This window comes from Pinus tabuliformis, chromosome 3_1 (genome assembly GCF_031772625.1).
Source record: "Pinus tabuliformis cultivar Carrire ecotype Pingquan chromosome 3_1, CPIR1, whole genome shotgun sequence".
In the NCBI taxonomy this organism is placed as follows: Eukaryota; Viridiplantae; Streptophyta; class Pinopsida; order Pinales; family Pinaceae; genus Pinus; species Pinus tabuliformis.
In genome coordinates this window covers 22,370,807-22,514,985 of record NC_142301.1, presented here as the reverse complement: position 1 = coordinate 22,514,985, position 144,179 = coordinate 22,370,807, and positions in this window count along the sequence as shown.

Here is a 144,179-nt window from a genome sequence, read left to right as displayed (position 1 = left end):
AGCTACGGAAGTGGCACATGCAGCTGTCATAAGGAAATTCGTTTTTCTTATGAGTCAGTTGAGTTGTTGCATGCATGACTTCAGTTAGAACTCAAGTGAGTTGAGTTTAGTGGACTGGAGGTACAGTTGATGGAGTTGTGTTCAGTTTAACTTAGTTAAACTGGTTGTAGTTAGTCTAACTGCAGATAGACTAATGATGAGTTGTTAAACTAATTATTAACTCATAATACAACTAAAGAATACATCAGTTAACTCAGTTGCATGTCAGTGCATGTTCAGTTCAACAGGGACAGGTGGTAGAGAATCAGATTGCTATCAGTTGTGACTATAGTTGTGCACCAGATCTTGCACAATCAAGGGATTGAGTATGCCAATGAGTTTGCTCACGTATTTGGCCCACATTTTAGCCTTTGCTCACGTCCATAAAGAGTGAATGACTATTTTGCAGGTGAAAATCGAGTTTGGGAAGCAATTCTCATCAGTTCTTGAGCAGGTATTGAGCAGTGGAGGCAGGCAAGCAGTGGAAGAGATTTGGAGATCAGATCTGAGCTGTATTGTGTGTAACAGAGGTGGAGATACTTGTGAGAAGTATTATGCTGTGTAATGTTACATGACTCAATCATTAATATACAGATAGTGTGGGGTTTTTAGCGCGATGCTTTCCCCGTGATACATACTGTGTTAATGTGTGAATGCTCTTGATGTTTTATTGTTATTGATGCTGCTATATTCTTGATCAACGTAGAGGAGATTATGTATTATACATGTTCCGCTTAAATTGTATGATCAGGATAATCTCTGTGAATATGTGTTAAATTATTCAAAATTTCTACATGGTATCAGAGCTAGATGATTTGTAGAAAAAGTTTCTACATGGTATCGGAGCAGCTTGATTTGTAGAAGAGATTTTTACAGGATATCAAGCGAGGGTTGATCGGAAGCAGTTGAGCTTGGAGCTGGTGGAAAATCGAATTTGCAGCAGTGTTGTTGAAATGTCTTTCAACGGATTGCAAATGTTATTCCAAAGCAAGAGCGACCTGGCGCTCAAGGATAAACTCAGTAACAATAAAGGTGAGAATGGATCTTCATCAAAGGTATCTGATGAAGAGAATTGTGCTTTGGCTGCCAAAGCAAAGAAGGGGAAGAACGAGAAAGCTTCTCATTCCGGTGTGAAGGCAAGAAGCAGGATATGTCCAAGGTGAAGTGCTTTCACTGTCACCAGCACGGACACTATGCCACAAATTGTCCGCAGAAGAAGAAGAACAAGCAAGCTGCTGGATCTGCAGGGGAGAGGCCTTAGCTTCTCAGTTTGAGCTTGATTTTTCATTGATCGCATGCTTGGTTTCAAGTGTGATGGGATTAGTGTGGTTCTTGGACAGTGGTGCGTCTTTTCACATGACGGGAGATAGAGATTTGTTCTCTGATCTGGAGGACAAAGATCTTGGAGTGCACATCGAGATGGGCGATGATGGTAGATACAGTGCGACCGGTATCGGTACCATTTCCTTTGAGAGGGAGTCTGGTAAACCTTTTGTATTGAAGGAAGTCATGCATGTTCCAGGATTGAAGAAGAATCTCATCTCAGTGGCGATGTTAGAAGACAAGGGGTATGATGTTGTTTTCAGCGAGGGAAAGGCCTTCCTGCGCAGCAAGACAACTGGTGAGACCCGGAAGATAGGGGTTTGAGTGAGGAACCTGTATCAGTTGCATGTAGATGGATGCGCAACAATGGCAGGCAAGGCAGAAGGATTGGTGAGCCGGGATGATGGCGAGTTGTGGCACAGGAGATTGGGTCACCTTCACCATGGAGCCTTGAAGATACTGCAGCAGATCACTACAGGGCTTCCTAAAGGCACACTTGCGTAGTCAGATCAGTGCAAGGGGTGTACTTTGGGGAAGTTTGTGAAAGCCACCTTTCACGAGAAGGATAGTCGCGCCACGACGATCCTTGAGAGAATTCACACAGACGTGTGTGGACCTTTCTCAGTTGCTTCAACAGCAAAACACAGGTATTATGTGATTTTTGTTGATGATTTCTCTCGTAAGTGCTGGATCTTCTTCATGCAGAAGAAGAACGAGACATATTCAAAGTTCTGTGAATTCAAAGCACTGGTCGAGAAGGAGTCGGGGAAGAAGGTGAAGGCTCTTAGGAGCGATAATGGTGGTGAATACATCTCGGACGAGTTCAAGTATTTCTGCAAGGCAGAAGGGATTCGTAGAGAGCTCATAGTTCCCCATAACCCACAGCAGAACGGGGTAGTTGAGCGGAAGAACAGAACGATTGTGGGTGCTGCACGAGAAATGTTGCATGATCAGGGCCTACCCCTTCACTTGTGGGCAGAAGCATGCAATACAGCAGTCTATGTGCAGAACCGTTGTCCTCATAGGATACTTGGCATGAGTACACCCGAGGAGGCTTATTCTGGTAAGAAGCCTGATCTTTCTCATTTGAGGATTTTTGGTGCTAACGTTTACATGCATGTGACGAAGGATGCCAGAAAGAAGTTGGAGCCGACTGCAGAGGTTGGGATATTTGTGGGGTACACTGATACGCCCCACAACTATCGTGTGTATTTGCCAGACAGTGGTAAAACTGTTGTGCGACGGGATATAAAATTTCAGGAGGAGAAAGCCATGAAGTGTTCGCTTGAGAGGGAGCTACACTTGCATGCAGATGAGGAGCTATTAGTTCCTAAGGATGAGCTTCAGGACGTGGATCAGCCACAGGACGAGGTTCATGGAGTGGAAGAGACCACTCATGCAGCGCCAACCATCAGAGGGCGAAAGCGCTTGACAGAAGCTGAGCGACTGGCTCAAGATGCAGAGAAAGTTGTAGGACCACCTACAGCCCAACGCAGGCAGAGACAGTCACCTGATCGGTACACTGGATACATGGCTCTTATGAGCAAGTGTGTTGTGACTGAGCCATCCTCTTTCGAGGAAGCTGTGGAGGATCCCGCATGGGTAGACGCCATGGTGGAAGAGTATGATTCTATTGTCGGAAACAGTGCATGGGAGATTGTTCCTAGACCGGAAGGGAAATCAGTGGTAGGTTCGAGATGGATCTACAAAGCTAAGCAGGCAGCTGACGGGAGTGTGGAGAAGTACAAGGCAAGATTTGTTGCCCGAGGCTTTTCACAGATTGAGGGGATCGATTATGAGGAGACCTTTGCACCTGTCGCAAGGTATTCTTCCATACGGACGATTCTTGCTCTCTCAGCGCAGATGGGATGGCACATTCATCAGATGGATGTGAAGACTGCATTCCTCAATGGAGTCATTGAGGAGGAGGTGTACATTGAGCAACCCGAAGGCTTTGAAGTCTTCAGCAGCGAGTCGCATGTGTGCAGGCTCAAGAGAGCGCTGTATGGGTTGAAGCAAGCACCACGTGCTTGGTACACACGGATAGACAGCTATTTCACAGGACTTGGATTCTCCAAGAGCGAGGCGGATCCGAACCTATACCAGATTGTGGTGGATCTTGGTACAGGCAGGAGGATGCAGAGTGGGTAGGGAGCCCAACGGATAGAAAGAGCACATCAGGAGGGATCTTCAGTATAGGATCGACAGTAGTTTCTTGGTACAGCAGGAAGCAGAGATTTGTGTGGATGAGGATGATCTTGGTCGGGTTTTTCGGGTCCAAGCACATCAGGTACCATCATATCAGAGATTGTGTGCAGCGGAGGATCATGTTACTTTCGTACATTCCAACGGAGGATCAGGATGCTGATATTCTGACGAAGGCTCTCACCAGGAGCAAATTCGAGTACCACCGAGGCAGGATAGGGGTTGCTGATAATCCATATCTTGTCGAGAGGGAGTGTTGAGATTGCAACAAGATGATGGAGCTTAGTGAAAAGAGTCGCCTTCACTAAGTGGGCCCGCAGGCTATTTTTGGCGCAAGTCTATTTTTAGACATATGGATCATGTCTATGTTTATGGATGATTGATCAAGTTGGGAAAAATAGATGGACTTCTATTTTTGATGAAAGTGTGAGTGATCACAGTGTGAGTGATCAAGTCTATTTTTAGACTGGCTGTCAAAAATAGAAAAGTTAAATATTATTATCTCACAATAATATTTGGACTATAAACTTAATCTTATTCTCTTGGAGCACTTCAGTTTGAGCTACGGAAGTGGCACATGCAGCTGTCAGAAGAAAATTCGTTTTTCTTATGAGTCAGTTGAGTTGTTGCATGCATGACTTCAGTTAGAACTCAAGTGAGTTGAGTTTAGTGGACTGGAGGTACAGTTGATGGAGTTGTGTTCAGTTTAACTTAGTTAAACTGGTTGTAGTTAGTCTAACTGCAGATAGACTAATGATGAGTTGTTAGACTAATTATTAACTCATAATACAACTAAAGAATACATCAGTTAACTCAGTTGCATGTCAGTGCATGTTCAGTTCAACAGGGACAGGTGGTAGAGAATCAGATTGCTATCAGTTGTGACTATAGTTGTGCACCAGATCTTGCACAATCAAGGGATTGAGTATGCCAATGAGTTTGCTCACGTATTTGGCCCACATTTTAGCCTTTGCTCACGTCCATAAAGAGTGAGTGACTATTTTGCAGGTGAAAATCGAGTTTGGGAAGAAATTCTCATCAGTTCTTAAGCAGGTATTGAGCAGTGGAGGCAGGCAAGCAGTGGAAGAGATTTGGAGATCAGATCTGAGCTGTATTGTGTGTAACAGAGGTGGAGATACTTGTGAGAAGTATTATGCTGTGTAATGTTACATGACTCAATCATTAATATACAGATAGTGTGGGGTTTTTAGCGCGATGCTTTCCCCGTGATACATACTGTGTTAATGTGTGAATGCTCTTGATGTTTTATTGTTATTGATGCTGCTATATTCTTGATCAACGTAGAGGAGATTATGTATTATACATGTTCCGCTTAAATTGTATGATCAGGATAATCTCTGTGAATATGTGTTAAATTATTCAAAATTTCTACAGTAGCAATACTAGCATCTCCGTTACAAGCAGTGTCTGTATACAAGGGCGCCATTTCTTTCTCTTCAAAGCTCGGGGTTTTTCCTTTCTTTCCCATAGTATCATGCGTACTACTTTGTATCGTTCTCTATATTTTGTTCCTGCAATTTACAAATGAAGTGAGAATAATGATATGGAAAAGGTGACGGGAAACATTTAAATGCCGAAGACATATAAAATACACCACCTTACGTGAAATGACTTTTCGATAAGAACAAAACCATATTCCATTAATAACTAGCAACTGATTCATTAATTAGCATTAAAGCGCATAACCAGGTGCCAGTTTATGGAATGTACTTTTTTGAACCATGAGTCCAAAAGATCTGCGATGAAGCGATTTTGTGATTTGCTTTGCAATATCGCAGATGGCAATATCACAGAATCAGGACATCGCTTGCTCGCTATATCGCAAACTCACAATATCACAATATCACATAATCGTTCTATTACATTGCCGCTTTTCTCGCAATATCGCAGGAACGTGACGTGTTAGGATATTCCGACACATAGGAAATAGTTAAGTACAACTTGGTCTAGTATAGAGTTAGGTAAAGTGTGTTTCTTTACCATTGTACATTTTGTAACTTACAATCTGACGGTCACGATATGTAGTGATCCGACAGTTCATTCTCTCCTCGGTATTACCGACACTTGATCCGTGGCTTGACACCCGATTGGTCCATGAGTTCTATTTAAAGCGCATGGAGGGTCATTTGTAGGGTAATCCGTGCATGAGAGAAACATATGTAAATTTTCGTTCTTTTATTAATAAATTGCCTGAAGTGGCCGCGTTGGCTCAGGCCATGGACTGTTTCCCTCTTTGAGGGTTTTAACCACGTCAAAATACTGGTGTATTGATCTGCGATCTGGTTGTGAGCGGTGTCCTTTTGGTGTTCTGTCTGAGGAACTTACCCTGTAAATTCCTACATGGTATCAGAGCTATTTGAGGGTCGCGTCCATTGGTGATCCAAATCTGAAGCCGGTAGAACTACATCCGACTGTTGTTTCCTAGATCTGTTGTTTCTGACTGCTTTCGGGCCGAGAGGACTGCTCTGTTGTGTTGGGAGCATCTGTTCCAGTGAGGAACCCCTTTTGTTTCACGCGAAAAGGTTTCCGGTAGCCCTAGCTACATCATTTTTAAGATCTGGAGGTATACAATGTTTATTTGCAATTTACTGTTATTTTCTCTCTGTTTATTTCGGTTTCGGTTTATTTAGCTTTTTTTTATTACCGGATCTATACCTTTCATTTCTGTGTATGCTCTTTGCCCTACGACTCTGTGCGATCTGGGCAAATCAGAAACAAAAAGGAAGGATTTTTCTCATGCGTATGCTCTTTTCCCTGCGCCTTAGGGTGATCTCGGAAAATCAGAAACATTGAGGAAAACATTTAGTATCCGGCCAAAGCTAAGTTTGAGCCGTAAGGTTCATTTTTGAAAATATTTAGCTTTTCGGCTAAAGCTAACTTCGAGCCATAAGGTTCGTTTTCTTTGCATGTTCGTGTTGGGTTTTGTGTTTTTTTTTTTGTAGGGAAAAAGAGCTTTCTCAAGGCAAGCAGGCAACCCAAAGCACCCCCCCCTCTCTCTCTCTCTCTCTCTCTCAAATTGTTTATATAGATCAATTGGTTCAAAGCTATTTTAAGAGAGTAGAGGTCTTGGGTTCAAGTCTCCATTTTGTGGGGGCGGACTTTTTCATTTCCGCACATTCCCGCACTTCGTCGGCAACTTCAACACCTTTTTTTCAAAAAGCCATAACTTCTTCATCCGGAAGCTGTTTTCAGAGCCGTTTTTTTTAAACCAGCCTAATTTTTCGAGATCTATCCATTGGAGCACTTATTTTCAGCATCTTTAGCTTCAGTTTCCATTGAAATGGAAAGTCAATACCAAGTTACCCTTGACAGCACCAACTACTTCCAATGGTTGGCTTACATTGAGGATTTACTTAGAAGTAAAGGTCTCTACAGAATAGCCTCAGGCCAAGAAAAGAAACCGAAGGATGAAGATAAGGCTGCTAAATGGGAAAATAGGCAAGATCAAGCAGGTGGATTGATAGGGATGTCCATTTCTCCAGATCGTAGATTCCATATTGCAGAAATTGATACTCCTGATGAAGCAATGAAACAAATCAATAAAGTTTTTGGGATTTAAAATGAAATTAGAGCCCATCAACTTGAAAATGAGTTGCTTACATTGGACCCTAATAATTTTTCTTGCATTGAAGATTTCTTGTCCAAGTTCAAGACCCTTAGATATCTTTTGGAAGGTGTTAAAGTTAAGAAAGAAGATAGTAACCTTATCTATTCCATTGTTTCCACCTTCCATTCTACAAGAGAAGCCTTCATTTCTCAAGGAACAGACTACAAGCCCCCTTCCTTTGACTCTTTTTGTGATTCTTTAATAAGAGAACAAGAAAAACTCTTACACCTTGGTCTTCTTAATCTTGGAAACTCTTCCAAGAAAGCGTTAGCCGCCCAGCAGCAACCAAATTCAAAGAATCCTAAGAAGTCGTATCCTAAAAAGAATGGTCCTAAACCGAACAAGGGTCCTAAGAAATTTCAACCCCAAAATGAAAAATCATTTCAACAAAATGATAAGACAAATAAAAACAAAGGGAAAAAGACTGATAGACATTGCAATTTTTGTAATCGAGATGGCCACTTAGAATCGAAATGCTTTAAGAAGATGGAAGCCTTGGAAGCAGCAATGAAGAAGCATAACATCCATTTGGGGCAATCTTCAACTTCAACTTCATCTTCAGGAATGGCACTTTCTGCATGTGGTTGTCAAGCATCTCGTTCTGGCTATGCATTAAATGTATCTTCTTCTTCTCATTCTCATGAGTGGCTCATTGATTCTGGAGCTTCTTATCACATGGCCAAAAACAAAGCCATGTTTTCTTCTTTAAATGATTGTAACACCAAAAATATATATGTTGGTGATGATAGATCTCTTAATGTTGTAGGGACTGGAACTGTTCATCTAGACAATGGTCAGTTTAATGATGTATTATGTGTTCCAACCTTATCCTGCAACCTTCTACCTGTATATCAGATAACTCATTCAGGTGAAGGTAAAATTGTTGAATTTTCACCTCATGATGTTGTAATCAAGGACTTAAGAGATCCTAAACAGATTTTGGCTACTGGCATTGTTGATGATTCTACAAGGTTGTATAAGTTTCACAACTTTGGGTCATCAAATCTTCCCTCAGTATTTGTTGCTCATAACGATGAAGTGAGAAAACTTTGGCATGAGCGATTTGGTCACTTAAACTATCACTCCCTTCAGCATCTATGTAAAGAAAATATGGTGACAGGTCTTCCTATGGTATCTTGCAGAGATGGTGTTTGTTCCGGATGTGTACTCAGAAAACATCATCAGGACAGTTTTGAAAAACATGCCTCTTGGCACGCCTCATCCCCTTTACAGCTTGTGCATAGTGATTTATGTGGTCCACTTCCTGTTGTTTCATTCTCTGGCTGCAAGTATTTCTTAACTTTCATTGATGATTTCTCTAGACGCACTTGGGTATACTTCTTAAAACTCAAGAGTGAAGTATTTAACACATTCTTGGCCTTCAAATCCTTTGTTGAAAAACACTCTGGACATCAAATTCTTAAGTTAAGATCTGATAATGGCGGAGAATATGTTAAAAACATATTCATCAACTATTGCACTGAGAATGGAATTCAAATGCAACATACTGTTCCATATACTCCACAACAAAATGGTGTAGCTGAAAGGAAGAATCGAACCTTAAAGGAAATGGCTAATTGTATGCTACAATCTAAAGGACTTGGTCTTAGTTTTTGGGCAGAAGCAATTAACTGTGCAAATTACATAATAAATCGCACTCCTACTAAGGCTTTAAAGAATATCACTCCAGAAGAAGCATGGAGCTCAATCAAACCAGATGTAAGTCACTTTCGTGTTTTTGGAAGTGAAGCGTGGGCCCATATTCCAAATGAAAAGCATAAAGCTTTAGAACCTAAGAGTGAAAAATGTACTTTTGTTGGATATGCTGAAGATGTCAAAGGCTATAGACTTATTCCATTTAAGTCCAAAAATGTTATCATTAGAAGAGATGTAAAATTTGATGAAAATATATCGGCCTGCGAGCCTAGTCCGGCGGTTGTGCCACCTCTCCCTATCTCTTCTACTTTTGAAAACATTTCTTCTTCAGATGACGAAAGTGAGGATGACAATCCTCCCCCACCATCTCAGGATCCTCCTTCAACTCCTGAGCTTCCAAAATGGGTTTTTGCTACTCGAGATGCAGCAGGTGATCTTGCCGGTGATCCTACATATCAGCGACGTACACGTTCTCAGTTCAAGAGAGCCTCTTCTTTACTGGCTCAAGCTCCAGTAAATTATGATCTTGACACCTTTGCAGAAGCTTCAGGCCATCCAGATTGGGAAGTAGCTATGAATGAAGAATATCATTCATTATTGGCAAATGATACATGGGATCTTGTTCCTCTACCAAAGGGACGAAAACTTGTTAGATGCAAATGGGTTTACAGAACCAAGTATGGACCAGATGGGAAAGTTGATAAACATAAAGCTCGCCTTGTTGCTAAAGGTTTTTCACATGTTGAAGGCATTGACTACACTGAAACCTTCTCTCCTGTTGCCAAAATGAACTCTATCCGCCTTGTTCTTTCCCTTGCTGCCTCTTTCAAATGGGAAGTCCATCAGATGGATGTTAAATCTGCCTTCTTGCATGGGGACTTGCATGAAGAAATCTATATGGAACAACCCATTGGCTTCATACAAACAGACTCCAGCCTTGTATGTCGACTTAAGAAATCCCTTTATGGTCTCAAGCAAGCTCCTCGGGCTTGGTATGCCAAAATGGATAGCTTTCTTTTAGAATCTAGCTTTTCTAGGTGTCATTCTGACAATACTATCTACATCAAGAAAGTGGGCAACTCTCTTATCATCCTTGTTCTTTATGTTGATGATCTTATCCTTACTGGTAGTGATCCTAACCTTATAAACCATGTGAAGTCTAGCCTTAAAAGGAAATTTGAAATGACAGACTTAGGACACTTACACTATTTTCTCGGTCTTCAAGTCTTGCAATCCAAGGGGGTATTTCCCTTTCCCAGTCCAAGTATGCTTGTGATATTCTACGTCATTTTCACATGGAAGACTGTAAGTCAGCCCCTTCTCCCTTTCAGTCTGGAGTCAAACTTTTAGTCACTTGTACTTCTCCTGAAGTTGATGCTACATTATACCGTCAACTTGTAGGAAAACTCTTGTATCTAACTCATACTCGTCCTGACCTTTACTTTGTTGTTGGTCTTGTTGGTCGGTTTATGCAAAACCCACGTGAAAGTCATTGGAAAGCAGCTAAAAGAATACTTCGTTATGTTCAAGGTACAGTTCAGTTTGGGATTCATTATAGTGCTGAAGCAGCTCCTCTATTGGTTGGTTTCACTAATTCTCATTGGGTTGGTGACCCTGATGATCGGAAGTCTACTGCCGGTTATGTGTTCACTCTTGGTTCAGGACCTATTACATGGGCTTGTAAGAAACAAGGTGCCATTTCTCTTTCATCAGCAGAAGCGGAGTATCGTGGTGTCGTAGAAGCTAGTAAGGAAGCCTTGTGGATTTGTCAGATCCTGTCAGAATTTGGCTTTTCCCAACAGCATCCGACTACACTTTGGTGTGATAATCAAAGTGCCATTCAGCTATGCAAAGATCCAGTCCAACATCAGCGCAGCAAATGCATTGAATTGCACATGCACTTCATCAGAAAGCTCATTCACGACCATGTTCTTGAAGTGCAATATTGTTCAACAAATGATCAAGTTGCAGACATCTTCACAAAGGCTCTCACAGAGGCGAAGTACACTAAACTTCGATTTATGGTTGGAGTTCAATAAGTTGTCACTAAGGGGGGATAGGCTCTAGTGCCTCCTTCCTTCTCCTATTGTGTCATATTTGTAAATCCTTCAATCCTATCCCAAGTTGTTCTTAAGGGGGGATGTTAGGATATTCCGACACATAGGAAATAGTTAAGTACAACTTGGTCTAGTATAGAGTTAGGTATAGAGTTAAGTAAAGTGTGTTTCTTTACCGTTGTACATTTTGTAACTTACAATCCGACGGTCACGATATGTAGTGATCCGACGGTTCATTCTCTCCTCGGTATTACCGACACTTGATCCGTGGCTTGACACCCGATTGGTCCATGAGTTCTATTTAAAGCGCATGGAGGGTCATTTGTAGGGTAATCCGCGCATGAGAGAAACATATGTAAATTTTCATTCTTTTATTAATAAATTGCCTGAAGTGGCCGCGTTGGCTCAGGCCGTGGATTGTTTCCCTCTTTGAGGGTTTTAACCACGTCAAAATACTGGTGTATTGATCTGCGATCTGGTTGTGAGCGGTGTCCTTTTGGTGTTCTGTCTGAGGAACTTACCCTGTAAATTCCTACATGACGTATGACAATTGTTGTTAATCTGTTTTCTGCGAAATGCGATTTACGATATGTGCCATCGCATATCGAAAATTTAAAGTTTTTCTAAATCTAAGTGGTCTTTGATGGATGTGATGCGATATATGTCTGTTGTCCCATATTGCGATCTCGCAGTCTTAGAATTCGGCTTGCAAGGAGGTATCCATGATCCTTTTGTGATGTGATATTTCTTAAGGAATAACCCTACTTTATCATAAAACTTAGGCTTTTTTTATTTTTTAAGGGTATTCTCCTAAGCTTATGACGGTAAGTTTTATTGAAAAAGGAAATATAAGCACTAATTGATTTTTTTTAATTTTGACTAAGGGTCCCCATTATTTAGTATTAGTAATAACACTAAATAAGAAGGGGGGTTGTTGCTGGCCACAGCAGAGGTCCAACCTTTCAATGTTCTGATATAGCTACCCTCTGGACTGCCTGCTACGTTATTCACTACTTCAACATATCCTTTCGGGTCCCTTTTAAATTAAATATTGCAGCCCCTCTGTTCCAACCTCTGATATCTTGATATGCCTTCTGCTCCGATGTTCTGATATCGAGTCCCAATGGTCGGCCTTTCTTTCTCATTTCGGCCTCTAAATTTCAGAATTTCCTCTTGGAATTACAACCTCTTAATTTTGACACTTCTTCTTGGATTTCAGTCTCTAAAGTTTCAGTTTTGCCTTTGATTTCGACCTCCGATTTTCGGCCTTCCTTGTGATTTCAGCCTCCAAAATTTCGGCTCTCTTTTATGGCTCTTATACTTAGGCTCTCCCTTTTGGTTTTCCCTTTGGAACACCAATATTGCACCCATCCTTCCCTCTACTAGGGCTGAAAAATAGGTCCATTTGACATAACTATAATATGGCATGATAAGTGACAACATTGTCTCCAATTGGTGACAATGTATTGCAAGCAATGCATTGAGAACTTGCAGATTAGTGCCTTCTATCCATTGGGCATGGAGTCATTTTATTCAAGTACATAAAAAGAAAAAAACAGAAACATTAAGAACTTAAAGCATTACTGGTATGTATAATGGATCACCGGTATATACAATGGGTGAAAATGGACCTCTTCAATTTTAGAAATAAAGCTTGAGAAATTGCCAATTCACAGGCAATTCAAGCACCTCACCATCCAAATTTTCCAGTAGGAAAGTGTTGCTTCCCTTGGTCAAATTTGAAGGAAGAAAGCATGATATAGTAGATGAACACTATACTTGATATTCTTAGAAAGCACTAATTACTGTTATGAAATAACAGATTTAATTTAGTGGGAATTGTTTGATAACTTGGATTTAGATTTGTTCAACCTTTACTACACTTCTTATATGAAAGAAATCCATATTTAAAGTATGTATGAATATAAATAATTGTGAAATTTATATGTGTGCAAGTCATATTAATAAATGAACTAGTCTTATAGTGTTGGTTCAATTGAATGCAAAACAATAACACTCTCCAACTAGTCACACATAAGTGTTTGACATTATCTTAATTTTAGGCTAGAGTTGTGGGTAGGGTAATTAGTATAGCGGGATTTTCATATTTACTTAAAGTGCTAATTTGTAACAATCCTTGTTATTAATATACATTCTACTTGTCAGTTGTTATTATAGCTCCTTGTCTAATTAAGCAAACTATAGTGCCTTGTCTCTACAACATATACACTATTTATCCCACCCAAGTATTAGAGTGCCCCTTTATGTTTATAAGTAAGTTAGGAAAGAGTGCAAACCATAAACCCTATATCTTAAACTGCATTAAGAGTTGTTAGAATGCTTGAAGCTACCAAAGATATACTTAATCATTTTGTGGATGACCAATAAAGGAAAATAGAGTTTTACAACAAAATTTAACTGAATTTGAGAACATAATGAAAATAATTAAAGCTTGACAACTAAATCCTTAGCTATAGAATATCCATTTGACCAAGAAGATGCACCTAAGAGAACAGGTAAGGGAAATTATGATATATATATATATATATATATATATATATATATATCTATATATATATATATATATATATATATATATACATACATACATACATACATACATAATCATCTCTCTTAGTCACATACGCAAAATGGACTATCAATACAACAATATTTCTTACCATCATGTAACTCACATGGAATTGAACATAGATTGGGGAAATAACAATTATCCCTCCCAAACAACCCCAATTGAGTTTATATATATCAATTGGCATATTGTTGGTAGGATGTTAGGATACATGATTATTGCATTAAAGCATATAAAGAATTCTACCATTGTTTCAACGATCAATATGTCAAATTGTTTGGAAAATAACTCTAACTAAAATACCAAAAACTTACTTTCCATTAAATCAAATATTATACTTATAATACAAGTTAGGAATACATAAAAAGTTTGTCAAAATACCATTATTGCATTAAGAAACAATCATCTAACATTTTAGTCATCATCAACAACAACAAATGAAAACACATTTCATTAATTAATAACTCCCCAATAATAACTTTAAAAAATAGACATTAAAGTAGTAAAAAGTAAGAAAACCTTTATTGGTATATTTTAGTCCAAGAAAATTTAATGATATCAATTAATAATTTTTCATACTTAATATGAAATATAATCCACTATTGAAGATTACTCCCTCACCTTACATGATTTAGAACATGGAATGGGTGGCGTTGGCATTAAAGAGAAAATTAATTTATTTATTTGTTTATTTAGTTATTCAATTAACTTATTTAAACCTATAACAATTAAACTATTAAAAACATTAAAACTTAGTAATCTGGGAGTTAGTTTGTTGATATATAAATAAGAATTACAATATGCTAGGTTCTAATAACATAACTATCCATGACTAAAATGATCATAATAGCATAACTATCTATGACTATGTCTATTTGATTATTGAATCAATACGAAATTGGATAGCATCTACAAAATATAATTTTGATATTTCAAAAAAATTGAAATAAATTATAATTATTTTTTTTATATAAATGATTTTTTATCAAAATCTAATTTTTAAAAAGTAAATTTAACTTTTAACATATAAATAATATTAGAAAATATAAAAACCATGGTTTAATGGAATACCTCATTAAATTCTATATGTATAATAAGATTATGCATTTTAGATTTAGTTTTAATTGATAATTTTTGAATTAATTTGTTTGTTTATTTAGTAAGCATATAACTTCATGACTACCAAACCATTAAAAACAATGTAACCAGGCAGGTAATTTGCTAATATGTAAATTAAAATTACAATATATCAGCCTCCAATGTGATGCATATCAATGTTGCATAAGTTAACGTGACCATAATGTGTGGCCCTGTCTACCTATGTAAGTACTCACGTTCTTGAAATTGACTAGATGAGTTATTCCTCTTCCGGTTAAAAAAAATCAACACCCAGCTTTTTCTACTTTCAAAGATAATGCACATACACTTTTCAAGAGACCAGTATATTACTCGAAACAAATAGTATAGTGGCTAACACACAAGTTATTTTCTCATAGTTTGGCGTAGATAAAATGTTGAAAAAGCAACAAACCTGAATTGATGGAGGCACATGAATTATTTGAGGCAGCTGGAATTTGGAGCGAAGTGATTAATCCAAAAGGTTATTATTTAATATTTGTGAGTGTTCAAAAAGTTATCATCTGATGCTTCTCCCGTAGTAAATTTTTAGCATAATTTTGCATGCCATTCTTATTATTTTAGTGGCTCTGTGACAAATGTAGTGTATTTTTATGTGTAGTATATTTCTACTCAAATTATTAATTTTCCATGGTTAATAATAGCATATTGTTAATTGTTAATAATAGGAAGCCCTACATAGTAATTAAATTAAAGTAAAAATACTAGATTTAAGTTAGTATTAAAGTTTAAAATTTGGTTTATTTATGTTTTACTGATTTGTAATTTGAGCTATTTTGTTAATGGTAATTTTTAGTTGCTTGTGTCATAAAGAATCTAATTTTACTTAACTGCCATAATAATGTATTATTATAGCCATAATGTTTTTGTTGAAAAAAATATCTAGAAAAATTTATATTTTAAAGCCTAATTTTTCTTGTGTGAAAAGATATAAATATTAAAAACTAAGTTGCTTTATTATTTAGCTAGTTATTTGTTGTTTAAATTAATAACAATTTTAAATTATCATTAATAATTTTTATCAATTTCATATATATATATATATATATATATATATATAATTGTCATATGTTTAAACCTAGTTTTGTATTTGTGATAAACAAAAAAAATAGGTGGTTTTTATTTTTAAAATAAGTATATAATAATTAAATGAATTTGTTGTAATTTTTTAGGTGTTTAAATATTTTGAATAAATATTGAATAAAAATGGATGGTTTTAAACAATTTTCATTTAATTGTTAATGAGTTCATCTCATTGTATTTGTTTATCAATAGAGTTATTTGATTCCACTTATCAAATTTGTTAATTTGAATGTATTAATTAATAATATTTCGTATGAAAGTAATTTAAATATTATAAAATAATTAAGCTGTATTTTAATTAATTAATGGATAATAAGATTTTTTTTTTAAATGCAAATTGATGTACGAAACTCAAAAATTAATTTTGTACTAAAGAGAGCCAAAACTTTTGAATTTTGGTGGATAGTCAGTACTAAAAAATTTATACATTTACATTTTTAATCCTAGTTATTAAAGTATTAATGGGTAGTCACAACTCTTGGTAGGAGTATTTATTTACATCTAGTTCCATCTATTTTTTGTGCAAATTTTTTTGAGTTGTTAATTAGTAATATTTATTTTAAAATTAATTTAAATATTATAAAATTATTAACTTATAATTTAATTAATTAATGGATAATAACATTTCAGAAAAATTGTAAATTGATATGTGAAACTGAAAATTTAATTTCCTACAAAAGAGCAAATACTTCATAAATTTTGGTGGGTAGTAATTACTCCTCCTTATTAAAGTGTTGAAATAAACATAAATAACGATGGATGTAACATCAAACTCCTCGTAAGTATTTATTTACATCATGTTCTTGTTAAGATTTTAAAACAATTACAAATTGGTATAAGAAACTGAAAATTAATAGTATACTATAATAATAGTAATATAATAATAATAATAATAAGGTACTTTGATTTTGGTAGTCTTGTTAATGAGTTTTTTTTTAAGCTCATTGAGAATCTATTTGAACAAAATCAGCCTATTCATTATTCTCTTACAAATGCATTTTTTGTGGTTAATGTATATAGTTTTATCTTAAAGATGTATATAGTTTTATATTGTAAAATGGCCTATAGCATTTTCAAGTCTTTTCCTACAATAATATTGGTTGGATTCTAGATTACTAATATTGATATTTAAAGGAAAAAAATTGAGCTGAAAAGCTTGAGGATTTTCCATTCAAATCATTATTAAAGATTTTTCTATGTGGGGTATGTTGAATTTTGGTTGCCAATGGCTCATCCTTTTCCCTCTTATTCATTTTTATAAACCATTCATTTGAACTTAAGTTGGGGTGGTGTACATCCCATGGCATGCACTCTTATATTTTCTTTTAGGTTGAAAAGAGATTTCATAAATCCCTTCATTTAACCTTAAACTTTTGTTTAGCAAAGATTTTAAGATTGCAAGTGTTGTAGTTTCATGTTTAAATTTTCAATGAAAAATTAATACTTTGTGTTAAGTAGAATTATGCATGATCTATAATTATTAGCACAAAGCACCATTAAAATCATGTCAATAGATGGAAGCATCAACATACAAGTCTATTAAGGGCAGCAAATGCATGGTCAATAATAAGGGGATCTCCTTGATTTGAAGTGCCTATTAGACTTCACAACATTTGGGATAGGAGTCCCATCCTGTATGTCCGCTGCAACCATGAATGTTTTCTCTTGGCTTTCAAGTGAAGAGATGTTAGTGTGATGAAAAGTATGAAATACTTGGAGAATGAGGATGAAATTAAGCTACAAATGAAAAATTTGCAAATATGAGATAAATGAATATAACAACATTTAAAATAAAAAACAACAACAACAACATCTAAGACATACAAGAATAAGAAATTACTAGAGGTTAATTGCAAATTAGTTTACAACTGGTTTTTAGCATTAGCGTGGATTGAAAGAGAAAATATTCCGCCAATTGTATCAGAAATAAGCCATGCATTAGTTCATCAACATATAATTCACATGGTAGTAAACATGCACACATAATTGGAGTACCTAATAGCCATTACAACCAACAAATACATGCACCAGAATCCATGCCAAGAATAAAGAGATTCTCATTGATACTATTGCAAATTCAAGTACATATACAACAGTTCCATCAAAATCCAATAATGAAAAGAAAGTTACTCATATCATATCCAAGACAAGCTCTTTGCCTCACCATAACTTAGTCTACAATAACTAAAAACTAAAATGCTCACACATACCTAAGTATTAATAACTATACTAAAAAACACAAGTGCCAAATGCCCCTTTACTTAAAAGCATGAAGAGACATTTATACAAATGGGAAGATGATCCTTCAACGCCCCCATGAATTTTTTACTACTTCATGACCTTTTGACCCCTATTGACTTTTATAATTCGTATTAACTCTCTCACTACATTGATATTTGATATTCCTATGACAATATAACAAAAGGGAATGCGACGAGTCTTGATTTGGCATCTTGTTGGGGGATATTTTGCACTTTGTGAGAAAAACTTTGATGCCTTATCCATACCTTGGGGTAACCTTAGTGCTAAATAAACTATCTAATGATTGTCACGGAATAAGATTATATATCCATACATGATTGTCACGGAATAAGATTATATATCCATACTTTAGGTGGGGACCAACTCAAAGACAATCCTTCTAGTAGTGTTTGTATAATGTTGGCTCTCACATCATGTTCTTACTATAGCGAGCCTATGAACAAGCCTAAGAGAAATAGTCAAGTTTCAAGTTACATTGGCTCATTCAAGCTCATTTGCCGTCTTTAGAAAATTCCTTTTCAAATAGATTTGATTGAAAAGTTTCCGATACCAATGATTCACTACAATATGGGAATAATATCATGTATTAGGATTGGTTTAATAAAAAAAAAAAAAAAACTATTTGTCCGACTTACACATGTAACTACACCTTATTCGCTCAATTGGCCAGACAAGTTATTCTGTTTAGCAAAAGAAACAAAATGTCCTATCTACCTAGGTAAGTACTCACGTTCTTGCAAATGACTAGATGAGTTATTCCTCAAACAATATCGTAACTCAGCTTTTCCTACTTTAAAAAATAATGCACACACTTTTCAAGAGACCAGTATATTACTCGAAACAAATAGTATAGTGACTAGCACACTAGTTATTTTCTCATAGTTTGGCGTAGATAAAATGTTGAAAAAGCAACAAACCTGAATTGATGGAGGCACTTGAATCATTTGAAGCAGCTGGAATTTGGAGTGCAGTGATTAATCAAAATTTATTTAATATTTGTGACGGGTAAAAAAGTTTTACTTTTATCGTCTGATCTTTCTTTTGTAGTAAATGTGTAGCATAATTTTGCATGGAACTGTTACTTTTTTTTAGTCGTTTTTTGTCCATGGTAGTGTGTTTTATGTGTAGTATATTTTTTACCCAAACCATTAATGGTTTACAGCTAAGGTTTAGAATCTAATCAATTTATGTTTTACTGATTTGTAAATTGAGGTATTTTGTTAATGATAGTTTTTGGTTGCTTGTGATATGGAGAATCTAATCTTATTTAGCCGCCATAATAATGTATTATTATAGTGATAATGTTTTTGTTGAAAAAATTGTCTGGAAATATTTTCTCTGCAAAATAAAGATAGATATATTCTAGGTAGTTATTTGTTGTTTAAATCTATAACAATTTCAAATTATCATTAATAATTTTTTACGAATTTCTTAAGTAAAATTATATATATATATATATATATATATATATATATATATGTTTAAACCGAGTTGTGTAATAAACAAAAAAATAGATGGTTTTTATTTTTAAAATAAATATATAATAATTAAATGAATTTGTAGTAGTTTTTTAAAGTGTTTAAATATTTTGAATATATATTAAATAAAAATTAATGGTTTTAATCAATTTTTATTTAATTGTTAATGAGTTTATTTAATTGTTAATGAGTTTATCTCATTGTATTTCTTTATAAATAGAGTTATTTAATTCCACTAATAAAATCTTGAACATGTTCACTAAAAATATTTGTTAATTTTGAATTTGTTAATTAATAATATTTAGTATGGAAGTAATTTAAATATTATAAAATAATTAAATTATATTTTAATTAATTAATGGTTAATAAGATTTTTAAAAAATTGCAAATTGTTGTATGAAACTCAAAATTAATTCTCTACTAAAAAGAGAAAAGACTTGCATGAATTTGGTGGATAGTCATCACTAAAACGTTTATACATTTACATTTACATTTCTACTCCTAATTATCAAAGTATTTATTCACATCAAGTTCTTGAGAAAATAATTTTTAACTTGTTAATTAATAATAGTTATTATAAAAATAACTTAAATATTATAAAATAATTAAGTTACATTATAATTAATTAATGGTTAATAAGATTTTAAAACAATTGCAAATTGGTATCAGAAAATGAAAAATTAATATTGTACTATAATAATAGTAATATAATAATAATAATAATAATAATAAGATAATTTGGTTTTGGTAGTCTTGTTAATGACTATTTTTTGAAGCTCATTGAGAATCCATTTGAACAAAATCAATCTATTCATTATTCTCTTACAAATGAATTTTTGGTAGTAAATGTATATAGTTTTATCTTAAGGATGTATATAGTTTTATCTTGTAAAATGGCATATACCATTTTCAAATCTTTTCCTACAATAATATTGATTGAATTCTAGATTACTAATATTGACATTTAAGGAAAAATATTTGAGCTTAAAAACTTGAGGATTTTCCCTTCAAATCATTATTAACCATTTTTCTATGTGTTGTGTGTTGAATTTTGGTTGCCAATAAATAGTTGGTACTTTTCCCTCTTATTCATCTTTATAAATCATTGATTTGAACTTAGGTTAGGGTGGTGGAGTTCCCATGATATGCACTCCTATATTTTCTTTTAGGCTGAAAAGAGATTTCATAAAGCCCTTCATTTAACCCTAAATTTTTGTTTAGCAAAGATTTTGAGCTTGAAGGTGTTGTAGTCATGTTTAAATTTTCATGAATAAAGCTAACACAAATGATCTCATGGAAAAATCAATACTTTGTGTTAAGTAATATTATGCATGATCTATATTTATTAGCACAAAGCACCATTAAAATAATGTCAATAGATGGAAGGGTCAGCATACAATTCTATTAAGGGGGAAAATGCATGGTCAACAATAACGGGATCTCCTTGATTTTAAGTGCTTATTAGACCTCACAACATTTGGGATAGGAATCACTGTTGGAAATATTGACAGGGGGGTGAATCAGTATTTATTTTTCAACTATTGCTTTATTAGTTAATATATTTATATTCAGAACACAAGATGAACAAAAAGTATAAATGCTTTTATTAATATAAGCCTTGCAATAAAATAGATACATTATATAAATGGTTGCAATCAGTTGCCAAGCACCAACTTGGACTTTTGTGAGGCTCCAACCTCCAGAGCACCAACTCTGTTTTGCCAAGGCAACAATCTTGGACTTAGGAGCACCAACTTCATAGGACTCCAATCCTTCTAGTACCTGAGACAACAATCCTTCCTACTTTTGAGGCACCAATCTCAAGGACTACATCCTTCTTATTTCTAAGGCACCAACCCCAAGGCCTCCATTCCTTCTTACTTCTGAGGCACCAACCCGAAGGGTTCCGACCCAATCTTGTCAAGGCATGTTTGATAGTAATTTTCTTCTCTTAGAACCCTTCTTTACTGAAATTTGTCTGTTTACAGCTTCACTGTACTCTCCATGCTACAACATCAATGGAAACTAGTCTTCTTATGAAGGAGTATTTACAACTCTTCATACTATCCACACAGAGTCTGCAATAGCCTTCATGATCTCTCATAATGTCTCCACACAGCTTTAGTGAGTCTACTATTAGCTGCACTAAGATTTGCATAAGAACAAAATTTCTGTTCAAGCATATGTTCTTACTATCACAGTAAATAATTCAGCATGACTGCTTCTCTGCTAACTACTTCTCCCTTCAAACAATGTCAGATAAACCTTTATTTATTACATCATAAAATTGTTCTACCTACTGCATTGTGTACCTGATTAATTCATCACAGGGTTGAGTCTTTCACAGGGTAACATGATCATCAGAGATGCTCATCCTTCGAATGCCTCCTATCCTGTTGGTCCTTCGGCCCTTTTCTGTTCTGCTAGACCCTTCAGTTGCATATGTTTCTTCCAGATTTTTCAACCACACCCTCAACTTTCCTTGTTCTCTGTTTTTGTATATTCTTGATGCCTTTGACCATCGGTTTCCCCTTTTCGCTGGCTCTTCAGCTTCCTCCTTGGTCGTTGTAGTTTCATCTGCGCTCGCTTGATCCTTTGGCTTCCCTCCTCGGTCGCTGTAATTTCCTCTGCCTTTTCGAATTAACAAATGCTTCACAGACACGTTAATTCATAAGAGCAAACTGAATTACAAAGGAAATGATGCTTATTAGACAATATCAAAGAGAGCCCGTTTTTTTCTTTAATAACGTTCATACATAGGACTTTACTGTTATGGAGGGACTGTACCAATCAGGAAGGCCCCACATGCCACATCACCATCACAATCGCAATCGCCATCATTCAGGCCTCCTGAACTATCGGGAGCGTTTTTTATGAATTTGGCCTAAAACATCCCGGGCAATACAAATATTGAAATAAATAGGAATATATGGAAAAAAAAACCCGACCAAACCGCTTAAAGCCGGACTTCAGAATCATTACACCCACATATCTAACTTCATCAGGTCCACTGTATAATCGTAATTGGCAGTCGCGGCTTCCGGATGTCTTTTATAAGTCGAGCCCATAACATTGCCAATGGCCGACGGTCGATTCCCTACTGGACGCGATATTATATCAGTTGTTGTTAATGAACCCATCAGGTCTAAAGCAAGGCCTTAAACACTTGCGATATGGTGGATGCAATATGATATTAAGTAGCAGTTGATAACCCCTTCAGGTCCGTGTGTAATCGAAATCGTAATTTATAGCTCCATCCCTTTATAACTTGCAATGATCACTTCCGACATGGCGGACGCAATATAGCATTAAGTCAAACTGTAATGTTGCATCGGGTCCGCAACATATATCGCAATCGGCGCTTTCAAGGGTGACAGCGCTTTGTGTATTGCGATATGCGAGTACTGATAGGCGGATGCGATATAACAATAGACCATTGCATAATGTTGCAGCGGATCCGCAACATATCGCAGTTATATGATATCTATATATATATCGCAATTCGCATGTTTTAACGTGGCAAGGCTTAAAGCCCGAATATATGAAATACACTTAAAAGCATGCTTCGGAACACTTATATATATATATATATATATATATATATATATATATATCACATGTATATCGCAGTTGGGGGTTTCGGGTAGTGGCTCATAGTAGAACTCACTGATTATATAATATCGTTGATATATATATACTTCGCCTCTATACTCTGTTATATATATATATATATATATATATATATATATATATATATATATATATATATATATATATATATATATATATATATTTTGCCACCTCCAATAGTATATTCTGATATATATATTATATGATGCTCCACCTTTGCCTTTAGCCTTTATGTTTTCGCTCCTTTAACTCTTCCGCATATATATATGTATTACGCTCTTCTTTGGCATACATTTCTCCCGATATGGCTCCTTGGCATATATTAGCTCTGATAGCTCCGCTTTGCTCCTCTGATATGCTCTACTTTTATATTCTACAATACTCCTCCTTTAGCTCCAATATGGTTGTTTATGCTCCTCCAATATGTTAACTCCTCTTTTGATGACTTCTTCCTCTCGGTTCTTCTTGGGCATGTATTACATGCGATGCTCCTCCGATGTGGCTCCTCTTGCTCAAATGTCTTCTCTGATACCTTCATACTTTGATGGCTTCTGTCTTTTCTGATATGCCTCTCTTTGTTAACTCCTCCGTTAACAGAATCTTACTCATGGCTTGGCTTTCCTGATGGCCTTGCTCCTGTTTCTTCATGGATCTGCTCTACTTCCCCTTGGCTTCACATCATCATCTAGTATGTAGAATATTGCCATATTGACATCAATGACAACCTAGGTCAACAATCTCCCCCTTTGTTATTGATGGCAATATTCTTCTTCTCTCTCCCTTTGATGTTAATGGAAAAGGAGTGCTCTGGGACTCCCCCTATCAAATTGTTTTTTTTCTTCATGAACGGTAGATCTTCATAGGTCTGTGACTCCCCCTGTCATAGTGCTCTTATTTTTACTCAAGATAGAAGGATTGATGCTTTATTATCAATCAACACATTATTCCCTCTTCATGTTTCAGATCTACATTATCATGGCTTCAACAATGCTTAAATATTCTCTACTTCAATGCTTTCAACCAGATTGCAAATACCCACATACCAAGTGTCCAAGTCTAGTTTTTTATGCTTCAATCCATAATCAGTTGTCTCCACAGTCAGAATTGAGAGGCCTTCATAGTCCGAAACAAGAGAAAATGCCACTAAAATTGTCTTTCTTGTTATCTTTCTTCAGATCTGAGTTCCTTTATGTATCTGTGCTTCTCCTTAAGTCACTGCCATCCAGTATTCAACATCATTTCATTTGGATGAAATGGTGAGAGGTTGTGCCTCATTGTTGCTATATTTTCTAAGTGACCAGTATCAACATAACTTATATTTGACTATACAACATTCTCCTTTCTATGAGCCATCTTTTCCTTCTGTTCTTGTACATATCTCTGTAAGTTATTTCCACTAGCAGATTTAGATATCCTATCTGTGACTATCTTTTAAATTCATTTTGTTGATTTGCATCTTCTTGCAATGCTTCAATTTTGTTATATGTTGCCAGCTGCTCTTACTTCCAACTCCATTCCAGATGTATCTGTTTGTTTCAAGATTCCCTCTATTAGTGTCCATAATTTATTTGTTCTCACATTAAATCCCTGATTCAAAACATTTAGCATCTGTAATATCAGCACCATAATTATTTGCCCTATTACTCTAACATTAGATGACTTTCTTTGTTGCTCCCAATATTACTTAGTTATTAAGTGGAAAGCATCTTTAACAATAGTCCAAAGAATGGCTACAGGATCTTGTTCTTCAATGGAGTACTCCTGAGAAGATCTTTTGACGCAGGGAAGACCCTGCAAAACCCAGAATCACAATTTCCCTATCTGTAGAGAATATATCTCAGTAAATGCCCAAACCAACTCTTCAATACCTGGCAAATTTTCATAGCATTAGCCTTCCCCAGAACGAATTCAACAGCGCTTCATATGCATCATTGGGAATTTAATCCAGTTTAGAATCCACTTCATAATTGAACGCTTTTCTCTGTTCAACTCTCCAACTTCAATCTGCACCTCACGCAGGCATCTTGACATTTATATCACACGAACCCAATTCTGTTCTCTCTTCATTCTAACACTGCAAACCAGAGTTATGCCACTGGTTCAACTTAGAAGTTCTAATATGATGTGCGCCCCTGCCTTTTATTATATGTTCCCACACAGCTTTCATACTGTATGTATTCTATGTACACATACCTGTCTTTAAACTCAACCTGCACACTGAATTTCTCGCAGCTTTTCCTTTTTAAATAAAAGAATGCTCCCATAGATTAAAAACTCAACTTTAATCAGTTGAACTCCTGCAATGTTTGCGTCCTCATGAACTTAACTCCCCACGCTATCAGTTTGACCGCTCCATTCTTCATACAAAACGAATACATCTCCAACGTGGATTACCGCAATCAATAATCGGAATCGAAACTCCTGTTCTCTTACTTTTAAGAAGCTCAGATTCGAGATATTCAATTAACCATCAAAACAGCGTTAAAACGCTTTTCAGAACACAGTTCCAGGCATACCTCTGTTACATTTGGACCGCAATTAAAAAATATATACCAACCATACAACATATTCGCAATCAGCCAATTAATACAGGTTATGATATATGTATATATCGATTGACCGATATTCCGATCCGATACAACTGCATTTGTCACGATCGGCGGTCAAACAATTATATAACATATAATTATAGCGTTTTATCAGATTCCATGCGATTTGAACCAGGATCGCCCACAAGAATCTGGCGTTGATACGCTCCAATGCATTAACTGTCAGAGATCTTCAATTTGCAGATTGATTAAAATCCAATGCGATATAATCGCAATTGGCAAATTAACACAGATTGCAATATATATATATATATATATATATATATATATATATATATATATATATATATATATATATATATATATATACCTATTAACTGATGTTCCGATGCGATATGTCTGCATTCAATATGATCGGCGGTCACCACATCTGAATAACAATTTACCAGGTTCCAATGTGAATAAAGCACAATCGGCAATCTCAACTCAACAATTGAATGCCCGAACTACCAGCTGCTCCAAATTTCCGATCCGATTTATCAGAATCGGAAATTTCTAACTGAATGTTAACAAATCCATCACCGAGTTATATAATGCCACTCCAAACATTCGGATCCGTATTTAATTCAAAAATTGAACTGTGATTTAACTTAATTCTACTCAAAGAGAATTGTCGAGTCTTTTTACCGTTTTTCTGTGTTAAAAACTCTACCCTCTGTGCTAATTTTAACACGACCCAGTTTGCCACAATCACTGTTATTCTTATAATTCAAAATTAAAACACGCCCCTACTATCACAAATTCAAGCAGATTCACATGCAGTATAACTCAGAATCCATGCGCTTCACACAAAGAGATAAACGAATTTTATTTATAATATTAAAAGAAAACAGAGTTTTCTCTCGGCCACTTTCACAAGAAGAAAACCTCTATCACCAATTAACACAGTCCTCTCCACAAATCTCTGCTTCTTTTACACACAAAAACCACACTCCCTTGCAAATATGAGTTGTCGCTCTACAGAACCACACACTAACTCTAATCAATCTAAAAGAATCCTCTCTTCCCACTGCCAACCTCTACAAAGAGTCTCCTCCTTATTACAATTTTCACTATATTTTATCCACTAATTCCTCTAACAAGAGATAATGTAATCGCATATCATTAAAAATCAAACAGAAATCTTCTATTTCATTGCTTTCAAGCACACCTAGACTAACAACTATTATCTCTACATTTAAATAAGATAATCTCTTATTTATTACAATAACAAACTATTTGAGGAATCCAACCTCCTCAGTAAATCTAATTTTGACTGACAGTTAATGAATTCTACTGTGATTAGCCACAACATGTGGACAATCCTCCACATTGCTAACTAGCCCTGGATGCTCCTGCATCAGCTTTATCAAAGAATGATTGTTAATATAGCTCAATAAGGATTTCATAAGGACCTTTTCACTAATATGTTCTGCAATAATGATCAAGAATCACACGCTCTCCCTAACAGTATGCATCACCTCTTTTAGAGCATCACCATTTCTTTCTGGCTTCTTCACATCCCTTTTGTTTGAAGCATTATCATTCTTGTTTGAGGATTCACCTGCATATCCGAGACCTAATTTATCAATTGGACATTTGTGATAGCTGAGCATGTCATCCAAGTCTTGAGATCTCTTCAAGATTTTGTTCATCCCTTCAACCTTTTTCCTGAGTAAGACAATCTCTTCTTCTAATCTTTCACACTCATTATTCTTCTTAGCAAGTTTCTTCTTATTTTCTTCCTTCATACGAGTAGCTTCTTCTACTTCTATTTTAAGGGAGATGATATCTGACTTCATTTTGAGGAATTATTCATTTTCCTTTGCTAGACTGTTCTCCATTTCTTCCTTGATCCTTATAGTTGTACATGTTTCAGCCTTGAGAAGTTTGATGTTAGATTTTAATTTGAAGATTTCTTCATCCTTTGCTTTTAGTTGACAGATCATGGTGTTTCTTTCCTTTCTTGCTTCATCAACTTGTCCTTCTATGATTTCCAATGCTTCCATTGTCTTCTCAAATCCTTGTGCTTGTTTCCTTGCTTCTTGTAGTTGAGATTTGAGAGAGGAGGCCTCTACCTTGTACTGACCAATCTCTTCTTCAAGTTTGTTCAAGCTCTTGTGCCTTTGTTCAAGTTGACTTGACAAGGTATCTTCCCATTTCTTTGCTTTATCCAATTGATTTGTCATGGATATGAATTCTTCATTATGCTTTCTTTTGCTTTGATGAAATTCATTCTTAAGCTTGGCAAGCTCTTCATCCCTTTCCTGTAGTTGAAGCTTGATAAGGTCAACTTTCTCCCTTGTTTGATCTTGGGCACCAGCTAGTGCTATCTTCTTAAGTTCCTCATTTTCCTTTTTCAAATTGTTAATCTCTTCCATGGCAACCATAAGTTGAGTGAGGAGATCTTCTACAAAATCTTTTTCATTCTCTTCATCTTCTAGGTCTACTTTAGCCTTGATGTCATCATTCTCATTTTCAGCTTCTATGATGGGTTCTAGATTTCCTTCTTGATTTCCATCATCTTCTTGACTAATGGTCATGGTTAATGCTCCTTTTGAGTGAAGGTCATGAATTTTGTCCCATATACCCTTTGCCGATGAATATTTTACTAGATTATTCTTTATAGAATCGGGCAGCCCATTCAAGATTGCCTTCATTGCTTTTGCATTGTACTCCTTGGATTCTTCATCCATCCTACTATCAACAATCACTGATTTCCAAATTTCAATGCCTTGAGTCTGTAATAAATTCCTCATTCTTGCTTCCCATTTATCAAAGTTCCCATTGAACCATGGAGCCTCCTAAAATTGATTGTCTTCTATTTTAGAGGTAGAGGGAGACACATCCTTAGGAGGACTGGAGACTTTCTTCCTTGACTTTGTCATTTATGTTCTAAAGATCAACCTTCAACCTGTTAGGCTTTGAATGAAGGTAGTGGCTCTGATACCAATTATTGGAAATACTTGGGGGGGTGAATTAGTATTTCTTTTTCAACTGTTGTTTTATCAGTTAATACATTTATATTCAGAAAACGAGATGAACAACAAGTATAAATTATTTTATTAATATAAGCTTTACAATAAAATATATACAATATATAAATGGTTGCAATCAGTTGCCAAGCACCAACTTGGACTTTTGTGAGGCTCCAACCTCCAGAGCACCAGATCTGTTTTGCCAAGGCAACAATCTTGGACTTAGGAGCACAAACTTCCAAGGACTCCAATCCTTCCAGTTCCTAAGACACCAGTCCAAAGGACACCAATCCTTCCTACTTCTAAGGCACCAATCCCAAGGACTCCAATCCTTCTTACTTCTGAGGCACCAACCCCAAGGAATCCAATCCTTCTTACATCTGAGGCACCAACCCCAAGGGTTCTGACCCAATCTTGTCAAGGCATGTTTGATAGTAATGTTCTGCTCTCAGAACCCTTCTATATTGAGTTTTGTCTGTTTATAGCTCCACTGCAGTCTCCATGCTACAACATCAATGGCAACCAGTCTTCTTATGAAGGATTCTTTACAACTCTTCATACTGTCCACACAGAGTTTGCAATAGCCTACATGATCTCTGTTAATGTCTCCACATAGCTTTAGTGAGTCTACTATTAGCTGCACTAAGCTCTACATAAGAACCAACTTTCTGTTCAAGCATCTGTTCTTACTATCATAGTAAATACTTCAACATGACTGCTTCTCTGCTGACTACTTCTCCCTCCAAACAATGTCATATAAACCTTTGTTTATTACATCCCAGAATTGTTCTACAAACTAAATTGTGTACCTGATTAATTCATCACAGGGTTAAGTCTTTCATAGGGTAACATGATCAGCAGAGATGCTCATCCTTCAAATGCCTCCTGTCCTATTGGTCCTTCGGCCCTTTTCTGTGTTGTTGAACCCTACGGCTGCCTCTGTTTCTTCCAGCGTTTTCAACCACACCCTTGACATTCCTTGTTCTCTATTTTTGTATATTCCTAATGCCTTTGACCATCGATTTCCCCTTTCTGCTAGCTCTTCGACTTCCTCCTCGGTCACTATAGTTTCCTCTGCGCCCACTTGATCCTTTGGCTTTCCTCCTCGGTCGCTATAATTTCCTCTGCCTATTCGAATTAACTATTGCTTCACGAACACGTTAATTCAGAAGAGCAGGCCGAATTACAAAGGGAATGATGCTTATTAGACAATATCAGAGAGAGCCCCTTTTTTTCTTTAATAATGTTCATACATAGGACTTTACTGTTACAGAGAAACTGTACCAATCAGGAAGGCCCCACGTGCCACGTCACCATCGCAATCGCAATCGCCATCGTTCAGGCCTCCTGAACTATTGGGGGAGTTTTTAATGCATTTGGCTTAAAACACCCCAGGCAATACAAATATTGAAATACACAGGAATATATGGAAGAAAAACCTGACCGAATTGCTTAAGGCCAGACTTCAAAATCATTACACCCGCATATATAACTTCATCAGGTCCGCTGTGTAATCGCAATTGGCAGTCGCGGCTTTCAGAGGTATTTTATAAGTCAAGCCCATAACATTGCCAATGGTCGATGATCGATTCCCTGTTAGACGTGATATTATATCAACTGTTGTTGATGAATCCATCGGGTCCACATCAAGGCCTTAAACACTTGCGATATGGCGGATGCGATATGATATTAAGCAGCATTTGATAACCCCTTCGGGTCCATGTGTAATCGCAATCGCAGTTTATAACGCCATCCCTTTATAACTTGCATTGGATCACTTCCGACATGGCAGACGCGATATAGCATTAAGTCAAACTGTAATGTTGCATCGGGTCCACAACATATATCGCAATCAGCGCTTTTAGGGGTGACAGCCCTTTGTGTATTGTGATATGCAAGTACTGATAGTCGGATGCGATATAACAATAGACCATTGCATAATGTTGCAGTGGGTCCGCAACATATCACAATCATATATATATATATATATATATATATATATATATATATATATATATATATATATATATATATATATATATATATATCGCAATTCGCATGTTTTAATGTGGCAAGGCTTAAAGCCCGAATATATGAAATACACTTAAAAGCATGCTTCGGAACACTTACATATACATATACATATATCTATATATGTATATATATATATATAGATATCGCACATGTATATCGCAGACGGGAGTTTCGGGTAGTGGCTCATAGTAGAACCTGTCGATTATAATATCGCCAATATATATATACTCCGCCTCTATACTTGGATATATATATATATATATATATATATATATATATATATATATATATATATATATATATATATATATATATATATATATATATATATATATATATATATATTTGCCGCCTCCAATAGTATATACCTTCATACTTTGATGGCTTCTGTCTTTTTCGATATGCCTCTCTTTGTTAACTCCTCCGTTAACAGACTCTTACTCATGGCTTGGCTTTCTTGATGGCCTTGCTCCTGTTTCTTCATGGATCTGCTCTGCTTCCCCTTGGCTTCACATCATCATCTAGTATCTAGAATATTACCATATTGACATCAATGACAACCTAGGTCAACAGTCACATCCTCTATGTCTGAATGACTACAACCATGAATGTTTTCTCTTGGCTTTAAGTGAAGCGATGTTAGTGTGATGAAAATTATGATATACTTAGAGAATGAGGATGAAATCAACCCACATATGACAAACTTTCAATATGAGATAAATGAACATAACAACATAAAAACAAGAAGAAGTACATCTTAAAAGGAGTCACTTAACTAAAACCATCTGAGGCATACAAGAATAAGACATTACTAGAGGTTAATTGCAAATTAGTTTACAATTGTTTTTTAGTATTAGCGTGGATTGAAAGAGAAAATATTCTAACAACTATATTAGAAATAAGCCATGAATTATTTCATCAACATATAATTCACATGACATTAAACATGCACACATAATTAGAGTACCTAATAGCCATTACAACCAACAAATGAATGCACTAGAATCCATGCCAAGAATAAAGAGATTCTCATTGATACTATTGCAAATTCAAGTATATATACAACATTTCCATCAAAATCCAATAATGAAAGGCAAGTTGCTCATATCATATCCATGACAAGCTCTTTGCCTCACCATAACTTAGTCTACAATCACTAAGAACTAGAGTGCTCACACATACCTAAGTATTAATAACTATGCAAAAAGACACAAATGCCAAATGTCCCTTTACTTAAAAGCATGAAGAGACATTTATACCAATGAGAAGATCATCCTTCAACTCCCCCCATGAATTTTTGACTACTTCATGACCTTTTGACTCCTATTGACTTTTACGAATCGTATTAACTCTCTCACTACATTGATATTTGATATTCTTATGACCATGTGACAAAAGGGAATGCGATGAGTCTCGATTTGGCATCTTGTTGGGGGGATATTTTGCACTTTGTGAGAGAACCTTTGATGTCTTATCCATACCTTGGGGTAACCTTAGTGCCTTATAGACTATCCAACGATTATCACTAAATAAGATCATATATCCATGCTTTAGGTGGGGACCAACTCAAAGACAATCCTTCGAGTAGTGTGTGTATAATGTTGGGTTTAGCATCATGCTATTACTATAGCGAGCCATGAACAAACCTAAAAAGTTCCTCAATGAGATAGTCAAGTTTCAAGTTACCTTGGCTCATTCGAGCTCATTTGCAGTCTTAAGAAAAATCCTTTTCTCATAAATTTGATTGAAAAGTTTCCCAATCTCAATGATTCAATATGATATGGAAATAATAACATGTATTAGGATTGGTTTAATATAATCATTATAGACAAAAAGAGAGCAAATACAACATAGATTGAACACCTTAAGTCTAATCATGATTTTTTTTTTTATACATATAATTTCTTCTAGAAGCACTGGATCATGTGCATGATTTGTTTGTTTCATTAGGGTTTGGGGTATCTACATAATAAGCATTCTCTTGTGGGTATCACTCCTATTATTAGCAAATTCCCAAAATATTTTAAGAAGGACAAGCAAAGGAAAATTCAACCACCTTCAGAAAAAGTGGTATAGTTCAATATTGAAAAAGAGCATCTTTTTTATGAAATATTTCCTATTTGAACTTGAAATAGCATCTTTGAAGATTGAGAGGCAATATATGCTGGAAAGGTTATAGAATCTGTAAATTTGGTATTATGTAAGTGATTTCTCTTCATTTTCTAGATTTGAATGGCATTTTGTTTATTAATTTTTATATTCAGTGGTCTTTTTTCAAGGTTCTTCTCAAATTTATGCCTTAGGACGTTTCCTTTGCAACATATTGTGCAATTTCTAGTATAATAATTATAAACAAAAAAAAATATTCATCCTCTTTATAAATCTAAAAACAATTTATTCGCACAATTAGGGAGACGAATTATTCTGTTCAGCAAAAGAAACAAAATCTTTGCCCTATCTACCTATGTAAGTACTCACGTTCTTGCTATTGACTAGATGAGTTATTCCTCTTCAGCTTTAAAAAAAAAAAACCTAACTCAGCTTTTTCTACTTTCATAAATAATTCACATACACTTTTCAAAAGACCAGTATATTACTCGAAACAAATAGTGTAGTGACTAGCACACTAGTTATTTTCTCATAGTTTGGCGTAGATAAAATGTTGAAAAAGAAACAAATCTGAATTGATGGAGGCACCTAAATTATTTATGGCAGCTAGAATTTGGAGTGAATTGATGGAGGCACCTGAATTATTTGAGGGAGCTAGAATTTGGAGTGAAGTGATTAATCAAAAAAGTTATTTATTTAATATTTGTGACCGTTAAAAAAGTTTTACTTTTATCATCTGATGTTTCTCTTGTAGTAAATTTTATACATAATTTTGCATGTAACTTTTACTTTTTTACTGGCTTTTTTTATAAATGTAATTTATTTTTTCCTCATATTATTAATTGTCAATAATAACAAGTGCTATATAGTAATTAAATTAAAGTAAAAATACTAGATTTAAGTGTTAAGATTTAGAATCTAGTCAATTTATGTTTTACTGGTTTTTAAATTGAGGTATTTTGTTAATGGTAATTCTTGCTTGCTTGTGGCATGGAGAATCTAATCTTACTTAACAGCTATAATAATGTATTATTATAGTGATAATGTTTTTGTTGAAGAAGTTGTCTAGAAATTTTTAAAGCCTAGTTTTTCTTGTGTAAAAATTACAAATATTAAAAACAAAGTTGCTTATTATTTAGCTAGTTATTTGTTGTTTGAATCCATAACAACTTTAAATTATCATTAATATTTTTTTACGTATATATATATATATATATATATACACACATTTGATTGTCATATGTTTAAACTGAATTTTGTAATAAATAAATAGGTGGTTTTTATCTTTAAAATAAGTATATAACAATTAAATGAATTTGGAGTAGTTATTTTAATTGTTTAAATATTTTGAATATATATTAAATAAAAATTAATGGTTTAACTAATTTTGATTTAATTGTTAATGAGTTCCTCTCATTGTATTTGTTTATAAATAGAGTTATTAATTCCGTTAATAAAATTGTAAACATGTTAACTAAAAATATGTGCTAATTAATAATATTTACTATGAAAGTCATTTAAATATTATAAAATAATTAAGTTATATTTTAATTTATTAATGGTTAATAATATTTTTAAAAATTTGCAAATTGATGTATGAAACTAAAAAATTAATTCTCTACTAAAGAAAGTAAAGACTTGCTTGAATTTTGGTGGATAGTCATTGCTCAAAAGTTTATACATTTACATTTTTACTTTTAATTATTAAAGTATCACTGGCAGTAACAACTCTTGGTAAGTGTATTTATTTACATCTAGTTCCATCCATTTTTTATGCAATATTTTTTGAGTTGCTAATTAGTAATATTTATTTTAAAAGTACTTTAAATATTATAAAATAATTAAGTTACAATTTAATTAATTAATGGTTAGTAAGATTTCAGAAAATTGTAAATTGATATGTGGAACTAAAAAATTAACTTCCTACAAAAGAGCAAATACTTCATAAATTTTGGTGGGTAGTAATTGTTAGCTCTGCTAATAAAGGGATCAAAAATGGATTCAAAACACTCCCAAAGTCTGCAAATCTGCTTAAAAACACACCAAGGGATCCATTCATGCTCTTGAAATCTTCATTTTTGTCTAAGGTTATCCACCGATCGGAATAGTCACTGCTGGAAAGCCCTTGGAAGAGCGGCAACACACTATCGGGAAGACCAAGGGGCAGGGACTTTACATATAGCGATATGCGATTGTGATCAAATTGCGTCACTGTATCGCATCGGCAGAGGTAAGCTGGTGGGGTAAACGTGGACCAAGTGGGACTGTGATTTGCGATCAGTGATGAAGGATCGCTATCGGAGGTAATCGACGCCATACCAAGGGTTGGAGGGCTCACTTCGCAACATAGGATCACAAATCGGCGTATCGCAACAGTGCTTCACCAAGGGTCGGGGCCTTTTGCACATACGTATTTGCGATGCGATAACCGGACCCGACGATTATATAACACTCTATTGCATATTATTTCAGGTTCGCGCTCAGGCCATTTCAGTGGTTTTTGGTGTATTTTCATTGCATGAGAGAAATACAAAGGGAAACCAGGTTTGCAATATGCGATAAGACACGGACCTGAAAGGGTCTGGGAAGTAATATTTTATGAAGAATGAGGTTCGCAAGGGCCGCTTTTTCCCCTTTTTAATGTTTTTCCCACATGGCAAATTCCACAGAAAATACACAGGAGCGGGCTTTGTGTGACTGGCGATGGTAGCAAGGGCAGACCTAAGAAAAGAATGAACCATTTTTCTAAGACCTTTGAGGCCCGAAAGGGACAGTGATTGGCAGGATTTAGCAGTATTGTAGTGTTTTCACTATTTATGACCCGATCAGCCACAACAACGGAAAAACATTCATGGCTATCATCTGAAAGGGACCAGTGCAGGGGTTTCAAAGGCACGATAGCCACTCCATTGCAGGTTTAGGTGGCCAGCCATCCTTAGAGGAGTCTTGCAGTCATGTTACATACCAGAAGAAGGATTCGGTGAAGAGACAGTGACCAGCAAACAGAGCCCGCAAAGGGAAGGAGAAGGGCCACTGCACGACACAACCCAAATCAAATGAAATCATGGAGCATTAACAGTCCTGCCAACGCAGTAGTTGTCCTAACAAACATGATGGGGCATCTATTGCACGAGAGAGCTCCCAGGCATCACAGCAGGCTACCCAAAATATCTAAATATGGTTATTCCTCTGTTAGAAGAGGAAAACCTCTGAGCCATGCCTGCCTATTAAGGGAATCAAACGATTAAGGGATAGATCAGACAAGGTTAAGACTCTAAGCCTTCTAGAGAGCTCAAGAGCATTGTAAAGGGCCTATAAAAGGCAGAAAACTAGATGTAACAAGGGTTCAACTTTTGGAGACTGTTTCTCCTCTTTTCCTTCAAGCTTCTCATTTGCATCCTTTAGTAATACATGCTTCTTTTGCTGTTACATGTTCAAATGTTTGTTTCTCTTCTATTTTATGCTTGCACTTGAACAATTTGTTCATGTTTTCTATGTATCTGAGGCCAAATAACTGTCATCTCATCTTTGCTTCGATATATTATATTTTCAAGCTTCTTTGTTGCCTATATCTAGCCATTTATATGTGTTATTATAAATGTAATCTGCTAGTACAGTTAGTAAGCTCATTTGTAGCCTGTAGCTAGCCATTCACATATGTTCATGTATGCAATCTGCTGGTATAGTTAAGCATTCTCCATCTATCCATTAAATCTACAAATTATTGAGCATTAGTGGTTTAAAGCCTTGTGTTGTTGAGGGTGTTCATGCATGCCTTGAGTGGGAATATAGTTGAAATGGTCATCTAACTTGAACCAAACCATCATCCATTCCAATAGTTTTGAGAACAATATTGAAGATTATATGTTACCAAGCATCTCCGAGCTGCAACCTAGGAGAGTTTCCTAGAGTGCTAACAGTAATCACTAAAATGTCTGCACATTTACATTTTTACTCGTCCTTATTAAAGTGTTGAAATAAACATAAATAATAGCTGAAAACATAAATAATGGTGGGTGTAACAACTCCTTCTAAGTATTTATTTACATCATGTTCTTGAGAAAATAATTTTAACTTGTTAATTAATAATAGATTATTATAAAAGTAATTTAAATATTATAAAATAATTAAGTTACATTATAATTAATTAATGGTTAGTAAGATTTCAAAAAAATTGCAAATTGGTATGAGAAACTAAAAATTATACTATAATAATAGTAATATAACAATAATAATAAGATACTTTTTGGTAGTCTTGTTAATGGGTATCTTTTTAAGCTCATTGAGAATCAATTTGAACAAAATCAACCTATTCATTATTATCTTACAAATGCATTTTTGGTGGTTAATGTATATAGTTTTATCTTAAGGATGTATATAGTTTTATCTTGTAAAATGGCATATAGAATTTTCAAGTATTTTCCTGCAATAACATTTGTTGGATTATAGATTACTAATGTTGACATTTAAGGAAAAACATTTGAGCTTAAAAACTTGAGGATTTTCCCTTCAAATCATTATTAAAGATTTTTCTATGTGGGGCCTGTTGAATTTTGGTTGCCAATAGCTCATCCTTTTCGCTCTTATTCATTTTTATAAATCATTCATTTAAACTTAAGTTGGGGTGGTGGATATCCCATGTCATGCACTCTTATATTCTCTTTTAGGTTGAAAAGTGATTTCATAAAGCCCTTCATTTAACCCTAAATTTTTGTTTAGCAACGATTTTGAGATTGCAGGTGTTGTAGTCATGTTTAAATTTTCATCAATAAAGCTAACACAAATGATCTAATGGAAAAATTAATACTTTGTGTTAAGTAATATTATGCATGATCTATAATTATTAGCACAAAGCACCATTAAAATCATGTCAATAGATGGAAGCGTCAACATACAAGTCTATTAAGGGGGAAAATGCATGGTCAACAATAAGGGGATCTTCTTGATTTGAAGTGCCTATTAGATCTCACAACATTTGGGATAGGATTCCCATCCTGTATGTTGAAATGAATACAACCATGAATGTTTTATCTTGGCTTTCAAGTGAAGAGAGATGTTAGTGTGATGAAAAGTACGAAATACTTGGAGAATGAGGATGAAATCAACCCACGTATGACAAACTTGCAATATGAGATAAATGAATATAACAACATAAAAACAAGAAGAAGTACATCTTAAGAGGAGTCAATTAACTAAAACCATCTAAGACATACAAGAATAAGAAATTACTAGAGGTTAATTGCAAATTAGTTTAAAATTGGTTTTTAGCATTAGCGTGGATTGAAAGAGAAATTATTCCAGCAACTATATGAGGAATAGCCATGAATTAGTTCATCAACATATAATTCACATGACAGTAAACATGCACACATAATTGGAGTACCTAATAGCCATTACAACTAACAAATGAATGCACAAGAATCCATGCCAAGAAAAAAGAGATTCTCATTGATACTATTGCAAATCCAAGTACATATACAACAGTTCCATCAAAATCCAATAATGGAAGGAAAGTTGCTCATATCATATCATATCCAAGACAATCTCTTTGCTTCACCATAACTTAGTCTACAATCACTAAGAGCTAGAGTGCTCACACCTACCTAAGTATTAACAACTATGCTAAAAGTCTCAAGTGCCAAAATCCCCCTTACTTAGAGGCACAAGGAGACATTTATAGAAATGGGAAGATGATCCTTGAACTCCCCCATGAATATTTGACTACATCATGACCTTTTGACTCCTATTGACTTTTACAATTCATATTAACTCTCGCACTACATTGATATTTGATATTTTTATGACAATATAACAAAAGGGAATGCGACGAGTCTTGATTTCGCATCTTGTTGGGGATATTTTGCACTCTATGAGAGAACCTTTGATGTATTATCCATACCTTGGGGTAGCCTTAGTGCTAGATGGACTATCCATTGATTGTCACTTAATAATATCATATATCCATGCTTTAGGTGGGGACCAACTCAAAGACAATCCTTCTAGTAATGTTTGTATAATGTTGGGTCTCACATCATTTTGTTACTATAGCGAGCCTGTGAACAAGCCTAAAAGGTTATTGAATGAGATAGTCAAGTTTTCAGTTACCTTGGCTCATTCAAGCTCATTTGCAATCTTAAGAAAATTCATTTTCTCCTAGATTTGATTGAAAAGTTTCCCAATCTCAATGACTCAATAGGATATGGGAATAATAAAATGTATTAGGATTGGTTTAATATAATAATTATAGAGTTCTTGAAAAATTAATTAGTGATGACTTCATTGTCAACCATAATAAATAAATATGGGGAATCTATCTAGATGATAGTGTAGTATTAATCCTAAGTATTTGTGTCCAATGGAAGTTGAATTGCATGGCTTGAAAATATCATCTAGAAAGTTTCTACTCATCGAAGCTCCATTAAAATTTACAAGCATAGAACCTACCAAAATTTGGAGCTCCTTTTCAAAAATCAAGCATTATCCAATATCTAAAAATTGTAAAATATTCACATATGCTTGTTCTTCTACTCCCATTTTCCCCTTTGAATTAGTTGTAAAATAACTCGTATTACCTATGGCTTCCAAAATGAAATGGTTTGTTCCTTCTAAAACCATTTCTTACAACCTAAACCCAAGAGGCTAATTCACCTTGACCAAGAAGTTTTCAAAGCCCACATTATTAGGTTAACTCCATACAAGTTTTTCCTAGTATATTTTGGAAAAAACTGTGATGCTTGTGATTGAATTCCGTCATGGGATTGTGGCCTCACCAAAGCTATTGTCCTTGCAACCAGCCATTTCCTAGAATTTATCTCTTGATGTTCCAAACTTGACAATACTTCTGAACAAGCCATGATGTCCAATGATTGTTCTTGAATTATTTTCCTATAACTACTATGTTTATTTCTAAGTTGTCAATACTTTCTAAGAATATTTCACACTTGGACAATGAAAATCCTTGATCACAATATTTAAAACCCTAACAACAAATAAACTATCTATTGTCTCATTTCCTCCCAAAAGGAGCCCCTCTTCTTGAAATTATATTTCCTTTCCAACCTTCTATCTTCCCAAATTCATCTACACAAGAACTTTCAGTGATTTCTCTCATACTAGGATATGATGATGATGATAATGTAGATGAAGATATCTTGGGGATGATGAAAAATATTTCTAGTTGACCACCCCTAATTAAAAAAAATCTATGAGAAACATAACTACGATACTTATATACATGTTAGGGATTTATTAAGTATATACATGTGGTGCCTGATTTTGAAAGATTAGTTATATTGAGAGTGGGGTGATCATTATAATTTTGATTGGATCATAATTAATCACATTTTACTATTTCATTAATCAATCAACTAAACCATTATTTAACTAGCAACATAACAAATGAAGAACAGATCTAAGCATGTCAACAACATCAAAACACAACATGAGAATCAACACATATGGACACTACGGATTTTAGGTGGAAACCCTTCCAAGAGAAAAAAATACATCATACATATTTTATTGTCTTATTTTACTATTCTTGAATCTCATTACATTGGTTTGTTGGCTCCCACAATCTAGGAGAAACCACTCCCTCTGCATGAATTTGCTAGCCTCTACTAGCTAGGAAACCCCTACTAGTTGATTTAGAAAGCCACCAATTGTTGAAGGCCATAACCTACACAAATGATATATGGACCACAATTTCATTCATTTTCATATTGGGCCCAAACATACTCTCCATCATCAACAACAATGTCAAATCCTTAATACAAATTGTGCCACAACAATTCTGCTCAACAATAGCATGTCTCAGCTAACCCTAACAGCAACAAAACTAACACAACATCATCAAGAACAACATTCACTCAAATAATTTGACCTAAAACAAGACTCATAAAACCATGCTCTTAATCATAGCCATAATAGTCTCACCATACTCGACACAACAGTAACATTTCAAACTCACCCTCACTCAGCCATACATCTTTGTCAACTCTAGAAGCATTTTCATATTTTGACCTCTATGCACTCATCTGAGTAACACTCACACAACTATACAAAATCATCCTATACAATACTCATAACAAGACGTAGTATATGGAAATGCATAAAAGCTACAATAACAACTAAAACTAATAAACACTAGCAACTCAAAGCAAAGCAATAACGTAAATGTAATGTGTTGGATCCAAGGGCATCGTTCACCGCACACAGCAATATTAAAAATACAAAATAAACCCCCAGAAAAACACAAGCAACTCTTCCCAACAAACACACTCTTTGTTAATCGCACCAGTTATCCTAATGCTCCCTAATTCCTCTCCATATGCAAGCATCACTTTGATCTTTGACAGAACACCTCTATGTTCTTGGTCCTTTGCTATGCACAACCTCTACATCGTCTATCTATTTCTCCACATGTAGAATTCATGTGCAGGAATGAAATCACTCTACCAACTATGCATATAATTGATCAAGAGAGGCATTGATAATTGACACGATCACACAACATCCATTCTATTTGATGATTCACACATAGGTTAGCATGATCTCTCAAATATATCGATATTCAAGTAGTTATACAATTGGTTGAACCCCAATTACACAGTGAGTAATTGGCCTCTAAAATGCATATCATACACAACCCATATCACTCTTAGTTTTTCCATAAGTAGGCTCCTTTACATTACTCCATTGTATTCAATAGGCATGCACTCCAACTAAACTATATGAGAAAAGCTACATAGAAATTTATGTTTGATTTTCCAAAAACACCAAATTGGGCCAAAATCCATCCATTAAACAAATCAATGATCATTGCATTCACACATTACTTTTGTTGACCAAATCAAGAAATCAAATGTGATCGTATCAACTCAACGAGGAATAAATCGAGTGACTTTAATTGCAAAAAATATCAATTTCCATGGGAAAAGATTGTGGTTTTCTCTCTGCCCATTATAACACACAGATGTCAGTTCTTCATAGTTTTTTTGTTTGTTTGTCAAGTTGTCTGTGATCCTCCAGACTTTACCTATGGATTAAGGAACCATGTTTTGAGGGGCATATAAGCTACCAAATTCACCCGGGGATCGTACTTGGCCTGGGCCACACCATCCCTTAACAGACTGGATTTTTTAACATGTCTCCTCCCTCTAGCACAGGGAACAACCACCCCTCGTGAGGTTTGATCCTGGGTCACCTTGCTGGCCAGGCCCATCCTCAATTGGTTATGCTAGAGGGACTTGGCTCTTAGTTATTCATGGTTAATATAGGCTATGGATGTTGTTTTTACACTAACAATCTAAACCCATCAAGGCTGCAAACACAAATTTCTCGTACTTAATTTGTGTCCATCTCTAGAGTTTGGAAAACTCAATCATCTCTTCCCATATCAAAAACAATTTATCAACAGGGATTCATCCAACACACAAAACATGTAAACAAGTCATCAAATGGTTGACATGGGTTCCAACCAAACAAAGATGCTACAAACAATTTCCCCTTTGGCATTTATTGCAACCTCAGCCATCAAAAAGAAACTTCATATCTTGTAGACAATAGTTGATATAATTTCATTCACTTCTAATTCTAAACACATGTGGTTGATTTCTCTCTCTCTCTCTCCCTTTAATATCAATGGAAAATGGAAACATCTCTTTTTTTTTGTACTAGCCGACCATACCTCTTTGACAAAACATCTATCCAATGAACCTATAAATCATATATTAGAAATTGAGCCATAAAGTTTGCTAGTAGCACTTATATAGAAAAGTGTCATAAATTCCAATCAATACTAGTTGTTATCCTTGCAGAAAGTGTTATATTAACTCTTCATGAACATATTCTACAACATATGTAACCTTGGTTGCCACATAGAACCTATAACTTCTAAGAATCATATCAATTTCCTAACAAGACACTATAAGCTAGCATATTATCATCTAAGAACCTTTATCATATCAATAATGTATCATAGTAGAATCATTTTTTTATGGATAGGTTTAATCATCAAATCTTGATTCTAGAAAGCAATGAAATCCCAATAGGAATATCATCATTCAATACATCATCACATTCAATCTAAATCATGTCATAAGGATTCAAAGCATAGAAAAATGAATAAATCAATTCTAGATTCAACAACCTTGGAAGTAAGAATACTTAGCAAAACAATTATCATGCTCTTGTAGCAATAGAACAATTTCATCAAGCCAACAAATCCAAACCATATTATAAGGACAACATTTATATGTTTAAACAACTTTTTTGTATCTTATGCATCAAACATATTTAACCTTGAATGTCAATCAACCAAATCAGGCCACAAATTTTGAAGACAACCTCTATCAGGAAAAACTTACTCTAGTCACCATGTGTACAATGTCACCGTTGTCTTAGAAGCTACTCAGTAGTAACCTCTATCACACAATAACTATAGTCCAACCCTGAATATAAATATTTACCATAGTGGAATCCACCTTTTCGCAACAAATCGAAATGAACTAAGCCTTTCATAAGGTGCATACTTTACAAGCTTAGCACCACAAACTCTGATTTTTCTTAGAATAAAATATACCAACATTGAATATAGGGTCTAGTTTATAAATTTGTTTTGAGTATTAAACTAAGTAGATCTAGTCAAAGGAACTATGGTTATGATATAATCTAGAGTTAATGGATTGGGGTTTTATGAATGTTTTAACATGTATATAATGTATTGTAACATTGAAAGAAATATATGAGAAATCAATCTAGTTTTCCCGATTTGGTTTTTAACATTGCTGGTGAAAGTGGGGCCTCAATCAAACAAAATGGAAGTCTAAATGCCATAGAGTTTGAATATTTGGTCAATGAAAACCTAAGCCACTAATTTTGGGGTAAATAGGTGTTGGAGAGCACAAAAATAAGCATATTTGGAAAGTCTGTCAACCAAACCATGATGACAGATTTGTTTCCTGACTTTGGGAGACTGGTAATGAAATATATGGAAACATTTTTCTAGATGGAAGAAAGGAGTACAAGGGTTGCGGGGCGCCTGATAGCTTGATCATTTTTCCTTTGTTGTGCTGGCATACTTCACATTCAACTGCAAAAGTAAGAATGTCATGCTTCATGCCAGTCCAAAAGAAAGAGCGCATGCACGTGCATAAGTCTTCTTAAAGCCTGATGTCCAATAATGGGAGAGGAGTGAAACTCTTCCAAGATGCAGGGTTTGAGGGTGGAGGTCGGGGCCAACACCACCCTATCCTTATACTGAAGAACCTCATCCTTTCAAGAGTAATCCTCTAAGGAATTAGGATATGCTCGTAATTTGTTAATAACCGGGACAAATAAGGGTGGGAGAACTATTTGTGATGGGCTTCTTCAATCCAATCTAGTATGGGTAGAGAGAGGGATAACAAGGTGCCCTCATCCTCAAAGTGGCGTGATAAGCCATCAACCACTACATTGTCATGCCCCTTCTTGTAAATTATCTCATAATCATATCCCAACATTTTTTCAAGCCATTTATTTTGCTGTGACGATGATAGACACTGCTCTAGAAAGTATTTTAGGTTGTGATGGTTAGTGCAGATTTGGAAATGTTGCCCCAATAAGTATTGTCACCAAGTGACTATTGCATGTAATATTGCCATCATTTCTTTGTCATATGTATATTGGCCCAAATTTTTTCCACTAAGTTGTTGACTGGTAAAAGCCAATGGTTTACCTTCCTGCATTAATACTGCGCCAATGCATGTACCTGAAGCATCACATTCAATCACAAAAGATTTGGTGAAGTCTGGTAAGGCCAATACTAGAGCGTAGTGCATGGCATGTTTGAGAGAAAAGAAGGCCTGTTGAGTTGCTCCAGTCTAGAGAAATGAAGTTCTTCTTGAGAAGATTAGTGAGGATTCTTACAATGCATCCATAATTGCAGACAAATTTGCAATAGTAGCCCATGAGACCAAAGAATCCCTAAAAACTCTTTAAGTTTTTTGGTTGGGGCCAATCTTGCATTTCCTAAATATTTTTTGGATCAATCCTCACTCTATCACAACCCACAATGTGTACCAAATACTCTACTTCTTCCATGCCAAAGGAGAACTTGGATAATTTAACAAATAATTTGTGATCTTGGAGAAATTGCAATATATGGTCAACATGTTGAAGGTGTCTATCCCATGCTATGTTGTAGATGAGAATGTCATCGAAAAATACCAAGATGAATTTTCTGAGATATGGTTTCAGAAAGTAGTTCATGAGGCTTTGAAAAGTGGATGGAGCATTATAGACACCAAATGGAATGACCAAGAATTCCTAATGACCTTCATGAGTATAGAAGATTACCTTTGGAATGTCAACTTCCTTCATGTGTATTTAGTGATAGCCTGAGCGGAGGTCTAGTTTGGTAAAAAAATTAGCACCATACAGTTCATCAAGAAGATCATCAACTACTGGAATATGAAATTTGTCCTTGATAGTGAGCTTGTTAAGGGCCCTAAAGTCAGGACACATGTGTCATTCTCCATCTTTCTTTAGAACCATGACCACTAGAGATGAATAAGGGATGGTGTTGGGACGAATAACACTGGATTCAAGGAGTTCCTTGATGATTTTTTCAATTTCATTCTTTTGTACAAAAGGATATCGATATGGGAGGACATTTAGCTATTGGGCACACTAGATCAAAGGGATGCTATGATCATGTTTACCCCTAGAGGGTGGGAGCTCCTTAGGTTTTTCAAATACCTTCTAGTGGTGATCTAATACTTGTTGCATATTAGTATGAATATGAGGAGTGGATTCAAAGGTATGTATGGAAATAAATTGGGCTACTACCCCATGATGGCCCTTTTTTAAAAGCCTCTCCATTTTATGTGAGCTGATGATAGTAGGAGCACCTGCCTAGAGTCCCTTCAATGTATGAGTGTGGTCGTTCTTCTTAAATCTCACATATAACTCCTAGAAATCCATTGTGATAAGGCCCAATTTGTGGAGCCATTCAACACCAAGGACAATGTCACAACCACCCATTTCAATGGAAGACATGTGGGTTTTAAGGTGATAATCCCCCATCTGAAGCTTAATATTTTCACAATGTCCTTCACATTTCAAGGTCCCCCGATCAACGATAAGGACTTGGAAATTAGATATCTCCGGTACAAAACAATGAATCTCTTCTGCTACTCTCTTATGGACAAATTTATGTGTGCTACAACTATCAATCAAAACCCTACTGGCTGATGTTTAATAAAACCTCAAATTTTGAGAGTCTAGGGTGAAGAAATTCCAACCAAGGCATGTAGTGATATAATCGGCTCATCTGGAATAGTTATGATATCATTGTCTAAGTGGTTTTGGGGTTCACCCACTTCTTCCTCAAGAACTTCAGTGGATGGAGCTTCATCAGCTGAGTTGTTTTCAATAACATCAATTTGAAAGAAGTTTTGGTTCCTTGCGTTTATGTCGTTGGGAGTATCTATCATCACAGTAGTAGAAAATTCCTTATTTCCTTCTTTCATCCATTTCTGTCGATGACACCTTTTGAACCTTAAGTGTTTGGGTGGGCTCGTACTCTAGATGGGACGCGGATTTGACACTAAATTTGGACGATTAGATTGGGAATTTAAGGGGACTTCTACATCTAAGGCCTTGCACCATGCGTCCAACATAGTAGTTGGGTGATGCATTCAAACATGGGCTTGGATGGATTCCTTTAGGCCACTGATGAAACATTCTAAGTAAAAGGAATCTCCTAGTCCTTTAGTTTCGATGGCCAATTGTTCAAAAGATGCAATATAGTCCCTTATTGTACCTGTTTTCCTGAGCTTAGTGAAATGACCCAAAAAGTGTGATTCCCGATCAAAACGGTCACAAATGGATTTGGAGAACATGTTCCAAGTTGGCCTCCCTTGATAACATTTTTGATGCCACTACCACCACTGCCATCTCTCTTGGTCCAAGAAAAGGGATCCCACATGTAGTTAAGTTCCATCGTCCCAGATATTATTAAGGAGGAATTGTTGTTCCATTTGTGCCACCCATACTGCGGGGTTAGAGCCATAAAATTTGTACATGTCTAGCTTGGGTGTCCGGTGGCTCGAAGATTAGTGATCTCCATATAAATGAATGTGATGGTTGGATTCTCATTCTATGTGTGCATCATCACTATGTTATTCCCTCATGGGTTCGCAAGGCGTCTGTATAGCTTCCAATAATTTTGCGAGCTAGGATTTAATGGACACCTCGAATTCATTGAATTATTTTTTGAGCTTGTCAACCTTCTTGGAATCCCTTTCTGCAACCATAACTTGGGACCTAGTACCAATCATACTATTGTACCTCAGGAGATAGTTCCTGGCTTTGGGAGAACCAGTGCCCAAGACATTTTGAAATTGGATAAAATAATTAAAATTAGTGGCTGGAAGTACAGACCATGAAGGCTTGTAAACAAAGTTCTAGTTCTAAAACCCTAACCTTCCAGAGAAAAATGGTCAGAGGCTCTGAGAGCTACGGGATTTTGGACTAGACGAATGAGTTGAAGAAGAATATACAACAGAGTCCAAATTAGGCACATAAGAATCTGAATTTAGACAACTACAGAAAGAGTAATGTAAGACTAACAAAATGTGAATGAAGTTCCTAGATGTGGAGCACCATTAAAGGTTTCAAGATTAATTATCATGAGTACAATTAAGTAAATTCATTAAAAGTTAAACTGAAGCACCAACTACATCTTACACTGTCCAAGAGAAGAAAAGAGATGAATGAATGTTGAGACATGATAGGAAAAATAATGGCAGCAACTTCCCATTACTAGAATCAAACTGCAATATAAAATTCAGGCTTCAAAAATATTTTGGATTACAATACCCAATCATGAACACTGAAATTTGAAACCCTCCAAAATATTTCTTCTCAACTTTTAGCCTTCTCCCCTTGATTAACTGTCAAATTAGTTTTGGAAACTAACTTATTAAAATAGTTAATAAACTTCTTTTAGAACAGTTATAAAAACTATTTTTTTTTTAGTTTTTTTTGAAATTATTACATTACAAAATATTATATTAATATCATATATATTTCATATATATAATATTAAACATAACCCTTTTCTTAAAAATGAACTCTGGGACTTTTGAAATTTGAAATTTTACAACATAGACCTATACATTATGGGTGTTTAAATTAAATATACACATTTAATATGGGGCCGACTCTCATCACCCATCCATAATCCAATTGTAGTTTTGAAAAACAAGAAACGCCCCCGAGGGCACTTGTGGCAGTATCTGGAATAGAGAAGAGTGATGTTGGAATGAATGATAGCCATTGATGTTGTTGATGGGAAGTTTGAGGAAACCTCTTACAACACCACCTAAACCATTAAAATCCTTTTATCAGTGTGCCCTCAAGTATTGTTGGATTGTGAACATTGATTGTTTGAACGATTGCTTGTTTTATCAACTTACAAGGTTGTGAAACATATTGATACTGAGATTCAAATTCCCTTTCTTACTAGCTGAAAAAATTGACAAAAACGTTTTGTATAGCCAATTATTTTGCCTTAGCTACGGGCGGAGTTCAATTTTCATCATTATTTTCACTAAAAGTGTCACCCAAATCATTTTCAAATTTTATCAATGGCTCAAATGGGCGATCTCGTCCAGCATTATAGAAGCCGTCAGATATGACCTTCAACATGAAGCTTCCTACTATTGTTCAATTGCTCTTGACAAGCCTTTTGTTCCAATGCAACATTTCTTTCCAAATTGCAACTTATCCAAACAGAGATTTCCAGTTGTGGCGAATTTTATTATTTTGTGCATTAAGTTTCCTAAGTGTAAGATTTTTTAGAAACACAGATAGATCTAGATCTGCAAAACAATAACAAGCTTGCAAGAGAAGGAAGCGAGCAAGAATTGAGAAAAGGAATGAAATTGAATTGATTCTACAATATGAGTTTTAGAATAAATACATAAAAGCAACTAAGTTAAGCTTAGTTGTGCATGCAATAACTAAAGCTAACTAAAGCTAAGTGTGCTTTATCTTATGCTAATGTGTACATGTGCCACATGCAAGCAATAAGTTAACTGGAGCTAATATAGGTGCATGTACACCAACACAGCTAGTCTAAGTGCATGTACACCAACTGGAGTTAATCTAGGTGCATGTACACCAACACAGCTAGTCTAAGTGCATGTACACCAACTGGAGCTAATCTAGGTGCATGTACACCAACACAGCTAGTCTAAGTGCATGTACACCAACACCCCCCCTTAAGCATAAGTTAGGTGAGTGTGATGCAATAATGAATGGGTCCCGGCAACACGGCCATTTTAGGTACCCATATACAATGCATAAAAAAGGAGGAAAGAGGGAAAACCCAGTGGGAAGAAAACCCCCCCTTCCAGTCTGGGGTCCGCAAGCACAGTAAAGGGCCCTCCCATTTGGCAGAGCTGCAGTGCATAAGCCGGGAAGTAATTGAGACTAAAGCTGAGGTCGGAAATAGGGTCCGTGTTTGAACATGAATCCGGCGGTGAAAAGTTTTTCCGGCCGGCGACGATCTCGAGTAGCACCATGCCGTAGCTGTAGACATCGATTTTGTGTGAAATGGGCGCATGGGTTAGCCACTCTGGCGCCATGTAACCACGGGTGCCTCTCATGTTGCTCACCACGGCCTGCGATTGCTCTCGGCTTATGAGCTTCGCGAGCCCAAAATCGGAGACCTTGGTCTGCGATTCGTCGTTGAGGAGAATATTCTCGGGCTTGATGTCACAGTGTATGATCTTCTCGTTGCAGTCCTCGTGGAGATAGGCCAGAGCCTTCGCGGTGCCCAGCGCGATAGCGTAGCGCTCTTCCCACTCGAGCACCGGGAGCCCCACCGAGCCGAAGAGAGACCGGTCCAGCGAGCCACGGTTCATGAACACGTAGACCAGGAGCCGGTGTGGGCCCTTGACGCAAAAGCCCAGAAGCTTTACGAGGTTCGCGTGGTGTATGCTGTTAGGATATTCCGACACATAGGAAATAGTTAAGTTCAACTTGGTCTAGTATAGAGTTAGGTAAAGTGTGTTTCTTTACCGTTGTACATTTTGTAACTTACAATCCGACGGTCACGATATGTAGTGATCCGACGGTTCACTCTCTCCTCGGTATTACCGACACTTGATCCGTGGCTTGACACCCGATTGGTCCATGAGTTCTATTTAAAGCGCATGGAGGGTCATTGTTCGGGTAATCCGTCTATGAGAGAAAGCTTATGTAAATTTTCATTCTTTGATTAATAAATTGCCTGAAGTGGCCACGTTGGCTCAGGCCGTGGACTGTTTCCCTCTTTGAGGGTTTTAACCACGTCAAAAATACTGGTGTATTGATTTGAGATCTGGTTGTGAGCGGTGTCCTTTTGGTGTTCTTTCTGAGGAACTTACCCTATAAATTCCTACATATGCTGCCGATTGTGGCGATCTCCATAATGAATTCATGCCTCAGCTTCGCGTCGGTTGTGCAGAGGAGCTTCTTGACCAGACCGTATGCAATGGCGGCCGCCGTAGGTTCGTTGATGATTCTCAACACATTAAGCCCCGCGATAAATCCAGCATCCTTGGTAGCCTGCCTCTGCGAGTCATTGAAATAGGCAGGAACGGTAATTACGGCATTCTTCAACGTCTGTCCCAAATACGCCTCCGCTATCTCCTTCATCTTGGTGAGCACCATCGAAGAAATCTCCTCCGGCGCGAACTGCTTTCTCTCCCCCTTGTAATCAACCTCGATCATGGGCTTATCGCCGGGCCCTGAAACAACCTTGAAAGGCCAGAGTTTCATGTCCGCCTGCACCGGCGGGTCGCTGAATCTCCTCCCGATCAATCTCTTGGTTCCGTCGGCGCACTTCTCGGCGAATTCCTTGACGTCGTCCTGCAAGGAGCAGGACACCCGCGCAGAGGTCGCGGCTTCGAATCTGAAGGCCCTTGAGACATGCGAGGACGAGGACGATATCCTGGAGGAGCTACGCGTGACGCTGAGCTTTGTTGGTTGGAGAAGCGTGGCCGCGGCTTGTAGCGCGGATCCTGTTGCGAGGGACGCGGCCATGGCTGCTACGTTATCCTTCTTTGGCTCGTTTCCCGTGCATGCAACGTTTGCACAGCCAAGTGCGTAGACAGTGCCTCTGATGGTGCCTACGAGCAGATTTCTATCGGCGCAGGTGGGGACACCGTTGAACTGATTGTAGGAGCACATCACGCTGGCCACATTACCATCCAGCACACAGCTCTTACATGGCGGGTCGTATGTGTCCTTCGGATCTTGTTGCGTCACTTTGGCATTGAACATGTAACGCTCGACCCCATGCAAGTTGTCCACGTCATAGGCCGTGTAATGTTTGCAGCAGGCCGCCACCTCCAACTGGTTAGGGTCACCACCGTCAGTTTCTTGGAGACCTAGGACGTAGTTGGTGGCGTACAGGCTGGCGACATGCGGGTCCTCCGGTTCTAAGCTAAAGCTTTCACGACGATTTCTATAGATTGTGATCGAATCGTTTATCATTCTAAGCATTTCATCTTGTTTTCCAAACAATTCTTCCAAAATTTTCCATACCTCATTTGGAGTTGAACATGATTCAACATGAAATAGCAGTTCCGGAGAAATAGATAAACATAGGATGCCGAAGGCCTCGTCCATGTGATTGAAATATCTTGTTTTCTCCACTGCCAATGTTGGTTCAACTTCCGTTCCCATGGTTATTCGAAATAAGCCTCTACTTCTGAGATGAAGTTGAATCTTTGGCTTCCATTCAAAATAATTATATGGAGTGAGAATTGCCGATTGTGGAAACTCCAATTTAGACTCCATTCTTTGTTGTTGCTTCAATCTTCTGAACCTGCAAATAAAATTGCTTGTGCACTGATTACAAATCCCTGTGCTCTGATACCATGTAAGATTTTTGAGAAACACAGATAGATCTAGATCTGCAAAACAATAACAAGCTTGCAAGAGAAGGAAGGAAGCGAGCAAGAATTGAGAAAAGGAATGAAATTGAATTGATTCTACAATATGAGTTTTAGAATAAATACATAAAAGAAACTAAGTTAAGCTTAGTTGTGCATGCAATAACTAAAGCTAACTAAAGCTAAGTGTGCTTTATCTTATGCTAATGTGTACATGTGCCACATGCAAGCAATAAGTTAACTGGAGCTAACATAGGTGCATGTACACCAACACAGCTATTCTAAGTGCATGTACACCAACTGGAGCTAATCTAGGTGCATGTACACCAACACAGCTAGTCTAAGTGCATGTACACCAACACTAAGTGTCATCTTGGAAAACAATTGCAGAGATTTCAAATATTTCAATATATTGTTCGAAACATCAACATTTTGTAGTTTTGATAAACTTGATAGCCCATGTGGCAACTCTACTAGTTTGTTTCTTAACCCAAAATCAAGGATTTTTCATCATACAAATCGAATTCCAACAGGGAAGAGTCATCCCTATTTTGTAGGATGTTTCTAGAAAAACTAGCCTTAAAAGAATTAGTGAAATATCTTAAACGAAACCTAATTTTTGGAAAATTCCATCCTAAAACTCAGTTGGGGGTATTCTGCAAAAAACTCAAATCGCATATTTTTGAAATTTTTCTCTGTTTTCCTGCAAAAACCTGCCGAAATTTACTTCCTCGGGCCACTTACGAAAATTAGTTTTCACACTGAGTGATTTACATTTCAACATCTTCTCCAGATATAAATTCCACCAAGTATTCAAGAACCTTTTCACGTGTATTGAATTCTTCAAAAGACTATTCAGAACATTATGGAGGCCCTTAGCATTGAGAAGCTCCATAAGTTGCTCATAGAGTCATAGCCAGACTCAAACTTCTTGCCTTTTCTGCTACAACATTTAATACTATGTTCTCTGTATCACATACAATTCATGTAGCCAAAAGAAGACACCTTGTTGCATCTTATCCTGTTCCAAAACGTTGAAAAAAGAAAAAAAGAAAATTCCTCGAGTAACAACCTTGGTGTATTAGAATCCAACAATCTTTGCAATATATCTACAGGTCAATTAAATTCAATTTCCATCAAACTCATCATATAAAAAACAATATCTCACCTTATTCTAGTGTGTTAATACTCAGTTTGAGGTTTCATCAAATGAATTTCACAAAGATAACATTCCAATGGTTTCCTCCTTCATGCTACCTTATCTTGGTTCTTTACATGGGCACTACCTTATATGAAGTATAATAGTCATTGAATGATAGATCTTGGAGCTTCGACTTGGAGATTTTACGAGGCAGCATAAAATTAAAAACTTAACATCGTTTTTTGAAACATTTCATGGATTTGTTTGAAGGAGTTTTGTTCTCTCCAGCTGGAAAAACTAAGCTACAACATTTGGCTCCAACTGGGACAACGATTTCACTGCAAAGTGTTGAGAACCATAGACCAGTCACAGCCTTTGGTTGGGCATGGAGTCAAACCAAAACTGCTTCCTAAAAATTGACATCTCCCGATAGATTTATTTCCCAGATTGTCACTCTTTATTGAAAACTATAAACCAAAATTAAAATTGCTAGAATTTGCAAACTGAAAAAAGGAATGTTCAATTACTCGGCTTATTTATTTACACTGCCTAGTTTCTTAGGTATATGCAGATTTCCAAAGCAACCATGTGAGCAACATTGTAAGACAAATAATTTATTTTGCATAGTTGACCAATGAAACCTGCAAATAACATGACCAGAGCCATAAAATTGTTTCCAAAAGAGCATATCTATAGCTGGAAACCACTGATATCCCAAAATCTATGTTTTTAAAGACTCTAAAAAATAAGATTCCATGAAGTCTCCCACTGGATCTTCAAAGGAATTTCTTTTTTGTTTTTGGCTTTTGCCAAGCTCTACTTTCAAGGTTTGAATGTCAAAAATCTGATTGCCATTTTCTGCTGACAACCATTTAGGTTGAAAAGAGGAATCCAAATTTTTTTCCCCATAATTTTGATGTTTTTCATGCAATGTCAGCTCTTGAAAAAACTATTTTCCTTTATGAAACCTCCTATTAAATTCAGTGATTGATTCACTACTCTCCCTCTATATAATATGTAATTCTAAGAGATGTTTGTCAAATGACTTGTGCTCTCCCCAATATCTGATGAAGTTGTCCTGGAAACCCTGTCACAAACTAAACTAACTTGCCTCTAAATGCTGGAACAACTTCTGATTGAACCGCTTTAATGAATGACAAAACATCCTTAAAGCCACATCTTCATAAATAATTTCAAATCTATCCAAAAAGAACTCAAATTCTAACACATGTTGTTCAGTTGTAACATCATTGTTATCTCCATAGAAATGTGGCAAAAACTTGAAGCATTTTGAAGGATAAGCATGAAGAATTGTGAGCAGCTTTAGGGGTTTAAAGATTCCCATGGTTTTGAGCTGAAAAGCAGTGAGATGCTTGTGAGGCAAAGTGATGGCTGCCAAAGATGATGGATCATCTTCTTTGTGTTAAGATGATTTCGACTGATTATCTTCAAGAATTGTAATGCAACAATCATTTCTCTTCTCATATTCAGGAGATAAATTTGTCCCAAGATCAATGATACAGGAAGAAGGGAGGTCTTCTTTTTTCAACAAAGAATGTGCTTGATGAGTCTTACAATAATCTAAGAACATAAAACAAGAAACAATCTTTTTGATGTTTAAGATAAAGTAGACCACTGCCGTGGGGATAAAAAATAAGACTTCCTTTAAAAAAATCAAACTCTAATACCTATTTTTTCCAGGTTGCTTCCTCATTTTCTTGTCAGCAAAATTTCTTATCCAATAAAGCCTTCATCAGTGGAGCCACTAGGTGAATAATAGGCAGCCAATTTGTATTCAAATCTTGTTCATTATCAAGAAATAGATATTAATACCTGGGGAAAAATAACTTCGTGTCTTCGTTCCCCAACAACTACACCAAAAAATGGTGTACCTCAGGAGACAGTCCCTGGCTATGGGGGAACCATTGCCCTAGACATTTTGAAATTGGATAAAATAATTAAAATTAGTGGCTGGAAGTACAAGCCATGAAGGCTTGTAACCAAAGTTCTAGTTCTGGAACCCTAACCTTCCAAAGCAGAATGGCTAGAGGCTCTGAGAGCTCACAGATGCTAGACCAGATGAATGAGTTGAAGAATAATATAAAACAAAGTTCAAATTAGGCACTTAAGAATCTTAATTTAGGCTATTGCAGAAAGAGGATGCTAGACCAGATGAATGAGTTGAAGAATAATATAAAACAAAGTTCAAATTAGGCACTTAAGAATCTTAATTTAGGCTATTGCAGAAAGAGTAATGTAAGACGAAGAAAATGTGAATGAATTTCTTGTATGTGGAGCACCCATTAAGGGCTTCAAGATTAATTATCATGAGTACAATTAAGTAAATTGATTAAAAAATAAACTGAAGCACAAGTTGCATATTACACTGTCTAGTAGAGGAAAAAGGATGAATGAACGCTGAGACATGACAAGAAAAATAAAGGTTGCAACTTCCCATAACAGGAATCAAACTGTGATATGTTATTAAGGCTTCAAAAATATTCTGGATTACAATACCCAGTCATGAAGAATGAACTTCGAACCCCTCCAAAATATTTCTTCTCAGCTTTTATTCTTCTCCCCTACCTGTCGAATTAGTTTTGGAAACTAACTTCTTAAAACAATTAATAAACTATTTTTCGAATAGTTATTAAAAATATTTTTAATTTTTTTTAAAATTATTACATTACAAAATATTATATTGATATCACATATATAATATTAAACATAACCCTTTTCGTAAAAATGAACTCTAAGCCCTCTAAACTTTTAGAACATCGACTTAAATATTTTGGGCATTTAAATTAAATATACACATTTAATATGTGGCCCCGACTGTCATCACCTATCCATAATCGAATTGTGGTTTTGAAAAACAAGAAACCACCCTCAAGGGCACCTTTGGCAGTTTCTGGAATAGAGAAGAGTGATGCCGGAATGAATGATAGTCATTAATGTTGTTCATGGAAAGTTTGAGGAAACCCCTTATGGCACCACCTAAACCATTAAAATCATTTTATCAATGTGCCCTCAGTTATCGTTGGATCTTAAACACTTATTGTTTGAATGGTTGCTTGTTTTATCAACTTGCAGGGTTGTTAAACATCTTGATACTAAGATTCAAATTCCCTTTCTTACTAGCTAGCAAAATTGGCAAAAACCTTTAACAAGTAAATGAACACAGCAAGATTGCGGAATTTTGAACTGGAATTTTTATTATATGGATGCAAATCAGATATTACATAGGAGAAATCTCCTTACAGAGATTGACTGTCTACGCGTTTACCGGACTTTATACCGTTCCCAAGGAACAAGTGTCACCGGAGGCTACCTGGCAATAGACAGACTCTGCCTCAGAGATTACAGACAAACTCTCAGACTTTCCTAATGGTTCAGCCACTTTAGGTTCTCACTAGTGCCGAGCACACTGATGCGCAGGCTTCCAAACCAGACTCTAAGACTTACCAAACTCTTCGTGATGCAAGCAGATCAGACACAAATGTCCGCAGATGCAGAGCAGGAAAATTTTATGACTCTAAACTCTCTCGACTCGAATGAATCTTACTTCACAGCTCGCTCTTATTTATAAGCTGGAAGGGAACAAACATTCATGAGTGTGCTCTGTACAGACTGATGACTCAAAAGCACAAGTACTCAAACAGATCTGGGTGGATCGCCGAAAGTAAGATTCGGGCATAGGACAATATCGTCCTATGTTATCTCGTCCCTACAGACTAATGACTCAAAAGCACAAGTACTCAGACAGATCTGGGTGGATCGCCGAAAGTAATATTCGGGCATAGGACAATATCGTCCTATGTTATCTCATCCCTACTCTTTATCAGAGAGCCCAAGGCATGTGGGGACCGAATCTTAGTACCAACAAACTATTTACACAGAGGAAATCCATAAGTGAACCCTCGAAAGACAAAAATGACATAAAAGATGAGATTTACAAATCTCAAGATTGTACAAAGTGGAGATTCCAGGGCGAGGGAATCCATGAAAGCTCATCCAGCACCATAGTCGGCTGAAAAGACATCAATCAAAGGTATAGTAATCAATCTGCGGGTAAGTATAGTACTGATAATTCCATCTTTCAATCAAGTAATTGGAATAATATTGTACCCATACTTCTTTTTCAGTTTCCCAAGTTGAATTATCATGAGGATCTGGAAGATCTAATTCATTTAGATTCAGGAAAGGATCTAGTTCAGGATCTGCTTGTCGATGAAAATCTTCGTAACCGGTACTTGGGTTTATTCTTCTGCACTTGTAATGATTCATTACAAACCATCTCACATGGCCACATCTTCTGACACCATTCAGGAAGTCTGTACTACTGATATTTACCAAATCTCTTATTGATTTATCCAGCACTAAAACCATCAACGTGCTTTTAGGACTGAAGTTTGGTATTTTCATCATGCCCATGGAGTATGGCTTCATGAGTAATGGGGATAAGCCATATTTCTCCCACCAATCCATGAACCAATCTGGTACAGGATCATCTTCTTCCATGTCTTCTACTGGAGTGTCTTCAAACAAAAATGAAAACTGCAAAGAATAAAACATATTAGTGGAATAATTCTGCATATTCATTGCTGTGTAAAACGCTTCTTGCTGCCTGTCTAAATCATAATTGTCTCTATGAAGATGATTATCAAATCGTCTGAATGTTATATGACAACTGGTGATCCTGTTATCATCTTCATGATCTCTTTAAATCACATAAGCAATGCTCCCAATTTGTCTTAAGTAATCTAAAGCTTCAAGAGCTTCATCATTTGCTTTATCTTGGTGAGGATCTGTCCAAAGAAAATCAATCCCTGTCCTGTACCTGACTTCCTTTATTGGCCGCCAATCTTCATCATGATCTAAAAGGAGTGTGTCTAGGTTATATGAAATCCATCCAGAAGAGGTCTCAATTTCCACAGTATTTTCATGTCTTCTGATGAAATTACATTGCAGACTCATTATTGAATTTTCAGATAAGAATTCTCTGCTTAGCACATCTGCAAAGCTGTTCTTATCTCCCTTGAAAAATTCAATATCAAAATTATACTGGCTGAGGTGCATGATCCATCTTACTATAGCAGCATCTTCAAAATCACATTTATGAATAGCATATTTTAATGCTTGGCAATCTGTTTTAATGGTGAATCTGGTATAGATAACAAAATCTCTGAATTTTTCTATCCCTAAACAGACCGCTCTAAGTTATTTCTTTAAGCTTGACCAATTTAAATGATTCTTGGCCCACAAACCTGATGCATACTGACATATTTCAATCTCATTTTTGCTGCTGGGATTCTTCTGGCACAGTACTGCTCCCCATCCATCATAACTGGCATCTGTCATGATTATTTTCTCCCATTCTTCTCTAATAGGAGAGAGAGGCTGGATTTTTCTGACTTTTTCTTTTATTGTTCTGACTGCCTGGGTGCAATCATTATTCCATGGTATCGGATCCTTCTAGAGCCTTTTATTCAGCAATTTTCTTTCTTGTGCACAATGCTTCAGAAATTTAGAAATGTAATTCAGACTTCCCAAAAACTTTTGTAATTGTGTTTTATCTTTAATCTCATCAGGGAAGTGATCAATGAAATTCAAACTTCTTTGGATTACAGTATATGATCCATACTGTATATTGTAACCCAAGAAATCTATTATTGGCCGAAATAATTTCATCTTGGATTCTGATAATACTATGCCCATTTCTTTGACCCTGCGAAGAAAGATTTTCAAATGTTTGATATGGTCAGCAATATTATCAGAATGAATCAATAAATCATCAATATATTTCTTCAAGAAACTTTCCATTCCTTCGAAAGTTTCATCCATTATTCTCTGAAAGGCTGAAGGAGCATTAATCAGGCCAAATGGCATGATATTCCACTCATAATGTCCTTCTGGTACAGAGAACGTTGTCTTCCATTTATCTTCTTCTTTAATTCCTACTTGCCAGAAACCAGATTTGAGATCAAACTTAGAAAATATTTTGGACTTTGATATCTGTGCAAGTATGGAGGATGGCTTTGGCAAGGGATATGCATCATAGTCCAGAATATTATTCAGAGGTTTATAATTCACAACTAACCTTGGTTTACCTCTGGCAATTTCAGCATGCTTATTAACATAGAATGAAAAACATGTTATGGGGCTTTTGCTTTTCCTGATAAGCCCTTTCTTTAAGAGATCTTTTATTTCTTCCTTACAAAGCTTCATCTGCTCTTCATGACACTGCTTTGGATCTCCTTAATTTTCCACTGAAATCTTTTTTGAGAGGAAGTTCTACTTCCTGTTTCTTAATATGCCAAAAAGCATTTGGATCATCTGAACAACATTCTTTGAATTGAGCAGTGAGGCTTGTTATTTCAGAAGCAAATTTTCCATTATCCAAATGTTCTTCTGTTTTTAATACTTCTATTTTTACTTCCATTTTTTCCAAGAGATTTTCCATCCTTTCTATTCTCTTAATCCTGATTGGAGAATTTGAATTAATAAATGGAAAAAAGACTTCTTTATTATCAAAGTTGACAAAGTATCCATACCTCTGAGTTTTTGTATCAAACTTTGCTCCATGCATACTAAAATTCTGAAAAAATGGTGTCCCGAGGTACATTGCACAATCCAATCCTGGAACAACAGGACAAACTAAATGAACTCCAATTTTTTCTGTAAGCAGAACATCAATTTCTGCTTCATGCTTTGTGGGGATGTCACCACTTGCAGTGATTACCCTAGGACATGTTGTTGGTCTTCTATGATGCATGCCAACCACTGTATCACTTACAATATTTAACCTGGAACCAGTATCCATAAGAACTTTCCAAAACTCATACTGGTGTCCAATCTTTACCTTCATTTTGACACAATACATGACATCTCTATTCATGCTATTGCATCCAAAATCTGTTCTTGCTACCTCTTCTTCTTCTTCTTCTTCTTTTTTATACTGCTGTTGAACTGGCCCTGTATGGTAGGTCCAGTTTTCTGTCTTCCCTGAAATAGGATCTTGTGATGAAGAAGCAAAAGGAGCTTGTGAATTTAACATCTTTAGGCTTAACTCATTGTGCCTTTCAGTACACAATCTTCTATTCTCTTTGATTGTTTTTCTCAATTCTTTTATTGCCTGATGCACTGCAGGTAAAGTCTGTGGCAAGTCTTCTCCAAAATCTTCATTCTTAAATTGTCTGGTTAAGGCTTCAACAGAGAAAAGAGTAGCAGGAGGCACATACCCTTTATTTGGAGAGTTCTTTGAAGTAGAGGGTGATTTCTTCAAATGTTCTGTCAGCAAAGATCTGTACATTTCTTTCATTTGCGGATCTGTAGCGGCCATCATTTGTGCAAAAATATTCTTACTGATTTCATCATAATCAGTCTTCATCATCCTAACCGCATTGCATGTACAAATATCAGGATCATCACAATCACAGTATTTACATTCTGTACAATGGGGATCATTACAGAATTCTTCATCAGATGATTCTTCTGAATCAACAAAATTAAATTCATTTTCGGACCCTGAATCAGAAGATACCAATTCATCACAGCTACTAGGAAGATCAAACGAATTTATCGTTCCTTTCTTATTTCTATACTGGACTTTCTTTTTAGAAGAGTCTTTCTTTTTATTTGGACAATTTGGAGCTGTGTGACCTTTTCTGTTACAATTGTAACAAATTATTTCTCTATCCTTAGAAAACATCTTTGTATGCTTGTAAGGTTTTGCTTTGTAATCTTTTCTTTTTGGTTTATCTTGGGAGATCTGGGAATTCTTCTTGAACTGTATTTTTCTCCTCTTATGCCCCTCAGAATTGCCAGCTTTTCCAAGATGCCATTGCTTGCAAAGCTGTTGATATCCATGTGGCTTTTTAGGATTTGTAGCAGCTCTTGCAATCTTCATTTGTGAACATAATTCAACAATGATTGCTTTTACTGCTTGTCTGATTATGCCAAATTTGTAGTCCCCAATATTTCCTGGTAGTTTATTGACAATAGCTCAAGAGACCCATTAGGGAAGAGATGCAACAAACATTTCCTTCCATTTTGGCTCAAGAATGAGATCTGGAGTCAAAGTATGCAATCTGTGAAGGAATTCATTAAAGTATTCATCAAAGTGTTGCATATTATGCAATTTCATGGCCAATAGAGTAATAGTTGTAATATCATTGGTTATCTGGGGGAAACCAATGAAATTAACAGTAATAGCATAAAGGAGTTTTCCTATCATATTGTTTACAGGCAAACTAGTGACAGGATCTATGTGAGTAGATCAATCTCCATTTTCAACAACTGCTTGTTCCCATCCTGCAAGGAGATTAGGATCTTTTACTGTCTCAGCTTTTAGCCAAGAATCCAATGTTCCTTCAAATCCTCCTATTATTCTCCTTGTAGCATTGATAGGTCCTATGTCATCTGCAAGATAAGTCCTATAACATACAAGCATGGAATGTAAAACAGACATGATTTCAGCTTCTGTGCAATTATCAATATTCCATGAGTAAGTAGCATTTGCATACCAATCCTTATGGTATTCAGATTTCATAAGATCTCTTCTATCAGGAGCAGGGTTCCAAGTAGTCTCCCATCTTGATCTAGATGATGTAGCATTGACTTGATTTTCATTATCAGGTTGGTCCTGTTCTTGATCTGTCAAAGATAAGTTATTGATACAGGTTTCAAGCTCTTCAATCTGTGGTTCTGCTTCTATCTTGTGAAGAGTCATATCACCAAAGGATGTATCTGTTTTGTGAAAACTTGTATCAAAACTCTCTTCTTCTTCTCTAGTGTAGGGATCTTCAGTCATAAGATTAGAAGATTCTGGTTTGTTGGATTCACTAGTTTCTTTGGAATTTTTTATGACAGGATGTGGACTAAAGAAACTGGGATTTGCAAACAGAGAATACGGATGAGAAGAAGTGGGTGGTGGAAAGGTTATAGCGTTTGGTGTTCTAATAAGACTTTCCACAGAAGGAGTAATAGAATATGGGACAGAAGTCTTAGGTTCTGAAAATATGGTTGCTGATTTATAGGTTTCAACCTTAGGCTTCTTCTTCAAGGATTCTATTCCTTGCGTTACTTCCCAGACTTGTTTTTTTACAATATCTAAGGAATTACTGATCTTTACAATTTCCTTTCCATGAGCAGTGGTAGCATCATGGGTTTTCTTATCTATCTGACCTGTTTGTAAAGATAATCTGTCAAGACTCTTAGCAAGAGCCTTATCATTTTCTGCCAAAGTATTAACACTGTTATTCAAGCAGACTGTATTATAGTCTTGCTTTCTCAAGATACTTTCAAGCATGATCTTCATTTCAGAATTGGCAGTTTCAATATTTTCAAACTTAGATCTGACAAATTTTTCCAGACTAGATAGAGCTAAGTTTGTCCAATTTGTAGCAGCAACAGCATCTCTTGCTACTAAACTAGAATCATCAACATGAGATGGAAGTAACTTGTACAGTTTTCCATCTTGGCTTCTTATGACAAAATTTTTCCAAGGGGGAAACTCTGTGTCTGTTTCTAAACGATTTCCATCAAGGAGTTCCCACTTGTGCTTATTTGGGGTCCCAGTCTGCATCATGTTCACTTGGAACTGAGAACAAATTTTTCTTAGTAGTTTTTCTCCTTCATTTTGAACTGCAATCAGCGATCTGGGAATGTTTGGCTTATTTAACATACTCTGAATTTTTGACTGAAAAACATGTGCTTTCAAAGGAGGAGGAATTACTACTGGATTTTCTTTCAATTTTTCTTCTACAAATTTTTCTGGATCCTTGATTTTTTTCTGCTTAGCCTGGTTCCTGAATTGCTTCATCAAGGATTGTTCTATTATATTTGCATAAGGATAATACCATTCATAGAATGATATCCATTGATTTTCTGCCTTCATCCATTCTTTCCATTTTTCAACATTCTGTCTGTTGAAGGCAGGACGATCATTCTTTGGAAGAAGCATTACTTCTTCAAAATACAAATGTTCTTTTTCATGTGTAAACATATCCCAATTGAACATTTTCTTTTTCCATTGATCATCAGGATCATATGGACTGATTCCTTTAAAAATCTTTAAAAAGGCAATTATCTCTGGATCAAAAGGAATTTCTACATGTCTTGGAATCTTATCAATGGGATTTCTTCTATATTCAGGAATAGGTGAAGAATCAACATAACCTAAACCATAGGTAGAAGAACTGGATACAGTATGTACAAGTAGCTCTTCTTGTGGATTAAAAAATACAACCTTTTTGTAATTTTCTTCAGAAGAGTCAGATGGAGGAGTAAATCTGATCATGTTTATCCTATGACGGTCTGATGACTCCCCATGTGGAGTTGGTGGTTCTGAAGAAAATTGACAGAAGGTTTTGGAGCAATGCGGATGGTCACAGACTGAACTAAAAGGCTGAGATGAGCTTGGCTGTGAAAACATTCTTTTGATAGAATCATACACTGCTTGGTCTATTACAAACTGTGGAGGTGCAGGAGACTGACCAGGATGTAACTGACTGATTGTAGTAGGAATTGCAGAGACAGAAGTAGAGGGTCCACCAGGCTGAACTGTGTTAACTCTGGGGAATCGAGTGATAACCTTTCCATCTATCTCTGTGATTATTGACTGTGCAGCAGCAACAGGTTTCTTATGTGTTTTCAGCCCTATTTGATAATCGATGGACCACATTCACATAGGCTATGATAGGTGGCATTGAAACAAGCCTTGCTGATGGCCCTGTACAGTATGATGTCTTTCCAGATTTCTCTGTTGCACTTGATGACCCAAATGTCTTGCAATGCTTAACCTTAGGTATCCAGACTGCTGGATATGAAAATTTCAAAACAAAATCAAAAAATTTGGCCATCTTCTATATTACTTGTGTCCGATTTTATAATACAACAATCCCTGTTGTATTACATACCCCTGATAAAGATGAAGGCCGAGTTACTCTTATCCAGTATGATTCATCTTGTAATCCTGTAGCACCAGTCTATGTTGTTGGACGAGCTTTCGTGGATTCCCTCGCCCTGGAATCTCCACTTTGTACAATCTTGAGATTTGCAAATCTCATCTTTTATGTCATTTTAGTCTTTCGAGGGTTCACTTATGAATTTCCTCTGTGTAAATAGTTTGTTGGTACTAAGATTCGGTCCCCACAAGCCTCGGGTTCTCTGATAAAGAGTAGGGATGAGATAACATAGGACGATATTGTCCTATGCCCGAATCTTACTTTCGGCGATCCACCCAGATCTGTTTGAGTACTTGTGCTTTTGAGTCATCAGTCTGTAGGGACGAGATAACATAGGATGATATTGTCCTATGCCCGAATCTTACTTTCGGCGATCCACCCAGATCTGTCTGAGTACTTGTGCTTTTGAGTCATCAGTCTGTACAGAGCGCACTCATGAATGTTTGTTCCCTTCCAGCTTATAAATAAGAGCGAGCTGCGAAGTAAGATTCATTCGAGTCGAGAGATTTTAGAGTCTAACACCATAGTATTGTTTGAGTTGATATTTTGCTGTGAGATATTGTTTGAGTGAAAAAATTCGCTTGAGTCTTGAATAGCGTTCGAGCTCGTTGTTGCCGGTGTTGGCGTTGGAGAGCGTTGAAGACGTTGGACGAGAATTTGCTGCAATTTCTCCTACAGAAGAAGACCACAATTCTTCTCATCATTTTCTGCAAGACTTTTGATCGGGTATTTATCTATTCTAAAATGGATGCTCCTAGACATTCTTCAGCTGAATCTTCTGATTCTATTTTTGGATCTAAGCACTTTAGAACTATGAAAGATGAAGAAAAATCAAAATCTGCATTAGAAGGGTTATGTAGATCTGAATCTACTTCTGGTAATTCTGCTATCATAGAACAAGAAGAAACAGATCCTTCTGTTAACTGGAAACTTCCACCAGTTTCTCCGCATGATGTATACAGAAATTTATCCTCTTTTAATTTCCGTGCCCTTAGTCAGATCAAAATCAAAGAAAAATCCATCAAAGCAGATTTAACTTTAAATGCTATGTTAACTATATCTCTCCTCGAAGCCAAACATATAAATCAGCTCTCAAAGCTGGTTACCAGTATGTCCATCTGGGGATGGTGAGGATAGGACTGAATGCATTACATAGAAAAGGGCAAAAAGCTTATGTGTTTTCAGCCCTATTTGATAATCGATGGACCACATTCACACAGGCTATGATAGGTGGCATTGAAACAAGCCTTGCTCATGGCCATGTACAGTATGATGTCTTTCCAGATTTCTCTGTTGCACTTGATGACCCAAATGTCTTGCAATGCTTAACCTTAGGTATCCAGACTGCTGGATATGAAAATTTCAAAACAAAATCAAAAAAATTGGCCATCTTCTATATTACTTGTGTCCTATTTTATAATACAACAATCCCTGCTATATTACATACCCCTGATAAAGATGAAGGCCGAGTTACTCTTATCCAGTATGATTCATCTTGTAATCCTGTAGCACCAGTCTATGTTTCTCGAAATGACTTATGTCCTCCTGATGACTGGGTAACTAATTGGGGAAAACCCACAAAGAAACCTGTTGTTGCTGCACAGTCAATAATCACAGAGATAGATGGAAAGGTTATCACTCGATTCCCCAGAGTTAACACAGTTCAGCCTGGTGGACCCTCTACTTCTATCTCTGCAATTCCTACTACAATCAGTCAGTTACATCCTGGTCAGTCTCCTGCACCTCCACAGTTTGTAATAGACCAAGCAGTGTATGATTCTATCAGAAGAATGTTTTCACAGCCAAGCTCATCTCAGCCTTTTAGTTCAATCTGTGACCATCCGCATTGCTCCAAAACCTTATGTCAATTTCTTCAGAACCACCAAATCCACATGGGGAGTCATTAGACCGTCATAGGATAAACATGATCAGATTTACTCCTCCATCTGACTCTTCTAAAGAAAATTACAAAAAGGTTGTATTTTTTAATCCACAAGAAGAGCTACTTGTACATACTGTATCCAGTTCTTCTACCTATGGTTTAGGTTATGTTGATTCTTCACCTATTCCTGAATACAGAAGAAATCCCATTGATAAGATTCCAAGACATGTAGAAATTCCTTCTGATTCAGAGATAATTGCCTTTTTAAAGATTTTTAAAGGAATCAGTCCATATGATCCTGATGATCAATGGAAAAAGAAAATGTTCAATTGGGATATGTTTACACATGAAAAAGAACATTTGTATTTTGAAGAAGTAATGCTTCTTGCAAAGAATGATCATCCTTCCTTCAACAAACAGAATGTTGAAAAATGGAAAGAATGGATGAAGGCAGAAAATCAATGGATATCATTCTATGAATGGTATTATCCTTCTGCAGATATAATAGAACAATCCTTGATGAAGCAATTCAGGAACCAGGCTAAGCAGAAAAAAATCAAGGATCCAGAAAAATTTGTAGAAGAAAAATTGAAAGAAAATCCAGTAGTAATTCCTCCTCCTTTGAAAGCACATATTTTTCAGTCAAAAATTCAGAGTATGTTAAATAAGCCAAACATTCCCAGATCGTTGATTGCAGTTCAAAATGAAGGAGAAAAACTACTAAGAAAAATTTGTTCTCAGTTCCAAGTGAACATGATGCGGACTGGGACCCCAAATAAGCACAAGTGGGAACTCCTTGATGGAAATCTTTTAGAAACAGACACAGAGTTCCCCCCTTGGAAAAATTTTGTGATTAGAAGCCAAGACGAGAAGCTGTATAAATTACTTCCATCTCATGTTGATGATCCTAATTTAGTAGCAAGAGATGCTGTTGCTGCTACAAATTGGACAAATTTATCTCTATCCAGTCTGGAGAAATTTGTCAGTTCTAAGTTTGAAAATATTGAAACTGCCAATTCTGAAATGAAGATCATGCTTGAAAGTATCTTGAGAAAACAAGACTATAATACAGTCTTCTTGAATAACAGTGTTAATACTTTGGCAGAAAATGATAAGGCTCTTGCTAAGAGTCTTGACAGATTATCTTTACAAACGGGGCAGATAGATAAGAAAACCCATGATGCTACCAATGCTCATGGAAATGAAATTGTAAAGATCAGTAATTCCCTAGATATTGTAAAGAAACAAGTCTGGGAAGTAACTCAAGGGATAGAATCCTTGAAGAAGAAGCCTAAGGTTGAAACCTATAAATCAGCAACTATATTTTCAGAACCTAAGACTTCTGTCCCATATTCTATTACTCCTTCTGTGGAAAGTCTTATTAGAACGCCAAACTCTATAACCTTTCCACCACCCACTTCTTCTCATCCGTATTCTCTGTTTGCAAATCCCAGTTTCTTTAGTCCACATCCTGTCATAAAACATTCCAAAGAAACTAGTGAATCCAGCAAACTAGAATCTTCTAATCTTATGACTGAAGATCCCTACACTAGAGAAGAAGAAGAGAGTTTTGATACAAGTTTTCACAAAACAGATACATCCTTTGGTGATATGACTCTTCACAAGATAGAAGCAAAACCACAGATTGAAGAGCTTGAAACCTGTATCAATAACTTATCTTTGACAGATCAAGAACAGGACCAACCTGATAATGAAAATCAAGTCAATGCTACATCATCCAGATCAAGATGGGAGACTACTTGGAACCCTGCTCCTGATAGAAGAGATCTTATGAAATCTGAATACCATAACGATTGGTCTGCAAATGCTACTTACTCATGGAATATTGATAATTGCACAGAAGCTGAAATCATGTTTGTTTTACATTCCATGCTTGTATGTTATAGGACTTATCTTGCAGATTACATAGGACCTATCAATGCTACAAGGAGAATAATAGGAGGATTTGAAGGAACATTGGATTCTTGGCTAAAAGCTGAGACAGTAAAAGATCCTAATCTCCTTGCAGGATGGGAACAAGCAGTTGTTGAAAATGGAGATGGATCTACTCACATAGATCCTATCACTAGTTTGCCTGTAAACAATATGATAGGAAAACTCCTTTATGCTATTACTGTTAATTTCATTGGTTTCCCCCAGATAACCAATGATATTACAACTATTACTCTATTGGCCATGAAATTGCATAATATGCAACACTTTGATGAATACTTTAATGAAGTCCTTCACAGATTGCATACTTTGACTCCAGATCTCATTCTTGAGCCAAAATGGAAGGAAATTTTTGTTGCATCTCTTCCCCAATGGGTCTCTTTAGCTATTGTCAATAAACTACCAGGAAAGATTGGGGACTACAAATTTGGCATAATCAGACAAGCAGTAAAAGCAATCATTGTTGAATTATGTTCACAAATGAAGATTGCAAGAGCTGCTACAAATCCTAAAAATCCACATGGATATCAACAGCTTTGCAAGAAATGGCATCTTGGAAAAGCTGGCAATTCTGAGGGGCATAAGAGGAGAAAAAGACAGTTCAAGAAGAATTCCCAGATCTCCCAAGATAAACCAAAAAGAAAAGATTACAAAGCAAAACCTTACAAGCATACAAAGATGTTTTCTAAGGATAGAGAAATAATTTGTTACAACTGTAATAGAAAAGGTCACACAGCTCCAAATTGTCCAAATAAAAAGAAAGACTCTTCTAAAAAGAAAGTCCAGTATAGAAATAAGAAAGGAAAGATAAATTCATTTGATCTTCCTAGTAGCTGTGATGAATTGGATCTTCTGATTCAGGGTCCGAAAATGAATTTAATTTTGTTGATTCAGAAGAATCATCTGATGAAGAATTCTGTAATGATCCCCATTGTACAGAATGTAAATACTGTGATTGTGATGATCCTGATATTTGTACATGCAATGCGGTTAGGATGATGAAGACTGATTATGATGAAATCAGTAAGAATATTTTTGCACAAATGATGGCTGCTACAGATCTGCAAATGAAAGAAATGTACAGATCTTTGCTGACAGAACATTTGAAGAAATTACCCTCTACTTCAAAGAACTCTCCAAATAAAGGGTACGTGCCTCTTGATACTCTTTTCTCTGTTGAAGCCTTAACCAGACAATTTAAGAATGAAGATTTTGGAGAAGACTTGCCATAGACTTTACCTGCAGTGCATCAGGCAATAAAAGAATTGAGAAAAACAATCAAAGAGAATAGAAGATTGTGTACTGAAAGGCACAATGAGTTAAGCCTAAAGATGTTAAATGCACAAGCTCCTTTTGCTTCTTCATCACAAGATCCTATTTCAGGGAAGACAGAAAACTGGACCTACCATACAGGGCCAGTTCAACAGCAGTATAAAAAAGAAGAAGAAGAAGAGGTAGCAAGAATAGATTTTGGAGGCAATAGCATGAATAGAGATGTCATGTATTGTGTCAAAATGAAGGTAAAGATTGGACACCAGTATGAGTTTTGGAAAGTTCTTATGGATACTGGTTCCAGGTTAAATATTGTAAGTGATACAGTGGTTGGCATGCATCATAGAAGACCAACAACATGTCCTAGGGTAATCACTACAAGTGGCGACATCCCCACAAAGCATGAAGCAGAAATTGATGTTCTGCTTACAGAAAAAATTGGAGTTCATTTAGTTTGTCCTGTTGTTCCAGGATTGGATTGTGCAATGTACCTCGGGACACCATTTTTTTAGAATTTTAGTATGTGTGGAGCAAAGTTTGATACAAAAACTCAGAGGTATGGATACTTTGTCAACTTTGATAATAAAGAAGTCTTTTTTCCATTCATTAATTCAAATTCTCCAATCAGGATTAAGAGAATAGAAAGGATGGAAAATATCTTGGGAAAAATGGAAGTAAAAAGAGAAGTATTAAAAACAGAAGAACATTTGGATAATGGAAAATTTGCTTCTGAAATAACAAGCCTCACTGCTCAATTCAAAGAATGTTGTTCAGATGATCTAAATGCTTTTTGGCATATTAAGAAACAGGAAGTTGAACTTCCTCTCAAAAAAGATTTCAGTGGAAAATTAAGGAGATCCAAAGCAGTGGCAATGAATGAAGAGCAGATGAAGCTTTGTAAGGAAGAAATAAAAGATCTCTTAAAGAAAGGGCTTATCAGGAAAAGCAAAAGCCCCATAGCATGTTTTTCATTCTATGTTAATAAGCATGCTGAAATTGCCAGAGGTAAACCAAGGTTAGTTGTGAATTACTGAATAATATTTTGGACTATGATGCATATCCCTTACCAAATCCATCATCCATAATTGCACAGATATCAAAGTCCAAGATATTTTCTAAATTTGATCTCAAATCTGGTTTCTGGCAAGTAGGAATTAAAGAAGAAGATAAATGGAAGACAGCGTTCTCTGTACCAGAAGGACATTATGAGTGGAATATCATGGCATTTGGCCTGATTAATGCTCCTTCAGCCTTTCAGAGAATAATGGATGAAACTTTCGAAGGAATGGAAAGTTTCTTGAAGAAATATATTGATGATTTATTGATTCATTCTGATAATATTGTTGACCATATCAAACATTTGAAAATATTTCTTCGCAGGGTCAAAGAAATGGGCATAGTATTATCAGAATCCAAGATGAAATTATTTCGGCCAATAATAGATTTCTTGGGTTACAATATACAGTATGGATCATATACTGTAATCCAAAGAAGTTTGAATTTCATTGATCACTTCCCTGATGAGATTAAAGATAAAACACAATTACAAAGGTTTTTGGGAAGTCTGAATTACATTTCTAAATTTCTGAAGCATTGTGCACAAGAAAGAAAATTGCTGAATAAAAGGCTTCAGAAGGATCCGATACCATGGAATAATGATTGCACCCAGGAAGTCAGAAAAATAAAAGAAAAAGTCAGAAAAATCCAGCCTCTCTCTCCTATTAGAGAAGAATGGGAGAAAATAATCATGACAGATGCCAGTTATGATGGATGGGGAGCAGTACTGTGCCAGAAGAATCCCAACAGCAAAAATGAGATTGAAATATGTCAGTATGCATCAGGTTTGTGGGCCAAGAATCAATTAAATTGGTCAAGCTTAAAGAAAGAACTTAGAGCAGTCTGTTTAGGGATAGAAAAATTCAGAGATTTTGTTATCTATACCAGATTCACCATTAAAACAGATTGCCAAGCATTAAAATATGCTATTCATAAATGTGATTTTGAAGATGTTGCTATAGTAAGATGGATCATGCACCTCAGCCAGTATAATTTTGATATTGAATTTGTCAAGGGAGATAAGAACAGCTTTGCAGATATGCTAAGCAGAGAATTCTTATCTGAACATTCAATAATGAGTCTGCAATGTAATTTCATCAGAAGACATGAAAATACTGTGGAAATTGAGACCTCTTCTGGATGGATTTCATATAACCTAGACACACTCCTTTTAGATCATGATGAAGATTGGCGGCCAATAAAGGAAGTCAGGTACAGGACAGGGATTGATTTTCTTTGGACAGATCCTCACCAAGATGAAGCAAATGATGAAGCTCTTGAAGCTTTAGATTATTTAAGACAAATTGGGAGCATTGCTTATGTGATTGAAAGAGATCATGAAGATGATAACAGGATCACCAGTTGTCATATAACATTCAGACGATTTGATAATCATATTCACAGAGACAATTATGATTCAGACAGGCAGCAAGAAGCTTTCTACACAACAATGAATATGTAGAATTATTCCACTAATATGTTTTATTCTTTGCAGTTTTCATTTTTGTTTGAAGACACTCCAGTAGAAGACATGGAAGAAGATGATCCTGTACCAGATTGGTTCATGGATTGGTGGGAGAAATATGGCTTATCCCCATTACTCATGAAACCATACTCCATGGGCATGATGAAAATACCAAACTTCAGTCCTAATAGCACGTTGATGGTTTTAGTGCTGGATAAATCAATAAGAGATTTGGTAAATATCAGTAGTACAGACTTCCTGAATGGTGTCAGAAGATGTGGCCATGTGAGATGGTTTGTAATGAATCATTACAAGTGCAGAAGAATAAACCCAAGTACCGGTTACGAAGATTTTCATCGACAAGCAGATCCTGAACTAAATCCTTTCCTGAATCTAAATGAATTAGATCTTCCAGATCCTCATGACAATTCAACTTGGGAAACTGAAAAAGAAGTATGGGTACAATATTATTCCAATTACTTGATTGAAAGATGGAATTATCAGTACTATACTTACCCGCATATTGATTACTATACCTTTGATTGATGTCTTTTCAGCCGACTATGGTGTTGGACGAGCTTTCGTGGATTCCCTCGCCCTAGAATCTCCACTTTGTACAATCTTGAGATTAGCAAATCTCATCTTTTATGTCATCTTAGTCTTTCGAGGGTTCACTTATGAATTTCCTCTATGTAAATAGTTTGTTGGTACTAAGATTCGGTCCCCACATGCCTCGGGCTCTCTGATAAAGAGTAGGGACGAGATAACATAGGACGATATTGTCCTATGCCCGAATCTTACTTTCAGCGATCCACCCAGATCTGTCTGAGTACTTGTGCTTTCGAGTCATCAGTCTGTAGGGACGAGATAACATAGGACGATATTGTCCTATGCCCGAATCTTTCTTTCGGCGATCCACCCAGATCTGTCTGAGTACTTGTGCTTTTGAGTCATCAGTCTGTACAGAGCGCACTCATGAATGTTTGTTCCCTTCCAGCTTATAAATAAGAGCGAGCTGCGAAGTAAGATTCATTCGAGTCGAGAGAGTTTAGAGTCATAAACGTTTCCTGCTTTGCATCTGCGGACATTTGTGTCTGATCGGCTTGCATCACGAAGAGTTTGGTAAGTCTTAGAGTCTGGTTTGGAAGCCTGCGCATCAGTGTGCTCGGCACTGGTGAGAACCTAAAGTGGCTGAACCATTAGGAAAGTCTGAGAGTTTGTCTGTAATCTCTGAGGCAGAGTCTGTCTATTGCCAGGTAGCCTCCGGTGACACTTGTTCCTTGGGAACGGTATAAAGTCCGGTAAACGCGTAGACAGTCAATCTCTGTAAGGAGATTTCTCCTATGTAATATCTGCATCCATATAATAAAAATTCCAGTTCAAAATTCCGCAATCTTGTTGTGTTCATTTACTTGTTAAAGGTCCTGTAAGAGATTATGTTGCCTCAGCTACTGGCACAGTTCAATTTTCATCATTGTTTTCACTAAAAGTGTCACCCAAATCCTTTTCAAATTTTATCAATGGCTCAAATGGGCGATTTCGTCAAGCATTATAGTAGTCGTTAGGTATGACCTTCAACACGGAGCTTCCTACTGTTGTTCAATCACTCTTAACAAGTCTTTTGTTCCAATGCAACATTGCTTTCCAAATTGCAGCTTATCCAAACATGGATTTCCAGTTTCGGCAGAGTTTATTATGTTGTGCATTAAGTTTCCTAAGTTTCATCATGGAAAACAATTGCAGAGATTTCAAATATTTCAATCTATTGTTGGGAACATCAATAGTTTGCAGGTTTGATAAACATGATAGCCCATGCGAAAACTCTACTAGTTTATTGCTTAACCCAAAATCAAGGATTTTTCATCATACAAATTGAATTTCAATAGGGAAGAGTCATCCCCAATTTGCAGGACGTTTCTAGAAAAATAGGCCTTAAAAGTATTAGTGAAATATCTTAAACCAAACCCAATTTTTGGAAAATACCCACTTAGAAGTCAATTGGGGGTATTCTGCAAAAAACCCAGATCGCGGATTTTTGAAATGTTTCTCTATCTTCCTGAAATAACCAGCCGAAATTTACTTCCTAGGGCCACCTGCGAAAATTAGTTTTCATAGTGAGTGATTTACATTTCAACATTTTCTCCAGGTGTCAATTCTGCCAAGTATTCAAGAACCTTTTCACGTGTATTGAATTCTTCAAAATACTATTCAAAACATTATGGAGGCCCTTAGCACGGAGAAGCTCCATAAGTTACTCATAGAGTCATAGCCAAACTAAAACTTCTTGCCTTTTCCGCTACAACATTTAACGCTATGTTCTCTCTATCACATACAATTCATGTAGCCAAAATAAGACACATTGTTGCAACTTCTCATGTGACAAAACATTGAAAAAAATTAGAAAATTCCTTGAGTAACAGCCTTGCTGTATTGGAATCTAACAATATTTGCAATATATCTGCAGGTCGATTAAATTAAATTTCCATCAGACCCATCATATCAAAAACAACAACTCACCTTATTCTAGTGTGTTAATACTCAGTTTTCAGTTTCATCAAATGAATTCCAAGAAGATAACATTCTAATGGTTTCCTCCTTCAGGCTACCTTATCTTGGTGCTTTACATGGGAACTACCTTTGGTGAAGTATTATAGTTATTGAATGATAGACCTTGGTGCTTCAACTTGGATATTTTACGAGGAAACAAAAAATTAAAAACTTAGCATCATCTTTTGAAACATTTCATGGATTTGTTTGAAGGCGTTTTCTTCTCTCGAGCTGGAAAAATGAGCTACAACACATACGTTAGCCCCAGTCAAACTATGAGCTTACTTAAGAGTAGTATGCTTCGAAAGAGGTCAAGCTCGGGAGTCTAGTGACATGGGTCACTTGAACCTACATTAGGAAAAACTCGGGACCGCCTGAAAATTGGGGGCTTACAAGTGAATGGTACCACTGCAACTAGCTTGTCGCCTTGAATCTTATGGGCTAGGTCTCTTGTAAGCATCCCAAGATGGCTCCATTCCTTTGTTTTTTTTTACTCTAAACGGATTTTTACTCCCAGCTGATCAATATTACAGAGCCTAAATTCTAGAAAGCTTGATACTGCAAAATATCCTGCAAAAATTAGAGAAACCCCAAGGCCTTGGTACTATAAAATGTGCTACGACAATCTAATTTGGACTATGGTGGCCAAAATCCTCACTGCAAAAAGAGCTTGATCTGCATTGTGAAAACCCCAACTGCTGAATCAGATTTGTATGGTAGCGAAAAAACCTCAACTGTTGGATCTGATCTGGATAGCGTCACTGAAACCATACAACTAGATCTGATCTGGAAGAAAAGGTAGGGGGATATCTTCAGATATCTGAGGGAACTATGGTCTCAACGGAGTGTGAGGTGCTACAGATCGCAATATATGCAGGGGTCCAACAATAGTACTCGGCCCAACCTTTCAGGGTTCTAGCTAAGGAGGATTGATCGTACCCTTAGTCGTACTACTCGACTACCCTATTGTTCATGAAAGTAATCTCCCTGAGTGTTGTTCTTATTGTATTGTAGCAGCAAGATGACCAACAACTTATCTAAGGTTAGGTTTCAGGTTACCCTAAGGGGCTTCCGATATACCCAAGGGTACGTTGAAGTGTAGTCTGTACGCGGTTCTGTCTAATGCGCTACTACTCGAAGGGGTACCCATAGGCGTTACAAGGGATTCCAACAAGCGTGACCACTTCTTGTAGTTCCTATGTGCATGCCACCCCAAATATGTAGGTTTATGCCCTCAATAACATATCACATGGTTTAAAGACGCTGAAACATGTCTCTAGCCTAAAAAAAATCTTCAAAAATTGGAGGTATAGCTGGCCCTGGAAAGTGCAATGATACCTCTTGTTATGCACTTGACTTGCGATAACCTGAAACAAAGAAATATCACATGAAATGTTCAGAAGCATAATATAAGGTTCACTTGCCTCTTCGAGGGGACAACCTTCAACATAGTAGAGCTCAATTACAATAAGACTCGATACTTATTCCCTTGCTATATAAGAATATTTATAGCTTATGATATCAAAAACCCTAACTACCAGTGGTCCCTTGCATAACATAGGTTAACCACTTTAATTATTAACTATGGCCTGTTTATAACTAATTTTGATCCCTTTTCTAACATGCGGGTCAACCATTTACAACTATTAGTAATGCGGATAACAGCTTATGGGATTTATTTACTCAACTAACTAACTATGACTCTAACGAGGCTTATTAAAATAGTAAGGGAGTTAGAGTTGGACCCTAACATAATTGGTCCAAGATGGTTGCCATATTAAAAAAACATGTGAATTTGACCATATTTTATGTGTTACGTGCTTGATTTCTCCATATATGTCATCAAAACATAACCCATTCTCAACAGTAGTAAGTAATGGAAGCTCATACACTACTCAACCATCAATCTTCCACACATAGTCAACATTCTCAATGAGAACAAGCAATCATACACCCTTATACAAGCATCAACATACCTCACACTCACACATCAATATGAAATACTAACATTGATTCAAAAACATCAAAAATAGAAACACCATAAAAATTCATGAGGAAGGACTATTCAAACCCTACCTCAAGAAAAATAAGAAACTAGTAACTAACATTTCAAAAGATCACGAATACTCTTACAACAATAGAGATTTCTTATCTCTATGATGGACAATGGTAACAATACTTTTGTTTATGTATTATGTTACATGGTTACACATTTAACCTTTATATTTGTGAAATGGCACCTCATACTATCATTCCCAACACATTCTCTAACCTCCATCAACTACAGATCAATGAGAAGCATTTGATAAGCTCCCTCTAAATCCATGTCATCTATTCATTGTTTTAGAAGCATGATCTTCAAGGATTTGACAATTCTCTCCCTGAGGGTTTTACATTCCATACTTGTTGCTCAAGATAATTCTCACTTTTCACTAAGATGTAAGAGGCTTTCATTCATTTCTTTTTGAATCCTTAGCTCATGCATTCTCTTTCCGAGATTCAACATTTTCATGGGACCTTGAAGTAATCAAATGCAGAATTCTGAAAAATATTTTCTTTACCGGTCACATATGAATCATTTGGATTCATTTAAATCCATCTTCTATTGAACAGAGTTTGAGGATCTACTCCCCTTGAATATATTGTCGCATTGCAAATCATTATTTGAAGCATTAAGGATAGGATGTCCTTCCTTAAAGTAGTTTGGAGGTTTGCTAGGGCTCGTTCTTTTTTTCTCGTATTTCCCTTTCAAAATTTCATATGCTAAGGTATGATTTGGGTCCTCTTCTATTCTCCATATTTTCTTGCATTTTCTCCGTAGGCTTCCTTGATACCATGCACTAAGGGTAACCTCAGAATGATCCTTCCTCTTATGCTTCTTTTCCTTCATGGTATCAATTGCTTCTTTTTTATTTTTGAAACATAAGATACCTAATCATTCCATACCTACAATTAGTGTGTTGTGGCCATAATTGTCACATTTATAACATCTTATTTTGCTACATAAAGGGGGAAGGACTTGTGTCTTCTTGTGTTATTATCCACTTATGACCTGTAGCTTCCATACAATGTACTCCTACTCCTTTTTGAATAAAACTTGAAATTAATAGCCTTATAGCCAAAAGTATTGCATGATTAACGTTAGCCATAAAATGAAATTGTATACCTGAAAACCTTTTTCCTTTGATATTGAGGAGGAAATGATCTTGAGTACCATTTTATAATTATTTTCTTTCATTGTTGTATTTGGTGAGTCTGATCTACTTGTCTTTGTTGCTCTTACAAATTATTTTCTAGTTTATTTGTAACTGCCTATAATCTAGACTCTCTCTTATGAGAGCTAAGATCTAATTTGATAGAGGGAGGTCTGATGCAGGTGGATATTGGTGGCCACCCGCCAAGTCCACTTGGACCCCCACCATTGTTTTCTTCAACTTTTCAGTTTCCTTAATTGTAGCACAATTTACTATTTTTAGCAGTTTTTCGGGTCCTGGACTTCCGGAGGCGTTTTGAGGCCCTAAACAACGTTTTTTTGGGAAAACGGGGAGAAACATGGGTACATGGACCGATGTTGTTCTTCCCAAAGTTGTAGTTCTCAGATAGATCTTTCTAACGAGATATTATGCGTGTCAAACGGAGATCGTATGCCAAAGTTACGACCCCGTGAAGTTGATGTACCAATTTACCCAAACGACGCCCACAGTTTGGCGTTTCATCATCTAGGGTTAGTTTTTTGGATGTTTATGGTTTTCCATTATTTCTCAACAATAAATAGGCCTTCAAGCCTCATTGTAACACAGTTCAGAGGCATGTAGCCGCCACATCTCTTCTCAGAGATAAGCTACCATCGCCCTAGCTGGTTTATTTCCATTTCTGTCTGTAAGCATATTTCAGTATTTTAAATTAATGAAATGAAGTATTATTTCTATTGCATCTCTGTGTTTATGATTATCTCTATAATTTGTTGTGTTCCTATTTAAATCCGGATAAATGGTATTAGAGGGGTCTTCTTTTTCTCTATTTTTCCTTGCATGTCCCCAACGAGGTCGGGATATAAGGAGTTAGGGCTTGAACTGGTCAAACCTTTGCAAGACCAGCCTCGCAAATCCTGACGGCCTCCCATGGCGGATGAAAAGAAAGATGAGGGGGCAGGACATCCTATCAAAATCTTGCTCGAAGAAGCCCTCGAGTGACAAAGGAATGCGATGATGGACAGCTTTGCCCAGATCCTTCAGCAGCTACCCAGGGGCGACACATCAGCTTCCAACAGCTACTCTGGAAACGCCACACTATTTAAGGTACAAGTTAATTTTGAAATCCCCATATTTGAGGGTCAGATAGACGCAAATGTTGTCGATAAATGGTTAAATCTGCTAGAGGGTTATTTTTCTGTTCATGATTTTTCCAGTCAAGAAAAGATTATTTTTGCTCTTCTCAAAGCAGGTCCCCACATCAAGGACTGGTGGGAAACCTACTGCGAGCAGAAGGATGAAATTACAAGCTCACTATTTTCAACCACACCCACTTGGAATTCGATCTGGGATGCCATCAAGGAGCAGTACTACCCTGTTGGAAGCTATGAGGATCAATACATAAAGTGGACCACGCTGCGGTAGGGAAGGGACCAAGACGTGCCGGAGTTTATCAATATTTTCCATACCCTTCGCACAAATTTGGGTATCAAGGATTCAGAGCAACATTTGGTACTCAAAAAATGTGGCTGCCTGCACAAGTACATCCAGGAAGAAATAGAATTCCTGAACATCTCCTCGCTCGGCATGGCATACCGATATGTCGTCAAGGTCAAGAAAAAGTTTAAACAAAAGAAGCGAGACTTTGGATTTGTGAATCCAAAGCAAGGGAAAGGTGCCCCAAAATCGCAGAACCAAGGACAAAGCCAAGGTGGGGCAGCCTAAGACAACCCGCCAAAGCTGCAAGCAAAGAACAACTTCGCAAAGTCGAAAAAGGACACGGGAAAGTGGTGTAAGTTCCATAAGAGCTCCACTCACAACACAAGTGAGTGTCAGGCCAAGCAGTCACTGGTGGCTGAGCTAAAGGTTTCAGAATAAGATGCATGTTCCGACTCTAAGTTAGAACCCAATAAGGGGAATGACAAAGGGAAGCAGATTATTGATGCAGATCCCAACGCCACTGTTGCCACCACGAAGATCCAGAAGGAGGAACTCGAAGATCCAAAGGAGGAGGAGCGTCTCTTCCACTCCCAAATGTGGGTAAATGGCTCCCCGCTACAGTTCATTGTCGACAGCGAGAGCCAAAAGAACCTCATTTTGACAGAGGTCGTGAAGCGGCTGGGCTTACCAACCACGGCACATCCATAACCATACACCATCAGGTGGCTTCACCAAGGACAGGACCTTCGCGTGAGCCAACAGTGTCACTTGCCATACAACATCAAGCCCTTCACGGATGAGGTATTATGTGACATTTCTCCCCTTGAAGTTTGTGATGTATTATTAGGACAACCATACTTGTGGAAGTGAAATGTTCTGTATTAATCAAGGCCTCGTGCTGTTATTGTTACTTTTGGAAATAAGTTGTACAGGATGCTGGAGGTAGCACCGCCTACCTCCATCTCTTTGGTTACTGGGAAATTTTTTTTCCTGATGATACACCCTCAAGGAAAGAAGAAGACAGTGGCCACGACCTCCAGACAGGGCCCCTCCGCATGACAGCTATAGGTGGACAAGGTCGTGGAGGAGTACGAGGACATCTTCACCTCCCCCACGGGAGTTTCTTTGCACTATCAGGTCAAGCACTCCATCGATCTGACCCTAGGTGCGTCGCTGCCCAGTGGACCAATCTATCGGCGCTCCGTTCTGGAGAACAATGAAATCAAGAGACAGATTCAAGAGCTGCTGCAGAAAGGTCACATCCGTCTGAGTTCATCGCCTTGTGGGAGTCTGAACGTGTTGGTACAATAGAAGGATGGTACTTGGAGACTCTGTATTGACTATTGGATGTTGAACAAGATCACTGACCATAACAGGTACCCGATCCCACGGATTGATGACCTACTGGACCAACTGAAGGGGGAAAAATATTTCAGCAAGATAGATTTGAAGTCAAGATATCACTAGGAGCCAATCAAACCCTCCGATGTCTGGAAGACTGCCTTCAAAGCCAAGGAGGGCCTTTTCGAATGGTTGGTTATGCCTTTCAGATTGACGAATTCTCCTGCAACCTTCATTAGGCTAATGGATGACATCTTGTGGCCATTCACCAACTCATTTGTAGTGGTATACTTGGATGACATCCTGATCTTCAGCCAGAGTTGGGAAGAGCACCTCTACCACCTCCGACAGGTTCTCCAAACACTGCAGCAACACAAGTTATGTGCCAATTTGGAGAAATGCACTTTTGGCATGATCCAGGTTAAGTATCTGGGATACATTATTGATGAACAGGGGGTGCATGTGGATCCATCCAAGATCCAAGTCATTCAAGATTGGCCATCTCCAACCACTCTAACAGAGCTCCACAACTTTCTAGATTTTGCCAACTTCTACCGCAGGTTCATGTTGGGATTTTCTCATATCACTTGGCCCTTGAGTCATGTCACCAAGGGAGGAGCGAAAGAAAAATTATTTTGGTCTGAATCTCAACAGAAGGCATTCACAGAGTTGAAAGATCGCCTCTGCTCGGCACTAGTGCTCGCATTACCAGACTTGCAACAACCATTTGAGGTCGAGACAGATGCCTCTGACTATGCTATTGGGGCAGTCCTTATCCAACACGGGCATCTAGTGGCATATCACAGTGAGACACTTTTAGACATAGTCTGAAAGTATCCCACTTATGACAAAGATATGTATTCCATTGTGCAGGCCTACCGATAATGGAAGCATTACATTTTGGGGAAGGAAACGATCATCCACACAGACCACCGACCCCTACAGTTCATACAGACCCAAGGGAAACTGTAGAATGATTGCCATCAGAAGTGGTTCACATACCTGTAACAGTTCCATTTGAATAGCAAGTATAAGAAAAGCAGCACCAATAATGTTGTAGATTGCCTCAGTTGACCATTGATCATGGTGTTAACCACTGTGCTCAACTCTTGTGGGCACGAGACTTCTGATTGGCCACTTCTCTACAAAAGCGACCCAAAATTTGGCCACACATACCAAACACTCTTGGAGGGTCAGCATGTTCCAAATTTTCACCTCCAAGATGCCCTGTTATGCCATGTGGGTCACCTTTGTGTTCCTTCAAGCAAGCGTGCCAAGATGATTTGGGAATCACACTACAATCGGGTTGTTGGGTATTTTGGGGTCGAGAAAATGGTGGTAGTACTGCAGAAGTATTTCTATTGGCTGAATCTTCGACAGGATGTCGGGAAGTACATCAGATCATGCACTACTTGCGTCATTTCCAAACCGACCATCAAGAAGCAAGGCCTCTATACCCCGCTTCCTACCCCTCGTCGACCTTGGGAATCCATCTCCATGGATTACATGTCAGGCCTTCCTTCCACTAAGCATGGAAACGACTGTGTTTTTGTGGTCATCGACAGGTTCTCGAAGATGGCCATTATGGCGCCCTGCAAGAATAATATCACAGCAGAAGCCATTGCTAAACTCTTCTTTGAACAAGTGTGGGTGCACTTTGGGATCCCACAGTCTATCATCTTAGATCGGGACAGCAGGTTCCTCAGTACATTTTGGTCCAGTCTCTGGTCGATGCTGGACACCAAACTCACTAAGTCCACAACCATCCATCCTCTAATTGATGGCCAGACAGAGGTTGTCAACAGAATGATTATACACATTCTACGCATGTACAACTCAAAGCATCCACATACATGGGACGAGAGCCTCCCCTATGTTCAGCACAGCTACAATTGGGCTCTCCACAGCTCGACTGGCCATAGCCCTTTTCAGGTGGGCTTAGGATTCCAGCCACTATGTCCCATTGATGTGGCCATGCCATTTGCAGCTACTCCCGCAGATTCGGCTCATGTCCAGTCCAAAACAGATAAGGAAAACAGCTTCATTGAGCACATCCAACATATTCACCAGCAGGTCCATGACATTTTGGAGAGATCAAATTCCAAGTACAAGCAGCGACATGATCAACATTAGGTGCCAGACAAGTTTCAGGTGGGTGACAAAGTCTGATTGCATTTGTAAAAGGAACGCCTTACCGAAGCCTATCGGAAACTCAGACCACTCCGATATGGTCTTTACACCATTACCAAGGCTATGGGAGACAATGCATTTGAGCTCAGCATTCCCCAATTCCTTGGCTTGCACCCAATGTTCAATGTGGACCGCCTTTAGCCATACTTTCCACCATTACTAGACACATCCGACATTGCAGAACAGCTCACGCCCACAGAGTTAAATCTAGATTGCATGGAACAAGCTGCAACTAATCGAATCACGGATACACAGATCAAGCACACTTGCCAACAGAATATCCAACCGTATCGAGTTGTCAAAGCTAGCCAACTCCTTCACCAGGGCAAGTGACTCACCAGGGACCAAGTTTAGCAGAAGTTTCCTCGTCTCATGGAGGAACTCAATGCAATGTGGGCCATTGCTTCCTAAGGAGGGAGGAATGATCCAGGTGGATATTGGTGGCCACTCGCCAAGTCCACTTGGACCCCCACCATTGTTTCTTTCAGCTTTTCAGTTTCCTTAATTGTAGCACAGTTTACTATTTTTAGTAGTTTTTCGGGTCCTGAACTTCCAGAGCCATTTTGAGGCCCTAAACGATGTTTTTTGGGAAAACTGGGAGCAACATGGGTCCATGGATTGATCTTGCTCTGTAGAAATTTTTGAATAATTTAACACATATTCAATGGATATTATCCTGATCATGTACTATTGCGGAAAACATACACAATACATAAGCTCCTCTATGTTGATCATCAATATAGCAGCATCAATAACAATAAAACATCAAGAGCATTCACACATTAACACAGTATGTATCCCGGGGAAAGCATCTCGCTAAAAACCCCAACTATCTGTATATTAATGATTGAGTCATGTAACATTACACAACATAATACTTCTCACAAGTATCTCCACCTCTGTTACACACAATACAACTCAGATCTGATCTCCAAATCTCTTCCACTGCTTGCCTGCCTCCACTGCTCAATACTTACTCAAGAACTGATGAGAATGGCTTACCAAACTCGTTTTTCACCTGCAAAATAGTCACTCACTCTTTGTTGGACGTGAGCACAAGCTATAATGTGGGAAAATACGTGAGAAAACTCATTGGCATACTCAATCCCTTTATTGTGCAAGATCTGGTGCACAACTATAGTCACAACTGATAGTAATCTGATTCTCTACCACCTGTCCCTGTTGAACTGAACATGCACTGACATGCAACTGAGTTAACTGATGTATTCATTAGTTGTATTATGAGTTAATAACTTGTGAATTAATTAATAACTAATTCACCCAACTCATCTCTAGTCTATTTGCCAGTTAGACCAAATACAACCAGTTTAACAAAGCTAAATTGAACACAACTCCATCAACTCCACCAAACTCAACTGATTGAGTTCTAACTGAAGTCATGCATGCAACAACTCAACTGACTCATAAGAAAAGCGTATTTCCTTCTGACAGCTGCATGTGCCACCTCTGTAGCTCAAACTGAAGTGCTCCAAGAGAATAAGATTAAGTTAATAGTCCAAATATTATTGTGAGATAATAATATTTGACTTTTCTATTTTTGACAGCCAGTCTAAAAATAGACTTTGATCACTCACACTGTGATCACTCACACTTTCATCAAAAATAGAAGTCCATCTATTTTTCCCAACTTGATCAATCATCCATAAACAGTAACCTGCAATCCATAGACATGATCCATATGTCTAAAAATAGACATAGTCTAAAAATAGACTTGCGCCAAAAATAGCCTGCGGGCCCACTTAGTGAAGGCAACTCTTTTCACTAAGCTCCATCATCTTGTTGCAATCTCAACATGCTCTTCCGAAAGTTGTAGTTCTCGGATAGATCTTTCTAACGAGATATTATGCGTGTTAAACGGAGATCGTATGCCAACGTTACGACTGCGGGAAGTTGATGTACCAATTTACCTAAACGGGGCCCACAGTTTGGCACTTCATCTTCTAGGGTTAGGTTTTTGGATGTTTAGGGTTTTCCCTTGTCTTTCAACAATAAATAGGCCTTCGAGCCTCATTGTAACACAGTTCAGAGGCATGTAGCTGCCACATCTCTTCTCAGAGGTAAGCTACCATCGCCCTAGCTGGTTTATTTCCATTTTTGTCTGTAAGCATATTTCAGTATTTTACATTAATGAAGTGAAGTATTATTTCTGTGGCATCTCTGTGTTTATGATTATCTCTGTAATTTTTTTTGTTCCTGTTTAAATCCGGACCAAGGTCTTTGGTTTTTATTTTCCAATTTTAACTGAAAGGTTTTCTTTTCTAGATCACTTCTTAATGAAAACACTTTAGCTTCCAAATTTTAATCTTGATTTTCTTTTTCTTTTAACTAGGAACCCCAAATTTCTTCAATTTGTATTGATTCTTCTAGCTAGGTTTTTAATCTAATAATTCCTTATTTCAAAACATATTCCTTCTCATCAAATATTTACAATAACTTCTCCTAGTCTTTGTTCTCAATGAGCTTATCACTTCTTTTTTAATTCTACTAAGGCCGATTCAAGCTCGGTTTCAAGATTCACTATTCTATTTTTCTTTTTATCTTTGTTTATTGATTTCTCCTATTCTTCATTATTGTTACTATTATTTTCTTAATTATCTATAGAAAGATATGGAAACTGAGACATATAAAGACCTTCATTTTCACAACTGAATCAAAATCCAATAACTAATTCTCCTTCTTGATTGTTTTCAATGTCCTTGATAAAAAAAAGCGGTCTTCTTTAGGATCTGAAGTATTTCTCCCATGATTGCAAGCCTTCCTTTTTTGAGACAACTTCTTCTTAATATTCCCTTTATTGGCTATAGGTCCTTTGATCTACCTTCAATAGTGAAGCTGCAAATAAAGGCCCCTGCTCTGGTACTAATTGTCATAAGCTTAGATATATTGAGAAAGGAGGATTGAATTAGTATTATGTTGATTGGATCATCATTAATCAATTTTTACCAATTCATTAATCAATCAACTATATCATTAATTAACCATCAACATAGCATATGAGCAAACAACATCAAAACACAACATGAGAATGAAGACATATGGACATAAAGAATTTTAGGTGGAAACACTTTCGGGAGAAAAATCACCATACTATGATTATCTTCATTTATTAGTATTCAATCTTGTTACATTTGTTTGTTGGCTCCCACTTGCTAGGAACAACCACTCCCTCTACATGAATATGTTGGCCTCTACCAGCTAGAAAGTCCTAACTACCTGATTTAGCAAGCCACCACTTGCCAAATAACTCGACCTCCACAAACACTATGGACCACCATTTCATTCATTTTCATACTAGAACCAAACACACTCTTCATTGTTAGAAACCAAGACAATACTGAGAGGGGGATGAAAAAATATTGTGAGAATTTAACAATCTCTTTAACAAAGTAATGAACATCAAACACCAACAATCACTTTAGCAACCATACATGTAAGCGTCAAAAAAATCATATATGCAACACATAGATAATTCAATATATTCTTTAATTTATTTATATAGTCAAGATTCCACTTGTTATTACATCACTTAGTAGGCTTCAACCTACTTCAAAGATACAACCCTAAATTTGTTGGTTTCTAAGGATCCAACTTGAAGGAAGCTACTACTCTCTAATTTATGAGTAGCTATTAAAAGGAGCTACAATCCCTAAGTTTATCACCTATCACTGAAAGAAGATACAACCCTTGATTTGCAAGTTACAACTTGTTGGACCTCTTAGGTTCATCTTTCATTCTCTTTCAAACTCAAACCATAAAAACCTCTCTTTTGCAAAATAATTTTCTTTATCTCTCAATCACACATGCTAATCACCAATTCAATTTGTATTATCACATCACCATGGAACACAACTTCAAAACTCTATGATTCACACACACATACTACTTTGATACAATTCTACTGTATATAATTTTTTTTATCTAGGTTTTGATTTCATTATCTTCTTATTTTTCAGTTTCTATTAAGTCTTCTTGATGTCTTATGATATTCTTCACTTTCTAATATGCTATCCTGATATGAAAAATTGAGTCAGAATTATGTTTTCTTTAATTATGCTAATTACGAGTTTAGCAATGAATTTATCTATAGTTTTAAATGTAGTAAACTGCCAACTTTGTCTAAACTACCAAATATACCCAAAAAAGAACTGCCAACTCATTCATAATTGTTGTTTCTGGCTAACTAGCCATGTGTCTGGCTAGAGCACCATAGTCCATGGGACCACAAGTCGTGACCATATACTGAAGCAGTCTAGGGGCTTAATGAGGTCTGGGGTTGGGGCCTGTCTCCTACTGCAGATAACCTGAAGATCCGACCATGTTAACCTGTCCATGTTAATGTTTTAAAAAAATTATTGGCTGTAAAATAGGTTTAAAAAATAAAAAATAAAAAACACGTCAAAATCCAGGCCCCGGTCCGTTAAATTAAGATTTTTTTTATTTAATTTTAATAATTATGATTATTATGTAAATTTATTTTAATAACTTATATTTGGTAAAAAATTATCTGGCAACTAATCACCATTAGATTAATAATTTTTTTATTATTCACTCCTCATCGCGTGCATATGTTTGAACAGAATTATGATTCTTGAAATATTCTCTATGTTTATATGTATATTTTTTCTCTTTTAATTTATATATATATTTTCTCTTTTACTTTGTGTAAAATATAAGATTTTTTAATTTGGTTTTTCTAAATTATCGATAAAATATAAAAAGTTTCATCAAAAGATTAAAGCTTTTTCTCGAAAAAAAAAGTATGTAATTAAACAATTTTATATTTACTTATTTCTTGAAATGAAAATAATTTTTTTAAGTTAAGTTAATTTTTAGATTTTAAAATGTTTTTTTAATATTATAAAAAAATCCAATTAATTATAAAATTATTTAAAAAATATTGTCATGAGGAAACTTTGCAATGAAAGATCATGGAAAGGACTCGTTGACATTAACAAAGAAACATCCCGTATTAAACGAGAGAATAGAAAATTTAGGTGGTAGTTTTTTTTGGTGGTGGTGGTGAGTAACTGTGAGGTGTAAGTTTTTTTTTGGGTGGTGGTGGTGAGTAACTATGAGGTGTAAGTGTTTTTTTGGCGTGGTGGTGAATAACGCTGGGTGTTAAATTTTTTTAAAGATAAAAAGAAAAAGAATATATAATTAAATTTAAGAAATAATAAAAATTTTAAGTTTATAATAATTTTTTTTTTACAAATTATGATATTATTAATTATTATTTTTTGTTTTTTTTACAAGAGTTATGATGATTTAGACAAGCATTTTAAGGTTTTTTTTGTTTATTGTTCCAAGATGGGTATGATAGTTAATACTGATAAAATTAAAGTCATGATTATTAAATCTAATAAGGTCATCCATGGTAGTTGCGTCTATGATAAGACTAAAGTCATGATTATTAAATTTAATAAGGTCATCTATGGTAGTTGCGTCTATGATAACCATTGCCTTAAGCAAGTTTCTTCTTATAAATATTTGGGTATTGACTTTCTTCATCAGCTCAACTAGAATTATAACATCTAGAAAATAATTATTAGAGGTTGGAAAGCTTATTATGAGTTTGAAAACAATTGTAAGTCAACTAGTCTTCACATTTGGAGTAAAAAAAGTTTCCTCTTTGAGACTCTTGTCACCCCTGTTATCTTATACGGATGTGAAGTTTTGGGGTGCAGTATATCTAGGGAGTCATGGAGAAAGATTGAGATGATCCAGAAGAAATTCATTACCTATAACCTCAAGATCAAGGGAACTACTCCCTATCCTATCCTCTTGATCGAAGTTGGCATGTCTTCCATTGAAAGTGTGGCCATGTTTAGATCTTTGATGTATAAGGAGAAGCTTCACAATATAGAATCCAAGAGGCTCCCTAAAATTGCTTCTATCTTTAGTCAAACCCTCACAGGCACCTTAAGCGTAAGCGTGGGTGGCATCAGGATGCTCAGTCTTGGCTCAACCTTTGGGGGATTAAGGAGGAGATCATCATGGGAAGAAAGGACAGTATCAAAGATACTATTACCTCCAATTTTAAGGACAAGATGTGGGATGCTAAGGAGCTCGAGGGTAAAAGGAAGCTAAGGTACTATAAGGAGGTGATCAACCCCACCCTCCATAACCAGAATTATCTCTCTATCTTGACTAGCACTAAGAAGAAAATGAACATCGCTAGGATTAGAACTAACTCTCATGAGCTTCGGAGTGAGATTTGTGATACTAAGAAGGTGGAAGATGAAAATCACTTCCTTTTAGACTACCTGGCTCTTGCACACATCCGCTCTCAATTCCCTATCATCAGTCACACCTTCAATCTTCTTGACTTGTTAAGCCAACCCAACTATAGCGATCTTGGAAAGCTTCTAAGATTTTGAAGAATGACAATTAGGCTCTCTTTTCTTGAGGTCCAATAGACCACATTGGTCTTAGTAGATGTTAATCATCATCATCTTCATCATTATTATATTATTAATATTATTTATTAATAGAATTTTGTATTAATATATTATTTTAATTATCTATATGTATAATCTAATATTTTTTATTTTAAAAAATATGGTTAAAAACCATATAAATATTTTCAATATAATTTTTAAATACTAATAAGCAAATCATATATATATTAATTTTAAATTTATACAATTTAAAAATAAAGAAAGTTAACATTTTTACTTATATATAAATTATATCTTTATTAATTTTTAGTTTAACAAAATAAATCATTGGCAAAATTAAAATTCTCAATACCTAAGGTCTATATATAACAAAAAAAAATAATAAACCTTTCATTAAATTTTAAATATATAAATATTTTAGTAAATTTATTTTGTTTTTAAATAAAATATAATTAGCATTTTAAATATAAACCTTAAAAATATATTTTATTTTATGTTTGATTAGTAAAATTATATAAGTTTATTTAGTAAATTATTTAAGATCATTTTTAAATAGTTATATTTTTAATTTAACTATAGTAAAAAAAATGGAATTTATCAATTCATTTCATTTTAATATAAACAAATAATTTAAATTTTAAAATAAAAATATAATTAAAATTTTAAATATATAATTTTCAACTAATTTTTTTTTTCAAATAATCTTATTTTCACATATTTTTATTTAAAAACTATAAACAGAAAATTCATATATACAAATAAACAATAACATATCAAATAAATCAAAAAACATCAATTTAAATTACACCAAATATACAACCATACCTACAACCGAGTAGGGCAAAGTCTGTAAGCCAGAGTTGAGAAATACAATGGCATAGCCTGCCTTAACTCCAAACCCGGACTTGAAAACCATCTAGACTCCCAAGCAAGGTCAAATTTTGAAGTTCCAATTGATGTTTCATGTATTAAATTTGATAGAAAAATTTCTCCGCTTAGAGTGGCCTCCTCTGTGTCGTGTAGTGATGTAATTTCGAACGTCTTTTTGTTAATCTCAAGTCGAAGGGGGTATTTTCATCCCACTAACGTTGAGAGAAGGTTATACCTTAATTTACATAGTGTCAAGAGAGTGACATGATCAATCATGCAAAGTCCAGTGTCACGAGGATGACATAGACAACTATCCATATGGTGTACGTCTTTTTTATTGATATATTGTTTTATTTATTTATTTATTTTTCTATGTAAGACTAATTTTATTAAAAGATACAAAAAAATAAAATTACAATGAGGCCTTAGCATCAACCGTTATGAGCATTGTTCATCAGGAGTATCTAAACTGCCTCATATTTGGGGAAACCAGTTTGCCGTAACAAAAGAACCATACATGAGACCTTGACACAACACAGAAGAACACAAAAGAGGTTTTGACACAACACAGAATAACACAGATGAAGTTTTGACAGAACAGCCTGTCGTTCAGACCAAAAACTAACACAACAAGTGAATTGACCAAACCAGTCAGCAGCTGAGACCTTAGCTGGCACGTGGGTGGCAGCGGATGCCACGTGGCTTCATTTGGGCTCATCCGGGGCTGGAGTCTCCTCAACTATGCGACATGCATACCGATACCAGTCTTCATCCTCTTCCGCCACGCCACCTTGAGGCCCCCGCGCAGGAAGAGTGCCACTCGTACTGCCAGCCATAGCCATCGAACTAGATGCTCCAACTGAGCTGCCACCTGGTGGCCGAATGTCTTCAGTATGTCCACCTTCTGCATGTAGACCGCCACTCCGCATTCCCCTGCCCTCTTCCTCCGGGAGCATCCCTGAGTCTCGGCTAATTCCATGACTGTGCTCCTCCTGATGTTGCGCTTCAGAGCGTCTCAATGGAGCGCCTTGCTGCTCACTTTCTTCAGAGAAGACAATGGTTATGTTGGCAGTGATGATAGGTCTGTTTAGATTGCTTCGAAACCTGAACTGAGTCGAGTGAGGGGCCGGAATGGGGGGCAAAGGAAATGTAGCAGTATGAAGCCTGAAATCGCTGTGTTCAGCAATTGAAGCTTGCGCACGGCCCCGTCCACTGCGAGTGTGAGGATAATGCCTGTGAGTCGAGCTATGAGGGGGAGGATTTTCATGGGGAAGAGGAGGTGAGGCAGGTTCGGGGCTCTGCGCTGCCTGTGGGCGAGCGCAACCGCCGCGAGTGCCACCTCTGCGACTCCTCATGCAATGGCGGACCATGTCAATATGGTGGGAAGAGAATTCAGCGGGAGGGAAGGCCAGGAAAGAAAGCAAAGGATGAACAGAGGGCGTCTGGGCCGGATTCAAAGGGCAAAGCCTGGAATGGGAGTAGTGATGCCCATTTCCAAGGTCGACACAACACAGTAGCCAGCAGCGGCTCCCGGTAACAGTTCGACTACAGGGATTGCTAGCTTGGGCGGGCAGATACTGAGGGAAGGAGGGAAAACTGAGTGGTTGGGAGGCTCCATTTCAAGGCAGAAGATGTCCAAGTCTCGGTCTAAGCGACCATTAAATGTTGCTCGCAAGCGAGCCTGAATTTGTCTCAGATGTGCATAGGATGGTGCGTTGGCCACCATCTTGCTCGTCTGAACGCTGCCTAACAGTGGATTCCACATTAATTGCCTCGGCGGTCACCCGCATTCGGCTATATATTGTTTTATTTATTAGCTCAATTCGCTGAATGATCGAAATTATTTAGTTAGTTGTATGTGGTTTAAAGGTTAGTTGGGGAGGTTTGGTGCTTTCAGAGATGGTTGAATTTTGGGCAACACTATATATGCCTAAAAGTTGCTCCATAAAAGATGAACCAATCTTGAGCAGGACTATATATGCCTAAAAACTGCTCCATAAAAATTAAAAGAATCTTAAACAAAACTATATATGCCTGAAAACTACTCCAAACACGATTTCTTCAATTAAAAAAAAATTAAAAAAGAAAATTCTTTATCCTTAATTTATTCTTACAATTAATCAAAAGTGAACTCTTTTTCCGCCACAAAAGAAAATTCTTATCTACATACTTATTCTTTTCAGCACAAAAACAAAATCTTTGCCATATCTACAAATGTTACGCACATTCATGCAATTGGGCAGACGAGTTATTCCTCTTCAGCGCAACCAAAAAAAACTGCACGCGTTATTCCTCATCAGCCCAAAAAAACGAACGATATGCACGCGTTATTCCTCGTCCGCCCAAAAAAAAATAATGAAAAGATGCAAGCTTTTTTACTTCAAAAAATAATGCTCATACACTTTTCGAGAGAGAAGTAAGCACTCTATTATTTGAAGTAAATAGTACAATGAAAAATATTGTACACTCTTTTCAAGAGACAACTAATGACTATATTACTAGAAATAAATAGTACAGTGACCAGCAGACGATTTGTTTTCTCATAGTTTTGGGTGGAGTTGTTTGAGAACATTGCCAATGTGATTTAATTGTTTGAAAAATAAGCAAACCTGGAGGAACCTGAATTATTGGAGGTAGAAAGAACTTGGAGTTGAGGAACCTCAATTACTGGAGGTAGTAAGAATCTGGAGTTTAGTGCTTGATAAAAAATGCTATTTATTTAATAAGGCTGTTTAAAAAAGTTTATTTTTATTTTTTTTAAAGTGACTTTTTAGCATAATTTTACTTATAATCCTTATTTCTTTACTTTTATTATGGGAATTTTTTTGCAATGACTTTTTAGCATAATTTTGTATGGAACTTTTCTTTTTTAAGTGGTCTTCTACTATAATCTTGTATTTTGCATGCGAATCTAAGTATCACTTGTAAGTGTATGTTCTTGAAGGTAAATCTAGTGTATTTTATGTGTCTTGTACACACAACACTAATTGTCAATAATGATAATAAGATACTTTGGTTTTGGTAGTCTTGTTAACGACTTGTTCTTTTAAACTCATTGAGAATTCATGGGGCTACTACCACCTTACCCTTATGACTCCCCTACCACACCCCATGCAACATATCAGTGCATGGGGCTAGTCATGCAAAGAATAGAACACATACCTAACATTATCTCACTTTTTGTTTTCTTTTCACATACGGGCCACATGAGTACATACTCACCAGTCCAAGGCTATAATGCCCATTATTTCTTTGCACCAAGAGAACTTCTTAGTGCTCACAAACTTTGTTAATGCATTTGGAGCATTCTTCAAAGTGCCCACCTTTACTAGAAACACCTTTCTGTCTTCCACCATATCCCTCACAAAGTGATACTCCACATCAATGTGCTTTTTATTTGAATGATACACAAGGTTTTTTACCAAGAAAATTGTACTTTAGCTATCACGATCTATCGTTATATCTTGTTGTACCAACTCCATACCTGAGCACAATCTTTGTAACCAAACTGCTTCATTTCTTGCATGAGTGGCTATCATGTATTCAACTTCTATCGTTGAAATTGCCACTACAGATTTTCTTTTTCTCATCCAATTGATTTCTCGTCCAAATAGGTTAAACATACCCACTTATAGATCTCCTCTAATACAAATCTCTAGCTTAATTTGCATCAACAAAGTGACATATGTCCAACACTATGTCCAATCTCTGTCTTCCTTAGTTGCAAAAAACATAATTACTAGTGCCACGAAGATATTATAAAATATGCTTTACTAATGTCCAATGCTTCTTCCCTACTTTTGACATAAACTTGTTCGATAGTCCCACTACATGTGTTATGTCTTGTCTAGTCCTCAAAACCAAAATGTGTTCTTCTTCTTCTTATTCTTGTTCTTCTGTAGAGTTTGGTTCTTCATCCTTTATTTCAAACTCTGTCTTTTCTCGGTCCTTTTCCTTTTGTACGACTTTCTATTTCATGACATCCTTCACTTCACTAAATACCACATCTCGATTCTAGGTTCCAAAGCTTGTAACCTTTTAAACCATCTTTATACCCAATAAAGATTCACCTTTCAGATTCACTATCCAACTTGGTTCTTTTCTCCTTTGGAACATGTACATATTAATAATCTCTAAAGGAACAACCTCTCTTTCTCTCAATAAGTTGGGCCCCCTCTTCCACCTTAGCGATACAAACACTGATAAAATTCTAATAAGCATCTTGTAAATAAAATAAGGGGTGAAAGAAGAGAAGGGTTTCCTACGTAAGGAGGTGAGGTAAGTAACTTCGTCGAGGTATTGAATAGGCTTGTTGGAAGTGAAGCAATGCTTCTATTCCTATAGTGACTCTATCGGGGTACTGGATAGGCCTACTGACAGTAGAGAAAAACTGGAGATGAAGCTAAACTCTAATCATTTCAAACTCATGACTACATATTACCCTTCTCCTAGATCTCAACAATTGTGATATGAAAATCTCTATAAGAGTGTTTTAGCCAAGGAAGGGACTGGAAGAGACTACATCTATAACCAGGTTAAATGGGGAATCCAAAGTAATCCATACATTGAATCAATACTTCCCAAAATACTATACCCTGTGCATAAATCTATACCCAAACAGAGAAGTTGTAGATTCTTCTAGTGAATCACCAAGTGTTGTCACTACTACAGCACACTCCAAATTTTTGCCTAAATTAAAACTTTGGAGCCTCTCTCTAATCATGTGAAATTTTGTTTATAGTTATTAGATTCATTCCATATTGTTTTTCAAGTTTCCAAGTCCCTTTGTGAAGAAATTACAAGTGTCGTTTTTTGTTAAGGGAAGTGTCGCTCTTTGTGAAAGGGAGTTATAACACACCTTTAAGAGGTAAATTTGGTGTTTTCTCTTGTACTAATCAGTTCTATCTATCATAGAGATATGTGTTAGACTTATTCCCTAAGTACTATGTAGTTTCTTGTTGCAGTCAACATTAATGTTGTAAGGTGTATCCTAAGTGTCACACTTGGAGGTAAGTGTCGTTTTCTTGTCATTTCAATGGATGCATGTTTATTTTCAGTGTTAAGTGTTTCTTGGTTATGCGGTTGATTGTTTATGAGTGTGTGATCATGTTCAAGTCTTGTTATACGTTTTGGTATTATCATTTTCTTCATTGATCCCATACTTAGTTGATTTATGAAACTTTCTTGTCTTTGCAACTTGTCTAGCCAACCACTCCCCATGTTGTCTTCCTTAATTGTGTACTACGTAGACTTAAGCCCGTCAGTCACCTTACCTCCTGTAACTACGCACTGTGTAGTCACTACCTCCAAGAACTGTTCATTGTGCAATCCCAGTGCCCAGTGTCCACCACTTACTCTTACTCATTGCAAAATCTTTTCCTAGTCAAGCCTCAACTATGCACTACACATTCTCAAAGAGAAACCAAGTCATGTCTCAGTCCTTGACTTTCTCAACTATGCAATCAAATGTCTTATTCCTCCCAAAATTTTGCACTGCGCAATTACAGTGAGAAAAATTGTCTCACTACGTCCCTAACTCTCTCAACTGCACAATCCTACTTACATGTCCCTGAGACACTATGCATTATGTAGTTATAGTGACTATACCCTCATCTCTACCTCCTATTTATGTGCACCACGTAGTCCTGGAGCCTCCTCCTCAATCCTACACATTGTCCTAACTCAATTAGCATGTTGCATGAGGAACAAGATAGACTAGGAGATTTCGAGATTGGTGTTATCTTGTCATGAGTAAATTCCATTTGCAGGTTTGTATCTTGAAATGATAGGATGATGCTCAAGGAGGATTCCAAGGGGATCATGTAAGAAGACACTTGTGAAGTTGAAACCACAAAGAGATCATCAAGAAAGGATATGAAGAGACATCAGATCATGAAAGAAGAAGGAAGATCAATATCACATGGAAGACTCCATATCATCCCAGAATCTTGGAGGAAGAATATGAAGTACATGAAAGACTTATCACAAAGATAAAAATATAGCAGCAAGAAGAGAAGTTTGGCATAAGCACTCCACGATGAAATTCCATGTCATCATTTCCAAGTCATTGTTTGTCTAAGTGTCACCATAAGACTCATATGTGTCATTGTATTTTGCCACAATATTTGTGGATGTAATTATGTAATTTCAAAAAATGAGAAAATGTGTGAGGAAGCCCAAGGGTCACAGATAGAATGTGAAGAGTCATGTAGAAGCTCAAGTGTCTCATGAGAATTTTAAAAGTCACATAGGAGCTCAGATTCATGAGGGAAGCCTAAGATTCAGAAGGGAGGTGGAGAGACACCTCATTTGTTATATATACACCCTCATATCTCAAGCAAAGGACTTTTCACCTTCTCTTCTCAAGTTAGGCAAAGGAGAGAAGATTAGTCTTTTGAGAAGCAAGTAGTGGCTTAACATTCCACTATTGGAACTAGTGTTGTATCATTGTAATGGTGTATCTTGGGATTTTCACTTTATAATTTGAAGCTCTTGGATCTGGCACACTTTTCATGCATATGTCGTGAACGATTATAAGGCTATTATTTTGTTGTTTGTGGTGTATTTTTATGCTTATACATAGTAATGAAAACAAACTATTTCATTGGCCTTAGTATGCATCTTTGAAATGTGTGTCTCTTGCTTTCATGATTGTTATTTATTTTTGAACTAATTTCGCAAGATTATTAATGATTCTTTCGGATATACGTGGGTGTCTTTACTAGGATAGTACTATTACTTTTCTCTTAAAGACTCAATTTCATTTCCTTTCCATGAAAGAACCAGTATACACTTTGAAATTGAATACAACACAAAGCTAATTTACTTGTTTATCTTGAAAGCTTATATGTTTCTCTTCTGTCGTTTATTGTAGCCAAGGAAAATCTTTAATATTATGGAAACTAGCCTTATTTTCCTGTTGGGGCTCTTATTCCAAACAGTGTGAGGTATAATTGGGACTTCATATTGGGGAGACCCTCTAACTGTTGGCCACTTCCAACATCGTCAACAAGTTAAAAACAATGTTAGGCAGTCTCTTGGCTTCCATGTTGTATAAATTCTTCTTATACAAAAGATATCCAAACATATTCATGCTTTCAATGGGGTAAAGGTTTTCCTTAGCCAAGAGGATAAAGTAGGGAGTGTAACCCTGAATCTTAAGGTTGTAGGTTATACATTGTTTTTGGATCTATTTAGTCTTCTTACACGACTCTCTAGATATATTGTCACATTGAAACAAACATCCATATAAAATAGTAAGAGTGATGAGAGTGAGTACACCATTAGAACAAAATGGTTTTTAAGGTAAATATTCTAGCTCTTTAAGGGAATCACATTAATTTCTTTAGTTTTACGAATCATAATTTTCCTCCAAAACTTTCTAGGATCAAATTTAGAAAGGTGAAGTCACTGCTCTAGATTTCTATTTATATAGTATATTTTCTTCCTTTTAATAAGAGTTTTATATGCACTTATTTTATCAAGTTTTAAGGTTTCGTTAGGCGTATCCCTAATCACTTTTATAGAAATTTCACAATCATTTTCATACCAAGGGTTGGTAGTTTTATTATTCTTTTTATATGAAACCATAGTAGAATACTTGTTAATGATAGTGGATAGGTTTTTGATAAAATTATTATAAATGTTTTTAATGTTATCCTTATAAGTTAAAAGGTGTAAATACCTATTAAAATCCTTTAATAAGATATCTATTTTACTTTTTTCAAAAGGAAAATGCCTTTGACTCTCACAGTTCTCTTCCATGTTGTTATTATGCATGGAAATGTTCAATGTTAAGGTTAAAGCTGTATGATTAGAGTCGGGGTCATAGTCATTTAAAATGACAAAATTTACCATTTGGTTGCAAACACAGATACCATATATCACATAATCCATGACACTATTACCAAGCCCATGAATGCAAGTCATCTAGAGTTTGGCCACTTGATTACACACTTGCAAATTCTCGGTGAGGTCCTTAGAGTTTCTTTTGAATCTACTAGCTAAATCAAGGTCCTCATGTAGCTAGAATAGCTTGATTATTTGTGGTTCTAGCATTAAAGTCTCCTAATAAGAGGATATTACCTTCATTCCTTAGACTATGAATGTCACGTTCTAAGGTACTGTAAGGGAAATTATTTTACAGATTGTTTTTCTCATAAAAGATACAATTGATAGGAGTGAAATAACAAATTGTGATATAAATCCTCTTAGTGTTAATGTTAGATATTTTGGTCCAAATATGCCATTTTCGGGGGTCTATCTTATGAAGCTGAAGTGTGAGGAGAGGCATTCATTTTTATATAACATACTATTCCTCCAATTCCTCTAGAAGAAGATTACTTACTCAATGTTAACCACAAAATGAATCCATCTATGTGAGGGACCTTAGATCCATTGTGCTCACAAGTTTTGACTAAAAAAATAATATGAATTTCACTTCGGATCCAACTTAACATAAGACTTATATGCCATCAAAATGCACCATAGTTCCAAAATAAAATCCAAAGTGTTCGAAATTCAAATTTATATATTTCATGAAGAACAGTGTTCCAAATTCAATTTTACTAAATTAATTTGATATCAATTAAATTTTTCCATCTCTATTCTAATTAAATGACGATTAAATTTTTTACATTATTTCTTAAAAACATATTAATGCATTATATATTTTTAATAATTTTATATAAAATTAGTAAATTTAAAATAAAATATATTTTTATTTTAATTATATTAAAACAATACTAATAATTATAAATATTTTCACTTTTAATTTTAAATTAACATTAATCCAATTCTAAATAAAAATATCACATTTTTTTCCTTTTATATCCATTTATAAAATATAATTTTATATATAATTTTTCAAACTGTCCAATATTCTTCAAAAATTTTAAATAAAATTAATAAAATAACATGTAAATATTAAATATATGGTAAATATCAACATTTACAAACACATTTACCATTATAAATTAAATTAAATTTATAATCCAAATTTCAAGTACTATATCTTATCTTTGTCCTCTATGTTTAGGTCCATACCCCATTGACCTTTGGACATGTCAACATTCGTGAAATGAGTTAAGTCAACATACCATTGATCTTTGGACATCTCCACTCATGAATATGTAGAATTAAATTCATACAATTTCAGTTAGAGTTCAACGACAGGAGGAACATAGTTTGTAACTTCAATGGCTTTTAACGTTCAGACATTATATTTTCACTAAAGCGTTGTTTAAGTCACCATTGGTCTCTTTTTTGGAATTTGAGTTTTTTTTTTCTTTAATCTGAAAATAAGAATGTTTAATTTTTTTTATAATAAAAATAAATTTAACACCGTAAAAACATTTGGGGCATTTAAAATTGGGAAACTTAACCATTATTACTCAAATTTCCTAAAAATTTCTACTAAATTTTTATCAAAATAATAAAGTAATTTTCAATAATTTCTTTACAGAATTATGTGCTCTTATCTGCTCTTTTTCACTAAGATTTCGGACATAGAATTCCTCTATGGAGGAAGTTACTCCGTACTTTCGATTACTTTAAATTAAAGCATGATCGAGTTACGATTGTTCGTTCAATGATTTGACGTTGAATTAATGGAAGCCAAATTAATATTTATATTAATTTAGTGACTTGACGTTGAATTAATGGAAGCCAAATTAATATTTATATTAATTTAGTGACTTTAGTAAATGGTTATCATGTTTTTTCAATGATTTCATGGTGATGGTGATTAATGTCAAGTGAGACCAAACAATTAAACTTAACGTAAAACTTGGACCGCGCCAACTAATTACCTACCATTCAATAGGTTTCTTAATTTTATCGGGCATCGGAGTCTACTTCGTCTTGGAAAAGAACAACGAATCCCACCAAATATATGTAGATATTAAATAGTCGTCGCATCGACCGAGACGTCCACTAATTTCCATAACAAATACTAATTATTGCAAGCGATGAATTCGGTCAGTACAACGTTGAATGACATTTTGACTTTCTTCATATTCTTTCAATGACCAGCGATGAATTCGGTCAGCTGCACCCACCAACGCGTTCACCCTCAAACACGTCGTGGAAAACATATAAATTCTATATTAAATTATGGTAGAGTCTATATTTTAAAAATTGCAACTAAACTAGTTTATCAACTAATCTATAACTATTAACAAATGACAAGAAATGTGGAATGTTACATTCATACGTTAAAACATTTTCCAGCTTTATTTTGTTCAACAAAGAATTTTAGGTCAATGTAATGGTAAAGCGGAGTTAGAATTAAAAATTCATTCTATTCAAGAAAAAGTTTTCGTCCATGTAGAGTTAAAATTATAAATTTATGATGTTCAACAGAGAATTATCCATCAATGTAGCAAGAAAGCAAAGTTAGAATTAGACAATTACAGAGAATTATCCAGCAATGTAGCCAGAAACCAAAGTTAGAATTAGAAAATTGTAAAGAATGGTAAGTTTTATATTTTAAAAATTGCTATTGGATTTAATGAAAAATGTATTGACAAGTGAACTTCTTTATTACCTGCAAATTTCAACAATTATGAGTTTTAAATGTTGGTTATAATAAGTTTTATTGTAGCATTCCTCAATGGATTGCAAATCTCACCAATTTGCAATGGTTGAATCCATCCAAGAATAATTTCATTGAAATGATACTATCCAATCTTCAAAGGTTTCAAGGATTCAAAATTCATGGGGTTTCTAGGCTAGTGATGATGTAATATCTGGGAGTTTTAGAGATTTCTAGGTTGATATTGCAACATTAACTAAGTCCTTAAACATCAAATTAGTGGTAATATATTGCATTGATCTAAGCCTAGTTGTCAGCCCCAAGGGTTAGCTCAGTTGGTAAAAATCAGTGCCTCGCCGCGGGAGGTCAGAGGGTCCATTCTGCCCGAAGCCCTTGGTATTAGGCCTTGCTAGTGGGCTGCGGGGCTAGATTCCCTTTGGGGTCCATCAGCCTAGATTTTTTTGTGGACGTAGCGACCACCCATTGATCAAGGTGTTCGTGAACCACAACCAAAAAAAAAAACCTGGTTGTCATAAAAAAAATTATGAGTATAATATCACATATGTGTTATAAACGAATACAATATTTGACTTGTCTAGCAATAATCTTGTTGGAGAAATACCAACAAGCATCTTAAGTTTTAGACTATGCTTATTGAATTTACCTAGAAATCGGCTAGATGGCCATATGCTTGTATCTCATAGTATGATATCTACTTTAGAACAATTAGGCTTGTCCAAAAAAAAAAATTGAGTGGAGAGATTCCTCCAAAGATCTCTATATTATCTAAGTTGGTATTTCTAAAAGTTTTAGTAAACAAACTCAATGGGCAGAGCCCAATATGGACACAATTATATACTTTTATAGCACTACTTCTCAATTAATTAAATTCCTATGCAGTAATGATTTACAACCATGCAATAAAACATAAAAGTAGAAGAATAGTCTCGTTAAAAGAGCCATCACCCATTACAAATAGATTAGTTGGGTAAATGAAAAATTCTCATTGATAGCATTGGATTTAGAAGTAGGGAATAGATTTGGTGGAGTTATAAGTGTGATAGTTATATGCAATATGTTAGTGTCAGTGTCTTCACACTTCCATCAGTGATCAAATTGCTCTTTGCATGCATATTAGGTGTCTCATTCAATCAACTGCATTCCATTAGGTCATGGTTCAACTGATTGCAGTGGTTTCATTTCAGTTTCTCTCATGTCATATACCTGTTGACTTATTCAAACATCTTTTCAGTCATTCCAATTCATTTCATTTATAAAAACCAATCTTAGGGTTTAGTTTCATTAGGTCTTAGGGTTTGTCATCATGGTCATTCAGAATTGAATAAAAGGGTCAACAGGCACATGAGGAGGATAAAAGGTTCATATAGTCATGATTTTACTTCTGATATGCTGAATAAAGCTCTTTCACCTCAAAACTCTGTTTTGAGGTGAAAAAGAGCATTTGTATTTAATAAGTTCATTTGATGTAATTTTATTGTTCCTATATGTAATAAGTATGTTCCTGGTGACCTGGAAACAATACCAGCTCCTGCCACTGCAAAAAGTCAATGTGATTAGTATCAGTCCACCTGCAAAAAGGCAAAAAGCCAGAGATTAGCAAAACAAAGTATTTTGAAAAAGCTATCAAAACAATAGAAAAGTGGGTTTTGGTTTATGAAAAATCAAAAGAGGAAAAGTATAAAAGGCCAATTCATATGTTTTATTGATTCCTTGTTGAATTGGAGAGCTAAGGAGAACTAAAAAACATGATTTTGAGCCAAGGGAAGAAAACAAGGAAATTTTGTTGAAGTTCACGGGTGCTACGCATTATTTCCCTGGCACTGCGCATTAAAAGTGCACTACACACCTATTGAGCTCCTGCTGTGTTAATTTACATGGGCACTGCGCATTAAAATGGCGCTACGCACCTGTTAGCAAGCACTGTGCACCTGTTGGGGAAGCCAGAATCGCCTCAAATCACCTCCAAACTTCCTAAAAAACCATTTGTTGCCTGTTTCAAGTAAGTATATCATTCCTCCTTGCTAAAAAGAGTTGTGCTTGGTTGCTCGAGTGTGTTTGGCTTCCTTTGGAACAAACCCTAACTAATTGCTAAACTACCTCTCACAAGCTATCAAAGGTCATTTGCTGTTCTCTTTTACTTCATTCATACTGAGTTTTCCAAGTCCTATTCCCTATCCCTTAGTCATCAAAGTTCACTCCCCAAAACCCCACTCTCCTTATCAAACCCTAGCCCTATTACACTATTCCCAAACCCTAACTCCCAAATCCTACATCTTCACTACACCTACTTCATTATCAAACCATTATTCCATATTCTAAACCCTACTCACTCCCCTCATTCCCCACATTCCCTAAAACCCCAACATTACCTCAAGCATTCATATCCCCATACATCTCACTTACCTTATATTTTAAAATCTTTTCATACTCATCTTGGTACCACTTCATACTTCACCTATTACATTATCAAAAATCCATGGAGGGAGACAAAGACTATGAGAGGGAGGAAGAAACTTTCAGTGACACTTCCAGAGAAGCACATGTGCCAAGAAATCCCCACAATGGGGGAAAGATCATCCAGGAGGAACCTATTAGTCTCACAAAATTGCTTGCTTGTCCTCTTGCTATATCTAGTTTTAGACATCAGTCTTGCTATGAGTTTTTTGAAATGGTGGAGAGGGTAAAGTTTCATCATGAGCTTGCCAGGTTGTTTGTCACCCATCTACATAATGGCCAAGTGAACCTTCCCAGTGTCTCCTTCACCTTGTCACCTACCACCATTTCAGAAGCAACAGGCATCCCTAATGTAGGTGAACAATGGAATAAAGGGCAGTATGTGGACAGAGAACATTATGAGCCTTACATTAAGGTTGGATATCATAGAAAAATCAGCAGAGTATTTCCTTTCAAATACTTGGAGAACAGTTTTTCCCCTCTCATGAAGCTTATCATCAAATATTTCACCTGTGAAAGAAGGTTTTCTCGCTTGTATGCATATCATATCAGGTTGTTGATGCACTTTACTAGGGTAAGGATGATGAACCTCCCTTACTTTATATACAAGAACATTGAGAAGATGGTCCACCATGTTCAAAGAAAACCTTTTCCTCAGTAACTTAGCAGCATTTACCACTTCTCATTGATTAAGATTATTGTCTTGCACCATTTAAACTTGCAGAACATACCATGGGAGACCTTTATTGCCTATGAGATGTTCAAAGGACCTCAGGTTTCATCAGTGCCTCAGGAGGAAGGAGGACCATCAGGACAGCCAGGTGTCCCTGAGACCGAGACTACAGGTGTGCCAGTATTTATCACTTATGAGAGAGGCACAAGGAGTCTTTTTGCTGCTCCCAGGCGAGTACTATCTCCACTAGGGGTGGAAGGGGTCTTGCCTTCTTCACCAGATCACAGGTAAATGCTATCTCCACTAGGGGTGGAAGGGGATTTACCTTCTTCTCCAGCTATACAGGTTGGCCAACAGTCAAAGAGCAAAGACAAAGGGAAACAAAAGATGCATAAGGAGGGCCCTACTGAAGGGCATGACAGGGATTTTACTTTGATGGAGGAGGATGTCATTGACGTGGGCTCTCAAGGGTCAAGAATCATGGACATGATTATCAAAGAGAAGGAGGCTGAAATATGAGCCTTATCAGTTAACCTTGAGAGAGATAAATGGGTCATTAGCTACCTCGAGCAAGAAAACAAGAAGCTTACCAACAAGCAAGACCTCATGGAGTTACAAATGATCAAAGAAAACCGGCAAAGAGCAAAGAAGGCAAAGGGCAAGATGACCTCCATTGAACAAGAAATAGAGAATGAAAGGGAGTATTTGTTGGAGAAGGTGAATATGCACTTGGAGAGGTTGCTTGAGAAGGTAAACAAAGAGAAAAATATGCTTCACCACATGGCCTACCACTACCTAACCCAGAATACGATTTGTAATGCAAGGACAAAGAGGCTAAAAGCCAAACTAAGAGGAGTTTTGAGGAACAAGAAAGAGCAAGATAAACTCAAGATCTTGGCTAAAGCATCATTGGCCTAACAAAGCACCTAACAAGGATTCCTCATGCCAAATTTCAGGAAATTTTGAGCAATTTTTGTCATTTTTGAATTTTGAAATTTGAAAAACAGGTTTTTCTAATAGGTGCGCAGCGTCACTGGCGCTGTGCTTTTGATGGGGACCTCTATTTGAAAAATGGCTTGCATATTTGGAATCAGCATGGAAAAATAAGTAAACCTAGAAATATTGAGAAGATTTGGACAATATCTTGGTCACCAAAAGGGAAAAAAACACCCAAAAAGTGCCCTCTTTGCCACTTTTTTTCCACACAGGAAGCAGCCTTGGGAGAATCAAATTTTGGATGACCAATGAGCTCCAAATCAGAAAAATCAAATTTTTCCAGAAACTAGACAGGCAAGGCTTTCCAACAAGCCAACTTGCACTTGATTTGGACACCGAGAAGGCCTCCAAAACTGGCCCTGACGTGGCGCTGCGCATTAAATTTTTGGCACTGCACATTAAACTGATTTTGCCAGTTTTGCTTAAATTTCCAGATTTTTCCTAGTTTTCTTGGAAATTGACTTTTTCCTCATTCCTTGGTAAATGTATGCATGGTAAATGATGTATTTGATGTAAATATGGATGAAAAACACCTCATAGGGTAGATACATCAAGTTTCAAGTGGTTTTGATGATGAATGAATTGGTTTCCTATATTTTAGAGGCAAGTTGTTCCACTACCTACTTTTGTGTTCTTAGTTTAGATATGGTTGAAACCACTCCTCTTCTCATGGTTTCGACCCTTGATAGCTAGCTTGAGTAGTTTCCTTGCCTATATCATGTACTCTTTGATTCATTTGTAAAGTTTGGACTCTTGTGGAAGCTTTGAACTCTATTGTATATCTCTACAGCAGTTTGGCAAGGAATAAAACCAGGTTTTACAGTTATTTTTGTGGGATTCTTGTGATATTGAATTTATGTATTTTTTCTTCTCTGTAATGAGTTTTCTCCGATTTTTTATATATATCCACATCTCTCTCTCTCTCTTCTAAACTAAATGAATCAAGGTGAATAGACGAAATACACTAATTTACAGTGCTTTTTCTTGGGAATGCATTTGGTTTTCTGTGTTTTCAACAGTTTGAAGAGGATTCATGGTTTCTTCATGCCCTCCTCAATTCCTCAGCTCTCTTAAATCTACCATTTCATCCAATTTCTAGTACATAAATCCTTTGTCTACCTCGCCCCACAGAACATGTCTATATACCTGATTTTATTTCTCAGACCCAACTTGCCTGCTCCAATTGATCCAGCGACCAAACCTTCAAAAACGACCAAAAACCCTAAAGATACTATACCTAGCCTAAAATATAATTTCAATTCAGTCATCTCAAGTCATAATTGTAACCATCCTAACTGAGATTGACAAGGAGAGAGCCCTCTCCCGACCTGGTAGGGCTAGCTACCAAGTTAAGCGTGGTTTGTAGTTATCCTAGGATTGCTTCCCATTATCTTGAGGTTGATCTAGGCTCTAACACAATAATATCAGACAGTTGTTTCTGCCCCTCAATATGGAGTGTACAGATAGCCTAACTAATATAGTTGCTTCCATCCTATTAAGGCATGGTACTTTTTATATGTAATAGTCATATGAATATAGTTTTGTTAAATATTGCCACTTTTGTTGGTGAATGTATTTTTATTGTATATGATATGATATTGCAATAAAAATACAAGTTTAATGTTTTGATGGTTAATGATCAACTCCATATATTTTATTGTATTTGTATGGATTATGCCTCAATTCACTCACGCTAGGTGTTGAATATGTTGGAAGAAAATGGCTTCCATGTATTCTATTGTCAATCAATTAACCATTGGTTAGTTTTCTTGATCTGGATTTAAACATGAACGCAACAAATTACAGAGATACCCATAAACACAGAGATGAAGTGGAAATAATACTTCATTTCATTAATGTAAAATACTGAAATATGCTTACAAACAGAAATGGAAATAAACCAACTAGGGCGATGGTAGCTTATCTCTGAGAAGAGATGTGGCGGCTACATGCCTCTGAACTGTATTACAATGAGGCTCGAAGGCCTATTTATTGTTGAGAAACAATGGAAAACCCTAAACATCCAAAAACCTAACCCTAGAAGATGAAACACCAAACTGCGGGCCCCGTTTGGGTAAATTGGTACATCAGTTTCCCGAGTCATAACTTTGGCATATGATCTTCGTTTGACGCGCACAATATCTCGTTAGAAAGATCTATCTGAGAATTACAACTTTAGGAAGAGAAACATTGAGACATGGACCCATGTTGCTCCCAGTTTTCCCAAAAAAATTCGTTTAGGGCCTCAAAACAGTTCCAGAAGTTCATGAGAAAAACTACTAAAAATAGTAAATTGTGCTACAATTAAGGAAATTGAAAAGCTGAAAGAAACAATGGTGGGGATCCAAGTGGACTTGGCAGGTCGCCACCAATATCCACCTAGATCATTCCTCCCCCCTTAGGAAGAAAAGGTCCCCATTGCGTTGAGTTCCTCCATGAGATGAGGAAACTTCTGCTGAACTTGGTCCCTGGGGAGCCACTTGCCCTGGTGAAGGAGTTGGCCTGATTTGACAACTTGATACAGTTGGATATTCTGCTGGCGAGTGTGCTTGATTTGTGTGTCCATGATCCTATCAGTTGTAGCTTGTTCCATGCAATTTGGATTTAACTATGTGGGTGTGAGTTGTTCTGCAATGTCGGATGTGTCTAGTAATGGTGGAAAATATGGCCGAAGGCAGTCCACATTGAACACTCGGTGCAAGCGAAGGAATGGAGGAATGTTGTGCTCCAAAGAATTGTTTCCCACAACCTTGGTAATGTTGTAAGGACCATGTCGAAGTGGTCTGAGCTTCTGATGAGCTCTTGTAAGGAATTCTTTCTGTAGATGTAACCAAACTTTGTTCCCCACCTGAAACTTGTGTGGTACCTGATGTTGATCATGTCGCTGCTTGTACTTGGCATTTTCCAAAAATGGAGTGGTGATAGGTCAGCCTATTGGGTAGAGGTGCTCCGGAAGTCAGATCGGATGAATGCTTGACCTGACAGTGCAACGATACCCCTGTAGGTGAGGAGAAGATGACTGTATCCCTCAACTGTTGTTGCTGTGTGGAGGAACCCTTCATGGGGGTCATGGATGTGACGATGATCTTCCCCTTACTTTGGGATCAAACCAGACAGAAAATGAATTTCCTGTTCTAGGAGATGAGCTTGCTGCATTTCTTAGCAGTGATCAAAGAGGTGGCAGTAGGTGGGGCTACCTCTGGTATCATGTATAGTGAATTACACAAAGAAATAATGACAACGCAAGGCCTTGACTCATACACAACATGTCGCCTCCACAAGTATGGTTAGCCTAATAATACATCATAAGCATCCAGAGGTGCAACATCACACAATACCTCGTCTGTGAAGGGTTTGATGTTGTAGGGAAGGCCGCACTACTGGCGAACTTGGAGATCTCGTCCTTAGTGAAGTCACCCAATACTGTACGGCTGCGGGTGTGGTGTACTTGGTAGGCCCAAATGCTTCACGGCCTCTGCTGAAATGAGGTTCTTTTGGGTCCCATTATCAATAATGAATTGCAGTGGCGAACCCTTCACCCACATCTGTGAGTGGAAAAGACGCTCCCCCTCCTCTGGATCTTTGGGTTCATTCTTCTGGATCTTGGTGGTGGCAACAGTGGCACTGGGCTCCACGTCAATGATCTGATTCCCTTTGTCATTCCCCTTGTTGGTTTATGACTCAGGGTCGAAACATGCATCTAATTCGGAAGCCTTCATCTCGGCCACTAGGGACTGCTTGGTCCTACACTCACTTGTGTTGTGAGTGGGGCTCTTATAGAACTCACATCACTTTCATGTGTCCTTATTCGACTTCGTGGTGTTGTTCTTTTCTTGTGGCTTCGACGGGTTGTCTTGGGTCACCCTACCTTGGCTTTGTCCTTTGGTCTTCGAATTTGCAGATCCAAAGTCTCGCTTCTTCTGTTTAAAATTTTGCTCGATTTTGACAGCGTATGGTACATCGTGCTAAGTGAGGAGATGTTCAAGAACTCCATCTCATCCTGGATGTATCTGTGTAGACAGCCACGGTATTTGACTACCAAATGCATCTCAGAATCCTTGATACCCAACTGTGTGCAAAGGGTATGAAAAATGTTTGTGAACTCCGGCACATCTTGGTACCTTCCCTCCCGCAGCGTGGTCCACTTTATGTATTTGTCCTCATAGCTTTTGATAGGGTAGTACTTCTCCTTGATGGCATCCTGGAATGAATTCCAAGTGGATGTAACTGAAAATAGTGAGCTCGTACTTTCATCCTTCTGCGCGCAGTAGGTTTCCCGCCAGTCCTTGACATGGAGGGCTACTTTGAAAAGAGAAAAAATAATCTTTTCCTGATTGGAAAAATCATGAACAGAAAAATACCCTTCTAGCAGATTTAACCATTTAGCTACGACATCTGCGTCTATTTTACCCTCGAAGATGGGGATTTCAAAATTAACTTGTACCTTAAAGGGTGTGGCATTTCCAAAATAGTTGTTGGAAGCTGATGCGTCGCCTTTGGGTAGCCGTTGAAGGATCTGGTCAAAGTTTTCCATCGTCGCGTTCCTTTGTCGCTTGAGGGCCTCTTCGAGCAAGATTTTGATAGGATCTCCTGCCCCCTCATCTTTCTTTTCATCCGCCAGGCCATCGAGACTTGCGAGGCCAGTCTTGCAAAGGTTCGACTAGTTCAAGCCCTAACTCCTTATATCCCAACCTCGCTGGGGACATGCAAAGAAAAACAGAGAAAAAACAGACCACTCTAATACCACTGATTCAGATTTAAAGAGGAATGCAACAAATTAGAAAGATAATGATAAACATAGAGATGCAACGGAAATAATACTTCATTTCATTAATGTAAAATACTGAAATATGCTTACAAATAGAAATGGAAATAAACCAGCTAGGGTGATGGTAGCTTATCTCATAGAAGAGATGTGGCAACTACATGCCTCTGAACTGTGTTACAATGAGGCTCGAAGGCCTATTTATTGTTGAGAAACAATGGGAAACCCTAAACATCCAAAAACCTAACCCCAGAAGATGAAACGCCAAACTGTGGGCCCCATTTGGGTAAATTGGTACATCAATTTCACGGGGTCGTAACTTTGGCATACGATCTCTGTTTAACTTGCACAATATCTCGTTAGAAAGATCTATCCGAGAATTACAACTTTGTGAAGAGCAACATCAGTCCATAGTGTTATAGACATTTTTGTGCCTTACAGCGTGAAGCATGAAATGTCAATAATCTAAGGGATCCAAAGTCCCTAAACATGTTGTTCCTACCCCTAGAGGAACAAGGTCAGCAAACCACAGCACTTCAAATCAGTTCTCCACTGAAAAACACTCAAAAACAGGTCATTTCTCGATCATGTCAACTGCTCCACTGAGCATCTACGCTGAATGTCAACTGCTCCATGGTCTACCTGCGCTGAATGTCAACTTCAACAAAGGCTACCTGCGCTGAGCGAGTTTGTACATGTGGAGGAATCTTTCCTCAATGTGTCAGTGCCCAGGAAGCTTCCGAAATGACACTTGGATCAAAGGATTCGCCTAAGTGATGAGTAAGAGGTTCTAAAACTCCAAGTGGAAGGTAGAATCTGCAAGTGGACTCAAGAACTAAAGAACAACTGGAGTTGAAGAGGACACTAGTCACACATCAAGCTGACTCATCTTCACTCCAAAACTCTATATAAGGATCTCATCCCATGGGATCTGGAGGCCGGAATTTTGTGCAAAGAATTGTTGTTGGTTTACAGTTGGGATTATTGGGTGATTGCTTGAAGGAGGTGAAGAGGAGATTTCTTTCCGTCGGGAAGGTGATGCTGGATTGGGCCTCTTATGGTTGTATCACCACCTGAACCTTACTTTCTTCCATTAATAAAGCATTTGAGGTTCTTCTATTCGCATGTGTTTCAATGATGTATTGTTTTACTTGCATATTTGATTTATTCTAATCCTTGAATCAATTATGAATGCATGCTTCTTGTAGTTTCCCTTTCTTGTCTTGTTTGCAGGATCTTGTGTAGCTGGGCCCGTGAGAAGACAAGGAGCTGGGAGCAAGCAGCAAGGAGAGAAGATTGGATCGGCCATTCGCGAAAGACATCAGTGAGTGGATCTCTTTCTTTCCTCTTTTGCATGTCATAAAGAAGTAATCTTAGATAGCTTTGCTTTGATTGTTGCTAAGGATCTATCACCCTTAGAGTGGGATAGGGTCATTCCGTATTGGATACTTTTCCCAACAACAAACTGGTGACTCCGCTGGGGATCGTATCTTGTTGGTAGCTTGTGTTTCTTGCTATTCATTTCCTAAACAAAGGGAGTACCGAATCGAACTGCATTTGAGTCCTTCGAATGCAAAGTAGAGGGCAGCTACTCTAGCTCAGTTCTGGGCATGTTTATGATTTGAAGAGCTGATCCACAAGGACTCTAAATAGCTCTTTGTGATATTCTTCATCTTCCTTTAATCATCCTCTAGTGTGTACTTGATTGATAGCCTCTGATTTGGCATAAAACAGTTTATTTTTGAGCAATATGTGACCCGGAATTTGAGAGAAACGAGAGTTTTCTCTTCAGCGCCACTACAGTGAAGGCTCTCTGCGTTTCAACGCAGGTCCCGAAGGGACTACCTGCATTGAATGTCAAACTGACAGTGCAAAGCCTACGCTGAACCAGTTTTGCATTGTGCAACTAGGGTTCCCTGCCTTCTGTTGCCCAGTTTTCAGTATTGTTTTTGCAGCCTGCTATCAACCTGTGTACCCATCTGAAACTACCTTTCTTTGCCATCATTCCGCCTCGGTTGTATGAAGAAACTGTGATCGTTCTCTTTGTATTTCTTACTTCATTTACAGTTTCCCATAACGAAAGTGAACTAGTCTTGCTGTGGCCTCTTAGATCTAGACCTGTGATAAAGTGTCGTTTTGATCCTAAGAGTTAGTTTATTTGTTGTTCATAGTTGATTGAGCATTTGCTTTCGTCATATGGTTCGAATTTAAATATTTCTAGTGTTGAAATGAGTAAATATTAAGGTGCATTTTGACAGCTTGCATGTTGATTTAGGAAAAGTGCATCAGTGTGTGCTCTATGATCTGTGTGAAAAGTTGATGTCTTTCTTTTCCCTCAGTAGTTAAGATTTTCATAAGTTGAAAGAATTGAAAAAGCTTGCTTATCATTCTTAGACTGCATTTAGGAGTTGTACCATACATCACGTGGTGATCCATAAAGGCAAACTGCTAAGCAAGATCAACCTAAAATGAATTGAATTTACATAACAACGCTTTGAAACATAACGAAACACATAGAGGTCTAAGCTAGAGACGTGTTCCGGCGTCGTTAAACGTGGTATCTTAGCGTCGAGTGGTTGGGTGATTCCTCCATGGTGATTCGGCCGCCCTACTGATCGCAATGCAGTGAACACAGCATTCACGAAGATCGACCACTCGTACCGTAAAACATATTCTGTGGTTTTGCGAAAGGTTTGGCACACCCTCTGCCTAGAACTCCAGAGTAGTTTCTTGTGGCCTTTTTCAAACTCTATAACTGAAAAATTCCATCTGAGCATTTGTCACTTTGGGCTCGTTAAAACATCGAAGGAGACTAGAGTCATCTTTAGCTTTTTCTCGACTCTTAAAAAGTGAAAAAGCAAGTTGTGTCTTAAAAGCGTCTAAAATTAATTCAATTCGAAAACACATTTTACCCTGTGTATTTTTGGTTGATCGAGTAATCCGTAATCGTGGAAGAAAGTCAATCGAAACCCCGTCGTTCGCGAAGGCTTACGAGTCAACCGTCATTGTCTCCGGAATCGAAAACAGTTCGGGCAAAGCGAACTCGTTTAACCGGTTCAAAATCTCCTATCAAAGTTAGAACAAGTGTTCCAACAACATCTGAGGTTCCGGTTACTCCAAACATTTTTGGGAACCCTGCCTCTATTAAAGAAGTTCAACAGCCCCAGAGGGACAGTAACACTAATCCTAGTCTGAGAGCAAATACTTGTGTTACTGAATCAGTTCCATCCGTAACCGGTTCAGAAAGTCTTGCTCTTCAAACAACTGTCGCTGTCGAAACAACCCCTTCTTCGGCACCAGAAATATTTTATGGACCTGACGGTCTTCCTCTTCCACCTGGTCTGATTGCAATAGAGGAAATTATAGAAGATCCGCAAGCAACTACTCCAACCCATTTTGGAGTAGGGGTCACTCTATTTCCTTCTACATTAGAAGCTAGCCTATCACCAGGGGAAGTTCCTGTAGAATCGCTAGGCAATCTATTGGATAGAATCAAAATGTCTGAACAACCGTCAACATCTAGGACTGTGTCAAATGACACAGCGACAGCAGAACCCCCTGCCGTCACTCTGACAATGTTTGCCGGCATACCATCTGTCCCAACTAGCTCTCAACAGCTGGAAGGAGCCCCTTCAGGGGCTATAACGACAATGTGGTCTGTTCCCGTTTGTTCTTCTGGGATAATACCCAGTAACTCTTATGTTGGAACTCAACAAATTGATCCTTTTGGAGGACAGTTTAGGCAATCCGGTCCTCAAAGTTTAATAATTCCTTTCAGTTCCGGATCACCACCGTATGGGGGGCAGTATGCCCTTTCATTACCCCCTCCGGGAGGTTACCCATACGGGAGTTCACAACAGTATTCAGGTTATGCTGGAATGACTACAAGTGGTTGGGTACCTATGCTACCCCAGCAACCAAGAGTTGTGTATTCTATGCAACAATGTGTACCTGTGACGAACATCCCGACAACACCAGCGATTGTAACCGTGTCGCAAGTTCAAACGATGCATGTTGTATGTCAACCTCAGATTTCTCAGGTTGTAATGCAACAGCCCTTTGACCATGCAACTCAACCACAATCGCCAACTGGCGGGGCGAAACAAGTACAAACGGGTACCCTTACCCCTCATCTTGGTCCAACGGTTAGTATAGCACAGCAACACATGGCTTCACAACCATGGTTGGTGCAATACCAGCAACCGCAATTCCAGCAAGTGTACCAAGGTTCCGAGCAGCAAATTTTTGCGAACAGTGGACAACCGTATATACAACACGGTCAAAACCAACCACTTTATAGTGGGGTAGTCCACCAACCGTACCAATCATACCAACATCAATTACATTATGCTGGTATGCAAAGGCCAACTGCTCAGGCGATTCCATCGTATCCTGGATATGCTTCGCCTAATCTGAGACAACAGTTGCCATTCGTGGCAACTCTAGAGTTACCCGATTTACATCGGTTGACGAACGATCCGATTGCTTATGCCCCTTAGTGGCCAGCGATTCCCCACAAACTTCCTTCGGACATTCCTAAATTCAATGGAAATCCAGGTGAAGACCCGTCGAATCACGTGATGACTTTTCATCTGTGGTGTTCATCGAACACTCTAAACGATGATTCGATAAGACTTCGCCTCTTCCAGAGGACATTGACAGGTCCAGCGGCCAAATGGTATATTGAATTACCAAGAGCCTCTTTCGACAATTTCAGCTCCTTAGCCACGACTTTCTTAACCCATTTCCAATTTCCGATAAGGTATGAAACGGGAACCGAAATATTAACCAACTTCAAACAGACGACAGCTACTCACATATCTGATCATATACATGAGTGGCGTCGTCGTCGTAGGATGGTGAAAACATACGTTCCCGATCAGCTATTAGCTGAGTGGTTTATAAAGTCGTTACTTCTGGCTATAACGGAAGATGTGGCCAAGGGGGGAGTCGTAACAGAGGAGCAAGTCATTGCTCGTGCTCAATACCTAGACTTAGTATATACACAGTCTGGCACGCTCTACGACAAGATACCTGATGCCCCTAGACCTGAATTTTCAATTCCTCCCCCTCCTAAATCGAATATTGACTCTCATGCCGGAGATGGTGTGATTGGCACTGCAAGCGCGAAATCGAAAAAGGCTTCATCTCAGAAAGCCCGTAAGACTTCAGATCAAAATGCAAATGAAGAAATTCTTGCTTCAGAAGTAAATGCCATATCAGCAGATAAAGGCAAAGAAACCAATCAACCAGGAAGCAAGAAGAAGCAAAACAAAGGGAAAAAGAAGAAACAGGATGATCCGTCACCTGAAAAAACTTCTTCAAACCCTCCTGGGAAAGGGAAATTAAAATGGCCATGTCAGATATGTGATGATGAATATCATCGGACACCAGATTGTCCATTCAAAGCTGAGCTCAAGAGATTCTTTAAAAGTCCAAAGACATCAGCAGTCCTGACAGACCCGTTTCCCAACCCAGGTCAAAATCTGGTTGATAGTGGAAATGCTTCCCCATCGCAAGTGCTAATGTTGTCGATCTCTAAGCAACAGAATGATGCTTTGATCTCGACAAGGAATAAAGATTACGGGAATCCGCAACTGTCGAACGAAAAAGGTAAAGATCAACCAAGTAGTTCGACAACAACTTCGACAGAAGTTGTCCCACCCATAATGCCAGAATTAACAATAAAACTGCCTAAGGGAGTAGTACACAAGTCGACGTTTAATCCTCGCGCCAGAGTGGCGCAGCATTATAACATAGTAGAAGATTTGGCCCAATCGCCATCCGCTATGTCGACTCTTGAAGTACTACAAAATTGTCCATCCCAAAGGCAGGCATTGTTATCGGCAATTGGGGGGTTTGATCCTAAAGATTCCAATCTTGTATCCTTTGATCACAAAGGATATGACCCTTAGTTACCAGCTCAACTAGCTTTCCTTATTCAAGTGAAAGCCCTCAACAAAACTGTTCACCGAACAATTATTGATGAGGGGGCATCTACATGTATCATGTCGATGAGTTGCTGGAAAACGTTAGGGTCACCAACCTTGTCAAGATCTTCGACAACACTAAAAGCATTCGACGGTAGGACATATACCCCTTACGGTATCCTAAGTAACTTGAAGGTTGAACTAGGTGGAAAAACAGTAGAAATTGATGTTGAAGTCATAGATGGGAATCTTGATTACAACATCCTACTGGGAAGACCATCGATTTATGCCATGGCAGCTGTTGTGTCGACTTATTTTAAGAAGATCGCATTCCCGTTTGAAGGAGGGATTACGGTCGTCGACCAACAGAACTTCCTCCCTAATGGTTCACAAGTTACAGGAAGCATTCCCATGATCCATGAAAGCGACCATTCAATTCAAGATATCGGAGTAGGCCTATTGAAGGACCCCACAATGATGGGAACTTTCTCGCTACCGAATCCTATATACATAGGAAACATACCATTTGTAGCAACCTGCAACATGATATCTTCCACGAAGGTCGCAAAAGACAAAGTCAACATGGATCGTACAATGGTTTTTCCCCCGAGCCCAATCGGAATATTGTAGCAATCAATGTTTCAGGCATGGGAGGCGAGCCCAAATCAACGCTCGTCAAGCGTTTGGGTGGATAGGTCTAGAGAATATGGTACCCCTTTGGATCCCTGGTCACGAGTGCATGGAAGTGACGAAGGAATCCTGCAGTCAATGTTGATTGAGGGGGCACCATGGAATGATAACCACCATCGTTCCCTTCCTCCGGAAGATACTCAGGATGACCTTTGTCACCCTTCAGTGTTTGAATTCCTAACAAATACTGTAAATACGGTGGATTCCGAGCGAAACCTATCCAATATTGAAGAGACTATAGCCATAAATATCTCGACCAAAACAGATGTTGTAGAGAATATTTATGTCGGCAAAGGTTGTTCCCCTTCAGAACTGGAAATATATAAAGCTCTTTTCTGCGAATTTAGAGATGTCTTTGCTTGGTCATATGATGAAATGCTAGGCATTGACTCGAGTATCGTTGAACATGAAATTAAGATGTATCCTGATGTCAAACCAGTAAGACAACGGCTTCGGCAGGTGCACCCCAAGAAAGCCGCTGCCATTAAGGCAGAAGTTGAGAAGCTTCTCCATGCTGGTTTCGTCTACCCGGTTCCTCTAACCGATTGGGTATCGAATATTGTCCCTGTTATGAAAAAACAAGGAACAATAAGAGTGTGCATTGATTATAGGGATGTAAATCAAGCTTGTCCAAAGGACAACTACCCTACACCCTTCATCGACCAGATAATTGATGAATGCGCCGGATGTGAAATCTTTTCATTTATGGACGGATTCTCCGGGTATAATCAAATAAATATCCTCCCACAGGACCAGTCAAAGACTGCATTTATTTGTCCGTGGGGCACATTCGCTTATCAAAAATTACCCTTTGGTTTAAAGAACGCAGGGGCGACGTTTCAGAGAGCAATGAATTATGCTTTCCATGACATCAAGAACATCGTTCAACCTTATCTCGACGATCTTCCGGCTCATTCGCAAAAGCGGACTGATCATCCACAGCATTTAAGAGCGATATTTCTACGTTGCCGACACTACAAGATAAGACTCAATCCACACAAATGTGTGTTTTGCGTCGGTTCTGGTCGTTTACTTGGATTTATAGTCTCCAAGGATGGGATTCGTCTCGACCCTTCCAAGGTGCAGGCAATCATTAGTTTGCCTCCACCTTCGAATTTGCTTCAGATTTAGAAACTCCAAGGGAAAGCAAACTTTCTGAGGAGGTTCATTCCAAATTACGCAAAACTTGCTAAAGGTTATACCCGTCTCTTGAAAAAGGATGTGCCTTTCGTCTGGGGCCAGGTTGCGCAAGCTTCCTTTGATGCTCTGAAAGATTCTCTAGTAAAAGCATCATTAATGTACGCCCTAGACTATCAAAGAGACTTTAACCTGTATCTGGCTGCAGCGGATATGACCATTGCGATGGTTTTAGTTCAAGAAGTCGATGGAATTGAGCATCCTGTATATTATTTAAGTAGAAACTTAAATGATACAAAGAGTAAATATTCTTACGTTGAAAAGCTAGCACTTGCTGCTGTTCAAGCGATACAAAGATTTCGGCATTATGTCCTCTTCCGGAAGACTACCGTATTGTCAGATTGCAACCCCATGACTTATATACTGTCGCGACAGTTGCTTGGGGGAAAATATTCAAAATGGATAGCTATCCTTCAAGAGTTTGATCTGGAATTTGTGAAATCCAAATCAAAGAAAGCTTTAGTTTTCGCAGAATTATTATGCGATCTCCCATCGTCGTCCAACGATGAAACATCCCAAGAATCAATCGTGGACGAAAGTTTGTTTCTGATATCAGCAAATGATGAGTGGTATGGAGATATAATAGTTTATCTCCAGACCCAGAAGTTTCGGCCAAACACCTCCCACTCAGAACAAAAACGCATTCGATACCAAGCAAAAGACTACATGATCGTCGGTGATACGCTTTACCGTCGTGGTGTCGATACGGTTCTGAGAAGGTGTCTCACCCATGAGGAAGCCGAAAAAGCCCTGAATGAATGTCATTCAGGCGCCTGTGGGGGGCATCAATCTGGATATGCTACAGCACAAAAAATCTTATGAGCAGGATACTTCTGGCCAACCATGTTCAAAGATTGCATAACAGCAGTTAGAAGTTGCCATGCTTGTCAAATTTTTGATAGCAAAACCAGAAAACCCCCCGCTCCTTTACAACCAATAATAGCTGTGGGGCCTTTCGCCAAATGGGGCATCGATTTCATGCAATGTAACCCCACCTCGACCGGGGGGCATGGGTATATTATAGTCGCAGTTGACTATTTTACCAAATGGGCCGAGGCGATGCCTACATTGGATAATACTGGTGAAACAGCAGCCCTATTCTTTTTCAATCATGTAGTCGCCAGGTTCGGCGTACCACAGGCCATAGTCACAGATCATGGATCGCATTTTCGCAATCACATGATGGTTGAATTAACTGCCAAACTAGGATTGTCTCACGACAGTTCTACTCCATACTATCCGCAAGCTAACGGACAAGTTGAAGCAATCAACAAGGTCCTGAAGCGCATGCTGCAAAGGATGGTTGGAGTTCACAAAAGAAGATGGCATTTAATCCTGTACTCGGCCTTGTGGGCCTACCAAACGTTGGTAAGGAATGCCACTGGGTTCACACCGTTCCAACTAGTGTATGGCCTGGAAGCAATCCTGCCAATCCAGTGTGAAATTTCGTCTCTTAAACTCGCAATTGATCTCCTCCCCGGAACTTCAGAAGAAGAGGCTCGTTTCTTGGAATTAATCCAGTTGGATGAAACTCGTCGTGATGCCGCTTTGGCTAACGAAGCCCATAAGAAACGAGTCAAGGCGCAGTTCGACAAAAATGTCAAACCACGTGTCTTCTCAGAAGGTGATTTAGTCTTGCTTTATGACCAAGAATCCGATAAATTGGGAGCTGGGAAATTTAAGTCCTTATGGATGGGCCCTTATATTTTTAAAAGAGTATTAGCAAAAGGAGCCTACGAGTTGGTGGATTATGACGGAATTCCAATGGCGCAACCCCGCAACGGGTTGTACCTTAAGCGTTACTATGCCTAATAGTAACCTGTATGCTTTTGTTACATTTTTGTTTTCGCTAAAGCGTTTGTTTCGGTTTAAGTAATCCACTTTTTACACTTATTGCAGATGTCAAATCCATTGGAACCGTGGGTTGGATACGCCGACGGAGCAAGCCGTAGTTTGAGGAACCTATCCTCTGCAGCATGGGCCATTTTTGATCCAAGCGGCGAGCTAGTGAGTTTCAGAGGGGTATGTATTGGTCAATCAACGAATAACATCACTGAGTATAGCACATTGATAGAACTCCTCTCTGATGCCATCACCCGTAGCATACGCCGACTAGTTGTCAGGCTAGACTCACAGCTCGTAGTACTATAGCTCAATGGTACCTATTCTGTCCGAAATCCAGCTATTTATCGCAAGTTCCTAAGAGTTAAAATCTTGGAAAGACAGTTTGATTTCATTCAATATCAACACATTTCCAGAAACTTAAACACATTAACCGACTCATTAGCAAACTATGTGTTAGATAGACATTTGAAAAATTGATAAAAAGTGAAGCATTGTCAATGTTTCAATCATGGATCACATAAAAACTGAAATAAACCCCGAAAATCAAAAATATATATAGATGTTTACGGTTTACATATAATTTTCTGTAACCAAGACAAAATCGGTCATATGACCCCAAAACTCAAAAATGGCTGGGGGGCACCCTAGCCTAGTGATGCTCATGATAGCAAGTCACGGCCTGTGCAATCATGCGCAGAAGACGAGTCCATCGTCTGGGAACACCAGTGGTATGTCGCTGCAACCGTAGAGGCAACTCGTCGATCCGTACATCCGGGATCCCAAGAGTAAGACCCTCGACCTGTTCCTGCACAGCTGTGAGAGTCTCGGCCAAGTCAAGGTCGCGGAGAATAGCTCTCCCAGGAGCCTCCCCTGCTGGGGCAGCGACTGGAGCTCTCGGGCGAACTGCTGGACGGACAGGACCAACATCTGCATGCACACATGAGTTTGATTAGAGTCTTGATAGAATAAAGCACAAGGACATTATAAATAAAAACAGTAAACAGTGATATGGTCAAAACTTTTACCAATATCGCCCCACTGCTCGCCATCCGGTAGCACCAAATCCGGATCACCTTGGAAACCATGTCCTGCCGCTCGAACCACCTGAAGAAGGTATCAGTGAAAGTAATCTGAGATTGACCCGCATGTCTAGACATGTGGTCAACCCACCTTTGCATGCGTGGCTCAGTAGGGGAAGGCAAGTCGAGTGCAACATACTGAGGCTGCATCAGGGGTATCTTCTCCAAAGCAAAGGCAGTCATAACTGAACCGAAACCAAAGTTCTTCAGTTTCCCGTCCTTTACTTTGGTCAACTGGCTTTTCATCTGAACCAGTACTGCATCACACCAGTTAAACACTTTCGGCTGAAGACACTCCAGGGCATGCTGCACATAAGACCTGTTGGCAACATGAGGGGATGCACTACCGGCCATCCTACAAATCGTGTACAGTATGGATCTGAGAGACCTATCAGTGACCTCACGGATAGTAACCTTGCCGTCTCTGCTCGGCTGGGACCCTTCCCTACAATACTGACGGACATAGTCTCTCACAGAATCACTCCCTCGGGCCGAACCGGACAAAGAAATGGGGGCACCCCGCCTTGACAACCCAGTCAAGAAGTAAATGTCCACTATGGTCAAGGGGATGGACTTGCCCCTAATCTGGAACACTTGGTTAACAGGATCCCAAGCATCAAGCATGTACTGCAATAGAAGTATCTGTGCTCTCATGCTAGAGATACGGAAGAATTTTAGCAGGCCACAGTGCCGCAGCGCGTTCACCGTGACAGGATCATGGAGGGCAATCATGTCCTCCTCTTCGTGCTCTCGTTCTCGCCAAGTAAGAGTCATTTTGCTCCAATAAACTCTGCAAAACAAACAAGAGGAGGAGTAAGATCCCAGACTTGATGAGAAAATGGCAAAATTTTCATAAAAAATTGTGCAACAGAATGCTTTTCTACGCCCAACGCAGGTAGCCAAGTGTCCCACCTGCGTTGAGGGACAAAATGCCCTTAGGCAGCTTGACCTTCAACGCAGGTTTCGAATGGGACACCTGCGTTGATGACAGAGCACCCTAATGAAACCCCAGGGGCTCATGGGGGCAAGAAAACAGGCACAAAACTGAAAAATGAAACCATGAAAAGAGAGAGCTAGGGTTTAGCTCCTACCTGGTTCAAATGGCGCTGAGAATCGTCCACAGAATCTCCCGAAATCAGCTGGTGAAAAATTAAAAGGAAGAGGCACCTCCAGAGCTCCAACAAGCCAAATGCAAATGAAATGGTAAAATGAGAGGTAAAAACACCTTTTAATTGCTTTTTACGTAGTTCAAAGTGAAATATTAGAGTTTTTTACCTGATGTTGTTCGTTTCTAACAAGTTTGTTGCAGCAATTGATGATACAGTACTATCTCTAAAAAAGGAAAAGCTAGTCATGGTAAAATATAAAGTTGACCTTATCAAACGAGCAGTTTTGGCAAAGTTCATGCTCGTTAAAAAATAAACGCAAAACCCAGCAGTTTTAGCAAGAGTTCATGCTCGTTAAAAAATAAATGCACATGTGAGCAAGCTTCCCCAAGAGTTCAAGCTCATCCAGAAAAAATGAACCGATAAATAACCATTTGAGACCGTAAATTCATCAGCCATAAAATCCTTGGTCGTGTTTGCACCGTCACCTCCACTTTTCATTTGGCCGATCATTCACATCCACTTGATTGTTTACCTATTTTCAGGAGCAGCTGCGAAGAGTGATTTCACCTAGCCATCCTCGTGACATTTCCGTGATTGGAAAATTCCAACCTGTACCTGGAATCTGCTGCTATCCCTGTTCATCACTCGTTCCTCAAAATACGAGTCTTCTTTGAGCTCTTTTCATCTGACTCGTAAAATATGAAAAGTTTGCCGAGTTTTGGCCTTCCAGCTCGTTAAAAGGACCGGAAGAGCTATCCCTCCTCTAGATTTTAATCTTTTTGGACCTGAGGGATTATTGCACAAAAAGATCGAGCGCTTGTCTAGTTCGGCTCGATAAAACTATCGAACATTCATCCCTTCTGTATTGTTTTATACTTTTTCGGACTTAAGGGATTAGATGACGAAAAAGGACCTCTGGAGTTAACTTTACGTACCTTTTTAGACTCTCTAAAAATGAAAAGGACCCAGTTGTCTTTGTCGCTAGACTCGTTAAATACATTAAATAGCGACAAACTTGTCTTTAGACGAGAACGAGTTTCCCTATCGCTAGGCTCGTTAAAACATAGCGATGGGCTTGCCTGAAGGGCAGGTTATAGAACAAGCATATGTTATCCTCCTCAAGCTTGACAAAAATAAAGAGGTACTGGTCAGAAATGACTGGGGAAAAATTGGGAGAACCTCAAAGCTTAATGGTAGCAAGTCGCTCTTGAACATGACACTTTTGCCTCCATACCACATCGGGTTGGGTTGTTTCATTCACCGGTCTCATCACCATGGTCTCGCCATACCATCCACATTTGGGGTAATGCTACCGATCCATCACATCAGTGTCGTTATATGTTCAAGAGATGTCATTCAGGAAAAGTCAACCGTGTCCCATCCACTGCCATACATCATCTTTCATCCTTTCATGACTGCCACCCTGAATCATATTTCACAGATCGTTTTCACCTTCATCACAATCACTAGCTCCGTTCCGTGTCACTGATGTGGGATTCATTAAGGCCCTCCTTTGACGGATCGCTTCTTGTCGAAATCAGCTCATTATCCAAGAAGTTGATCTAGGAACACCCCCCCCAGTACTTTGAAGCTTGCAGGCCTTAATGGCAAGTTTCTCACTTCCGGCGACAGGTACACATCAATGACCTTCAACCGGGAGATTTTGCGTGGTGTTCGACGCCAAGTCCTATATTCACACCACGTGAATTGTGCTGCAGTACCTTGAGGGTCATCATCATTATCGGTGATTCCTCTCGTGCTTGTTAACAATTTACATTATTGACTGGTAATCAAGCGATGTCTTTCCATGTTCGACTCCAAGAAATTCTCACATGGATCGACTTGTACTTAGAGTGAAGATCAGACGAGTTTGAAGACCCCGGATCTAGTTTCATCCATCCGGGCTGCGATATATATTCAGGAAATAAAGAACATTGACATGTGCAGCAGATGATCATCCTACTCAAAGGATGATAATTTCAGCAGAGAATTATCAGTCTACCATCAGACGATCGTCTGTTCTATGTACAGAAAATGTATTTATAAAGCTGAGCATGGGAAATGCCCGCCTCAGCTAGATCATGAAAGCAGTATGAAAAATAATGTATTGTATTGTATCTTATTACAGGTCACCTCCCGGCGATTGAATGAACTTCGGATCCTCCTGATAAAGCATTTCACGCGATAAACGACCTCATACTTTAGGGGGCAACTATTATAGACATTTTTGTGCCTTACAGCGTGAAGCATGAAATGTCAATAATCTAAGGGATCCAAAGTCCCTAAACATGTTGTTCCTACCCCTAGAGGAACAAGGTCAGCAAACCACAGCACTTCAAATCAGTTCTCCACTGCAAAACACTCAAAAACAGGTCAGTTTGGGATCATGTCAACTGCTCCACTGAGCATCTGCGCTGAATGTCAACTGCTCCATGGTCTACCTGCGCTGAATGTCAACTTCAACAAGGCTACCTGCGCTGAGTGAGTTTGGACATGTGGAGGAATCTTTCCTCAATGTGTCAGTGCCCAGGAAGCTTCCGAAATGACACTTGGATCAAAGGATTCGCCTAAGTGATGAGTAAGAGGTTCTAAAACTCCAAGTGGAAGGTAGAATCTCCAAGTGGACTCAAGAACTAAAGAACAACTGGAGTTGAAGAGGACACTAGTCACACATCAAGCTGACTCATCTTCACTCCAAAACTCTATATAAGGATCTCATCCCATGGGATCTGGAGGCCGAAATTTTGTGCAAAGAATTGCTGTTGGTTTACAGTTGGGATTATTGGGTGATTGCTTGAAGGAGGTGAAGAGGAGATTTCTTTCCGTCGGGAAGGTGATGCTGGATTGGGCCTCTTATGGTTGTATCACCACCTGAACCTTACTTTCTTCCATTAATAAAGCATTTGAGGTTCTTCTATTCGCATGTGTTTCAATGATGTATTGTTTTAGTTGCGTATTTGATTTATTCTAATCCTTGAATCAATTATGAATGCATGCTTCTTGTAGTTTCCCTTTCTTGTCTTGTTTGCAGGATCTTGTGTAGCTGGGCCCGTGAGAAGACAAGGAGCTGGGAGCAAGCAGCAAGGAGAGAAGATTGGATCGGCCATTCACGAAAGACATCAGTGAGTGGATCTCTTCCTTTCCTCTTTTGCATGTCATAAAGAAGTAATCTTAGATAGCTTTGCTTTGATTGTTGCTAAGGATCTATCACCCTTAGAGTGGGATAGGGTCATTCCGTATTGGATACTTTTCCCAACAACACATAGACCCATGTTGCTCCCAGTTTTCCCCAAAAATGTCGTTTAGGGCCTCAAAACGGCTCCGGAAGTTTAGGATCCGAAAAACTGCTAGAAATAGTAAACTGTGCTAAAATTAAGGAAACTGAAAAGCTAAAAGAAACAATGGTGGGGGTCCAAGTGGACTTGGTAGGTGGCCACCAATATCCCCCTGGATCATTTCTACAACAAGGTTCTATTCCAAATGACATCCAATACTTTTTTAAATATATGTTTTTGACTCTAAAATGATAGCACTATTGTGGAAATAAGTTAAAGGTCAACATTCCTGGTTAACACACAAATTTTACTATCCAAATTTTTTTATGCCACAATTTTCATATTTAATGTTAACATTTTTCTGTCTTTGTACTTTCTCACTTTATTGTAAATGATAAGTAGTCTAGGCAAGTTGGAATTCTACACATAATTTTAATCTCAATATTTATCTTTGTCTACTTCATTTCATACTTTAATATATGATATTATTGAAAGAAAGTTTGTTCATAGTGCCAACTCTCATGGATAGAGGAGAAAAACCATACTGCTATAGTCATTAAATGTTAGAATTTACCTAAACCAACCACTCGGTATTTAATTCCAAGTACTTAATTACTAAACAAATATACATTTGAGTTCCTAACACATAAAGATTTAGTGGAAGAAAATTATGTTCACATGAATTACAAACAGATTTCCACCCAACAAATCATTCTTCATTAATAAAAATTGGGAACTTACTTAGGCTCCCATCGTGGGATAATGACCCAACTGAGAAATTACATATTACAATATGTCGGATCTAATCTAGTAGACTTGTATCTCCAACCCCATTGCACTCTCTCAAACCCAGAACACACTCACTGAGATGTCATTCTCAAGCTTGTGTTGTTATTATGTGTCTTCTCGTGACCTTATACTTTCTTTTATAATGTGCATGGAGCCAAAACCATAATCCTAACTATAAACCTAATCTCAAAGTGATGGACAATCGATATTAGATCTCACCTCATTTGAGATCGATAACTAAGATCAAAACTTAATCACTAAAGTAAATAACTTACTTTATCTAAGTTTATCTAGCTCAAAAAGCCAAGCATTTAATTATGTGCTTCAAGTTATTATTGTCACTGCAACAAACACCCTCCAAAAATTTTCCTACATTTGAATTTCGGAGCCTACTTATGATCCCATGATCTATCACCTCAAGTTGTTTGTGGTCATTTCATGGTTAGTTGATGTTTCCTGAGATTTTTACTGTCAAACTCACTTGCTTACACATTCTTAACCTTTTGATGCATTCTCAAGTGCACCCTCTATAGAATTTCCTATAGATTCACAAGCTCATGCAATGTACTAAAGCACGGGACAAGCATCTACTTGTACTTTCAACCAATGGAATCCAATAGATCAATGAAAACAATATGAACAAGAAGAAGAAATCAATGGTACAAAACAAAATATGTATTCGCGGGAAGACACAGTTTAAAACCACTACTATCTATATTGCATAAAGCAGAAATCCAAGATGAGAATACAATGCTTGTTCTCACAAGAATAATGCATGCACAAGTATACTCAGCTCTCAGCTCACAATTTAGCTCAAGCCAAATCCTTAGCCTATTCTGCAACTCTCCATGCCCGTATTTCCTTGCACAATTCCTAGGATGAATAGCTTGTATTTAAAGGGAATTCATGCTTCCAAAATTGCACAATCCAAACATAGGTCCTTCTCTGATTGCATGCATGATATTTACAACTCAGTAAATAATACAACTCATAGTACATTGTCCTTGCACTCTAGTCTCAACTGGGTCTTTCTAAGAACTGACATGCATGAGTTTCTCATGAGGGAATCTCCAGTTAACTGGAGTAACACTTTTGGATGCACCAACTGATAGTTAATCCTCTATTAGTTCCACAAACAGTTAGAACTAATTTAACTGACCATAACTTAGTCAAACTGAGTTATCTAATTACAACTCAAATAAACTCACCATGGACCCCTGAAACTTAGGGATCACACTTACATGGCTTCAGATAGACTTCCAACTCAATCTCCTCTCTGCTTCTCCAATTGTGGCTGCTCCACAATTGTCTGAGATTGCTTCTGAAGAGACTTCTCATGGGGCTACATGTTGAGAGGTAATTTACTCTCCCTCTCAATTACCAAGTCTCTAACCTTTGCCTTGCTCCTCAAGGCTTTGAATGCATCTTGTACCTCAAGAGCATACAGGTTCTTGAGCATATATTTCACCTATCTCGTGGCGATGTGTCTAAGGAAAAAATTTCCCTTACTAAAAACCACATCATGGCCACGGTCTTCCAATACCATGACTGGAACAAGATTCTTCTTTAGTCCTAGAACATACATTACATCTGTGATCCTAAGAGGGAGTCAAGATCCCTTTGGAAAGTAATTGTGCCCAATCCAGTAGCATTATGCCTCTCGTCATCTACAAAATCTATGTTCTGCTTGAGGTCTTTCTCCTCAAAATCACTAAAGATATCTCTATTCCTCGTCATATGGAATGAGGCACCTCTGTCAAGATACCACACACTTCCCATGACAGTGTTGGCCATGCATGCAATAAGAGTGAAATCAAGTTCTAATTGTGATGCTAGAGCTACATCTCTTGCCACTATTGTCGACTCCTTCTTGCTTGCTTTCTTCTGTGGGTAGTTCTTGGCATAGTGCTCGTGCTCATGATAGCCAAAACACTTGAATTTCATCAAGTCCATCTTATTTATTCCCTCCTCACCTTGGGGCTTCTTTCCCTTGGCCTTCTTTGCCTTACTTGCTAAGGAAAAATCCTCTTCTAATTCCTTGGAAGAGGTCTCGTCTCTGGTGTTCTGTCGAAACTCGTCTTATACCAAATCCGACCACAGTCGTTCCCAATCTACAAGCTTCTCCCTCCCATTGAGAGAGTCTTGATAACTATGCCAACTCTTGGGAAGTCCTAGAAGATCTAGGCTCACCATATCATCCTCGGCAACAGTGATTCCAACACTTCCAAGCTCATCTCGACAATGAGTGAACTTGGTCAAGTAATTTGGAATTGAATCTCCTACCTCCATCTTGATTTTTCAAAGTTTATCCTTTAGCGCCAACTTCCTATGGTCACTTCTATTCTGAAACAGGTCTGTCAATGCTTTCCACATAACATGCAGAGTTTCCTTCTCATGGAGACAATGTGGTCTCGAACTCCCTCAAGGATTATCTGCCTCGCCCTTGCCACACACTTCTTCTATTCGGCTAGGTCTTTAGCATCCGATGATGGTGGCTTAGGAATATCTTGACCAGTGAATTCCTTCAAGCAATTATCCTCTAACGCAACCTCCAGCCTGTCCTTCCAGGATATATAATTTGAGCTACCATCCAAGGCATACTCAAGCCGCAAACCATAGAATGCCATCTGTTGATCCTGAAGTATATAATACAAATTCAAATTTCACATGTAACCCTGAACTCAAAATCTCCTCTAGTATACTTCTCTCACCCCTGATACCATGTAGAATTTCCTGTAGATTCACAAGCTCAAGCAACGTACTAAAGCAGAGGACAAGAATCTACTTCTACTTTCAACCATCGTAAGCCAATAGATCAATGAAAAAAATATGAACAAGAAGAAGATAAATCAATGGCACATAACACAATATTTATCTAGGCAAAGCCACAGCTCAAAACCCGTGCTATCTATATTGCATTAATCAGAAATCCAAGATGAGAATACAATGCTTGTTTTCACAAGAACAATCCGTGCACAGGTATACTCAACTCTCAGCTCACAAGCTAGCTCAAGCCAAATCCTTAGCCTATTATGCAGCTCTCCAAGCCCCTATTTCCTTGCACAATTCCTAGGATGAATAGCCTGTATTTAAGGGAATTCATGCTTCCAAAACTGCAAAAACCAAACATAGGTCATTCTCTGATTGCATGCATGATATTTATAACTCAGTAAATCATACAATTGATAGTACACTCCCTGCACTGTAGTCTCAACTGGGTCTTTCTCATAACTGACATGCATGAGTTTCTCATGAGGGAATTTTTAGTTAACTGGATTAACACTTATGGATGCACCAATTCGTCGACTAATAGTTAATCTTCTATTAGTTCCACAAGCAATTAGAACTAATTTAACTAATCATATCTCAGTTCAATGGGGGTAGGGTTTTCCTTAGTCAAGAGGATAAAGTAGGGAGGGTAACCTTGAATCTTGAGGTTGTAGGTATACATTATTTTTGGATCTATTTAGCCTTCTTGCACAACTCTCTAGATATACTGTCACCTTGAAACACACATCCATATAAAATAGTAGAAGTGATGAGAGTCAGTACACCAATAGATTAAAAAGGTTTTTAAGGTAAATATTCTAGCTCGTTAAGGGAATCACATTACTTTCTTTAGTTTTATGAATCAAAATTTTCCTATAAAACTTTCTAGGATCAAATTTACAAACGCGAAGTAACTGCTCTAGATTTCTATTTATATAGTATATTTTATTCCTTTTAATAAGAGTTTTATATGCACTTATTTTATGAAGTTTTAAGGTTTTGTTAGGTGTATCCCTAATCGCTTTTATAGAAATTTCACAATCATTCTCATACCAAGGGTTGGTAGTTTTATTATTCTTTTTATATGAAACCATAGTAGATAACTTGTTAATGGTAGCAAATATGATTTTGATAAAATTATGATAAATGTTATCCTTATAAGTTAAAAGGTGTAAATACCTATTAAAATCCTTTAAGAAGATATGTATTTTACTTTTTTTAATAGGAAAATTCCTTTGACTCTCACAATTCTCTTGCATGTTGTTGTTGTGCGTGGAAATGTTCAATGTTAAGGTTAAACTTGTATGATTAGAGTCAGGGCCATAGTCATTTAAGATGCCAAAATTTACAATTTGGTTGCAAACACAGATACCAAATATCACATAGTCCATGACACTATTACCAAGCCCATGAATGCAAGTCATCTAGAGTTTGGCCACTTGATTACACACTTGCAAATTATAAGGTCTTGAGAATTGTAGAATTTGACTAACTTGGTACCAAATAAATTCTCAGACAGGTCTTTAGAGTTTCTTTTGAATGTACTAGCTAAATCAAGTTCCTCATGTAGCTAAAGAGGAGTAGGGTTTGAATTATTACTTAGAAGAATAGCTTGATTAGTTGTGGTTCTAGCATTAAGGTCTCCTAACAAGAGGATATTACCTTCATTCCTTAGACTATGAATGTCTCGTTCTAAGGTATTGTAAGGGAAATTATTTTATAGATTGTTTTTCTCATAAAAGATACAAGTGATAGGCATGAAATAAGAAATTGTGATATAAATCCTCTTAATGTTAATGTTAGATATTTCAGTCCAAATTTGCCATTTTCAGGGGTCTATCTTATGAAGTTGAATTGCGAGGAGAGGTGTTCATTTTTATATAACATATTATTCCTCCAATTCTTCTCGAAGAAGATTACTTGCTCAATGCTAACCACAAAATGAATCCATCTATGTGGAGGACCTTAGATCCATTGTACTCACAAGTTTGGACTAAAAAAAATATGAATTTCACTTGGGATCCAACTTAACATAGGACGTTTATGCCATGGAAATGCACCATAGTTCCAAAATAAAATCCAAAGTGTTCCAAATTCAAATTTATATATTTAATGAAGAACTAGAGTATTCCAAGATCAAATTTGTACATTTCATTAGGATCCAAAATGTTCCAATTCAAATATATACATTTCACGAGGATCCAAAAATATTCCAAATTCAATTCTACTAAATTGATTTGATATAAATTAGATTTTTCCATCTCTATTCTAATTAAATGATGATTGAGTTTTTTCATTATTTTTCAAAAACATGTTAATACATGATGTATTTTTAATAATTTTATATAAAATTAGTAAACCTGAAATAAAATATATTTTTATTTTAATTATATTAAAACAACAACAATAATTATGAATATTTTCACTTTTAATTTTAATTTTATATTAATCAAATTCTAAATAAAAATATCACATTTTTCTCTTTTAAATCTATTAATATTAATTTAGTGACTTTAGTAAATGGTTATCATGTTCTTTCAATGACTTCCAAAGGGATATTTATATTAATTTAGTGACTTTAGTAAATGGTTATCATGTTCTTTCAATGACTTCATATAGAAGTAACGTATGGTTGAATGTAAAACTTGGACCTTATGTGCAAACTAATTACCAAATACCATTCACTAGGTTTTTAATTAAATTGGGCATTTTTGTCATTTCGAAGTCTACTCCGTGTTGGAAAAGAAAAACGAATCCCACGAAAGGTATGCAGATATTAAACAGTCGTTGCATCAACCGAGTCGTCCACTGTCAGACCCGCCGTGGACTTAACCCCAACTAATTTCCATAATACATACTAATTATTGAATTATTTTCCATAACACATACTAATTATTGAATTCGGTCAGTACAACGTTGAATGACATTTTAACTTTCCTGACCGCGCCCACCCTCAAACACGTTGTGGATTTCACTAAACTATTAAACACGTCGTGGACTTCACTAAATTACCAACAAATAATTGTATTGGATAATCTCATCGCCTTAGTCTTTAACGCGACTTTTTGAAAGCTTTTTCGGCGATTTTTTCGGGTGAATTGAAATCGAAGTTTGATAACTAGTTTCTGCACAATGAAAGCGTCCCAGGGGTTTTTCACGGTGCTGAATCCGAATATGCAGTGAAAAAACCATTTTAACTGCAACAAATCATGATTTCATCTCAATTTCTTCCGCCGGATTCCGTCACCGGAATCTCAAAAAGTCACATTATAGACAACTCCAATCTCATCGCCTCAAACACGTCGTGGACTTCACTAAATTATCCACCATTAATTTTATTGGAGAATCTCATCCCTCAAAATGTATGCAGATTTGACGTTGAATTAACGGAAGCCAAATTAATATTCATATTAATTTAGTTACTTTAGTAAATGGTTATCATGTTCTTTCAATGACTTCATATAGAAGTAACGTATGGTTGAATGTAAAACTTGGACCTTATGTGCAAACTAATTACCAAATACCATTCAATAGGTTTTTTAATTATATTGGGCATTTTTGTCATTTCGAAGTCTACTTCGTGTTGGAAAAGAAAAACGAATCCCACAAAATATATGTAGATATTAAACAGTCGTCGCATCAACCGAGTCGTCCACTAATTTCCTCAACTATATTGGCCATAGGTTTTTCAATTATATTGGGCATTTTTGTCATTTCGAAGTCTACTTCGTGTTGGAAAAGAAAAACGAATCCCACAAAATATATGTAGATATTAAACAGTCGTCGCATCAACCGAGTCGCCCACTAATTTCCTCAACTATATTGGCCATAGGTTTTTCAATTATATTGGCCATTTTTGTCATTTCGAAGTCTACTTCGTGTTGGAAAAGAAAAACGAATCCCACAAAATATATGTAGATATTAAACAGTCGTCGCATCAACCGAGTCGTCCACTAATTTCCTCAACTATATTGGCCATAGGTTTTTCAATTATATTGGCCATTTTTGTCATTTCGAAGTCTACTTCGTGTTGGAAAAGAAAAACGAATCCCACAAAATATATGTAGATACTAAACAGTCGTCGCATCAACCGAGTCGTCCACTAATTTCCTCAACTATATTGGCCATAGGTTTTTCAATTATATTGGGCATTTTTGTCATTTCGAAGTCTACTTCGTGTTGGAAAAGAAAAACGAATCCCACAAAATATATGTAGATATTAAACAGTCGTCGCATCAACCGAGTCGTCCACTAATTTCCTCAACTATATTGGCCATAGGTTTTTCAATTATATTGGCCATTTTTGTCATTTCGAAGTCTACTTCGTGTTGGAAAAGAAAAACGAATCCCACAAAATATATGTAGATATTAAACAGTCGTCGCATCAACCGAGACGTCCACTAATTTCAATGACCAGCGATGAATTCGGTCAGCTGCACCCACCAACGCGTTCACCCTCAAACACGTCGTGGAAAACATATAAAATCTATATTAAATTATGGTCGAGTCTATATTTTAAAAATTGCAACTAAACTAGTTTATCAACTAATCTATAACTATTAACAAAGGACAAGAAATGTGGAATGTTACATTCATAAGTTAAAACATTTTCCAACTTTATTTTGTTCAACAAAGAATTTTAGGTCAATGTAATGGTAAAGCGGTTTTAGAATTAAAAATTCATTCTATTCAAGAAAAAGTTTTCGTCCATGTAGAGTTAAAATTATAAATTTATTATGTTCAACAGAGAATTATCCAATGTAGCAAGAATTATCCAATGTAGCAAGAAAACAAAGTTAGAATTAGAAAATTGCAGAGAATTATCTAGCAATGTAGCAAGAAACCAAAGTTAGATTTAGAAAATTGTAAAGAATGGTAAGTTTTATATTTAAAAAATTGCAATTGGATTTAATGAAAAATGTATTGACAAGTGAACTTCCCTATTACCTGCATTTTTCAATAATTATGAGTTTTAAATGTTGGTTACCATAAGTTTTATTGTAGCATTCCTCAATGGATTGCAAATCTCACCAATTTTGAATCCATCCAAGAATAATTTCATTGAAATGATACTATCCAATCTTCAAAGGTTTCAAGGATTCAAAATTCATGGGGTTTCTAGGCTAGTGATGATGTAATATCTGGGAGTTTTAGAGATTTCTAGGTTGATATTGCAACATTAACTAAGTCCTTAAACATCAAATTAGTGGCAATATATTGCATGATGATATAAGCCTGGTTGTCAGCCCCAAGGGTTAGTTCAGTTGGTCAAAATTAGTGCCTCGTTGATCGGGAGGTCACAGGGTCCATTCTGCCCGAAGCCCTTGGGGTTAGGCCTTGCTAGTGGGCCATGGGGCTAGATTCCCTTCGGGGTCGATCAGCGTAGATTTTTTTGTGGATGTAGCGACCACCCGTTGACCAAGGTGTCCGTGAACCATAGCCAAAAAAAAAAAATATAAACTCTTTGTCATAAAAAAAGTATGAGTATAATATGACATACATGTTATAAACAAATACAATATTTGACTTCTCTAGCAATAATCTTGTTGGAGAAATACCAACAAGCATCATAAGTTTTAGACTGTGCTTATTGAATTTACCTGGAAATCGACTAGATGGCCATATGCTTGTATCTCATAGTAGGATATCTACTTTAGAACAATTAGGCTTGTCCAAAAAAAAATTGAGTGGAGAGATTCCTCCAAAGATCTCTATATCATCTAAGTTGGTATTTCTAAAAGTTTCAGTAAACAAACTCAATGGGTAGATCCCAATATGGACACAATTATATACTTTTATAGCACTACTTCTCAATTAATTAAATTCCTATGCAGTAATGATTTACAACCATGTAATAAAATAGAAAAGTAGAAGAATAGTCTAGTTAAAAGAGTCATCACCATTTACAAATAGATTAGTTGGGTAAATGAAAAATTCTCATTGATATTATTGGATTTAGAAGTAGGGAATAGATTTGGTGGAGTTATAAGTGTGATAGTTATATGCAATATGTTAGTGTCAGTGTCTTCACACTTCCATCAGTGATCAAATTGCTCTTTGCATGCATATTAGGTGTCTCATTCAATGAGCTGCATTCCATTAGGTCATGGATCAAGTGATGGTAGTGGTTTCATTTCAATTTCCCTCATGTCATATACCTGTTGACTTGTTCAAACATCTTTTCAGTCATTCATAGTCATTCCAGTTCATTTCATTTATAAAAACCAATCTTAGGGTTTAGTTTCATTAGGTCTTAGGGTTTGTCATCATGGTCATTCAAAATTGAATAAAAGGGTCAGCAGGCACATGAGGAGGATAAAAGGTTCATATAGTCATGATTTTACTTTTGATATGCTGAATAAAGCTCTTTCACCTCAAAACTCTGTTTTGAGGTGAAAAAGAGCATTTGTATTTAATAGGTTCATTTGATGTAATTTTATTGTTCCTATATGTAATAAGTATGTTCCTGGTGACCTGGAAACAATGCCAGCTCCTGCCACTGCAAAAAGTCAATGTGATTAGTATCAGTCCACTTGCAAAAAGGCAAAAAGTCAAATATTAGCAAAACAAAGTATTTTGAAAAAGCTATCAAAACAATAGAAATGTGGGTTTTGGTTTATGAAAAATCAAAAGAGGAAAATTATAAAAGGCCAATTCATATGTTTTATTGATTCCTTGTTGAATTGGAGAGCTAAGGAGAACTAAAAAACGCGATTTTGAGCCAAGGGAAGAAAACAGGGAAATTTTGTTGAAGTTCACGAGCGCTACGCATTATTTCCCCGGCACTGCGCATTAAAAGTGCGTTGCACACCTATTGAACTCCTACTGTGTTAATTTACATGGGCGCTGTGCATTAAAATGGCGCTACGCACTTGTTAGCAAGCACTGCGCACCTGTTGGGGAAGCCAGAATCGCCTCAAATCGCCTCCAAACTTCCTAAAAAACCATTTGTTTCCTGTTTCAAGTAAGTATATCATTCCTCCTTGCTAAAAAGAGTTGTGCTTGGTTGCTCAAGTGGGTTTGGCTTCCTTTGGAACAAACCCTAACTAATTGCTAAACTACCTCTCACAAGCTATCAAAGGTCATTTGCTGTTCTCTTTTACTTCATTCATACTAAGTTTTCCAAGTCCCATTCCCTATCCCTTAGTCATCAAAGTTCACTCCCCAAAACACCACTCTCCTTATCAAACCCTAGCCCTATTACACTATTCCCAAACCCTAACTCCCATTTCCTACATTTTCACTACACCTACTTCATTATCAAACCTTTATTCCACATTCTAAACCCTACTCACTCCCGTCATTCCCCTCATTCCCTAAAACCCCAACATTCCCTCAAGCATTCACATCCCCATACATCTCACTTACCTTATATTTTAAAATCTTTTCATACTCATCTTGGTCCCACTACAATCCTTCATCTTACTTCACCTATCACATTATCAAAAATCCATGGAGGGAGACATAGACTATGAGAGGGAGGAAGAAACTTTAGACACTTCCAGAGAAGCACATGTGCCAAGAAATCCCCACAAAGGGGGAAAGATCATCCGGGAGGAACCTATCAGTCTCACAGAATTGCTTGCTTGTCCTCTTGCTATATCTAGTTTTAGACATCAGTCTTGCTATGAGTTTTGTGAAATGGTGGGGAGGGTAAAGTTTCATCATGAGCTTGCCAGGTTGTTTGTCACCCATCTACATAACGGCCAAGTGAACCTTGTTGGTGTCTCCTTCACCTTGTCACCTACCACCATTTCAGAAGCAACAGGCATCCCTAATGTAGGTGAGCAATGGAATAAAGGGCAATATTGTTAGAAAATTATATATTACAGAGCAATGGAACACATAGAATATTGCAGAAATATAAATGCAAAAAATTCATAGAACCAGAGAGACACAGATATACGTGGTTCACCCAGTTTAGGCTACGTCCACCCCGAACAGCCAGTCCTTCCTTTCTATTATCCAGCAAAATGAAGAGACACAACCTATAGCAGATCCGTTGTAATATCCTCTGTCTTCTCTCACAGTCTCACCTCTCCGTTTCTCGCTCGGAGAATACACATCTATTACATAGCCTCAACACAATGCCCTCATACCAAGAGAGGGGTTGCCTTCTAGGGCAAAAAACCCTAAACTAAACATAAGTTCTACCATCAGATCATCTGCCTAATGAACGGCCCAGATTGACTAGAAATTACTATACTTTTACAAGGCAATTTTACATCTGTTTTTAGCTTCGGGGGCACTGCCCCAGAAACCCCCACCAGAGGACCGCTGGCCCCCAGACTCCCTAGCCGGGGGGGGATCGGCCCCCCTGAACCCCCGCGGGGGGGACAAGTCCCCATCGCACCCCCCCACATGGAGGGGTGTACAAACTTCCTGGGGTATACATCCGGCTGAAACAAAGACCTCTAAATAATCATGCTCCACACCCAACAATCTCCCACTTGGAGAATGATTGTAGCAACTCCACCGCTGCTTCATTTGCTGGACAATGACTCCTATTTGGACCTGGTTGTTTCTCATCTTCATCGTCATCCTTGAAGACCAATTGAAACTGAGCATATTCTCATTTTCTCCCTGGTTACAACTTTTGTTAGCATATCTGTAGGATTCTGGCTAGTGTGTATCTTTTCTAGCTTCAACTCTCCATCTTCCAACACTGATCGTATGAAATGGTACTTGAGTTGTATGTGTTTAGTCATGGAATTAAATGCTGAGTTCTTTGCAAGATGAATGGCACTTTGGCTATCACTGTATAACGTGCCCATATCATGCTTCTTACCCATTTCACCCATAAACCTTTGTAACCAAATCATTTCTTTACTAGCCTCTGTAGCAGCAACATACTCTGCTTTTGTTGTTGAAAGTGCAACAACACTTTGGATTTTTGAAACCCAACTAACAACTGTTCCACCTACAATAAATACATATCCTGTAGTGCTCCTCCTATTATCTCTGTCACCTGCCATATCTGCATCAACATATCCCTATAGAGAAATGTTTGAACCACCAAAGCATAATGCTTGATTTGTGGTACCTTTCAAATATCTAAGAATTTATTTCACTGCCATCCAATGTTCCTTTCCTAGATTGTTCATGTACCTGCTTACAACTCCCACATTATGTGCAATATCAGGCCTTGTGCAGACCATTGCATACATTAAGCTTCCAACTGTTGATGCATATGGAACTTTAGACATATAATCCATGTCTTCTTGGGTCTTTGGGCACATTTCCTTAATAAGTCTGAAATGGCTAGCAAAAGGTGTACTAACTAGTTTTGCATTGTGCATATTAAATATTTTCAACACCTTTTGTATGTACTCATTCTGAGACAATGTTAATTTGTGATTTTTTTTTGTCTCTAGTTATTCTCATACCAAGGATTTGTTTTGCTGCTCCCAAATCCTTCATTGCAAATGAATTTGCCAATTTTCTTTTGAGCACATTTATTTTCTGCATGTTAGACCCTGCAACAAGCATGTCATCCACATACAATAACAATATAATGTAGCTGCCATCATTTTTCTTTTTCAGATAAACATAATGATCAGAGTGACATCTAGTATAACCTTGTTTAGACATAAACTTGTCAAATTTTAGATACCACTGCCTTGGAGCCTGTTTTAAGCCATACAAGATCTTCTTCAACCTGCACACTAGTTTCTCCTTCCCTTTTACCTCATATCCTTGTGGTTGCTGCATATATATCTTTTCCTCCAAATCCCCATGGAGAAAGGCTGTCTTTACATCTAACTGCTCCAGATGCAAATCTTCAACTGCTACTAGACTTAAAATAGTTCTGATTGAAGTCATTTTAACAACAGGAGAAAATATTTCATCAGAATCAATATCTTTCTTCTGTGTGAACCCCTTCACCACAAGTCTAGCTTTTTACCTTTGTTTTCCTCCATCTTCTTCCTTCAGCCTGTAAACTCATTTATTCTTCAATGTAGTTTTTCCTACAGGCAACCTAACTAAGTCCCAAGTCTGGTTATGCATTAAGGAGTCCATCTCTTATTCCATGGCTAGCTCCCACTTCTTCCTACTTTCAACCTGCATTGCTTCTTCATAACATTCGGGTTCACTAGAATCAGTTAACAATAAATAATATAATGAAGGAGAGTATCGTTCAGGGGGTATACTTATCCTGGTAGATCTTCTAACACCACTTTCAGGTGTTTGGGGTGCCTATTGCTGTTGTGGTGGTTGTTGTTGTTGTGGTTGTTGATTATTATTATTTTCAGGCACCTTTACCTTTTTAGTGATCTCATCAAGAACTGTGTATTCATTGTTTTCCTTTTCCTGTTTGTTTTCCTGCAACTGATTCTTATACAAGACCTTTTCATTGAATATTACATCTCTGCTCCTAATGATTTTGTGATTTTCATAATCATATAAGCGATAACCAAAATCATTAACACCATATCCAATAAAGGTACATTTCTTTGATTTTGCCTCAAGCTTTGTTCTATTTTCTTTAATATGGACAAAGGCCTCACAACCAAAAGGCTTTAAAAAAGAGTAGTTTAGCTTTTTACCTGTCCATGCTTCCTCTAAAACACCACCATCCAAGGAACTTGAAGGCCCTCTGTTTATTAGATAAACAACAATATCTACAGCATCTGCCCAAAATTGTAAAGGCAATCCTGCATGCAATCTCATGCACCTTGCACACTCCACGATTGTTTTGTTCATCCTTTCTGACACACCATTTTCTTGTGGTGTTCTTGGAACTGTCTTCTCTCTGCAAATTCCATGCTCTAAACAGTACCTATCAAACTCTTTGCTGCAATATTCACCTCCATTGTTTGATCTGAGACACTTCAATTTCTTTCCTGTCTCAATCTCAACCAAAGCTTCCCATTTCTTGAAAGTGTCAAATACAGATCAGATTTATTCTTAATACAATAAATCCAAATTTTTATAGTTGCATCATCAAGAAAAGTAACATAATAATGAGAGCCACCAAGAGATGATACCTGAGCAGGTCCCCATACATCTGTATGCACAAACTCTAATTTTTCGCTCTTCTTTTCTTTCCCAACTCTGAGAAATCTGAATCTCTTCTGTTTTCCATAAATGCAATTCTCACAGAAGTCCAAATCAACATTCTTCAAACCCGGCAACAAATTCCTTGAGTGAAGAATCTTCATCCCCTTCTCACTCATGTGTCCGAGCCTAGGATGCCATAATGCTGCATCTGCTCCTTTGGAAGTTAAAGCATTAACAGAGTTAGAAATACCATTGCATAAATACAATGTACCAACCTTTTCGCCTTTTGTTATTACCAGGGCTCCTTTGGTGACCTTCCAAGATTTATCTGTGAAAGTTGTCACACAACCTTCACCACCTAACTGCCCTGTTGAAATCATATTTTTCTTCAAATCTGGAACATGCCTTACCTCCTTTAGTAGCCATTGGTTTCCATTCTGCTGTTTTACAAGAACCTTACCCCTTCCAGCAATTTTATAGGGTTTATCATCACCCAAACTGACTTGTCCAAAATCTCCTTGAACATAGTCATGTAAGTATTTCTTATCAGGTGTGGCATGGAATGAGGCCCCTGAATCTATCACCCAGGAATCAGTAATATTTTTGAAAGAAAAATCAAAGCATCTTGTAACACCTCACCTGTCACATTTGCTTCATGATTGTTTTCTTGTTGTGCATCTCCTTCTTTTCCCTTCCGAGATCTACAGTCTTTCTTTAGGTGTCCTTTCTTTCCACATTTCCAGCACACTATCCCCGATCTGGACTTGGATCTACCTTTCCTTGAATTATTGCGATATCCTAAGCTCTTTCCTCTTTCCATTTTTCTTCCCCTAGACTCTGCACTCAAAGCATTACCTGATGTCTCACCGAAGCTTTTCCGTCACATTTCCTCGCTAAGAATAGCACCGACAACATTATCAAACTTTAAATTACTAGATCCAGACACAGAGTTACTAATGGGCATTACTAAACCATTCCAACTTTCTGGCAATGAGCACAAGAATAACAAAGCTCTAACTTCATCATCAAAGTTTACCCCTACTGAACTTAACTGACTTGTAACAGTATTAAAATCATTTAAATGGTCAGTAACAGATCCGCCTTCCGACATATTCATATTAAATAACCGTTTCATAAGAAATACCTTGTTTGAGGCCAAGGGTTTTTCATATATTTTCGCCAATGCCTTAATCAAACCCTCTGTCATTGTTTCCTTTGAAATGTTGAAGGAAATCGACACTGCGAGGCACAACCGTACTGTTCCGAGTGCCTTTCTATCGAGAAGGTTCCATTCTTCACCTGTCATACCCATTGGCATCTTTGCTTTTCCGCCCAATGGTAGGTACAGATCTTTCTGATACAGATAATCTTCTATCTGCATCTTCCACAGCAAGAAGTTTTGGCTGTTAAATTTCTCGACCCTAAACTTATCATCTTCCGCCATTGCCCCCACTCGAACCAGGAACCCTTCTTTCTTGTGAGTTTATAAGCCAAATAGAACTTTGGCTCTGATACCAGTTGTTAGAAAATTATATATTATAGAGCAATGGAACACATAGAATATTGCAGAAATATAAACACGAAAAACGCATAGAACCAGAGAGACACAGATATATGTGGTTCACCCACTTTGGGCTACATCCACCTCGAATAGCCAGTCCTTCCTTTCTATTATCTAGCAAAATGAAGAGATACAACCTACAACAAATCCGTTGTAATATCCTCTGTTTTCTCTCACAGTCGCACCTCTTTGTTTCTCGCTCAGAGAATACACATCTATTACACAGCCTCAATACAATGCCCTCGTATCAAGAGAGGGGTTGCCTTCTAGGGAAAAAAACCCTAAACTAAACATAAGTTCTACCGTCAGATCATCTGCTTAATGAACGGCCCAGATTGACTAGAAATTACTATACTTTTACAAGGCAATTTTACATCTGTTTTTAGCTTCGGGGGTGCTGCCCCAGAAACCCCTGCCAAGGGACCGCTGGCCCTCGACCCCCCTGAACCCCTGCGGGGTGGACAAGTCCCCCCCCCCGCCCCCCCCCCCCCCCGCGTGGAGGGGTGTACAAAATTCCTGGGGTATACATTCGGCTGAAACAAAGACCTCTAAATAATCATGCTCCACACCCAACACCTATCAGTCTCAAAGAATTGATTGCTTGTCCTCTTGTTATATCTAGTTTTAGACATCAGTCTTGCTATGAGTTTTGTGAAATGGTGGAGAGGGTAAAGCTTCATCATGAGCTTTCCAGGTTGTTTGTCACCGATCTACATAACAGCCAAGTGAACCTTGCTGGTGTCTCCTTCACCTTGTCACCTACCACCATTTCAGAAGCAACAAGCATCCCTAATGTAGGTGAGAAATGGAATAAAGGGTAGTATGTGGACAAAGAACATTATGAACCTTACATTAAGGCTAGATATCACAGCAAAATCAACAGAGTATTTCCTTTCAAATACTTGGAGAACAATTTTGCCCCTCTCATGAAGCTTATCATCAAATATTTCACCTGTGAAGGAAGGTTTTCCCGCTTGTATGCATATCATATCAGGTTGTTGATGCACTTTACTAGGGTAAGGATGATGAACCTCCCTTACTTTATATACAGGAACATTGAGAAGATGGCCCACTATGTTCAAAGAAAACCTTTTCCTCAGCAACTTAGCAACATTTACCACTTCTCATTGATTAAGATTGTTGTCTTGCACCAGTTAAACTTGCAGAACATACCATGGGAGACCTTTATTGCACATGAGATGTTCAAAGGACCTCAGGTTTCATCAGTGCCTCAGGAGGAAGGAGGACCATTAGGATAGCCAGGTGTCCTTGAGACCGAGACTACAGGTGTTCCAGTATTTGTCACTTATGAGAGAGGCACAAGGAGTCTTTTTGCTGCTGCCAGGCGAGTACTATCTCCACCAGGGATGGAAGAGGTCTCGCCTTCTTCACTAGATCACAGGCAAATGCTATCTCCACTAGGGGTGGAAGGGGCTTTGCCTTCTTCTCCAGCTATATAGGTTGGCCAGCAGTCAAAGAGAAAAGACAAAGGGAAACAGAAGATGCATGAGGAGGTCCCTACTAAAGGGCAAGACAGGGATTTTATTTTGATGGAGGAGGATGTCATTGACTTGGGCTCTCAAGGCTCAAGAATCAAGGATATGATTATCAAAGAGAAGGAGGCTGAAATACGAGTCTTATCAATTAACCTTGAGAGAACTAAATGGGTCATTAGCTACCTTGAGCAAGAAAACAAGAAGCTTACCAACAAGCAAGACCTCATGGAGTTACAAATGATCAAAGAAAACCGGCAAAGAGCAAAGAAGGTAAAGGGCGAGATGACCTCCATTGAAAAGGAAATAGAGAATGACCGGGAGTATTTGTTGGAGAAGGTGAATATGCACTTGGAGAGGTTGCTTGAGAAGGCAAACAAAGAGAAAAAGATGCTTCGCCACATGGCCTACCACTACCTAACCCGGAACAAGATTTGTAATGCAAGGACAAAGAGGCTAAAAGCCAAACTAAGAAGAGTTTTGAGGAACAAGAAAGAGCAAGATAAACTCAAGATCTTGGTTGAAGCATCATTGGCCCAACAAAGCACCTAATAAGGATTCCTCATGCCAAATTTTAGGAAATTTTGAGCAATTTTTGTCATTTTGAATTTTGAAATTTGAAAAACAGGTTTTTCTAATAGGTGCGCAGCGCCACTGGCGTTGCGCTGCGCTTTTGATGGGGACCTCTATTTGCAAAATGGCCTGCATATTTGGAATCAGCATGGAAAAATAAGTAAACCCAGAAATATTGAGAAGATTTGGACAAGGTATTGGTCACCAAAAGGGCAAAAAACACCCAAAAAGTGCCCTCTCTGCCAATTTTTTGCGACACAGGAAGCAGCCTTGGGAGAATCAAATTTTGGAGGAGCAAATGAGCTCCAAATTAGAAAAATCAAATTGTTCTAGAAACTAGACAAGCAGGGCTTTCCAACAAGCCAACTTTCACCTGATTTGGACACTAGGAAGGCCTCCAAAACTGGCCCTGAAGTGGTGCTACGCATTGAACTGATTTTGCCAGTTTTGCTTAAATTTCTGGATTTTTCCTAGTTTTCTTGGAAATTGACTTTTTCCTCATTCCTTGGTAAATGTTTGCACGGTAAATGATGTATTTGATGTAAATATGGATGAAAAACACCTAATAGGGTAGATACATCAAGTTTCAAGTGGTTTTGATGATGAATGAATTAGTTTCCTAAGTTTTAGAGGCAAGCTGTTCCACTACCTACTTTTGTGTTCTTAGTTTAGATATGGTTGAAACCACTCCTCTTCTCATGGTTTCGACCCCTGATAGCTAGCTTGAGTAGTTTCCTTGCCTATATCATGTACTCTTTGATTCATTTGTAAAGGTTGGACTCTTGTGGAAGCTCTGAACTCTATTGTATATCTCTACAGTAGTTTGGCAAGGAATAAAACCAAGTTTTATAGCTATTTTTGTGGGATTCTTGTGATATTTAGTTTATGTATTCTTTCTTCTTTGTAATGAGTTTTCTTTGATGTTTTATATGTATCCACATCTCTCTCTCTCTTCTAAACTAAATGAATCAAGGTGAATAGACGAAATACACTAATTTACAGTGCTTTGTCTTGGGAATGCATTTGGTTTTCTGTGTTTTCAACAGTTTGAAGAGGATTCATGGTTTCTTCATGCCCTCATCAACTCCTCAGCTGTCTTAAATCTACCATTTTCATCCAATTTATAGTACATAAATCCTTTGTCTACCTCGCCCCACAGAACATGTCAGTATCCCTAATTTGATTTCCCGGACCCAACCTGCCTACTCCAATTGATCTAGTGACCAAACCTTAAAAAAAAACCAAAAACCCAAAAACTACTATACCTAGCCTAAAATCTAATTTCAATTCAGTCATCTCAAGTCATAATTGTAACCATCCTAACTGAGATTGACAAGGAGAGATCCCTCTCGCGACCTGGTAGGGCTGGCTACCAGGTTAAGCGTGGTTTGTAGTTGTCCTAGGATTGCCTCCCTTCAGCCTGAGGTCGATCTAGGCTCTAACACAATAATATTAGATGGTTGCTTCTGCCCCTCAATATGGAGTGTACAGATAGCCTAACTAATATAGTTGCTTCCATCCTATTAAGGTATGGTACTTTTTATATGTAATAGTCATATGAATATAGTTTTGTTAAATATTGCCAATTTTGTTGGTGAATGTATTTTTATTGTATATGATATGATATTGCAATAAAAATACAAGTTTAATGTTTTGATGGTTAATGATCCACTCCATATATTTTATTGTATTTGTATGGATTATGCCTCAAGTCACTCACGCTACATGTTGAATATGTTGGAAGAAAATGGCTTCCATGTATTCTATTGTTAATCAATTAACCATTGATTAATTTTCTTGATCCGGATTTAAACATGAACGCAACAAATTACAAAGATAACCATAAACACAGAGATGCAATGGAAATAATACTTCATTTCATTAATGTAAAATACTAAAATATGCTTACAAACAGAAATGGAAATAAACTAACTAGGGCGATGGTAGCTTATCTCTGAGAAGAGA